General features: G+C 47.1%; 2 protein-coding genes across 2 annotated transcripts; both read left to right on the top strand.

Annotated features, from left to right (window-relative positions):
* The first annotated feature begins 18,245 nt into the window (after window positions 1–18,245).
* Window positions 18,246–60,376, top strand: pdia2 (protein disulfide isomerase family A, member 2). The gene is made up of 11 exons (XM_038820787.1): window positions 18,246–18,690; window positions 20,363–20,569; window positions 28,030–28,163; window positions 28,292–28,429; window positions 40,978–41,094; window positions 47,689–47,814; window positions 49,663–49,857; window positions 50,471–50,591; window positions 54,018–54,199; window positions 59,792–59,896; window positions 60,002–60,376. The coding sequence occupies exons 1-11, from the start codon at window positions 18,474–18,476 to the stop codon at window positions 60,098–60,100; spliced, it is 1,641 nt and encodes a 546-aa protein (XP_038676715.1). The 5' UTR covers window positions 18,246–18,473; the 3' UTR covers window positions 60,101–60,376.
* Window positions 60,377–62,922: 2,546 nt separating this feature from the next.
* Window positions 62,923–108,553, top strand: LOC119979024 (protein disulfide-isomerase-like). The gene is made up of 11 exons (XM_038820997.1): window positions 62,923–63,193; window positions 69,939–70,145; window positions 74,201–74,334; window positions 80,966–81,103; window positions 81,588–81,704; window positions 87,643–87,768; window positions 90,582–90,779; window positions 103,346–103,466; window positions 104,985–105,166; window positions 105,257–105,328; window positions 107,943–108,553. Exons 1-11 carry the CDS (start codon window positions 62,983–62,985, stop codon window positions 108,003–108,005), a joined length of 1,569 nt encoding a protein of 522 aa, XP_038676925.1. The 5' UTR covers window positions 62,923–62,982; the 3' UTR covers window positions 108,006–108,553.
* Window positions 108,554–112,806: the final 4,253 nt, after the last annotated feature.

Here is a 112,806-nt window from a genome sequence, read left to right as displayed (position 1 = left end):
AACACAGATCCCTGTGGGACACCACTAGCTACTGATTGCCAACCAGAGAAACACCCATTAATCCCCACTCTTTGCTTTCTATTAATTAACCAATCCTCTATCCATGCTACTACTTTACCCTTAATGCCATGCATCTTTATCTTATGCAGCAACCTTTTGTGTGGCACCTTGTCAAAGGCTTTCTGGAAATCCAGATATACCACATCCATTGGCTCCCCATTATCTACTGCACTGGAAATTTCCTCAAAAAATTCCACTAAATTAGTTAGGCATGACCTGCCCTTTATGAACCCATGCTGCGTCTGCTCAATGGGACAATTACCATCCAGATGCCTCGCTATTTCTTCCTTGATGATAGATTCCAGCATCTTCCCTACTACTGAAGTTAAGCTCACTGGCCTATAATTACCCGCTTTCTGCCTACCTCCTTTTTTAAACAGTGGTGTCACATTTGCCAATTTCCAATCCGCGGGGACCACCCCATAGTCCAGAGAATTTTGGTAAATTATCACTAGTGCATTTGCAATTTCCCTAGCCATCTCTTTTAGCACTCTGGGATGCATTCCATCAGGGCCAGGTGACTTGTCTACCTTTAGCCCCATTAGCTTGCCCATCACTACCTCCTTAGTGATAGCAATCAGGTCCTCACCTGTCATAGCCTCATTTCTATCAGTCGCTGGCATGTTATTTGTGTCTTCTACGTGAAGACCGACCCAAAAAACCTGTTCAGTTCCTCAGCCATTTCCTCGTCTCCCTTTATTAAATCTCCCTTCTCATCCTCTAAAGGACCAATATTTACCTTAGCCACTCTTTTTTTGGTTCATATATTTGTAGAAACTTTTACTATCCGTTTTTATATTCTGAGGAAGTTTACTCTCATAATCTATCTTACTCTTCTTTATAGCTTTTTTAGTAGCCTTCTGTTGGCCCCTAAAGATTTCCTAGTCCTCTACTCTCCCACTAATCTTTGCCACTTTGTATGCGTTTTCCTTCAATTTGATACTCTCCCTTATTTCCTTAGATATCCACGATTTTCCCTCTTTCTACCGACCTTCCTTTTTGTTGGTATAAACCTTTGCTGAACACTGTGAAAAATTGCTTGGAAGGTTCTCCACTGTTCCTCAACTGATTCACCATAAAGTCTTTGCTCCCAGTCTACCTTAGCTAGCTCTTCTCTCATGCCATTGTAATCTCCTTTGTTTATGTACAAAACACTAGTGTTTGATTTCACCTTCTCACCCTCCATCTGTATTTTAAATTCCACCATATTCTGATCGCTCCTTCCGATAGGATCCCTAACTATGAGATCATTAATCAATCCTGTCTCATTACACAGGACAAGATCTAGGACCACTTGTTCCCTCGTAGGTTCCATTACATACTGTTCTCGGAAACTATTGTGGATACATTCTATAAACTCCTCCTCAAGGCTGCCTTGACCGACCTGGTTAAACCAATCGACATGTAGATTTAAATCCCCCATGATAACTACGGTACCATTTCTACATGCATCAGTTATTTCTTTGTTTATTGCCTGCCCCACCATAATGTTACTATTTGGTGGCCGATAGACTACTCCTATCAGTGACTTTTTCACCTTACTATTCCTGATTTCCACCCAAATGGATTCACCCTTATCCTCCATAGCACCGATGTCATCCCTTACTATTGCCCGGATGTCATCTTTAAATAACAGAGCTACACCACCTCCCTTACCATCCACTCTGTCCTTCCGAATAGTTTGATACCCTCGGATATTTAACTCCCAGTCTTGACCATCCTTTAACCATGTTTCAGTAATGGCCACTAAATCATAGTCATTCATGATGATTTGCGCCATCAACTCATTTAACTTATTCCGAATACTACGAGCATTCAGGTAAAGTACACTTATGTTGGCTTTTATACCTCTGTTTTGAATCTTAACACCTCGATCAGTAACCTCTCCTAAGTTATATTTCCTCTTAACCTTTCTCCTAATTTTCCTTGTCGAACCCATATCTTCATGTAACAACCTGCCGCATCGCTTACCATTTACGTTTTTACTTCCCGTTTTATTCCTTTTAGTATTACTGGGCCTATTCACTGAGCTCCCCTCGGTCACTGTACCCTGTACTGTCGCCCTTTTTGATTTTTGACTATGGCTTCTCTGCCTTACACTTTCCCCCTTACTGCCTTTTGTTTCTGTTCCTGTTTTACTACCTTCCAACTTCCTGCATTGGTTCCCATCCCCCTGCCACATTAGTTTAAACCCTCCCCAACATCTCTAGCAAACCCCCCCCTAGGACAGTGATGCTTGGTCCAACCTGACACGTTGCATGCAATGTAATTCTGTTGTCACATTTGAAATCTCAGGGGTGAATTGTCATTTCTGGCACCTGATGGAAAACGGGCCACAGCAGAATGGTCTTGCCTTTTCGGCATTGTTTCATTGTTTTCAGATTCACTTCACTCCTGAATGTTTGATTTGTTAACTGCATTAACTGCATGTAGGATAAAATCTTGGGCTGGATCTAGTGAAGGCCACAGGACTGAGAATGATGACAGGGGGGGGGGGGGGGGGGGGGGGTACCCAAACCCAAACCCTCTCCAATTCCCAGCATTGGGAACACTGTCCCCAAATAAGTTGCAGCTGGTAAATGTCCGATGCTGGCGGTGATGGCTCAGGGATTTAACAAAGCTTACATGGGTCTCCTGTGCCTCCCAAAGACCATCCACCAATCTTTTCTGGTTTGCCAGCAGCTGTGTAGTGGGAGGTTCCGTTATTCACAGGCACTCAGTGCCCGTTCAAGGGACCCAGCAGCAGGAAGGAGGAGAGTGTTGTAAGCCACCCCCCCCCCCTTCCCTTACTTATGACTCTCTGCCCCCGCACAAAGCCCTCCTCTGAATCAAACCCCTATCCGTGACTGCCATCCTGCCCCACCCAGCACAGACCCTACTTTTATTCTAGGCCTCAGAGCAATACAGGCAGCAGCTCCTGGCCTCTGATTGGCCGGTAGTTCTTAGGGTTGGCATTTCCACCCTGTGGGGTCCTCAATCGCATGGTGGCTCTGTGTTGGCCAGTTAAGTGCCTGAATGCCCTTAAATTGCATGTAGTCTCCCAAACAGTACCGAGGTGGAACTCCCCCCAACCGGTGTTTCGGTGGGGGGAGGGTACCCCTGTTACTGAAACAAACCTCTACTCTTGTTTTTGAAAGACTGATCTTGCTGTTTTAATATCAACTAAGTATGGGGAGGAAATATTTACCCCAAACCATATCGGTAAAATTATGAATTCCTTAAGTGCATCTTTTTCAAGTTCAGTCTGTCTCCTGGCAATGCAAATTGGCTGTCCGCACATGCTCACTGGTCCACGCAGATGTCACTCTGCTCAGTCAGTGAGCAGTTAATGTCATGATTACAGACAGGCCATAATTCTGGTACAAGATAGTGGACCAGAATATGTTTTGTATTGAGAAATTTAGATAGATTTGGTTCAAAATCTAATATTTAAATATCAGTGTTCATCGTATAAACAAACTCAATTTGAGATTTGAAAAGGACGACTTCCGGTGGTGGCAATGCGCAGTTGAGCCGCACATTCGGCAGCTTCCGCGATTAACGGACTTTGGGGCTTTTTTCAGGGCCCCCAACGGAGCTGAGGAGGCAAATCCCGACGGGGGAAGAGGCCAGGAGTCGCCCCAGCGGTCCCATGGTCCGGACTAGGAGTGGGGCAGAGAGAAGAACGATGAAAACACCCAGGAAAAATCGGGGGCAGGAAAACAAAATGGCTGCCGGCGAAAGCTTTGAGGAGCTGAGGAAGTGGGTCCAGGAGCAGCAGACGATTCTGCTGCGCTGCTTCCAGGAGCTGAAGTTGGAGCTGCTGGAGTCCCTGAAGGTAACCAACAGGGAACTGATGGAGACCCAGACAGCCCAGGGGGCTGCGATCCGGGAGCTGCAGCAGCAGGCCGCCGAAAGGGAGGACGAGGTCGTGGCCGTGGTGGGGAAGATGGAGATGCACGAGGCGCTCCATAAAAGATGGCAGGAGTGGTTCGAGGAGCTGGACAACCGGTTGAAGAGGAAGAATTTACGGATCCTGGGCCTCACGGAGGGGCTGGAGAGGTCGGACCTCGCGGCCAATGTGGTGATGATGCTAAACTCGCTGATGGGGGCTGGGTTCTTCCAGGGGCCCCTGGAGTTGGAGGGGGCCCACAGAATTCTGGCTAGGAAGCCCAAGCCGAACGTGCCGCCGCGGGCGGTGTTGGTGAGGTTCCACCGGTTCGTGGATCGTGAGTGTGTGCTTCGGTGGGCCAAGAAGGAGCGGAGCAGCAAATGGGAGAACACGGAGGTGCGGATCTTCCAGGACTGGAGTGCGGAAGTGGCAAGGCGGAGGGCCGGGTTTAACCGGACGAAGGCGGTGCTCCACAGACGGAAGGTGAAGTTTGGAATGTTGCAGCCGGCGCGTCTGTGGGTCACCTATAAGGATCGACACCACTATTTTGAGTCCCCGGAGGAGGCGTGGGCCTTCGTGCAAGCCGAGAAACTGGACTCAAACTGAGGGTCCCCCTGATGGGGGATGCTGTATAATACTGTATTTATTTATACTGTATTTGTATTTGCTGGGTTTAGGGTAAGATGTGTGGTGGCTTTAGGGTGGGTGGGGTGATGTCGTACGGGTTTTTTCTTTATGGGTTTTCAAGCAGGGGTTGGGTGGACGGGTTCGGGCAGAGGGGTAAACGGGGTGTTCGGGGAGCTGGTGGGGGGACTGACAATGGGAGTGGCCCTGGAGGAGGCGGGGCCCGGCAGGGCGAAAGCGCGGGCTTTCTGTGGGGTTCCCGCACTGTGAGAGGGAGGGGGCGTGTTTTCTTTTTCCGCGCAGGAGCGGGGGGAGGGTGGATCGTTGACGGGCACAATGGGGGAGGGGCAGTCCCACGTTGGGAGGAGCCGAAAGTAGGGCGGGAGTCGCCGGGGTCAGCAGAAGTTAGCTGGCTCACGGGAGTGCTGTAGAGGGGGGGGGCGCGGCTAGGAGGGGTCCTAGCCTGGGGGGGGGGGGGAGAGGAGGGGGGGTACCGGGTTGCTGCTGAAACGGTCAGGAAGGAGCTGGAGGATGCAGGGGGTGCTGGAGGGGGGGAGTTGCCGCCGTGGGAAACTGGCAGAGCGTGGGACGCTGGCCGGGGGTGGGCAAGGGATGGGGTATGGCTAATCGGCAGGGGAAGGGGGCAGGGAGCCCTCGGATCCGGCTGATAACCTGGAATGTGAGGGGGCTGAATGGGCCGGTCAAAAGGGCCCGAGTATTTGCGCACCTGAAGGGACTGAAGGCGGATGTGGCCATGCTCCAGGAAACACACCTGAGAGTGGTGGACCAGGTCCGGCTGAGGAAGGGGTGGGTGGGCCAAGTGTTCCACTCAGGGCTGGATGAGAGGAGTAAGGGGGTGGCGATCCTGGTGGGGAAGAAGGTGTCGTTTGAGGCATTGAAGGTGGTGGCTGACAGTGGCGGGAAGTACGTGATGGTGAGTGGCAAGCTGCAGGGGGAGCGGGTAGTGTTGGTGAATGTTTATGCCCCAAATTGGGACGATGCGGGGTTTATGCGGCGTATGTTGGGCCGCATTCCGGACCTGGAGGCGGGGGGCCTGATCATGGGGGGGGGACTTTAACACAGTACTGGATCCCCCATTGGATCGATCCAAGTCCTGGACGGGTAGGAGGTCGGCGGCGGCTAAGGCGTTGAGGGGATTCATGGACCAGATGGGGGGGGTGGACTCTTGGAGGTTTGCGAGGCCAAGGGCCAGGGAATACTCGTTTTTCTCCCATGTACATAAGGCCTACTCGGGGATTGATTTTTTTGTCCTGAGCAGGGGGCTGGTGTCGAGGGTGGAGGAAGTGGAATACTCCGCCATTGCCATTTCAGATCATGCCCCGCACTGGGTGGACCTCGGGCTGGGGGAAGAGAGGGACCAACGTCCGCTCTGGCGCTTGGAGGTGGGGCTGCTGGCAGATGAGGAGGTGGCCGGAAGGGTCCGTGGGTGTATCGAGAGATACCTCGAGGCCAATGATAACGGGGAGGTTTGGGTGGGGACGGTCTGGGAGGCATTGAAGGCGGTGATGAGGGGGGAATTGATCTCCATCCGAACCCATAGGGAGAGGGGGGAGCAGAGGGAAAGGGAAAGCCTGATAGGGGAGATGGTGCAGGTGGATAGGAGATATGCGGAGGCCCCAGAGGAGGGATTGCTGGGGGAGAGGCGTAGCCTTCAGGCCAGATTTGACCTACTGACGACCAGAAAGGCGGAAGCTCAGTGGAGGAAAGCACAGGGGGCGGTGTATGAATACGGGGAGAAGGCGAGCAGGATGCTGGCGCACTAGCTCCGGAAGCGAGACGCGGCCAGGGAGATTGGGGGAGTGATGGATAGAGCTGGGAAGGTGGTGCGGAGGGGGGTAGATGTCAATGGGGTCTTCAGGGACTTCTATGGGGAATTGTACCGGTCTGAACCCCCGGTGGAGGGGGGTGGAATGGGGCACTTCTTGGACAAGTTGCGATTCCCGAGGGTGGAAGAGGAGCAGGTGGAGGGACTAGGGGATGATGGTCAAAGGGATAGGGAGCATGCAGTCGGGGAAGGTGCCGGGGCCGGACGGGTTTCCGGCTGAATTCTATAAAAAGTATTTGGACCTGTTGGGCCCCCTGTTGGTCCGGACCTTTAACGAGGCAAGGGGGGGGGGGGGGGGGGCTCTGCCCCCAACTATGTCACGGGCGCTGATTTCCTTGATCCTGAAGCGGGACAAGGACCCTCTGCAGTGTGGATCATATAGGCCGATTTTGCTGCTGAACGCCGACGCTAAGCTGCTGGCAAAGATCCTGGCCACTAGAATAGAGGATTGTGTGCCTGGGGTCATACATGAGGACCAGACGGGGTTTGTGAAGGGAAGGCAGCTGAACACAAACGTACGAAGGCTCCTCAACGTCATTATGATGCCGGCTGTGGAAGGGGAGGCGGAGATAGTGGTGGCATTAGACGCGGAGAAGGCCTTCGATAGGGTTGAGTGGGAGTACTTGTGGGAGGTGTTGGAGAGGTTTGGGTTTGAGGAGGGGTTTATCCGGTGGGTGAGGCTGCTCTACGAGGCCCCGATGGCAAGTGTAGCCACAAATAGGAGGAGGTCGGAGTACTTCCGGCTGTATCGGGGGACGAGACAGGGGTGCCCCTGTCCCCCTTGCTCTTCGCGTTGGCGATTGAGCCCCTGGCCATGGCACTGGGGGAGTCAGGGAACTGGAGGGGGCTGGTGCGGGGTGGGGAGGAGCATCGAGTGTTGCTGTACGCGGACGACCTGTTGCTGTATGTGGCGGACCCGGTGGGGGGGATGCCGGAGGTGATGAGGATTCTTAGGGAATTCGGGGGTTTCTCGGGATATAAGTTGAACCTGGGCAAGAGTGAGGTGTTTGTGGTGCATCCGGGGGATCAAGAGGAAGGGATTGGTAGGCTCCTATTGAAGCAGGCAGGGAAGAGCTTCAGGTACCTAGGGGTCCAGGTGGCGGGGAGCTGGGGGGCCCTGCACAGGCTTAACCTCACAAGATTGGTGGAGCAGATGGAGGAGGAGTTTAAGAGATGGGATATGTTACCGCTGTCACTGGCGGGGAGGGTGCAGTCCGTCAAGATGACGGTGCTCCCGAGGTTTTTGTTCCTGTTACAGTGCCTCCCCATCCTTATCCCGAAGGCCTTTTTTAGGAGGGTCAACAGGAGTATCACGGGATTTGTGTGGGCGCATGGGACTCCGAGGGTGAGAAGAGTGTTCCTGGAACGAGGCAGGGATAGGGGGGGGCTGGCGTTGCCCAACCTCTGTGGGTACTACTGGGCGGCCAATGCAGCGATGGTGCGTAAGTGGGTAATGGACGAGGAAGAGGCAGCGTGGAAGAGGATGGAGGCGGCGTCTTGTGTGGGCACGAGCCTGGAGGCGCTAGTAACGGCGCCGTTGCCGCTCCCTCCAACGAGGTATACCACGAGCCCGGTGGTGGCGGCTACCCTCAAAATTTGGGGGCAATGGATACGGCACAGGGGAGAAATGGGGGGCTCGATGGAGGCCCCGATACGGGGGCACCATCGGTTCGTCCCAGGGAGCATTGTTGGTGGATTTCTGGGCTGGCACAGGGCAGGGGTTAGGAGGTTGAGGGACCTGTTTGTGGAGGGGAGGTTCGCGAGCTTGGGGGAGTTAGAGGAGAGGTTTGGGCTCCCCCCGGGGAACATGTTTCGGTACATGCAGGTTAGGGCGTTTGCCAGGCGGCAGATGGACAGGTTCCCCTTGTTGCCCCCATGTGGGGTACGGGACAGGGTGCTCTCGGGGGTGTGGGTCGGAGGAGGGAGGATTTCGGACATATACCGGGTAATGCAGGAGGTAGACGAGGCCTCGGTGGAGGAACTGAAGGGTAAATGGGAAGAGGAGCTGGGTGAGGAGATTGAGGAGGGGACGTGGGCGGATGCCCTGGAGAGAGTGAATTTCTCCTCTTCCTGTGCGAGGCTTAGTCTCATACAGTTCAAGGTGCTGCATAGGGCCCACATGACTGGGTCGAGGATGAGCAGGTTTTTCGGGGGAGAGGACAGGTGTGCTAGGTGCTCGGGGAGCCCAGCGAACCACGCCCATATGTTTTGGGCGTGCCCAGCATTGGGGGAGTTTTGGAAGGGGGTAGCAAGGACGGTGTCGAGGGTGGTGGGATCCAGGGTCGAGCCAGGCTGGGGACTCGCAATTTTTGGGGTTGCAGTGGAGCTGGGAGTGCAGGAGGCGATAGAGGCCGGTGTTCTGGCCTTTGCGTCCCTAGTAGCCCAGCGGAGGATCTTGCTCCAATGGAAGGATGCGAGGCCCCCAAGCATGGAGGCCTGGATCTCTGATATGGCGGGGTTCATCAAATTGGAGAGGGTGAAATTTGCCCTGAGGGGATCAGTACAAGGGTTTTTCAGGCGGTGGCAGCCTTTTCTGGACTTCCTGGCGGAACGGTAGGGAAATAGGCCGATAGCAGCAGCAACCCCGGGGGGGGGGTTAAGGATTGGGGGGAGGGAGAACTGTGCACATAGGTTTGTGGAGGGTGCTATCTCTCTCTTTTTTGTTTTTTTCTTTTTCTTTGTTTTTGTTCTTTCCATTTGTTTGAAGTAGCTCTTGAAGCTGGGGGGGGGGGGGGGGGGTATTGTTCATGGGGTGTTACCGCAGTTGTATGTTAATAGAGTTAAGATGTTTATATTTTGTATTTTGTAAAAATTTCAATAAAAATTATTTTAAAAAAAAAAGAGATTTGAAAAGGACATCAGTGAGCCAGTTTTTTTTTACAACAACCAATGATGGTTTCATGGTGACCATTACTGAGATAGGTTTTCAATTCCATATGCTTTTATTTGCTGAACTTAAAGTCATCAGGCTGGGATTGGGATTTGAACCTGTATACCATTGGCATGGGCCGCTGGATCACAAGCTTAGTGCCCCCCAAGAGCACCATTTGCGGATGCAAATATTCACTTTCTGAATTGAAAGTCTGTGCAGTGCCTTCGCCAAGATTGAACCAGTTATCAGCACTTGGAGTGGCTGGTGTCAAGCTGTCAGTAAACTGCAAAGTGAACTGGCCAAGACCTCATTCATCCATTGGTTCCAGGGAATTACCTGGGGAATGGCAATTCTGTTATCAGAGGTTTACTGTCAGGTCTTGAAAGACCTGCACATATTCCATTGATCCGTGCCGCAAAGCTAAAGATTCTCTGGTGTATCCACTATAGGCGCAAAAGACATGCACACAGCCTCAACGGCTGGCCTCAGGAACTCCAAACAGGAATGATGTCCCTGAAACATTCTATTTCGATGAGCACTCTAAGATCCAAAGGTACAGGCTCACACTCTGGCTGCTTCACCTTCTGCAAACCATCTCGTGCTACTTCCTGACTAACATTAATTAACCATGAATGAATGCATCTCAGTTGCAAATGAACTAGTGTAAGTTCAATGGGTTGTGGCAGAGGAACAAGAGACAAAAGGTCTTACAGGAAACTCATTGGTAGCCATCTCCCTTTTCATTGTAACCACTCCTTTGTCTTCATCACATCATAATAGTTCACAAAGAAATTGGCCTGGATTTTTACTTAGCACACCTGTTGGTAAGTAAACCAGGGGGCAGCAAGGTAGCATGGTGGTTAGCATAAATGCTTCACAGCTCCAGGGTCCCAGGTTCGATTCCCGGCTGGGTCACTGTCTGTGTGGAGTCTGCACGTCCTCCCCCTGTGTGCGTGGGTTTCCTCCGGGTGCTCCGGTTTCCTCCCACAGTCCAAAGATGCGTGGGTTAGGTGGATTGGCCATGCTAAATTGCCCGTAGTGTCCTAATAAAAGTAAGGTTAAGGGGGAGTTGTTGGGTTACGGGTATAGGGTGGATACGTGGGTTTGAGTAGGGTGATCATGGCTCGGCACAACATTGAGGGCCGAAGGGCCTGTTCTGTGCTGTACTGTTCTATGTTCTATGTTGGGAGTGGGTCAAGTTTGGATGCTTTGATTGAACCACTGAATCCTTACAGTGCAGAAGGAGGCCATTCAGCCCATCGAGTCTGCATCAACCATCCGAAAGAACACCCTACCTAGGCCCACTCCCTCGCCCTATCCCCGTAACCTCACGCATTGATCATGGCCAATCCGCCTAACCTGTATATCTTTGAACACTAGGGGGCAATTAAGTATGGCCAATCCACCTAACCGGTACATCTTTGGAATGTGGGGGGAAACCGGAGGACCTGGAGGAAACCCACACAGACACGGGGAGAACATGCACAAAGACAGTCATCCAAGGCCAGAATTGAATCCGGGCCCTTGGTGCGATGAGGCAACAGTGCTAACCACTATGCCACCACGCTACTTGGTCGGAGGGAGTTGAAGATCAAAGGCCTAGGGATGATGATAAAATATCTAGGACAGGGTATTGGAAGTCTGGGGGAGGATACTGAAGGACTGGGAGGTAGATTGGTGGCCGGGGGGAGAGTTGGTGGCCTGGGTCCACCCAAAGCTACAAAGATGTGGCCAAGCAGATTAAGTTCAAAAAGCTAAATCACAATGAGATTGCATCCTCATTATCATAGTTAAAGCTGCAACCAGGTCCATGGTCACCCACTCCATGAGTTAAAGCCGAAAATGATTGGGATGGAGATGGGTTTGGAATCAGATTTTTAAGAGTTTTACAGCCCACTGCAACCCCCCCCCCAATTCAAACGTGCCTTTGTTTTGGTTAAAACTCTCCCCGTTGTGACTCTGCTTCTCTCCCTTCTCCTTGCCAGCACTTTCCTTCTCATAATAGTCCTATTCTCCCAATTATGGTGGATTGATGGGAAAGAAAGATGTTAGCTAAGAATTAGTGAGCATTATCCTCTGAGGGTTGTGGAGGCAGTGGAGCTTGTAGGTCTGTAATTCTTTAAAGGGATTGATGCTACTATGTCACTGTTAGTATTCCGTCATATGAGTTAACTTGGTGCTAGTAGTATCCCCTAATTTCTGCCATTTCCCACGGCAAGAGCAGAGTCCATCCCTGTGGGGTCCATGGCCTGCTTCTCTTTTAGTCAGTATCCTATGCATCGGGCGCATTGTATGCTATGTTCTCCTGCAACATAGGATTGAATAATGCTAGCAATTGAGGAGTGTATGTCAAATTTAAAAGTAATCACCCTGTTAAATTGGAGGGAAGAGTTTTAAGGTTGTCCATGCAAATAATTGCTGTTGAGCAAATAAGCCGCCATTGTACAAGATCACAAATGAATGCTTCTTTAACCAGAGTACATTGTGAAGGGTTAGTTGTACAGCTGTTATGCCTAGAGGGTAAAGAGCAAGCTGGCGCCCAAAGAATAAAAGGGACAAAGGCCAGTGTTTTACTTAGCAGGTGTGGTAATCCTTTCGCGGCTCTTTTCACAGTCCTGGGGAGAGTTGACACTTGGTGTCAGTGCCACTTCCCTCCACACGTGAATTTGTTGGCAGATTTCCTGCTACAAATACCCAGCCATGCCTCTCATCTGATGTATTTTGTCTGGCAGGGTTTGCAGCGCATTGAAAAAGCGATATATTTTCTGCCTCTCTGACACATCTAGCTGCTTTCTTAGTCTACTTCTGTCAGGCTGACCTATGTTAGACATCCTTGCAAAGTGGCACAAAACAATCACGAGACATCCAATCAAACTAGCCTGACTGTAAAATTGAGCCAAGTACTTCCCTCCTGACTCCTACCCAACTAACCCCCCCCCCCCCCCCACACACACACACACACACAGTCTACTTGCAAAATCTTCAACCAGAACTGCTTTGTTAAAGATTGCGCACTTTAACTGCCAAGCGTCCTTGTATATTAGCTTGTTTATTTCTGCAGGATTTATGTCACCAACTACTCCAACATCATTGTAAATATATTGACCAATAAGCTTCTGAATCAAACAGCAAAACAATTCATTTCCAGTTGGTATCAATACGATGCAACTCACCATGTGGAATTTCGGCAGGTTTGAGTAATCCGACATATGTGCATAGTTGGATACTTTAGCAACTACTTTAGCAGGAATCTAACTTTTCCCTTTAGTTTGTAGACCACACGGAGGGGAGCTGTGTTTGTACCTTGGGTCTCTGAATTTCATCACAAATGACTGTAATGGTCAATTTAATTATTGAATGTTGGCTTGTGGCAGTTTTAAATGGATGAATTAGTGGGTGGCACAGTGGCGAAGTGGTTAGTGCTGCCACACAGCGCTGAGGACCCGGGTTCAATCCCCAGGTCACTCACTGTGTGGAGTTTGCACATTCTCCCGGTGTCTGTGTGGGTCTCACCCCCACAACACAAAGATGTGCAGTGTAGGTGGATTGGCCATGCTAAATTGGCCCTTAATTGAAAAAACAAATTTGATACTTTACGTTTACTTTAATAAAAAGGATAAATTTTTAACCAGCCATGTCATTTAACAAGGAGATTTTTTAAAAAGCAAAGGGTTTGCTGAAACTGCTGGCAATCTTAGTTGATCATCTTTTTCATTGACCTGCATCCCTCATATTTTAATAAAATAAAATAAAATGGCTCCACCATTGTGATGAAAAGTAGGTGCAGGCATTTTGTGTTGTGGGAGCCTATAAAATTGAATAAATGTTTTTACCATGACAGTACGTTCCTGTTCTTTGAAATAGGCATTTGTCTTTACTTTGGCATGGACTGTTTTATACACTTATTACCCTCATGCTGCAAACTATACTGACCGCCAGAAGTCACGTGCATCATTTACAGTTGCTAAGCTGTAAAATTTGCTTTATTATGTGGCGTCACAGTGGCACAGTGGTTAGCACTGCTGCCTCACAGCACCAGGGACCCAGGTTCAATTCCAGCCTTGGGTGTCTATGTGGAGTTTGCACATTCTCCCTGTGAATGTGTGGGTTTCCTCAGGGTGCCCCAGTTTCCTCTCACAATCCAAACATGTGCAGATTAGGTGGATTGGCTATGCTAAAGTGTCCCTTAGTGTTCAACGATGTGCAGTTTAGGCAGGGTTACTGGGATTTTGTAGAGGAGTGGGCCTAGTTGGGATTCTCTTTCAGAGGGTCCAGGCAGACTCGAAGGGCTGAATGGCCTCCTTCTGCACTTATATATTCTATGTTACATTATATTAGAAAATTATTTATCTTAGCATCACTAAATTTAAATGTTGTACAATAGAAAATTGGCAACAGTTGGTCCAGCTCATGGAATCTTTACGACTACAGGTAAAAATAAAACCTCATGATCTTACTGAAATAGACATGTTGAAATAAGCTGATCACCCACCTCTCCATATGTGAATACCAGTTTCCCACATTTCACTGCAACAGTTTAAAGAATATTTAAATGGATGGTGACAAACATTCTTGTATAGAATTAATCGCATTAATTATGATTAATGAATATGTTTTATAAGGCTGGCGTGTCTGGGTGTGGTTTGAATTATGCCTAAAATCTTTCTTAAAAATTCTGTGGATATGTAGCGGTTCAGTTTAAACATCATGGAATAAAGTGTAACTGGGCAGAAGATGAATAGGTTTCATTTCCAGATTTCAAAGATGTTTCTGAATGTCAGAATAAATGAAATTAAATGAAACTAATTATAAAACTTAAAACAACTCACAAAAGAATTCATCAATGAATGATTTAAACTAATAAGCTGCATGATTTGCTTGTTTATACTTGATAGTACATTCACCATGGTCAGTTATAGCTATAATGGTTATGGGAGTCTTAACAATCTGCAACTGTTTAACAAATGTTTCAATGAAGTGTTCCCAGACTTGGTTCAAAATTTGGCAATAGCACTTGAGAATGACATCAGCGTGCACACATAGCACTTATCAATGATCACCACAAGCAGCATTGCAGCTGCTGTAGAGTTAGAAGTTCCCATTGTTTGTTTGTTGTAAGTTGAAGTGCATGAACAATCAACAAAATCAAAGCACTTGCACATATGGATAAAGTTTGTAGATTCTCACCCCTGTAATAAAGATGTAAGTACACAGCAGATACAATTTCATCACAGAATGAGTCACCTATAAGGTTAGCAATGTCAAACTTTGTTCAGTTTAAAGTCAATGCAATGTAAATCCATGAGGCAACCTTTGAAATAAAACCTTTTGCATTGTCTTTAATGTAAGGATATGTGTATGTCTCTTGACAGCATTATTCGTAATTGGCTTCTCATTGTGTTTCTAGTATTTGGGCACAATACTGTAGGGGGTCATTTAATGCAGCCACCATGCTTCCAGCATGGAACTTTGACAACTGACAGCACTTAGCACAAATTTGAGGGCACAAACTTCTGATTTCAAACAGAAAATCCTTTTATTAATTATCTCAAAGGATGTGAGCATCGCTGGCTAGGCTAGCATTTTTTGCCCATCCCTAATTGCCCTTGAACTGTATGTCTTGCATGGCCATTTAAGGGTCAAATACATTACTGTGGGTCTGAAGTCCCATGTAGGCCAGACTAGGTAAGGATCGCAGATTTCCTTCCTTAAATTACGTTAGTAAATGTGAACCAGATGGGTACAACAATCAACAATATTTTTGTGGTCATCACTAGACTTTTAAATTCCAGGGGCTGGATTCTCCAATTTGAAGACTAAGTGTTGACGTCGGCATGGGAACAGTGGCATTTTATGCCAGAAAAAACAGCTGTACCGATCCTCCATCTGGTGGGGGGCTAGCAGCCACGCAGCCCCTTGTTTTATCTGCGGATATGGCCGGAGAATTGCCAGGTCCATGGCGGCAGACTGCAGCGGCCGCGCCGTGCAACATGGCGTCGGCTGCACGCGGACCCGTTCTGCCACATACTGTCCCCCAGTAACGCCCCTCGCCACCGCTGGACCACTCCCCACCAGTGCCCACAGCACCCGTCAAAGCTCCCCCTGCCCGCGGAATGGCTCCCCCCAACTGTGGCGGCGCTGGACTTAGTCCACAGCTGCCACATCAGGTTAATGGAAAAAAAGGATGTGTTCCACGCTGTTGGGAACTTGGCCCATCGGGGGCACAGCATTGGGGAAGGCTATATATCGCTAAAGTGGCGTGCCCCCGATTTAGGCACAAATGGGGATTATCTGGCTGATCGCCGAACACGATTTCGGCGTCGGCAACCGGAAAATCCCACCCCTGATCTTTATTGAGTTCAAGTTTCACCATCTGCAGGGATTCGAACCCCAGTCGTCAGAGCATTATCCTGGATCTCTGGATTACTAGTCCAGTGACAATACCACTAAGCCATTGCCTGCTGAAGGCAGAGTGCACCAACCTTTCTGTTGTGGCCTGTCAATGACTACATAAACTTGTAAAATTATTCTTTCTGGGACAGAATAGCCATTGTTCCACAATTGCCAACATATGCTAAAACTACAATAAGATGATGTGACAAATCAAGCAGCGATAATTACGTGACACCACATTTGGATTTTACAAAATTGTAGATAATAAAAGGAAGGACAGACAGGGGGATGTGAATCTCTGTTTTGAGATCCAAAGGAGGGCGACATTCTCCGGACCCCAGCCGCGTGTTTCATGGTCGCGCACCATTCACTGGTGGCAGGATTGTATCTTTCCGCTGCTTGTCAATGGGATTTCCCATTGTAACCATCCTGCACTGCTGGGAAACCCGCTGGCGGGGGTATGCTGCCGGGGGGAAATGGAATCACAACCACCGGAGAATTCTGGCCGGAGTAATAATTGGAGATGATGCAATGAATCTTTATATTAATACTGAGAATACATTGCAACACACATTTGGGTTTTGCAGGACGAGGCAATTCTCCCAGCAGTAGACTGTTAAAAGGTAGACCAGGTAGGTTGTGATGAAGGGCGAGAGCAGTGGTGGAAGCAGGACAGAGATGCCCAACAATCAGTTTGAGATCACCTCGGTGGCCCCATTATGCTTCGGGGAACCTCTATCACCTGTCTTCAGCCACCAGCTTTTGCCTACCCATGTGCCTACCCATCAGGTTAAATCACCACGGGTCAGCTCTCCCCCTGAATGAAATGAAAATCGCTTATTGTCACAAGTAGGCTTCAAATGAAGTTACTGTGAAAAGCCCCTCAAAGGGGAAAGCAGCCTATGGTCATCTGGAAATAAAGAAACTTTAATTACTTACTCACCCATTTGTACAGTTTCCAGTTTCACCTGTTCCTCAGCTCTCAGCCAATTCGGTCAACCCCCTCAGCTAAACCTTGTTCTGCTCATGGGCAAGGCTGATATAACTTAGTGCTGGCAGAACGTTCTTTTATATTGTAAAGTGTTTTCCTGTCATAACCGTTCAATAAATAATATTAATAAGTAATATTAAATAGGTGGCATGGTAGAACAGTGGTCCCAGGTTCGATTCATAGAACATACAGCGCAGAAGGCAGCCATTCGGCCCATCGAGTCTGCACCGACCCACTTAAGCCCTCACTTCCACCCTATCCCTGAAACCCAATAACCCATCTAACCTTTTTTGGTCACTAAGGGCAATTTATCATGGCCAATCCACCTAACCTGCACGTCTTTGGACTGTGGGAGGAAACAGGAGCACCCAGAGGAAACCCACGCAGACACGGGGAGAACGTGCAGACTCCGCACAGATAGTCACCCAGCAGTGAATCGAACCTGGGACCCTGGCGCTGTGAAACCACATTGCTAATCACTTGTGCTACCCTCAGGGCCGGCTCAAGATACCGGCAACTCGGGCAGTCGCCCGGGGCGCCATGTGCTAGGGGGCGCCATCAAGGAGTGCGTGACCGGCGTCAGAGACCCGGCGCCGCGTAAAAGACTCGGGTCCCGCGCATGCGCAGTTGGGCCGGTGCCAACCAGCGTAAGCGCGGTGGCCGCCCTCCCCCAGGCCGCCCCGCATAAACATGGTGGATGGATCCAGGCTCGCCGGTGGAAGAAAGGAGGCCTGCCGACAGAGAGACCGGCCCGCCGATCGGTGGGTCCCGATCATGCACCAGGTCACTCCGGCCCCCCCCCCCTCGGGCCCCCTCCGCCCCGCCCCCTCTCCGCCCCCGCAGGGCGCCGAAGTTCAGCTTGCCCGGGGCGCCAGCAACTCTAGGGCCGGCGCTGGCTACCCTGCTGCCCATTGGTTTCGATCCACGATCTCTGGGTTATGGGCCCAGCACGCTTCCGCTGTGCCACTCTGCTCCCACGTGTCTGTGTGGGGTTCCTCCGGGTGCTCCGGTTTCCTCCCACAAATCCCAAAAGACTTGCTTGTTAGGTGAATTGGACATTCTGAATTCTCCCTCTGTGTACCCGAATAGGCGCCTGAGTGTGGCGACTAGAGATTTTTACAATAACTTCATTGCAGTGTTAATGTAAGCCTACTTCTGACAATAAAGATTATTATTATTAAATTGAATTTGAACAAGTTCTTTTCATCTAAGTCTAATGGAGGATCCATCAAAATTACACAACCACCAAGCACTTTTAGAACACTTCAATTAGCTTAGTAAAACATGTTTGGTGGAATTCACAAAAAAATTAGAGATGTGAAGAAAATTAGGACTATATTTATATATTTTATGTCTCTATTACTCATAACACATGGAGTCAAATGATTACAAGCAGCAAGCACTGTTATGACCAAAGATATTGCGATTATATAAAGCACCCCAAAACCATCTGAAAACTTATTTCTCATAATCTAAAAATAGTGACTAAATGATAGTGTAATGAGATACCCATACATCACAAACTCAAGGGGGTAGCTTTTAATTGACGAAATTATTTCAGCAGTCCACAATTGATGAGGTTGCAGCCCAGTTGAGATGGGGGGACGGTTCCATGCGGTGACCCGGTATCACAGCTGACACGCCCTCCGATGCCAAGGCGCGTGTATTCTAACCCCGCAGGTCAATGGTCAGAAACCAGTAATAATGTTCCACGAGGTACTGTCATCAGGCAGGCGGGACATGATGGCCTTGGCTTTATCAGCGCTGCTTTGTGGGCAGCGCGCAGCCCTGACTGACTTCGTGACTCGTCGCCACCATGACCAAGTGGTGCACCTTAACGCTGCTCCTCGCCGTACTCTCCGCCGCAAAGGCCGAAGAAACAGCGGCCGCGGAGGAGCCATCACCAGCGGCGGAGCAGGACGCCGAGGTGGTCCTCACGGACGAGATCACTGAAGAGCAGGACGTGCTGGTGCTGCACAGGCACAACTTCGAGAGAGCACTGAAGGAGAACAAATACCTGCTGGTGGAATTCTGTAAGTACACCTGCAAACTCATGTGCAAGCTCTACGGCTGCTCAAAAGTCAAAGCAAATCTCGAGCGTGTAAATGTCAGTATCAATTGCTACCATAAAAAAGTGACAACTCAGACTTCCGAACTCTCAGTACATTTGGTCAATTGATGAACACAAAATTTACACTATCTGAAAATAATTGTGTTGGATTTGGAAACATATGTAGTCGGTTAATTATAAATGTAAAGTGATATTTTTACTTTATCCATGCTTAATTCGGATCTTTGGGTGGATGGGAAATCGTTTGAACCTTTTCAGGATGAAGTTAAACTTATGTTTCCAGAATTCCTCAGAGATATCTATCCAGGTTCGATTCCCGGCTTGGGTCACTGTCTGTGCGGAGTCTGCACATCCTCCCCGTGTGTGCGTGGGTTTCCTCCGGGTGCTCCGGTTTCCTCCCACAGTCCAAAGATGTGCAGGTTAGGTGGATTGGCCATGATAAATTCCCCTTAGTGTCCAAAATTGCCCTTAGTGTTGGGTGAGGTTGCTGGGTTATGGGGATAGGGTAGAGGTGTTAACCTTGGGTAGGGTGCTCTTTCCGGGAGCCGGTGCAGACTCGATGGGCCGAATGGCCTCCTTCTGCACTGTAAATTCTATGTAAATCATCCGTCTGTTCAGTAACATTTTGAAACAATAACTCATGCTTCAGCATCTGTGCTTTGCGAAATCACTAACTCAGTGCTACTACCGCGGTCAAAGTCTTCCCGAGTTGGCAGCAGCAATGTCAAGATTGCATGAGCACTGATGTGGCACTATGGTATCTTGGGTTGTGCATCACAAATCCCTCATGCTGACTGCCCAGTGTGAATTCTTGATGTGAGTAGTAGCTTGGAATAGAATAGAATCCCTACAGTGCAGAAGGAGGCCATTTGGCCCATCAAGTTTGCGCCGACCCGCCGATAGAGCACCCTACCTGCACTATCCCCGTAACCCCGCCTAACCTCTGGACACTAAGGGCCAATTTAGCATGGTCAATCTATCTAACGTGCACATCTTTGGACCGTGTGACGAAACCAGTCCACCAGGAGGAAACCCACGCAGACACGGAGAGAACATGCAAACTCCACACAGTCACCCAAGGTCGGAATCAAACCCGGGTCCCTGGTGCTGTGAGGCAGCAATGCTAATCACGGCTGTGCCACGTATAGTCTAGTTGCACTTGAAAATCATACGCACTCCGCAAAGGAATTCATAGCCAGCTACTGTTTCTTATGTGCATTTCAAACAACCTTGTTACAATTGAAATCATAGAATATTGGAAAAACCCAGCATATGTGGAGAGAGAAACTGAATTAACATTTGGAGTCCAATCTGACTTCTTTAAAGCGTGTTACAATTGACCTGCCCAATTAAGTTAAGGATAGATGCATAGAATTATTCTGAGCACAAAAACTTTTTCTGGAACTAAGCTATTTTCTTTTTAAGAAAATAATTTAATTGGGCTATGCTTTAAATTTACTTTATCCCTCAGTTAAAAATTAAGTGTTTTACAACAGTTTAGCCCTCTGTATTTGATTCTGCCAAGGTGTATTAACTCTATTGTTTTCTACGGTAGAGATTTGACTGAGAGAACAAAACATTAACGCCGATGTGTAGTTATTTAAAGTTGATATTTCTGCATCTCCTTCTTCAAGATGCCCCTTGGTGTGGACACTGCAAGAGTTTAGCACCAGAATATGCCAAAGCTGCAGGACAGCTGAAGAATGAATCTTCTGATTTAAAACTGGCCAAAGTCGATGTCATAGAAGAAAAAGAACTTGGTTCAGAATTTGGTATCCATAGCTATCCGACATTAAAGTTTTTTAAGGAGAGTGACAGAAAAACTCCGATTGACTACACAGGTAATATGATTCTCATCAGATATTTACTGGCTTCAGATCGGATACATAATGAGATGCAATTTAATTTAGAGGCAGTTCTGGATAAAGAGAACACTATAGTGGATAAGATGAGTGAAAGACATACACTGAATAACATTTATATTTTAACCTCATTGTGGTGGTATGATTAGCATAGCTGCCTGCCATTGGTGCAGAACACCGACTTACCATTGGCCCTGGTCGGTCATGTGCCTCTCGACTGGTTGGTTGAGACCAGTCATGTGACAGCTCCCCGATTGGTCGAGAGGCTGAGTTAACCCCAACTCCAGGGCGGGGTATAAATACCCCGTACTCCCGGCGGTCGTCCTTATACTGTAATCGACCGCAGGGCTAACATCTAGATGATTAAAGCCATACTTTTGTCCAGCAACTCGTCTCGCGTTCAATTGATGGTACATCACTCATGAACTATAAAAGTGAAACAGGAATATGGTGCTATCCAGCCGGAATCTAAATTGCTATATTTATATTGTTCTTGTTTAAGTAGGGGGAGATAACGAGGGGCCTCACGGTAGCAAGGGGCCTCACGGTAGCATGGTGGTTAGCATCAATGCTTCACAGCTCCAGTGGTCCCAGGTTCGATTCCCGGCTGGGTCACTGTCTGTGTGGAGTCTGCACGTCCTCCCCGTGTGTGCGTGGGTTTCCTCCGGGTGCTCCGGTTTCCTCTCACAGTCCAAAGATGTGCGGGTTAGGTGGATTGGCCATGCTAAATTGCCCGTAGTGTAAGGTTAATGGGGGGATTGTTGGGTTACGGGTATACGGGTTACGTGGGTTTAAGTAGGGTTATCATTGCTCGGCACAACATCGAGGGCCGAAGGGCCTGTTCTGTGCTGTACTGTTCTATGTTCTATGTTCTATGTATACCGCTACATAAATTACATGTACCTACAATCAGTTTCAGGAAGAATCAGCAAGTTTGAGTTCTTGAGTACCTGCTGAAGGTTTATCAAATTTCTAATCAGTTTCAATTCACAGATAATTAACACTACCATTGTCGTTCACTTAAACTTACTCAATCCCTTTCTGTCGAATAGGGCCAGGGCCTCTGTATATGGGCCAGTACAATTTAACTGAGTAGATATACGATGGCTCACCCTTGCGTGCAGTAGGCTGAGTTTCTGCTCCTCCGTCATCCCAACTAACCAGTCTTTTATTTGGTACTTGTTTTTTTATTCGTTCATGGGATCTGAGCGTCATTGGCAACACCAGCATTTACTGCCTATCCCCAATTGCCCTTGAACTGACTGACTTGCTCGTTCAGTTGTTCGGGGCGGTTAAGAGTCACCAATATTACTGTGGGTATGGGGTCACGTTGGTAAGGATGGCAGATTTCCTTCCCTAAAGGAAATTAGTGAACCAGGTGGTAGTGTTATGGTCACCATTACTGAGACTAGCGGTCAGCTCCCGATTTTATTCACGGGAATGAAATTCCATCAGCTGCTGTGGTGGGATTTGAACCCATGTGCCCCGAGCGCAGGCTTTGATCTGTGGATCACTAGCCCAGTGATATTAGCTTGTACTGGGCTCCACCCTTGGCTCCGCCCATGGCTCCTCCCCTTAACCAGATGTATAAAGGTTGATGCTGAGAGCCTGCCAGCCAGTTCATATGGAGTTCATCTCGTCACAGGCAGGTTTTGTTGTAAGACGATTAAAACCACTGTTCACTTCTAACCACATGTTGCGTGAATTGATGGTCTCATCAATTTAAGCGTCTTAAGAAACAGTAAGGAACGACTATGGAATCAGCCCTCAAGCCTGATCGACTGGAACTCGACCCACAGGATACAGAGGCAAAATAAATCTTTTCACACTGGCTCCGATGTTTTAAGGCCTACCTGGCTGAAGCAAGCACCAATGAAATGACGGAGGAGCAGAAACTCAGCCTACTGCACGCAAGGGTGAGCCATCGTATATCTACTCAGTTAAATTGTACTGGCCCATATACAGAGGCCCTGGCCCTATTCGACAGAATGTACGTGAGGCCCGTCAATGAGGTCTACGCGCACCACGTTTTTACTACTCGCCGCCAGCGCCCCACAGAATCGCTAGAAGAATTTCTAAGAGACTTAAAAGCCTTGTCCCCGGACTGTAATTACCAGGCAGTAAATGCTGCTGAACATAGGGAACTTGTTGTCTGTGATGTCTTTGTTGCAGGCCTCAGATCCAATTACGTGCGCCAGCGACTGCTTGAGAAGGGGGCTCAAAATTTAGAAGACACTGTTGAACTCGCTACTACTATGGAGGTCTTGTTTTGCAGCCTCACCTCGTTCCCTGAGGACTCCGCGACCCCGTCATGGGCCCCCGACCAGCGACTGCCCCAGGCCTGCGCCGCGCAGCCACCCAACCACTATGCTGCCCCAGCCTGCCACTTTTGTGGCCAGCCCCAGCACCCGCGGCAGCACTGCCCGGCCCGCCACGCGACCTGCAGCAGCTGCGGTCGCAAAGGACACAATGCCAGAGTGTGTCTGCCGAAGAAAGCCCCAGCCTCTAACCCCCCCCGCGGCTCAAAGCACTCGTTCTCTGAATTCGCAGGCCCCGTAATGCTGCGGCCTTTACCTCGACTCCGCCCCCACCCACCACGTGCGACCCATGGGGGCCGCCATCTTCCTCGCCGCCCGCCACGTGCAATCCACGGGAGCGGCCACCTTGGGCTCCATCCTCTCCAAATTCAGAAAATCTAATCGAAAACTGCGACCTCAGCGGGCATTCACCACGGGGCCACCCCAACACAGCGGACCGAGCCACCGACTACCCGCAACTCGGCGCAGTCACGTTGGACCAGTCGCGTCCAAAACACCTCCGCAACTCAATGACGACCGTTCAAGTAAATGGGTACAGTACTCCATGCCTCTTCGACTCCGGGAGCACCGAGAGCTTCGTACACCCAGATCTGGTAAGACGCTGTTCGCTCCCTGTTTTTCCTGCACAGCAAACTATCTCCCTCGCTTCGGGCTCCCACTCTGTTCACATCTAAGGGCGCACTGTCGCGACCCTAACGATCCAAGGTGCTAGTTACTCTAATTTTCAACTATATGTCCTGCGCCCCACTCTTACTGGGACTCAGTTTTCAATGCAACCTCAAGAGTCTCACCCTCAGCTTCGGCGGACCCCTACCCCCACTCACCATTTGTAGCCTAGCCACGCTGCGAATCTCCCCCCCTCCTCTCTTTGCCAATCTCACTCCGGACTGTAAACCAGTAGCCACTCGCAGCAGGAGGTACAGCCTACAGGACAGGGTGTTTATCCGAACCGAGGTCCGGAGGCTCCTAGTGAGGGGATCATAGAGGCCAGCAACAGCCCCTGGAGAGCTCAGGTGGGGGTGTCAAGACCGGGGAAAAATTCCGCATGGTCGCGGACTATAGTCAGACCATTAATCGGTTTACGCTCCTCGATGCGTACCCCCTCCCCAGGATTGCAGACATGGTGAATCAGATCGGCCAGTATCGTATTTTCTCCACGGTGGATCTGAAGTCTGCATACCACAAGCTCCCAATCCGCCCGGAGGACCGCCACTACACGGCGTTCGAGGCCGATGGCCACCTCTTCCATTTCCTCCGGGTTCCCTTTGGCGTCACGAACAGGGTCTCGGTATTCTAACGAGCAATGGACCGAATGGTAGACCAGTACGGGCTGCGGGCCACGTTTCCGTACTTGGATAACGTCACCATCTGCGGCTATGACCAGCAGGACCACGATGCCAACCTCCATCGATTTCTCCAGACGGCCCAGAAACTCAACCTCACTTACAACATGGAGAAATGCGTTTTCCGCACGACCAGGCTAGCCATCCTCGGCTATGTCGTGGAAAACTGAGTCCTGGGCCCCGACCCAGACCGTGTGCTCTTAGAACTCCCTCTCCCTCATTGTCCCAGGGCCCTCAAACGGTGCCTGGGATTCTTTTCATATTATGCCCAGTGGGTCCCTCAATATGTGAACAATGCGCCCACTCTTTAAGGGCACACTTTTCCGCCTGTCGGCTGAGGCTCGCCAGGCCTTCAACTGCATCAAGGAGGATGTTGCCAAGGCGGCCATGCGGGCGGTGGATGAATCCGTCCCTTTTCAGGTTGAGAGCGACGCCTCAGAGGTAGCTCTTGCAGCCACATTAAATCAGGCAGGGAGACCAGTCGCATTTTTCTCCCGAACCCTCTCCGCTTCGGAACTTCGACACTCCCCGGTCGAAAAACAAGCACAAGCCATTGTGAAGGCTATACGTCACTGGAGGCACTACCTCGCAGGTTGGAGGTTCACCCTCATCACCGACCAAAGATCGGTTGCCTTCATGTTTAACAACTCGCAAAGGGGCAAAATTAAAAATGATAACATTCTGAGGTGGAGGATCGAGCTCTCCATCTACAAATACGATATTATGTATCAACCGGGGAAGCTCAACGAGTCCCCAGATGCCCTGTCCCATGGCACGTGCGCCAGCACGCAGAGCGACCGCTTAAAAGCCATCCACAATGACCTCTGCCACCCGGGGGTCACCCGGTTCATCCACTATATTAAAGCCCGAAATCTGCCTTTCTCCACCGAGGAGGTAAACGCCATCACCAGGGATTGCCCAATCTGCGCGGAGTACAAACCGCACTTCTACAGACCAGATAGGGCCCACCTGGTCAAGGCTTCTGGGCCCTTTGAACGCCTCGCTATCGATTTCAAAGGGCCACTCCCCTCGACTAACCGGAATGTGTACTTCCTGAATGTTATCGACGAGTTCTCCCGATTCCCTTTTGCTATCCCGTGCCCCGATATGACCTCCCACACAGTCATTAGGGCCCTGCATAGTATCTTCACCCTGTTTGGTTTCCCCAGCTATGTACACAGCGACCAGGGTTCATCCTTTATGAGCGACGAGCTGCGTCAGTACCTGCTCGACAAGGGCATCGCCTCGAGCAGGACTACCAGCTATAACCCCAGGGGGAACGGGCAGGTGGAGAGGGAGAATGCGACGGTCTGGAAGACCGTCCTACTGACCCTCCGGTCCAGGAATCTCCCGGTCTCCCATTGGCAGGAAGTCCTCCCAGACCCGCTCCACGCTATTAGGTCCCTCTTATGTACCGCCACCAACCAGACCCCTCGCGAGCGGCTCTTTATTATTTCCAGGGTCACTACCACGGGGGCTTCACTCCCGGCATGGTTGTAGACTCCGGGCCCAGTACTCCTCCGGAAGCACGCCAGGGCACACAAAACTGACCCACTCGTAGAAAAAGTGCTTCTACTACACTCGAACACCCAATACGTCTTCATAGAGTACCCTGACGGCCAAAAGGACACTGTATCCCTCCGGGACCTAGCGCCGGCAGGATCAAACCCCACCACTACTACCGCCGAGGTACCCCTCACACTACACCCCACACAACTCGCCGCGCCCCAGGCACCCACGCCTACCAGTTCGCTACACATGTTCCGCGCGCCCGCACCCGCAAGCTTCCAGCGCCCCCACTCTCCAGTTGAACCAGACGGGTACGAAGCTCGGACAGAATCACCCCCGGAGTCCGCCATCGTACCCCAACCGACCGTGATCATCCAGCCACCAGAAGGGGCTGCAACCCCGGTGCTCCGCCGATCACAACGGACAACTCGACCACCGGACAGACTCAATCTGTAAACCATCACCCCCGCCGGACTTGATTTTTTTACAGGGGGTGAATGTGGTGAATTATAAATACTAATAACCCACACTGTGTTGTACAACATGTATTGAGCCTGTATATTGTATTGGATCACGTGTAGTTGCGCGGCTCTATCCATAGGGGGAGATGAGGAGCTTGTACTGGGCTCCACCCTTGGCTCCGCCCATGGCTCCACCCATGGCTCCTCCCCTTAACCGATGTATAAAGGTTGATGCTGAGAGCATGCCTGCCAGTTCATCTGGAGTTCATCTCGTCATAGGCAGGCTCTGTTGTAAGACGATTAAAACCGCTGTTCCCTTCTAATCACGTGTCGCGTGAATTGATGGTCTCATCAGGGCGCTTTCTTCGAACATGGCGGGGATGAAAGATTGTGCCAGGATAAACGCATCATGTACACTGCCCGGGTACCGGGCGCAGATTTGCTGGATCTTCATCTGGTGGTCACAGACCACCTAACTGTTCACGGAGAGGTCCCCTTCCTGTTCATGAACTGGTGGCCGCATGGCGACATGCACGCCATCGACCGCCCCCTGGACCATGGGTATCCTGGCTACGGCTGCGAATCCCACTGCCCGGGCATCCTGGTGGGCCCGGTCCACAGGGACCTGATGGAGGGGGCCGTGATTTTGTACAGGACGTTGGTCACTGCACGGATGCACCGGTGAACTGATGCTAGGGGATGCCGGACAGGTCCCCACTCGGCAGCTAGAACGACCCCGTCATGTAGAAGTTCAGGGCCACCGTAACCTTGACGGCCACCGGGATAGCATGTCCTCCCCCTGTTCCACGCGGTGCCAGGTGTGACATCAGGTGGCAGATATGGGAGACGGTCTCACGGCTCGTCCGGAGTCTCCTCCTGCATGCCCTGTCCGGCAGGTCCTCGAAGGACATGCGGTGCCGGTAGACACGGCCTCATCGGCCGCTTCCAGCGTCTTGGCACCTTCTCCTCCACATCCTCCTCCTCCGCTTCCTCCTCCTCCTGCGGTTGGGAATTCGCCCTATCCGGGCCGCAGAATCGCCGGGGCCCCGGAGAATCGCTAAACGGACCCCCTCCGGCGATTCTCCGGGCCGCTCGGTGCCAATCAGGGCCGCGCCATTTGGGCCTGTTCGGAGAATCGCGAACCGGCGTCGCGCGAAAAACCGGCGCGAATGGCGATTCTCCCAATCGGCGCGGTCTCAGAGAATCCTGCCCCCCAGTATCTCGTCCACTGGGACACTCAGTTGCAAACCGTAAGGTTGCCTAAAATGTACATTATAGAAATAGGCCATCCAATCCAACTAATCCATGTTGGTGTTAAAATTGCAGATTCTCCCACCCTAATCAGACCATTTCTACTTGATAATGTCCTGTTAATGTTTGGAAATAGCTTGCTTTTCCTTTTGACTAACAGCCTCTTTGTGGCTTCATTCTGACATCAGATTTTAATGTAAACATTTCCCTGGGTGTTCGAATATTCCCTCAGAATTACATTCTATTTTATGGAAGAGATTATTGTCACAATTCGAACTTGTGTAACTACATCACATGGAGATGCATTCGTTGTTCTCACATTGCACTTTATCTGCGGAGATTAATGGACTGACCCATCACGTGTCTTCAATTTGTGCAGACTTTTTTCAGAAACTAAAGTCTTAGAGTAATCGGTAAGAGAAGTAACTTTATTTAAGGGGCTTAAAATACGACAGCGGAGCAAGTGTTGGTTATCGACACGTCCACCGATGATTTTGGATTACTTGAACGACAATATATATTGATATTCAGCTGATTGATGGTTTGTGTTCCTTCAGGGAAAAGAAATACCAAAGGTATTATCAGCTGGCTAAAAAGAAGAACTGGTCCCAGCTATGCAATCCTGGACAGTGGAGCTGAAGTTGAAAAGTTTATTGACTCAGCTGAGATTGTCATTGTTGGCTTTTTCAAGGTAATCATTTTATTCGCACAAATTTTTAAAAACAAATCTGGTACGATAAGTGTATAATTATTCAGACCTGCATAGTCCTCGATATGCTGGAGTAGCTGACAGAACTGATTTTGCATTTCTTTACTGAGGACCTTGAAAATGATGATGTGAAAACGTTGGCAGAGACAGCAAATGATGTGGTGGAAATCCCATTTGCTGTCAGCAGCAATGTAAAGGTTTTGGAAAAATATGACATATCGAGGAATACCATAGCATTGTTCAAAAAGGTAAGTTGTGTGAACTTTTTTCATATAGCTGTTTCATTTGGAAAAACAGTTGGCATTTGATAACCACATTAGTCACTCTACATGAATCTAATTCTATAGTCCTTGAATGAACGATATGGTCTTCCCAGTTTATTAACCTCTCCCTACTTCATTGCATGGTCTCTGAAGCTATTTGTTGCCGCACAAAATATTTGCTGGTGTTAATTTGAAATGCAATAACTAGAGTGTAAAGCATACATTGATGTAGGACTTCAGTCATATTTCTAAATTCATATTGGAAAGAACTGTGACCAAAAATATATAGATTTAGAATAATATTCTACTGTTTATAGGAATCCTGAGGAAAATATAATACTGACTTAATCACATTTCATTTATTCCTAAGTGGAAATCATGGAATCCCTACAGTGCAGAAGGAGGCCATTCAGCCCATTGAGCCTGCATCAACCCTCTGAAAGAGAACCCTATCTAAGCCCACTCCACTGCAACCCCATAACCCTCCCTAATCTTTGGACACTAAGGGGCAATTTAACGCGTCCAATCCGCCCAACCTGCACTTCTTTGGACTGTGGGAGGAAACCAGAGCACCCGGAGGAAACACACGCAGACACGGGGAGAAAGTACAAACTCCACACAGGCAGTCACCCAAGACTGGAATTGAACCCGGGTCCCCGGGCCTGTGAGGCAGCAGTGCTAACCACTGTGCCACCCATAATCACACAGGTCATATTGTGGAAGCACATCAGTTCACACCTGTCTATCTTCACTGTGAAATTGATTCTCAATCCTTGCCAGTCTGGAGAGGAGGGAGTAATGGGGTGAGGGATTTGGAGTTGAGACCTGGCATTTTCCATAAAGAGGGAAAGACTTGTGCATTTGTCGTAATTAAAATATAAGTAACATAGTTCCGTATAATTAACATAGTTCTATACCTAATTTTCGAGAAAACTCTCCTTATAGAGAAGATCATGAAATAAAAAAATATCTCTTTTGCAGCCACAGACAGAGTAATTCAGACTTTAAATCAACTGCTTCTATTTGATAATCTTCAGCATCAGCCTTCTTGAGACTCTGTGCCCTGAGACCAATCTGTTTTAACTTTTGTGTTCTCTCAATGTTAGAAAGTGTATCATGCAGAGAAAGGGGAAGAGACTGGGTCAGGCAAAGTGTGAAAGAATAAAAATAGTTTTCTTAAAGCTAATATTAGTCCAATTAAAATGCATAATGAAGAGACTTCCAGTGGCAGCTATGAGGTGAACAGTTGCTTACAAGGTGACTCCCACTTGGAGATTTGGTTTTTGGCTCTTTCTGCCCAGTTAATGGGTGTGCTTTGGGCTGAGAACTGGTGTAGTTCGAGAGCTTTGGTCCCCCCTCTGGTATGTGATGTCTGGAGGTTACAGCACGAGAAATAAGTCAAACACAAGGTTCTTGTCTGACTCAGAAGTCCCTCAAGCCTCAGAAGGGGAGAAAATGGCAGAGGTCTCTGTGATGTAGTTGCTCCCTCAGTGATCGACTGAAAAGTTGGTGGCCTTCCTAACAGGGGAGTTCAGAAAGCAGGGATTGGTGGTCTCGGAGGACCTGTCGAAGGCGATTGAGGCTGTGGTGGAACCCATTTGTTAACTTTGGACAGAGTGGAACAGCACGAGAGGTACAGGGCACGACTATTAGGAAGGTGGAGAGGACACTCATGGATCATAGTGATTGGATTGTCTCTTTGGAGGCAGAGGCGGCGGTGTTGGCAGATGGGCAGAAGTTACTGAAGGCCAAGGTTGATGACCTGGAGAATCGCTCCTGACGCCAAACTTGAGAACTATTGGGCTACTGGAGGGCCTAGAAAGAACAAGTGCCACAGATTATGTGGCAAAGATGTTTGGAAAGTTGGTGGAGAAGGGGGTCTTTGTGAACCCTCCTGAAGTGGACTGGGCCCACCGATCATTGAGACAGAAGCCCAGGTCTGGGGAGCCACCACGGGTGATTATTGTCTGATTCCATTGGTATTTGGACAAGGAATGGGTTCTGAGGTAGGCGAGGGACACTCAAGAGTGTAGCTAGGAGGGCAGAGCTGGAAAAAAGACAATTGGGTTCACCAAGGTCAAGGCGGCGCTCTACAGGACCAAGTGTGTTTTGGTGTGGTGCACCCGACTCACCTCTAGGTCACGATTGGAGAGAGGAACTACAACTTCGACACGCCGGAGGGGGCGAATGGACTTGTAACGAAGCAAGGAATGGTGGGAGAATGATGAAGTTTTGGGTTTTGGGGTTTTCTTTTTTTAATTTTATTATTCTTTGCTCTGTATTTATTGTCCTTTTTTTCCTTTCTTTTGTCAGGGAAGGTTGCAAGGGGAGTAATGGAGGGGGTGGTATTTGGGTGAAGTGGGGAATGTGTACTGTGCTGTTGGAAATGTGTGGAGGGGGGGGGGAATTGGGTGTGGGGTTATATTTTTACTCCTATGGTGATTGACATTAAAGTTTGGTGTGGGTAGAGGGGCAGTTTTGCTTAGCCATTGTGTGCATGATTCTGATTTTCCCCTAGCTGGAGGTTACCCTGCTAGCAGTTATGCGAGTTGACGGGAGCGGAGTGGAGGGTGTTGCGGCTGGTTACCTGGAAGGGGGGGGGGGGGTGTGGTTATTTTGTTTGTTAAGGTAACATGCCTAGGTTTGTTGAGTTTTGTTTGTTTGGAATGGGGGAAGTGGGCGGGGGTTGGATTTTGGTAGGTTGTTTGTTTGGTGTGTGGGGAAGGGTGGAGCTGGGAGGGGTTGGGTGGATTGCTAACGATGAAGGTTCCTTTGTTTATGTATTGGTTTGATGGGGGTGATGGTGGCCATCTTGAAAGGCCTGGAGATGGTGCTGGTCAGGGCCGTGTCAGACATGGGTGGGATATGGCTGATCATAGTAGAGGGGGGTCCCAGTGGCCTCCAATCAGGTTAGTCACAAGTGGAGACAGTGACCACAATTCGGTGACCTTTACGTTAGTGATGGAAAGGGATAAGTATACCCCGCAGAGCAAGAGTTATAGCTGGGGGAAGGGCAATTATGATGCCATTAGACATGACTTAGGATGTGTTGGTTGGAGAAGTAGGCTGCAAGGGTTGGGCACACTGGATATGTGGAGCTTGTTCAAGGAACAGCTATTGCATGTTCTTGATAAGTACGTACCAGTCAGGCAGGGAGGAAGGGGTCGAGCGAGGGAACCGTGGTTTACCAAAGAAGTGGAATCTCTTGTTAAGAGGAAGAAGGAGGCCTATGTGAAGATGAGGCGTGAAGTTTCAGTTGGGGCGCTTGATAGTTACAAGGAAGCGAGGAAGGATCTAAAGAGAGAGCTGAGACGAGCAAGGAGGGGACATGAGAAGTCTTTGGCAGGTAGGATCAAGGAAAACCCAAAAGCTTTCTATAGGTATGTCAGGAATAAAAGAATGACTAGGGTAAGAGTAGGGCCAGTCAAGGACAGTGGTGGGAAGTTGTGTGTGGAGGCTGAGGAGATAAGCGAGATACTAAATGAATACTTTTCGTCAGTATTCACTCAAGAAAAAGATAATATTGTGGAGGAGAATGCTGAGACCCAGGCTATTAGAATAGATGGCATTGAGGTGCGTAGGGAAGAAGTGTTGGCAATTCTGGACAAGGTGAAAATAGATAAGTCCCCGGGGCCGGATGGGATTTATCCTAGGATTCTCTGGGAAGCCAGGGAAGAGATTGCTGAGCCTTTGGCTTTGATTTTTAGGTCATCATTGGCTACAGGAATAGTGCCAGAGGACTGGAGGATAGCAAATGTGGTCCCTTTGTTCAAGAAGGGGAGTAGAGATAACCCCGGTAACTATAGGCCGGTGAGCCTAACGTCTGTGGTGGGTAAAGTCTTGGAGAGGATTATAAAAGATACGATTTATAATCATCTAGATAGGAATAATATGATTAGGGATAGTCAGCATGGTTTTGTGAAGGGTAGGTCATGCCTCACAAACCTTATCGAGTTCTTTGAGAAGGTGACTGAACAGGTAGACGAGGGTAGAGCAGTTGATGTGGTGTATATGGATTTCAGTAAAGCGTTTGATAAGGTTCCCCACGGTCGGCTATTGCAGAAAATACGGAGGCTGGGGATTGAGGGTGATTTAGAGATGTGGATCAGAAATTGGCTAGTTGAAAGAAGACAGAGAGTGGTAGTTGATGGGAAATGTTCAGAATGGAGTTCAGTTACGAGTGGCGTACCACAAGGATCTGTTCTGGGGCCGTTGCTGTTTGTCATTTTTATAAATGACCTAGAGGAGGGCGCAGAAGGATGGGTGAGTAAATTTGCAGACGACACTAAAGTCGGTGGAGTTGTAGACAGTGCGGAAGGATGTTGCAGGTTACAGAGGGACATAGATAAGCTGCAGAGCTGGGCTGAGAGGTGGCAAATGGAGTTTAATGTGGAGAAGTGTGAGGTGATTCACTTTGGAAAGAATAACAGGAATGCGGAATATTTGGCTAATGGTAAAATTCTTGGTAGTGTGGATGAGCAGAGGGATCTCGGTGTCCATGTACATAGATCCCTGAAAGTTGCCACCCAGGTTGATAGGGTTGTGAAGAAGGCCTATGGTGTGTTGGCCTTTATTGGTAGAGGGATTGAGTTCCGGAGCCATGAGGTCATGATGCAGCTGTACCAAACTCTGGTACGGCCGCATTTGGAGTATTGCGTACAGTTCTGGTCGCCTCATTATAGGAAGGACGTGGAAGCTTTGGAACGGGTGCAGAGGAGATTTACCAGGATGTTGCCTGGTATGGAGGGAAAATCTTATGAGGAAAGGCTGATGGACTTGAGGTTGTTTTCGTTAGAGCGAAGAAGGTTAAGAGGTGACTTAATAGAGGCATACAAAATGATCAGAGGGTTAGATAGGGTGGACAGCGAGAGCCTTCTCCCGCGGATGGAGGTGGCTAGCACGAGGGGACATAGCCTTAAATTGAGGGGTAATAGATATAGGACAGAGGTCAGAGGTGGGTTTTTTACGCAAAGAGTGGTGAGGCCGTGGAATGCCCTACCTGCAACAGTAGTGAACTCGCCAACATTGAGGGCATTTAAAAATTTATTGGATAAGCATATGGATGATAAGGGCATAGTGTAGTTAGATGGCCTTTAGTTTTTTTTTTCCATGTCGGTGCAACATCGAGGGCCGAAGGGCCTGTACTGCGCTGTATCGTTCTATGTTCTATGTTCTATGAATGTGAGGGGGTTAAATGGACCAGTTAGAATGGGTATTTGCCCATTTGAAAAGCTTGAAGGCAGATGTGGTTTTCTTGAAGGAGACTCATTTGAGAGTTAGGGATCAGATAAGATTGAGGAAAGGGTGGGTGGGGCAAGTCTTCCACTCGAGTTTTGATGCTAGGGCACGAGGAACTGTGGTGTTGGCCAATAGGACGTTATCTTTTTTGATGGTTAATATTCTGGTGGATGCAGTAGGGAGATATGTGATAGTGAATGAGTGGGGTGTTGGCGGTCACTCTGGTGGTATTAGTTAACATGTAGACGCCAAACTGGGACAACACGGACTTCACTAAGAAGGTGCTGTCGGCTATCCCCAAACTGGATTTGCATCAATTAATTATGGGAGGGACTTTAATTGTGTTTTAGACCCTAGGTTGGATAGGTCAATCCCCAAATCATTTACCACATCGGGGATCGCAAAGAAGCTGTTAGTGTCATGGAGCAGATGGGCTGGGGGCTGATTGAGGGAGAAGGAGTTCTTTTTATTTTCACACATATAGCAGGTCTATTCCCAAATTGACTTCTTTGTAGTGGGTAAGTAGTTACTTCCCGGAGTGGGGATGGGGGGTGGGGGTGGGGTGTATTTGGCATTTGTAATACCTGACCACGCTCCATATTATGTGGATATGTGTTTGGAGATGGGTCGCTTTTAGCGACACCCTGAAGTTGGACACGGCATTGCTAGCTGACGAGGGGCTTTGCTTTGTGAGAGGATGGCTTCTGCTATTGGGGATTATGTGGAATTTAATAAGAATGGAGAGGTCTTCCCTTCCACATTCTGGGAAACACTGAAGGTGGTCGTTGGGGGGAGACCGTGGGTAGGATTCTCTGTCCCACCAGCCCCGTTTTAAGGCACGACGTGCCCCCGCCTGCAGTGGGATTCTCCGTTCCCGCAGCCGGCCAATGAGGTTTCCCATTGTGGCCACTGCACGCCGTCAGGAAACCCGTGGTTGGGGGTGCACTGCCGGCGAAGCGGAGGATCCTGCCGACGGAGAATCCCACAGGATTTCTTTGAAGTCACATAGAGGTAAGTCTGGAAGGGTGGAGTGAAGGCTGGCAGACTTTGGTGGATTCCGTCCTTGAGGTGGACAGTCAGTACTCTGCTCTCCCAACAGCTGAGCTGTTCGCGTAGAGGAAGAAGCTTCAGCTACAGTTTGAGGTAATGTCGACAAGGAAAGCAGTGAGCCAACTTTGTTTTGCACAAGGGGCATTTTAGCAGTATAGGGAGAAGGCCAGCTGTTTATTGGCTCACCGGCTGAGGCAGTGGCCTCTTGGGAGACAGTCCAGGTTAAGGACTCGGGTGGAGGGTTGGTCTCTCTGCTCCAGGGATGATCATTGGGGTATTTGAGGCCTTTTACCGTGGGTTGTACAAGTCTGAGCCTCTGGGGGACAATTCAACGATGATCCAACTTTTGGATGGTCTGGCCTTCCTGATGGTGGAAAGGGAAAGATGGTAGGAATTAGAGGCAGCGCTGGAGCAGGATGAAATTGCACATTGTATTCGTCCAATGCAGTCGGGGAAGGTACCAGGCCTGGATGGATTCCCTGTGGAATTTTATAAATAGTTTGCGGCTCTGTTGGTGCTCCATATGGTGGATATGTTCAATGACTCGCTGTCCTGAAGCATGTTATGGCCATATTGACGCAGGCTTCGATATCTTTGATCTTGAAAAAGGATAAAGATCCTACGGAGTGTGTGTCATATAGGCCCATGTATCTATTGAATGGCTATGCAAAGCTTTGGCTAAGGTGCTGGCTACCCATTGGGAGTCGTGCCTGTCGGTGTTAATTTCTGAGGAGCAGATGCATTTGTTCAGGGCAGACAGCCATCTGCCGTAGCAGGAGACTTTTGAATGTGGTGCTGTCACCCTCCGCAGGAATTGAGCCAGAGGTGGTTATCTCAATGGACGGGGATAAAGGGCGCGATTCTCCCAGACAGGGAGAAATCGTAAGGCTGGCGTCAAAACCGGGCGGGTTTGACGCCAGCCTCCCCCCCCCCCCCCGACCGGGAACCGATTCAGGTCCCCAGTCGGGGCTAGTATGCCACGGCCGTGAACTCCGGCATCGCGGGCTTAACGAATTTCGTTAAGCCCGCTTGCCAGAGTTTGCGACGGCTGACGCGTCGCATGACGTCAGCCGCGCATGTGCGGATTGGAAGACTCCAACCCGCGCATGCGCGGATGACGTCATCGCGCATTTGCGCGAAACCCGCACATGCGCGGGCCGGGATGCCCCTCAGCCGCCCCGCGAATTGATACAGCGGGGTGGCGGAAGGACAAAGAGTGCGCGGGAATCGGACCCGCTGCCCGCGATCGGTGCCCACCGATCGCGGGCCCATGGCACCCTTGGCACAGCCGTGGTACTGCCGTGCCAATCGGTGCCATGGTTGCCAAGATCGGGATTTTACGGCCGTTTTTACGAACGGCCAGACCAGGTGTGTTTCGTAAAACCGGCCATAAAGGGCTTGGAATTTGGCCCATCGGCCAGCTGAGAATCGCTGCTCGCCATAAAAAAACGGCGGCAGCGATTCGTGTCGGGAGTCGGGCGTGGGGGGGGGGGGGGGGGGGGGGGGGGGGGGAGAATAGCGGGAGGGAGTCAGACTAGCGTGGCCGTAAAAATTTACGACCCCCACTATTCTCCGCACCGTCGTGAGTGCGGAGAATTGCGCCCAAAGTGTTTGACCAGGTGGAGTGGGGTACAGTTTTTAAATTATGTGGCGGTTTGATTTTGGGCCTAAATCCATATCTTGGGTTAGGCATTTGTATAGGGCCCCCCCCCACTACGAGCGTCCGTCCAATGCCCTGAATTTGGGCTACTTTTGATTGAAAAGGGGAACTAGGCAGAGGTGCCCGTTGTTCGCTTTGGCAATTGAGCAGTTGGCCATTGCGCTCAGGTCACCGACCAGTTGGAAGCAAATAGAGAGGAGAGGTAGGGACCATAGGGTTCCTTGTATGTGGACGATCTGTTGTTGTACATCACGATACTCTCTCAATCTTTTTTTAGTACATGAACAAATTGTTTTCGACCTTTATTTGGGTGGGGAGGATCCTCTGGGTTTGAAAGGCTTTCTTGCAAAGGGATAGACAGTTGAGGGGTTTGGAAATGCTTGATTTAATGTGCTATTACTGGGCGGCAAATATTGAGAAAGTTCGGGGGTTGTTTGAAGATCCGGGTTCGATATGAGGACGGTTGGAGGAGGCTTCTTTTGTAGGTTTGAGTTTGAGGGCACTTGTTACGGCTTCTCTTCCATTCTCTTCAGTTAGATTCTCTTCGAACCCAGTGGTAATAAGCTCTCTGAGGATCTGGAATCAATTCAAACAACACTTTAAGTTAGGGTATATTTTGTTAGTGCCGCTGATCTGTGGGAACCATGTGTGGGTACCTTAGGGATGAATTCTACATTTAGGGCATGAGCGAGGGAAAGGGTAGAGAGAGAGGTTCAGAAATCTGTTTGTGGAGGTTAGGTTTGCTGGGCTGGAAGAGTTGGCGGATAAGTTCCAACTCCTGAGAGGGAATGTGTTCAGGTATTTGCAGGTCCAAGAATTTGTGCATGAGGAACATTCTTCATTTCCTAGGTTACCTGCACTTTCACTTCTGGATAAGGTTCTATTGCTTGACGAGATAGAGGAAGGAAGGATTTCAGATATTTATAGGCAGATGTTGTGACGGAGAAGGCTTTGCTGGAGGAAGTAAAAGGAAAATGGGGCGGGTTGGGTGGAGTGAGGCTCCGCATAGGGTCACCTTCACCTCCTCATGCGCAAGGTTATGCTTAATACAATTTAAAGTGGTGCATAGGGTGCACTTGACCAAGGCACGTATGAGTGGGTTCTTCCCAGGGACAGAGGATAGATGTGAACGATGTTTTAGGGGGCCAGCGAACCATTCGCGCATGTTTTGATTTTGCCTCAAGCTGGTTAAGTTCTGGGCCTCCTTTTTTGAAACAATGTGGAAGATTTTGGGGGTTAGATTGGCGCCGTGCCGGTGGCGGCTAGCATTGGTGTGTTGGACCTGCCGGTGCTGCAGGAGGGGAAGAAAGCAGATGTCCTGGCCTTCGCCTCTCTGATAACCTCGGGGTGAGTTTTGCTGGGGTGAAGATCGTCAGTGCCGCTGAAGGCTTCTGTTTGGTTCTGGGATTTGTTGGAATTCCTTCATCTGGAGAAAATTAGGAATGCCAAAAGGCGGAGTGGAGGAGGGGTTTTATTCGAGGTGACTGCCGTTCATCGCCTTTTTCAAGAAACTAGTTATCATCAGTAAATTTGTGTGGGGGTGGGGAGGGGGGATTGGGGGGAAGGTTTTTGTCAAAGTCGGATTTGGCTGGGGGGGGGGTATATTTTTGTTAAAATGTATAAATTTGTTGGAATATTTTGTAAGCATTGGAATTTATTTTCTCGAATAAATATAAATATATTTTAAATAATATAAAAATTCCATAATGAAGCTATGCATCATAACTATTATGTTGACATTTAGAAAAGTGAACCAGTAATTATTGTATGCATGTGTGTGTGAAAGGGACAATGTGCAAAAAGGCAGAGGGTGGGATTCTCCAGTCCCCCAGCCGTGTGTTTCTCGGCCGCATGCTGTTCTCCGACGGCGGGATTCTGTCTTCCCGCTGATTGTCACCAGGATTTCCCATTGTAACCACCTCACGCCACCGGGAAACCTGCTGGCGGGGCTGTGCTGCAGGTGGGAATATTGAATCGCAACGATCGGAGAATTCTGGCCAGGGTGCTTTCTTCATTCTAATTTGATTTCTTTAAACAGCATAAATACCGCAGTTGAATTACAAAAGCAAACAAAGCAAAATAATGAGAAAAGCGTGTGAGAAGAAATTTGAGGATGAAGACTGAGGCTGATGGGGTTCTTGTCCTTGAGGATAATCAGTGGAAGTAGGGAAGATTGGATGGAGGCTTGAGGATAAATTGAGTGATAGAGGAACAAGGAGGAGGGAAGACTATATGGATCACTGTGTAGCTCAAAGGGGAAGAGTACAGCAATGGGTGAGGGCTGCAGAAAAGCAGAAGCAATTGGGAAGAACATGCAATGAAGCTGCAGAAGGTCATATTTTCCCTCAAACCTATCCCAAATGTAGCCAACATTCCTCCAGTTCAAAGATGCGCATGTTAGGTGGATTAGCCATGCTAAAATTGCCCCTTAGTGTCCAAAGATGTGCAAGTTAGGTGGGGTTCTGCGCTATTAATTCGATGATCAATGTAACGTCCAATAGCCCTCTGAAATTTTTGTGTTTTTTCAAATTCAAGAATTTCCATCTCCCTTATTTTCATTGCTTTATCATTCTAAAATGTCCTCCATAAAACTCTCTGTCTCATGACCTACCTCTCCCTTTGTACAAGTTAGGTGGGATTACAGGGATAGGGCGGGGGAGTGATCCTAGGTAGGGTGCTCTTTTGGAGGGTCGGTGCAGACCCGATGGACCGAATGGCCTCCTTCTGCATTGTGTGGCTTCTATGATTCCTCAATGGCAAACAAGAGAAAGGGTGAAGCACAAGGAGATTAGAAAGAAGCTGAAGAGGTGAGACAGAAAGAAAAAGTTAACTACAAGACAAAGACAATTAAGAAAAAGAACACATCCTCCAAGTTATTTTGTCCAATATCCTGAAGATTGATTAGCTGTACAAAACATTTCCTATGCAAGCTGCGCATTTCTGATTTGAGGAAAACTATTCTGTTACACACAAGTCACAGCTGCAGCTGTGCATTTCAGCCATCTTATAGAGTTTCAGAAACCCCACACTGCGGATCCCCATCCCTTTACCAATTTTAAAATTCTAATCCTTGTTTCAAATCAATCCTTAGCCTTCTACCTCCCTATCAGGGCAGCACGGTAGCACAGTGGTTAGCACAGTTGCTTCACAGCTCCACGGTCCCAGATTCGATTCCCGGCTTGGGTCACTGTCTGTGCGGAGTCTGCACGTTCTCCCCGTGTCTGCGTGGGTTTCCTCCCACAGTCCAAAGATGTGCTGGTTAGGTGAATTGGCCACGCTAAATTACCCGCAGGTTAGGTGGGGTTACTGGTTTACGGGGATAGGGTGGAGGTGTGCGCTTAAGTGGGGTGTTTTTTCCAAGAGCCGGTGCAGACACGATGGGCTGAATGGCCTCCTTCTGCGCTATTAATTCTATGATCAATGTAACGTCCAATAGCCCTCCGAGATTTTTGCGTTTTTTCAAATTCAAGAATTTCCACCTCCCTGATTTTCATTGCTTTATCATTCTAAAATGTCCTCCATAAAACTCACTGCCTCATGACCTACCTCTCCCTTTTTCTTCAAGGCGGTTCTGAAATCTTACCCTTTTTGTTCAAGCTTGTGGTTATCTGTTCTAATACGTCTCATCTGACTGTTTCATCAATGCTCTGTGGAATGCCTTGTGAAATCTTGGTGCTATCGAAATTTGAGTTGTTGTTGTACAGACTCACTCATGCATTCTGATTGATCGAAATTAGCTCTGCCCTGACCTTCAATTGACAAAACTACAGGAAATCGAATTGCAGCCAATATATGTCCAGTTGATTCAAATATCCAGAAGCTAAAGCATAGTTATATTTAATTGGACCTAGGCGGTATGGTGGCGCAGTGGTTAGCAATGTTGCCTCACGGCGCCGAGGTCCCAGGTTTGATCCCGGCCCCAGGTCACTGTCTGCATAATATCCACAATTTGCTGCATCTCCAACAGCATATGCTTAAATGGCGCCTGATGCCGGGATCTGAGGTTTGTTATTTGTTGCACTGATGTTGCCAGTTATAACGGGATGCGTGATCGGGAATTTTCATCCGGACTGCCACCCTCAACTTTGTCTCCACTCTGTGTTTACCTTCGAGCTGTTGGACCATTTTGTGGATGCATTTTGGACCTAATATGATTAGACCAGAATACTTTCTAAATTATGTAAAGCTAGGAACAGTGGAGGTATGAAGAGACACTGGGGGTCTTTCAAATTGCGATTGATAGATTTTTCTTAACATAAGGTATCCAGGGATAAGGGGAAATGTATGTGTAAAGAGTTCGATCACAGATCAGCCATAGAATGGCAGAATAGACTCAAGCAGTGAACTGGCCTACTCCTATTCCTATGTTCCTATCTCTGTAACTGCGCTGATTACCGGACCCTAAGCCCTTGTTCACAATATTTGCTGATATTCAGATAAACGGAATAATCTAAATTATGTAGAAAAATCAATTCCAGAAAAGTAAATTTCACAACTATTCATTGTGTATGAGCGCAGGCACTTGTATTCGATCAATGGTGAATTATTTGGCTGAATGTAACTTTAACATCTTCTTGTTCCTTAGTTTGACGATCGTCGAGCAGATTTTGAAATTGAGGCAGAAACTGGTTTGACGAAGGAAGAGCTCAGTAAATTTATCAGGATTAATGAAATGCACCTTGTAACTGAATTTACCCAAGAGGTATGTTTCGTAAAATTCAAGTATTTTGGTTCTTAAAGGAATGTACTCGAATGCAGTTGAAGCAAAATAGTTTTTGGAAATCTGAAACACCAAGAAATACTGGAAATATCCGGCAGATTGAGCAGCATCTGTGCCAAGGGAAATGTCCAACTTTTCACCAGAACCCGTTAGTTAGAATGGGATTAATCTATCCTCGCGTTAGCTGTGAGCGCAAAGGGCCGGAACCTCACTTAAATTTATCTAAATTCAAATATATTTAAAGGGCTTCCCCACCATATGTCTCCCCACCAAGTAAGGAATTCTCTCCTCGCCGACGTGACATTATGACAGGTATTGCAAAACGGGAATTCGTCAAGGAGAGTCTGCCAGGGGTGCAATGGTAAGTATAGCCCCTGGGTGGGGGAGAGGGAAATGCCCAGGCAGTGCCAACCTTTAACAATGGTTCCCTGGGGCAAAATTCTCCGACCCCCCGCTGGGAGGCCTCTCCCGCCGCCGTGGTTTGAACCACTTTTGGTGGCGGCGGGATTGGCAGTGCGAGCGGACCCCTGGGGTCCTGGGGGGGCGCGGGGCGATCGGACCCCGGGGGGTGCCCCCACGGTGGCCAGGCCCGCGATCAGGGCCCACCGATCGGCGGGTGGGCCAGTGCCGAGTGAGCACTCTTTTTCTTCCGCCGCCGCCACGGCCTCCACCATGGCGGAGGCGGAAGAGAATCACCCAGCGCGCATGCACCGGTGGTGACGTCAGCGGCAGCTGACGCACCGGCGCATGCGTGAACCGGCGAAGGCCTTTAGGCCAGCCCCGGCGCCGGGCGGTGGGCGTCAAAGGCCGTTGTGCCGGTTTTGGCGCCAGTCGGCGTGGTGCCAACCGCTCCGGCTCGGGCCTAGCCCCTCAATGTCAGGGCTTGGCCCCCAAAGGTGCGGAGAATTCCACACCTTTGGGGAGGCCCGACGCCGGAGTGGGTGGCGGTACGCCGGGACCCCCCGCCCCGCCGGGTAGGGGAGAATACTGCCCCTGATCTCTGTCGAACCAAAAGTATCGGAAGATTCTACCCAATGTGCCTGACTGACTATCAAATTTGCCAATGGTACCAAATTCGAAAGATTCTTATAAATGTGCCGAGAAATTTGGTAGGGCAGGATATTTAGTCAAAAAGTGGGAGAATGTGCCGACTCTGGGGAAGGGCAACAGACAGTGTGCAATGTGCAATGACACATTGTGCAACTGCTGTAAAGGAACATCAAAAAGATCCTGGGAATTATAGTTTGAGAAATAAAACACAAATCCCCGGAGGTAATCATTAATTTGTACAAAATGTTGGCTTCTTGAATCATGGGCTGTAATTTCTGAGCTTTCCAGCATCATATGGGGTGGGGTAACCTGAAAAATGCATTGGGGAATTCCTTTCAGAAACTCACAGGTAAGGTTTGCTGGGCAATTGCCCAGATGTGCCCTGCACTGGGAACCATCCGAAAATGCGATTAAAATTGCAAACGTTGGATGGTTTCAACTGGGTTACATCAGTAGTTACCCAGAAAAAGTTGGAAGGTCTAAAGCCACTTCTGAATAACTGTTGCACAGGCCAGATGACACCCCCCCACCCTCCTGACTAACCCCCCCCCCCCCGCGCCACTACTGGAACCCCCCCAAGTCCCGACCCCTCCAGAGGTCTCCCCCAACCCCCTAACTACCCAGTCCACTTGGGATTCCCCTTGCTCTAACGGGAACTCTCCCCCCCCCCCCCCACCAGGTTGGTCTATCGCCCTACCCAGGTCCAACTCCACCCGGCCTAAGGCCCAACACCCCTCCACCCTCAAAGGTCAGACCCGAGTCCAACCACCACTCCCTGATGCCCAACCCCCAACCGCCACTAACTCCAGAGCACGACATGGCCCGGCGAGAGGCCCAATAACCCTCCCATCGAAAAACCCCATCCACCCCCCCCCCCCGACCTTGAATCCCCCAAGCTTCCCATCCACGGCCTAGCTCTCACCCCTCCCCCAGCTCAATTATCCCCACTTCTGATTCCCCCACTGCTCCCTCTGCTTCCCCTCGTGACCTCCAATTCCCCCCCTCCCAAAACTTCTGATTGTCCCCCACCAACTCACATGCTCCTCAGATTCCATTTACTCACCTTTGATACCTTTCTTATCCCTGGCCTGTCAAGAAACATTAAACTTTAATGGATCTTTAAACTGATCTGGTTTATGGCCGCTAGTGTCGTGGCCTCCTTCCCTTCAACTCAGCTTCACTTTGTTTCCAGGGTCCAGGGTGTGCTGCACTGCCTAGATTTCACCCAGCCTGAGAGTTTTACAGCACAGAAAGAGGCCCTTCAGCCCAGCCTAAAAAGCCCATGTACCTATTTAATCTAATCCCATTTTCTAGCACTTGGTCTGTAGCTATGTATACTATCACATTTCAAGTGTTCATCTAAATGCTTCTTCAATGTTGTGAGGGATCTCGCCTCTACCATCCTCTCAGGCAGTGAGTTCCAGATTCCCACCTCCCTTAAATTATATCTAAATCTCCTGCCCTTTGCCTTAAATCAATACCCTCTGGTTATTGACCTCTCAACTGAGAAAAATTTTCATCCTATCAACCCTATCTTTGTCCTTCATAATTTTGTACACCTCAATCAGGCCCCCCCCCCCCCCTCAGCCTTTTCTGCTCTAACGAGAACAACCCCAGCCTCCCATCATCGCTGAAATGCATCAGCGCAGACAACATCCTGGTGAATCACCTCTGCACCCTCCCTAGTGCAATTGCATCCTTCCTATAGTGATGACCAGAACTGCAAACAATTCTCTATCTGCAACAAGCATTTCATACAACTTCTTCATAACCTCCCTGCTCTTATATTCTATGCCTTGGTGAAAAAAGGCACGTGTCCGATATGCCTTTTTAACCTCTTATCTACCTGTCCTGCTGCCTTCAGGGATCTGTGGGCATGCATACCAAGATTACTCTGGTCCTCTGTACTTCCTAGCATCCTATCGTTGATTGGGTGTTCCCTTGCCTGGTTAGTCCTCCCAAAATGCATCATCTCACACTTTTCAGGTTTGAATTCCAATTGCCACTTTTCTGCCCGTCCACCCAGCCCGTCTATATCTTCCTGAAATTGAAGGCTTTCCTCCTTGCTATTTACCACACCACCAATTTTTGTGTAATTTGCAAACTTGCTGGTCCTACCTCTTACATTCACATCCAGATCATTTATGTACAGAACAAACAGCAAAGGGCCCAGCGCCAATCCCTGCAGTACACCACTGGACACAGGCTTCTGGTCTCAAAAATAACCTTCGACCAATACCATCTTACTCCTACCACTAAGCCAAACTGGGATCTAATTTGCCAAATTTCCCTGGATCCCATGGGTTTTTTCCTTCCTGATCAGGCTCCCATGCAGGACATTGTCCAAAGTCTTTCAGAAGTCCATGGAGACAACATCAACTGCATGGTCGTCATCTATACACCGGGTCACCAACTCGAAATATTCAATTAAATTTGTTAGACGTGATCTCCCCTTGACAAAGCCATGCTGACTATCCTTGATTAGTCTTTACCTCTCCAAGTGGAGATGAATTCTGTCCCTCAGAATGTTTTACAATGATTTCCCTACCGCTGTCCTGTAGTTATCTGCTGGTTCCCCCTACTCCCCTTCTTCAATAATGGCACATTAGCTGTCTTCCAGTCCTCTGGCACCTCTGGCCATTAAAGATTTGTCAGAGCCCCTGCAATTTCCTCTCTTGCCTCACACAGCAGCCGAAGATACATCTCATCTGGGCCTGGGGATTTATCCACTTTTATGCCCGGGCGTGACAGGATGGGAAAAAAATCCGGTAGGAACCTGGGCACGGAGTGGCACTCCGACGTCGATTGCCACTCTGAGGAATTTCAGGTCCATTGTGTACAGTTGTACGCCCTGGATCATAGTAGAGTTATCCTGATCCTGCATGGAGTATTAGGAAAAATAATGTTGGGTTTTTGTCTGTAGTCTGGTAATCCAAGTTTTATCTAGATTTGTGGAGAAGTTGGATTCCAAAAACCCAGCTACAGTCAATGAAAATCAGTAAAAATAAGTTTTTATTTTGTGGATTCCTGATGCTCAGGAAAGAAAATAAGGGGTTTTAAAAGTAACAAAATGGAAACCCACAACTGTTTACACCATATTTAAGGGGCTCACTGTCACGTGTGGGGCACATTTTCTCAGGGATTCTCCTATACCAGCTTTAGCAGGGGTTTGGTGTGAGCATTGATTATACTGACAGAGTTCCCGCTGAGGTTACTGTAGCAGAATGAGAGAAACCTTCAGGCAATACAGCCCAGACTCTCACTCAAACTCCAAATAATTTTAATTTGAAATTAAAATTAAAATGAAAGGCCTATGTTTATTGCCTAAAATGACACTATGATGATGAAACTAATTTTCGTGGAAGGGAAGTGTTTTGACCTTGTTTTTAATAACTTGTTTAACTAGAGTGTGAACTGAGTCAACAGTTGATTAAAGACTATATAGTCTTCACTCTCAGAGGAGCACCAATCCAACTCTGCTGAAAAAAACACTAAATTATGCAGCCTTCAATTCCTTTCCTGTCAAAAATCAGGTTCAATTATGCACATGAATACGTACGCTGAATCATTGATTTGGTAGCAGGCATGTCTCGGACCTTCATGCATTGAAAGTTTCAAGGGTTTTGTTCCCTAAAACTTGTGAGCAAATCAGTTTTAGCTGAGAACCATTTCAAATTAAATCCGCAAGCATATTGGTAGAAATCACTGAAAGAACAACTTTTAATATCGCCCAAATGAAGTCAGCCAAGTTGCTGAATGAGATTGGGGATTTGAACTGTAAGCAAAGATAGAAAATGGGAAAAATATTGAGAATAATTCTGATTTAGAGATGACCTTATTGAGGGGCTAATGTTCCTGGCAGAGGTAATGATGCAATGGTATTTTCACTGGACTTCAAGATCCAGCATAATGCTCAGGGGCACCAGGTTCAAATTCCGTCATGATAGGGTGGTGAAATTTGAATTTACTAAAATTCTGGAATTGACCATTGTTGTGAAAACCCATCCTTACCTGGTTTGACCTTCCGTGTGACTCAGACCCACAGCGATGTGGTTCTCAATTCCAGGGCAATTATGAAGGAGCAATGCTAACCCAGCCAGTGGTACCCACAAAAAAAAGTTACAATGGGTCCCTGAAAATGTAAGACTAGGAGCCATAGATTCAAGCGCAGGTAAGAAACGGGACTGTGTAGTTAACTTACAACTTCTTTATGCAGAATGTGTACATGCTCTTGCCTACCCAATAGAGGGTGGTGTATATTTGAAGAGAGGTAACTATATATACTTTTTGAGACACACCAATAGGTACATTGAGGCAGGAAATCAAACCTTTGCCAGTGGTCTGACGGACAGCAAACCCATTGTCAGACAGCATCTGGGGAGAGAGAAACAGAATTAAATCTTCATGTCGATTACTTCTCATCAGAGCTGGGAAAAGCTAGAAATATGATAGATTTCACTGATTTCATTTGAAGTGATTATCGGTTAAAACTGATTTCCTCACAAAATTTCGGGAACAAAACCCTTGAAATTTTCAATTGCATTTTTGCAAAAACAAATGACAGTGAAAAGGGGGAGGGTGGGAAAAGAACAAAAGAGGTTTTCAGATGGGGCGGAAGGCAGGAGCGATTAAACGACAAAAGAGCTGGTGGCGCTATGCCAAAATGAGCAGTAATGGAACTTTTACAATCCCCATGGGCTCCATGCTCCATACAATCCCCATGGCCTCAAACACGCTTTCCACGTGCAGCAGCGATTTATGTGTACTCTCAATTTAGTGTACACAACTCACTGCTCACAATGAGGTCTGCTGCATTTTGCGACAACAGTGACAGTTTGGACGGCTGCATTTTGGGACACCTTCATTAGTCACCAGGCCTGACACTGAGTCTCTGGTGGGCAGCCATTTTAATCCTCCACCTTGCTGTGACTCTGACCTCTCTGTCCTTGGCCTGTTGCAGTGTTCGCATGCTCGAGGAACAGCATTTGATGTTTCAATGTGTATGAGTATTACCATAAATTGGAGAGATTGGCACTTTAATCAGCATCATCAAATGGATAGAATGAGCATTGATGGACTTTTGGGCAGCACGGTAGCATGGTGGTTAGCATAAATGCTTCACAGCTCCAGGGTCCCAGGTTCGATTCCCGGCTGGGTCACTGTCTGTGCGGAGTCTGCACGTCCTCCCCGTGTGTGCGTGGGTTTCCTCCGGGTGCTCCGGTTTTCTCCCACAGTCCAAAGATGTGCGGGTTAGGCGGATTGGCCATGATAAATTGCCCGTAGTGTCCTAAAAAAGTAAGGTTAAGGGGGGGGTTGTTGGGTTACGGGTATAGGGTGGATACGTGGGTTTGAGTAGGGTGATCATTGCTCGGCACAACATCGAGGGCCGAAGGGCCTGTTCTGTGCTGTACCGTTCTATGTTCTATGTACTTGCTTTTTAATTGCCTTTTCACTACAAGGAAGCTGTGAATGCTTTTGTACATTTAGAAAGTTTTGCCAAGCTACCCATGATGTTTAATTTTACAGAATAATGCTAAAATATTTGATGCTAAAATTGACAACCACATCCTGTTGTTCATCAACAAAACAATTGAGGAGCACAATCAAATACTGAAGAAGTTTCAAGATGCTGCAGCTTCCTTCAGAGGCAAGGTATATAACCTGGTAACGCGCACAACTATTATCCAATAAACCATTTTAAAATGTTTACAGGTAAGAAAAGGGCTTTGTTTCTTCCAAACTCCCATCTTCATTCTAAAACATGCCGTTTCCTATAGTCTTTGCTGGTTTTGAGAAAGAAAGTCAATCAGTTCCAAAAATACGTTTTTGTCTCTGAAAAGTTGGTTCTGTGTTTTTAATATAATTTTGAAAAGTTGGTTCTGTTGGAACATTTGACTGGTTTCCTGAGTTGCGAAACATGAATTATAACTCGAGCAATGCCAAGGTAATAAAGTTTTGTGTTGGTAATTTGAGAATGTTATTCGCATAGTGATCAACACATGCAGTGGACATCTAGATAGATTGGTACTGCAAAAACATAGGACTCATGTGAGAAAAATGGGAATGCGACAGGGTATGGAGGGGTGGTGATCTGCATCGTGCTTCGGGACATCGGGGATGCAATTGGATCAGGTGGAGTGTGAAACTTGCCAGCTTCACATACACATATTCTCACCTGATTTAACTGCACTCAGTGCAATTTCAAAGTGCTGCCGATCATCACCAGCCAGCTGGAGGGCCGGGGCCTAAACACGGCAGGGTTCTGAGATCAGGGCACCATTTTTAAAGGGTCCCCCCCCCCCCCCCCCCCCCCCCCCGCCCGGTATCACTGGTGAACCCTCCCCCCTGCAAAGGAGTTCCCAGTGGGCCTGGCTTTGGCAGTGCCACCCTGGCACTCAGGTTGGCACAGCCAGCCCTGTCCTGTACCACCCAGGGGCTATACCTCACTGTACACCTCTGATGTGGCCATCACGATTGCATTTAGTTTTTGATTTTCGTGATTTGTGTCGGCGTGTCATCCTGACAAATGGGTGGGAACATATGGTGGAAGCGGTGGGGTTAAGCCCGCCAATCATATTTAAATTCATTGTAAAATATGCTAATCAGGTGTGCGCCTTTCATGGGCGTGAACCTGATTGTGTCATCGGCGGGGGCAGCGAAGATCACGCTCGGGATTCTGGCGCAGATTTCATTTTTGCCCTTTTGCGATACATAGTGGCGTTTTTGCGATTGGTGCCTGTGGCTAGCACTGCCACTAAATCATGTGGGTGCCCTGCCCTTATGAGGTTGGGGGAGGGGGGGGGGGGGGGGGTGGGGGCTTGGGGACCCGCTTACAGGTACTTGGGGCATTAGAAGGATCCAGAGGCCGCAGTGTGGTGTCCAGACATCATGCTGCCATTAAAAATGAAGGTAATTGCAAGCTCGGCGGGGTGGCCCTTGCTGAGGTAAAAAAAGAGTGTGTTTGATAGCGGGGTCATTCTTGCCACCGCAGGAGCCAAGAAACACCCTGCTAAATGCATCCAAAATGGGACTCTTTTTTTTTTCTCCCATTAAATCGGGCCCAGAGTTTCTGACACTCAGAATCTCAGTCACAAAGACTTGAACAAAGGTTTATTTTATTTAGGCAATCAATTTTATTTTTATTTTCCTGAACAAAGAAAGGGATAGTGCAGGGTTTTCTGGACCTTCCCACTGGTGGGATCTCCCGGTACCGCTCAAGGCCACCCCCCCACGTTGGGTTCCCTGGTGACGGAACAGATGAGCCGAGCAAATCTGCGAAGACATCGGCAGGACCGGAAAACCCCACCAGCAGCCAATGGTGAGCTGCCTCCACTGCCGCAAAACACGCCACGGGGGCTGGAAAATCCCACCCAATGAATTTAGTAGCAGTGAAAATCAGAATGTCCATCTTACCCTTATGCCATGTTGCAGAAGAAAATTTCTGCTGCCATCCAGCCCTTAACAATTGATCTCAACCCTAAGTATTTCCAATTTTCTCAGATTCTTTTCGTATTCATCGAAATGAATGGTGACATTGAACACGTACTGGGCTATTTCTCTATTACGAAGAAGGATGCGCCAGCAATCCGTTTAATTAACATCCCCAGTGTTAAGAAATACAAGTTTCCATTTGATGTCATAACCACGGAGAATGTGAAAAACTTCTGTCAGAATAGTCTTGATGGAAAACATGAGGTAAATATTTCACTTTTGATGGAAACTGAAAGAGGACTCTTTTTTTTTCTCCAAAGTATTGTAAAACGTTCATTTCCATATCATTCCTACCTCTGCTTATCACAATTTGAAGTATTTGTTCACATTTGGGTGAGTTATGGAACACGAAGCTGAAATTTATAACAAAAATTTCAGGTTTCACCAAATTGCTAAACATTGTAAATACAGGAAAGTCTTACATTGCTCAGTTTGAACATCCTGTCCTGGAGCCCTCTCAGCAAAACAGTACAAGTAATTGTAACCAGGCTATCAAAGATACTTAGACCATTTCACACATGGTAATTATTAAAATAAGCAGTAAATATAATTTATCAAGAGCCAACTTCCAGATTGCAATGAGCAAAAGTTGTTAAAGAAGCAGAACCAAAGGAAATTTAGATCATAATTATTAATCACAAACAATCAAATTTCAGCAGTAAACTATTAAACTGTAACCTTTGCGCTCAGTTGATGAAATTAGATCCAGCTCCAGTATCTGAATTAGTCAGCAATTCACTAATATAGGTTCAACTCAGTTGTTTAAACTATATTCCCCCTTTATCTGTTATACTAAAGGTTTCTTTAATCATTTTAGCCTTACCTAAAAAGTGAAGACATTCCTGAGGACTGGCAGAAGAATCCAGTTAAGGTTCTGGTCGGAAGGAATTTTGAAGAAGTTGCTTTTGATGAGACGAAAAATGTGTTAGTTGAGTTCTGTGAGTATTGGATTTGAAGATGTATTTTGGATTATAAAATCTAATCAAAAAAGTTTTTTAAAAATAAGGTATCTTACATTTACCCAATTTCATTCACGGTATGAACCACTTGCCACTCCACAAGAAGAATATGTGCTTTGATTAGTGTACCATCGTAAACACTCACTTCCTCCACCACCAACGTACAGTGGCAGCAACGTGCATCATCTCGAAAATGCACTGCAACAACTCCCTAAGGCTCCTTCAACCATCCCTGCACCGCCACCTTCTCAAGGGCAATAAGGGATGGCCACATATTATAAAAAAAAATAAGTTTTTAAAAGTTCTATTCTTTTCTAATTTGGTATTTTGATTGTTACTTACATGTAAATATGAGGACCGAAGCTAGTGTAAACACACAGTGCTAAAACCAGGGAATGAAACCTTATTAAATATTGCCTCACACAGGCATCCCTATTTTCAGCACTGCTGTGCATCCTGAACCTTTCCTCAAAGGCTAAACTGCAGCTGGAATTTCATTTGCTGCTCGAGTCAAGAAACTTCTCCAAACTTTTTCCATCATGTATTTTAGAAAAAGTCAGCACGCAGTTGTACGAAAAGATTCATTTGGAATGACCTGCAATTTTAAACATCCACTCCCCCTACCATCAGCTGGGTGTACAGCAGTGACTTGCGAAAGCTTCTCTGAAACTCGCAGCCTCTCCCAACTAGAATGGCAAAGGGACAGCAGCTCATCAGCGTAACAACTTGGAAGGACAACCAAAATAACACAGATAAGGATCTGTTTAAGACAGAAATGTCTAGCCAACAATATATGAAGAATCATGCCATTCTGCATCTTTTTTGCTGCTGGGTTGGAAAGAAAAGGATTCAGCTGTATTTGATGAGGTTGAGTTTTGTGCCATTTGCCTGATGTTTGAACCAATTCATGGAATGCGCAAAAGAACATAAGAAATAGGAACAGGAGAAGACCATACAACCCATAAAGCTTCTCCACCCATTCAGTATGATCATGGCTGATCTTCAGCTTCAACTCATTTTCCTGTCTGTTCCCATATCCTTTGATTCTATGAGAGGACAAGGCCGGGATTCTCAGTTGCGAGTCCGCCCCGCTACCACTGCTAGCGAGGATGCAGAATTTGGCACCTTGTTCATTGGGATTTCCCATTGAAGCCACCCACACACCACCAGGAAACCCACGGGCTGGGGTGTGCTGCCAGTGGGACCACAGAATCCCGCCCCCACACCACCAGGAAACCCACGGGCTGGGGTGTGCTGCCAGTGGGACCACAGAATCCCGCCCCCACACCACCAGGAAACCCACGGGCTGGGGTGTGCTGCCAGTGGGACCACAGAATCCCGCCGTCTGCGAAATGCCTGAGAATTCCAGCCCATAACTCTGATCTTCTCAGCATGTAATAGGCAAAAAGAGTAGGTGGAATCCTGTAAAACGGGGCCCGCACTCATCTGCCACCCATTTGTCATGGGGACTGGAGACAGAAACAGGAAGCTCCTGGGCGGGATTCTCTCAGCCCGGGGCCGGGTCGGAGAATCCCCGCGACCGGAGCGAATTGCACCACGCCGCCCAGCTCCTGCACGTGATTCTCTGCAGAGTGGAGATTAGACGCCATTGGCTCCGGCATGGTTGGCGCAGTGCCGGTTGGGGGCCGTTTTACGCAGCCGGCCCGCCAAGTCCCGGCCCGGGATGGGCCGAGCGGCCGTCGTAAAAAAGCCAAGTCCACACCTGTCCCCAACCGGCGGGAACTCGGCGCGGAAGGGTCGGGGGGGGGGGTCTGTGGGGGAGGGGAGGAGGGATCCGACCCCGGGGGGGGGGGGCTCCGATGTGGCCTGGCCTGCGATTGGGGCCCACTAATCGGCGAGCTGGCCTCTCTGACTGGGGGCCTCCTTTCTTCCGCGCCGGTTCCTGTAGCCCTGCGGCATGTTGCGTCGGGGCCGGCGTGTTGAAGGAAGACACTGCGCATGCGCGCGTTGGCGCTGGTGCCACTGTGCATGCGCGGATCCCACGGCGCCCAGTTGACTCTGGGATCAGCAGCTGGAGCGGCGTGAACCGCTTCAGTGCCATGCTATAGGGGCCAGAATTGTTAATCCTGAGGCCGTGTTGACGCCGTCGAGAAACGCGACGGCATTTCTGACGGCATCAACACTTAGCCTCAGAATCACAGAATCCCGCCCCCTATTTTATTAGTTGGATACTGAATTTAGCTACAGAATGGGAGAATATGAGTGTTCTCAGTGGAAATAATCTTCATCCTAACTGAGGATGCAGTATTACCACGACTGGGAAATCATCCAGAAATTCACTTAAAGGCTACAAATATTTTAAAAATCCTTTTCTGGACTATTTTAATCTTTATTGTGTTTGCTTTCTGCAGGCACAGGATTCTCCCTGAACTTTAGTGCTAATTGTTTAGTAAATTTTGTTTTCTCTATTCTGCCTTCAATTGGTTACCCAATTGATAATCCACTACCTCACCATTAGATCTGTCTGCACCAGAGGTGTTTTGTGGCCACCTGTTGGTGCCGATATACCTAGACTTTCCTGAATTGTTCCAAAGCAGACAGGGTTCCGGGCCTTAGACAAAATGGTGCCAGAGGCCCGATTCCAGAGGTCTGATCCCTGAATCTGGCACCCACCATTTCCAGGGTGGGGGTGGATTTTAGTTTGCATCCTTGGTTCACGGAGACAGCTACACAGGTAGAAGTACAACTGCCTGTAAACAGATGCCGTTTTGGTTGCTGCAATGTCCAAAACAGAATTAAGGAAAAGGTCTAACGCTGCTGGAGCTATTTGGAGATTTAAGGTACCCTTTTGCAGAATTCCAGGTAGTCTTTTAATTATAATTATAGAATCATAGACTCTACCGTGCAGAAGAAGGCCATTTGGCCCAACGGGTCTGCACCGGCCCACGGAAAGAGCCTCACCTTTTTTTTGTTGGACACTAAAGGCAATTTAGCACAGCCAATCTACCTAATCTGCATATCTTTGGACTATGGGAGGAAACCGGAGCACCCAGAGGAAACCCACGCATACATGGGGAGAACATGCAGACTGCGCACAAACAGTGACCCAAGCCGGGAATCGAACCTGGGATCCTGGAGCTGTTAAGCAACTGTGCTAATCACTATGCTACCATGTTGCCCTCCAACTTGTCCCTGAGATTTATGATGGGTATATGGAGCCCACCCTAAGTGTATAGTCCAGCAAATGATTACTGGTAGGTATTTAGTTACGATTACAGAAAAATGGTTACTTACTGAAGAATGATTACTTAATAACCCACTTTGTCACATGCACCTTGTTCCTGTAGGTTAGGCCTCATTCTTCTGTCATCGTCAACATGATCAGTACAGGAAAACGAAGGAATCAAATCTGCCAGCAATTGATGCTCTAGTTTTGTCTTACAGATGCTCCCTGGTGTAGTCACTGTAAAGAACTTGCTCCTATCTGGGATCAATTGGGCGAGAAGTACAAGGATCATGAAAATGTTTTAATTGCGAAAATGGATGCTACCCTTAATGAAGTTGAATCTGTTACAGTCGAAGGATTTCCAACTATCAAATACTTCCCTGCTGCCTCAGGAAAAAAGGTCTGTTTGCGACCCCACCCTAAGAACTAATTGGGTATTTTCTTTGACTGCGCTCTTGTTTGGGTCCGTGCCTATCAGCAGCACATAGCAGCAACTCAGGCAATTTGCCTCATTCTCCAACCATTCACTTAAGGCAGCACGGTAGCATAGTGGTTTGCACAGCTGCTTCACAGCTCCAGGGTCCCAGGCTCGATTCCCGGCTTGGGTACTGTCTGTGCAGAGTCTGCACGTTCTCACCTTGTCTGCTTGGGTTTCCTCTGGGTGCAGCGGTTTCCTTCCACAGTCCAAAGATGTGCAAGTTAGGTGAATTGGCCATGCTAAATTGCCCTTAGTGTTCAAAACGGTTGGGTGCAGTTATGGGGATAAGGTAGAGGTGTTGGCTTGGGTAGGGTGCTCTTTCTAATACAAATGATTTAGATGAAGGGATCAAATATATAATTGCTAAATTTACTGATGACACAAATGCAGGCAGGAATGTAAGTTGTGAAAAGGATAAAAGGGGTTCGCAAAGGGACATAAATGGATTAAGTGAGTGGAAAAAAATTTGGCAGATAATAATAATAATCTTTATTGTCACAAGTAGGCTTACAGTAACACTGCAATGAAGTTACTGTGAAAAGCCCCTAATTGCCACATTCCAGCACCTGTTGGGTACCCAGAGGAAGAATTCAGAATGTTCAAATTACCGAACAGCATGTCTTTCGGTACTTGTGGGAGGAAACCGGAACACCTGGAGGAAACCCATGGAGACACAGGGAGAACGTGCAAACTCTGCACAGACAGTGACTCAAGCTGGGAATCGAACCTGAGACCCTGGCGCTGCGAAGCAACAGTGCTAACCACTGTGCTACCGTGCCGCCCATCAGGTGGAGTGTAAGGTGGGAAAATGTGAACTTGCCCACTTTGGCAGGAAGAATACAAAGTAGCATATTATTGAAATGGAGAGTGTCACAATCACATATAAGGGGCACTATTCTCCGCTCCCCACACCGGGTGGGAGAATCGCGGGAGGGCCGGGCGACTCATTTTGCGCCCCCCGCGATTCTCCTACCCCCCGCTCGAAATAATTGGCACTCGCCGTTTTTCACAGCGACCGCCGATTCTCCGGCCCGGATGGGCCGAGTGGCCTGCCGTTCGTGACCAGTTCACGACAGCGGCAACCACACCTGGTCGCTGCCGTCGTGAACATGGGCGCCAAAAGCTGGTTTGAAGCTTGTGGGGGGCGGAGAGGGGAGTGAGCACCACGGCCGTGCTCGGGTGGGGACTGGCCCGCAATCGGTGCCCACCGATCATCGGGCCGGCATCTCAAAGCGACGTACTCTTTCCCCTCCACCGCCCCGCAAGATCAAGCCGCCACGTCTTGCGGGGCAGCGGAGGGGAAGACGGCCACCGCGCATGCGCGGGTTTGAGCCGTCAGCCGTCGTGACGTCAGCCGCGCATGCGCGGGTTGACGCTGGCCAACCTGCACATGCGCAGCTGACATCACATAGGCGCCGCCATTGCGTTATTCTCGGCGCGTACAACTACGATATCGTGTATCGTCCTGGGAAGCTCAACGAGTCTTCTGATGCCCTATCCCGTGGTAACTGCGCCAGCGCGCAGATTGACCGCCTCTGCTCCCTCCACACCGATCTCTGCCATCCAGGAGTCACCCGTTTCTACCATTTTATTAAGACCCGCAACCTGCCCTACTCCGTCGAAGAAGTCAGGACCGTCACTAGGGACTGCCACGTCTGCACCGAGTGCAAACCGCACTTCTACCGCCCCGAACGAGCGCATCTGACCAAGGCATCCCGTCCCTTTGAACGTCTCAGTATAGACTTCAAGGGTCCCCTCCCCTCCAACAACCGTAACACGTATTTCTTGAGTGTTATCGACGAATACTCTCGATTCCCTTTCGCCATTCCCTGTCCCGACATGACCACAACAACCGTCATAAAGGCCCTCCTATCCACCTTCTCCCTGTTCGGTTACCCCGCGTACATCCACAGGGACCGGGGGTCCTCTTTTATGAGTGACAAACTGCGTCAATTCCTGCTCAGCAGGGGCATAGCCTCTAGCAGGACGACCAGTTATAACCCCCGGGGTAACGGTCAGGTCGAGCGGGAGAATGGCACCATTTGGAAGACCATCCTGCTGGCCCTACGGTCCAGAGATCTCCCTGTTCCCCGTTGGCAAGAGGTCATCCCCGACGCCTTGCATTCAATCCGGTCTTTCCTCTGTACTACCACTAATCAAACACCTCATGAGCGTCTTCTGGTTTTCCCCAGGAAGTCGTCCTCAGCACCCCTCTCCTGACCTGGCTGGTCACCCCCGGGCCCATCTTGCTCCGGAAGCATGTGCGGGTGCACAAGTCCGACCCGTTGGTTGAGTGAGTCCAGTTACTCCAGGCCAGCCCGCAATATGCATACGTGGAGTATCCCGACAGTCGGCAGGATACGGTCTCGCTCTGGCACCTTGCACCCCCGGCGTGCAGCCTTCTCCCCCTACACCAACACCTCCCCCCCCCCAACCCCAGTTCCCCCCCGTGCCCCCACGACCCAGCGCACATGCCCCCTCTTCTCCGATTACAGCGTCTCCACCACCGGCCCGGGGTAAGGAGACACATCTACGACCAACGCTCCCGGAGGCAAGGACGACCATCGGCCCGACGTCACCGGCTCCACTGAGAAGGTCCTCCAGAACATCACGGGCACCCGACAGGCTGATCGTGTCCATCTGATGTGGCCATGGACTTTTTGTTTGGACATTTTTGTGTCATCCTGTTGTTATTAGTAGTAGTAGTGTTGTTTCGCCACGAGCCAGTGGGCAGCTCACCTAACGATTTTCGCTGCTCATACCACCAGTCCTCGGACCCGCCCCCTCTCCCTTCCACTTACACCCCCCACCCCTTCTTTCTCCACAAGGGGTGAATGTGGTGGTATGGATATGAGCACTGCCATTGGTGCAGAGCACTGGCTTCCCATTGGCTCTGGCTGGTCACGTGCCTCTCGTCCGATTGGTTAGGACTAGTCATGTGACTGCTCTCCAATTGGTTGAGAGGCAAGTAGGCCCCGCCTCGTATAAGTACCCAGAGTTCCCGGCAGTCGGCCATTCTCTGTAGTCGACCACCGGGCTAACAACTAGCTGATTAAAGCCACAGTTCGGATCCTAAATGTCGAATTGATGGTACATCAGTAGCCTGATCTGGAGATATGAGTCTGACCACGTTTGAATAAAACCTGGAAGGTGTCATGTTGTCTGTTCATACTTCCGTTTTGAAAAAGGCATTTTTATGTTCAATGTATTTCAATGTAAAGGTTTGAAAATGGAAATACATCCTCAAAACAGCTGTCCTTAAAATCTGGCAGAGAGAAATTGCGGAACTCGGAGGCACAGAAGAATACTGGTACGAGAATCACAAAACTTTAGTATGCAGACGCAGCAAGTGATTATGAAGACAAATAGATTGCTGTTGTTTATTGCAAGGGGAATGGAAAATTGGGTTGTTTTGGTACAGATGTGCAGGGCATTGGTGAGACTGTGTGCAGTTTTGGTCTCCCTACTTAAGAAAGGATATCATTGCATTCGAAGCAGTTCAGAAAAGGTTCACTCAACTGGTTTCAGGGTTGAGGAGTTATCCTGTGAGGAAAGGTTGGAAAAGTTGGGCCTTTATCCATTGGAGTTTCGAAGAATGAGAGGGAAACTTATTGAAACATGTAAGATTCTGAGGAAACTTGACAAGGTGGACACTGAAAGGATGTTTCCCCTTGTAGGAGAGACCAGAGGCCGGATTCTCTGTCCGTTCATGGCAGCGGGATTCTCTGGTCCCAGTGCAGTGAATGGGAGATTTGACTGAGCGCCAAATTCTCCATCCTCACTAGCAGCGGTAGCAGGGCGGACTCGCAATGGGGAATCTCGGCCCAGAACTAGGGGACACAATTGAAAAATACGGAGTTCCCCATTTAAGATGGAGGTGAGCAGTATTTTTTTTTCTCTCAGAGGGACATGAGTCTGTTGAATTCTCTGCCCCAGAAAATGGTAGCGGCAGAGTCAGTGAATATTTTTAAGGTAGAGTTAGATAGATTCCTGACTAACAAAGGAATTAAAGAGTACTGGAGGTAGGTAGGATAGTAACATTGAGCCCACAATAAGAGCAGCCATGAACTTACTGAATGGGCAGGCCCAGGAGGCTAAATGGCCAACTCCTGCTGCTAATTCATACGTTTGCATGGCAATGTGGACACCACTAGGAAAAAATCTACACAGCAGCACAATCAACTGTACATCTAGCAATGAGGTGTGTTTATCAGATGGAGATAGGATTGGCCTCATAATAATAATAATAATACTAATAATAATAATCTTTATTAGTGTCACAAGTAGGCTTACACGAACACTGCAATGAAGTTACTGTGAAAATCCCCTAGTTGCCACACCACGGCGCCTGTTCGGGTACACTGAGGGAGAATTTAGAATGTCCAATTCACCTAACAACTGGAGCACCCGGAGGGAACCCACGCAGACACAGGGAGAATGTGCAGACTCCACATAGACAGTGACCCAAGCCAGGGATCAAACCCGGGTCGCTGGCGCTGTGAAGCAAGTGTTAACAGCTGTGCTAATGTGCCACCCTATTTACAGATCTTACTGTAAAGTAATACATTTTTTCCCCTAAGATGATTTCATATTTTCTGGAAAATGCCATATCAAATCCCAAAATGCTACCGAGTCACCTCTTTTACATTGGACTATTTTGATTGATTGATTTGGTTTATTATCACATGCACCGAAGTACAGTGAAAAGTATTTTCCTGCAGTAGACAAAGAGAATAATCAACAAGAGAACATTGACAAATGGTACATCGACAAACAAAGCAAATACATGAACAAGAGCAGACTAGGGTGTCGTGAATAGTGTTCTTACAAGGACAGATCAGTTTGAGGGGGAGTCGAGGAGTCTTGTAGCTATGGGGAAGAAGCTGTTCCTATGTCTGGATATGGGATCTTCAGACTTCTGTACCTTCTGCCTTATGGAAGGGTCTGGAAGAAGGCAATGCCTGGGTGGCAGGGGTTTGCCTTAATAATTATGATAATGCTGTCTGCCTTCCTGAGGCAGCAGGAGGTGTATACAGAATCAATGTGTGGGTGGCAAGCTTGTGTGATGCGTTGGGCTGAGTTCACCACACTCTGCAGTTTCTTGCGATCTTGGGCTGAGCGGCTGCCATACCAGGCTGTGATGCAGTCAGATATGATGCACTCTATGGCACATCTGTAGAAATTTGTGAGAGTCGATGCAGACATGCCACATTTCTTTAGCTTCTGTAGGAAGTAGAGACGTTGTTGGGCTTTCTTGACTGTTACATCAATGTGAGTGGACCAGGACAGACTGTTGGTGATGGTGACCCCCAGGAACTTAAAGCTATCGACCATCTCCACTTTGGAACCACTGATGCAGACGGGGAGTGTGTGTGTCGTGCTACGCTTCCTGAAGTCGATGATCAATTCCTTGGTCTTTCCGACATTTAGAGAGAGGTTTTTTTCGGTAAACCATACAACCAAGTGATTTACCTTGTAATAAGTTAATATCGTTGTATGTTGTTTATTTTACAGATTATAAACTACGAAGGAGCAAGGGATCTGGAAACCTTTACAACATTTTTGGACAATGGTGGAAAATTACCTCAAAAAGATGACGCAGATGATAATGATGAACTGGTCAGTGCATTCTATATTTGATCTGCAGCAATTTTCTCTGGTCCTACTTCCTCTCCTCAAATACGCAACTTTCTAATGATTACTATTTTCTTCTAAATATTGCAGGATATTGATGACATTCTCAATGGACAGACCAACAAAACAACAGAGCAGCATCCAAAAGGCAGCGATACTGCCAGTGAAGCTAAGAAGGATGAATTATAGATTCAATTCTACAGCTTGATCCAGAAATAATCACAAGACCAGTATTGTGACTTTGATAATGCCAAAGGTTTCACGAAGGTGGATCATTTCCCAGCAAAAGCATTGATATTTTGGGGTGGGAATCATATTTTAATCTGCATTATTCAAATAAATCAGATGTTTGTTGTATAACACATAATAACGCACAGAAAGAATTGGGGAAAAGGAGTATTTTTATTACCATTAATGTGAAACAAACTTTTCTAAATAATAAACATTTACTTCTCTGAAACCATAGAATTGATTTTTTGTGTTCATGTGCCTCAATATACTGCACCCACTGTTCTTGGTGAATTAGGGGAAGTTCGAGTGGGAGGAATGTATGGCAGTTCTCCGTGCATTTCAATTCATGCAATGGGATTTCAAATGGATTCCCTTACGGGCACTCCAGCCCATCATATTTTCCTCATTCTCTATGCCCAGGCAATTCAAGGTAATAATAGGTAGCAACAGTAGAATCTGTCCCCTAGTTTCAACCATGTATTTGGGCCCCTATTAAAAAAATAAGTTGTGGTGCTTACATTTATTTAAGTGAAATGACTTCATGGCTGTTATTATTTACCAAAAACATGCACAATCTACTTTGTTTCCTTGTCTCATTCAAATAAAATCTAATATTATAATTTGAACTATGTGATAGAGTCTTACTGCACACCCGGAACACTCATTGATTATCATTATCCGTTTGACAGTACTGTTACTGTTGGGATTGTACAATTTTCTGTTGTCTTAAATGTTACCTATTTATCTTTCAGTTTATAATAAGTATGATACATTTAAGAGAGGGTTTTAAGTTAGCTAGATTTCTCAGGTATGGTTGCTAATCCACCTATATAATCATGGGCTGGGATTTAAACCCTCTCACCCAGAGGGATTGATGTGTTGGAGGTGTTAAAATTTGAAATCTGTAATGCCCAACTCCAACCAGACTTGTTCCTGGTCACTGGAGCATTTATGACAATGAATCAGGCCATTGAACAAGATAGATACCCACTAAAGACAGGCGAAGGCTATCCATCTCCCACTGCCCAACCCCCTCCTTCTCCCCATTGCCCTTCCTCCTACCCACTCCACCCTCTCACTGCACATTCTCCATTACACTGTCCATTCCCCTCCAACTATCCATCTTATCCCAATGTCCATCATCCTTCAACCGTTTCCCATCCCTCTCCCACTGCTCAATTCCCTTCTTGTAGCCTATCATATTCCAGCTGCCTAACTCCCTTCCAGTGCACATTCACCTCCACTGCTGTCCTCCACTACCCATCTGTAAATCTTTATCTGACAATATCATGGACATTTGGCTGAAAATTGCTATGAGACATAACACATCAGATACAATAGGAACTGTTTTGGTCTCCATCAGCATCTTTAACTGGTCAGCACAATTGTTACTTCATTATATGTGTTTTAAGATCCACACCTGCTCCAAGGGGAAATGGTGAATTCACTTTGTGCACCTTTCATTCACCCATTGTATGGATCCTTCCTAAGGGGACCAGAGAGAGACTGGTGCTTCTCTTATTACAGTGACATCAAGGACAGCATGGTGGCACAGTGGTTAGCATTGTTGCCTCATGGCGCTGAGGTCCCAGGTTCGATCCCGGCTCTGGGTCACTGTCCATGTGGAGTTTGCACATTCTCCTATGTCTGCGTGGGTTTTGCCCCACAATCCAAAGATGGGCAGGTTAGGTGGATTGGCCACGTTAAATTACCCCTTAAATTGGAAAAAATGAATTGGGTACTCTAAATTTATGGGAAAAAAAATACAGTGACATCATTCAATCTTCTTAATAAAGCAAAACTCAAAATGTGTGGGGTTTTTTTCTTTTTAATATTAGTGACATTAGCTAGTAATATTTGTGATCTGGACCCAGCACCCTATAAACCCTGGTGTCTTCCTTCATTTCCTCCCACCTTCAAAAACTCCCTCATTTGAACTTACCTTTGAGAAATTGGGGGGGGGGGGTGAACGATCGGGAAGGAGGGGGACAAAGGGAAATGGCGGAGGCAGTAATTTGGAAATAGAGGTAACACTCGAGAAGGAAAGGTGAGAAGTGGCAGTGAGGACCTTGATTTTAGTGTGGAGCAAGGTGAAGCAGTCCTGCTCCATTGGGCTCCACCACCAGAATGTAGTTTTTAAAACATACCTTTTGGCAGTTGCTATAAGGACTGTCGTGTGGGCTGCACGCCTGCCCAGTTTCCAGAATGCAACAATGGTGTCCAAGGTCAAGTCAATTAATAAAAGGTGCATCAAACAAGTCTAAGGCCGTGGGTGAGTTGTGCTGCAAGTTCTATCAGTCTTCTCGACTGACGTGTCACCATGAACTCTCACAACTTGGTTTAATTTTTCCCATTTCTGTAAAACTTCCCTTTTCTTAATCATGAAAACTTCAGTAGTTTAACGGTGCAGTTTAAAATCTGCAGTTTGATGTGGTTACAGGTAATGCGGCAGAAAACTAAATACTTGACGTATATAAAAAAGTGGTTCTTTGAATTCCTGAAACATATTTGTGCCAAACTGCCAATAGAAAATAGTATATGAAATAATGAAACCTTCACCTCTTGATTTTGGGGAAAGGATTGTAAATGTGAAACAATCCAGATTCAGCTTTCGAGCAGAAGTCACCTTGTATCTGGGGCAAAGTCAAGCTATACTGTTTCATCATTGTTCAAATAGTTAGATTGTAGATGGTTTACATAACCATTGATTTTAAATTTAGATGTGAAACTACACGGGCTGTTTGCTCTGGTTATCTTGAGATTTTGTGAAAAGAGTTTCTGTGTCAGTGGAAAATAAAGAGTGATTGAGTTTCCAGCTCTGACTCGCTTCCAGCCACAGTATGAGAATCTCAGTTTTTATGCTTCTATTACTAGCTTTTTTATCTGCAGCCTGGGCTGAGCACACCGTCAAGAATAAAAAGGAAGAAAATGACACCAAGACGCAGGGAGTCAAACAGCCCAAGATCAAAGACGAACGGAGCGTCCTTGTGCTGAAAAAAAGCAATTTTGACAGAGCATTGAAAGAGAGCAAATTCCTCCTCGTCAACTTCTGTAAGTTTATTCAACTTGAAGCTAAGTAGAACATGCTTAGTATCTTTATTTTGTACCAGGTAAGTCTTTGAAGTAATTCAGAGCAGGACTTCTACATTAAGTATTAATGCTTATCACACTGATGCTAGATATGGTAATATTACTTCATAATGATGGTGGAATCAACTCTGCTAAACTCCAACATTGACATTAAGTGCAGTAATTTCCCTACAGTATTTGGTTCTGAGCAATTGCCAGACACTTGTTAAACACCTGTTGTACAACCACGCGACCTGTGATTGCCAAGAAATGAAAGAGCTCCAAGGACATTCAAAATATTTCCACTCCTAATTAATATAATTTGTAAATGTCATATGTTTTGGAAAAGCAATTCAGAATAAAACATCAATTAACATCCTGTTGTCACTATTAAAGAAAACTCTTATCAAGTGACACCAGATGTAGCATTCCCACATATATATATCATAATATAAAACAGGGAAAACATGTCAAATGTTTGCATTAACAGCAGTGAGTGCTTACTGGTATTGTCACTGGACTAGTAATCCAAAGACCCAGGGTAATCCTCTGGGGACGCAGGTTCAAATCCTGCCACAGCAGATGAATTAAAAGACCAATGATGACTGTGAAGCCATTGTTGAAAAGTGCAAAACCTCATCCAGTTCATTAATCTATCATCTTTCCCTGGTCTACATGTGACCCCAGATCCACAGCAATGTGGTTGACCCTTGACAAGGGATGGGCAATAAATGCTGGCCTCGCAAAGGGGAAATTGCGATGAGAACATCATGTTTATATATTATGTTTTATCGACTTATTTCTTAAAATTACAAATTGAATTTGAAGATATCAAATTTAGTCAATTGAAATGAAATGAAATGAAAATGAAAATCGCTTATTGTCACGAGTAGGCTTCAATGAAGTTACTGTGAAAAGCCCCTAGTCGCCACATTCCGGCGCCTGTCCGGGGAGGCTGGTACGGGAATCGAACCGTGCTGCTGGCCTGCTTGGTCTGCTTTAAAAGCCAGTAATTTAGCTGAGTGAGCTAAACCAGCCCCTCAATTGATATCGGAAGGTAGAAACAAGTGTCGGTCAGTTAAGCCTTCCACTCTGCGCTGCCATTTTATGAGATCATGGGTGATCTGTGATCTAACTCCAAATATCTAGAATACCTCTGGTTAATAAAAATCCATCAAGCTCAGATTTCGTATTAACAGTTGATCCAGCATCAATTCTAGTTTTGGAAAAGGGTTCCAAACTTCTATCACCTTTTGGAGTTATTGTTTCCAAACTTCACTCCTGAAACGTCCACCTTCTATTTGTAAACTATATTCCCAAGTTCCAGACTTCCCAACCAGTTCAAATTGTTTCTCGTGTCCTGACATGTTTGCTCTCATCCAGGTTTTGTGCCGGTGCTCTTCTGCTTGTGCTTTCTGCTTTCTTCGTCACTATTCCTTGTATTCAGATGACAAATGTTTAATTACAGTTAGTCTCAGCTTTCTCTAGGTCAGTGTATTGCTGGGGTTGTTGATATTTGAGCATCCATTACAATACGCATCATTTCCACGATCCGTTATTGATGTTTTAAATGAAAACGTGACACTACAAATTCAGCCAAAGCTGAAGCGTCTAAGATTGAGCTTTTCTCGACACATTAAGATAATAAGCGATTAATTAGGAAATGAATTCTTTATCTAACTGCATTCCTTCCACAGTAATGCACTGAATTGGTTAAATCTAAGCATCAACTACAACGTTTGAAGGAACTACCATATTAAACTTTTTGATTATGTCAATTGAATTCATAGAACCATAGAATGAAAAGGCACAGAGGAAGCCATTTGGCTCATTGGTCTGTGTCTGCTCTTTGAAAGAGCTAACCAATTCATTCCACCGTCTCCCTCCCTCCCCGCTTCCCACTGCCATGCAAATTTTCCTTTTAAATATATATCCAATTTTTAAAAAAGGTATTAATAAATCTGAACACAAGAGCTAGGAGTAGATCTGACAGTGCCTTGACCTTGCTCTGCCATTTGATCCGATCATGTCTGATCTGAGGCTTTATTTCTCCTTTCTCATCCATTTCCCTTTTCACTTAGTTCCCAGAGACATCAAAAATCTGCCCATCCCTGTCTTAAATATAGTCAACACTGGAGCCTCCAAACTCCCTACCCAGTCCTGAATAATCAATCCCTTATCCTGAAACTGTCTTCCCATGGTCTAGATTCCCCAGTGACAGAAATAATTTGGCAGTGTCTACACTTTCAAGCCCCATTCATAACCTAGGATGTTTCAATGAGATCACCTCTCATTCTCCAAAACTCTGAGGCCTAATTTACTCAGCCTCTCGTGTTAGGTCAACCCTTCCATTGCAGGGACGAATCTAGTGAACACTTCACTGTACTGCCTTCAATGCAGGTATATCTTTCCTTAATATGGAGATCAAAGCTGCACACAGTACTCCAGATGTGGCATCGCCAAAGGCCCCTGTACTATTATAGCAAGCAGCTCTGAAGAAGTGTCATATTTAACTCAAAACATTTGTTTATCTCTCCACAAATGTTTCCAGACCAGCTGAGTCTTTCCAGCACTTTATTGCAGCAAGAATCCTTTATTCCTATATTCCAATCCACTTACAGTAAAGGCCAGAATGCCATTTGACTTCCTAATTGCATGCTGGATCCACATGCTAACTGTGAGCTCCTTGTATGAGCACACTTAAATCCCTCAGAACATCCCCATTTACAAGTTACACACCTTTTAAAGAATATTCTATTCTTACGACTAAAGTGAATAACCTCATAGTTCTCCTCCACATTATACTCCATCTACCACTTTGCTCCCCATTCACTTAACCAGTCTATATATCTCTTTGGAATCTCCCTGGGTCCTTCTCACAACTTACAGTTCCATTTCACTTTTTATTACCAGAAAATTTAGATACATCACTCTCTGTCCTTTTACCTAAGTCATTCATAGAAGTTGTAAGTAGCTAAGGCCGCAGCACTGATCCTTATAGCACTCTACTCATTGCAGATTGTGAACTTAAGAATGCTTCATTTATGCCTCTTTGCTACTTAATAAATCCTCGATTCAGGCTAATCTATTACCCTACGAATTACATCCTCATAACCTCTAATAAATTTGTCATCCCTGATTTTCCTTTCATAAAGCCATACTGACTTTGTCTGATTATACTCCGATTTGTCAAGTGCATTGTTAAAATGTCCATGATAAGAAATTCCAGCACTTTCCCAATGACTTATATTAGCCTAACTGGCCTCTAGTTTTCTTTGTTTCCTCCCCCGCTTTCTTGAATACTGGTGTCACATTTGCTAACTTTCAATCCGCTAGGAATGGTCCAGAATCCAAGGAATTTTGTGTGAGTATCCACTATCTCTGTAGCTATCTCTTTTAGAACTTTAGGATGTGGGCCATCAGGTCTTGGGGATTTGTCAGATTTTAGTCCCTCAAGTTTCTCTATGGAATCCAGAGAATCGCTACAGCACAGAAGGAGGCAATTCAGCCCATCAAGCCTGCACCAACCCACTCAAACAACACTCTACCTAGGCCCACTCCCCACCCTATCTCCATAACCCTGCACATTGATCATGGCCAATCTATCTAACCTGCACATCTTTGGACACTAAGGGGCAATTTAGCATGGCCAATCCACCTTGCCGGCACACCTTTGGACTATGGGAGGAAACTGGAACACCGGAGAAAACCCACACAGACGTGGGGTGAACGTGTAAATGCCATGCAGTCACCCACAGCCGGAATATAAACCCTGTCTCTGGTGCTGTGAGGCAGCAGTGCTAACCATCGTGCCACCATGCTGCCTTTAGAACTTTTTCTCTGCTGATATTAATGACCTTTATTTTTTTACTCTTAGTAACCCATAGATTGCCATCTATTTTTGGTGTGCAACTTAAGTCTTCTACTGTGAAGACAGATGCACAATACTTGTTGAATGTCTCTGCCATTTGCTCATTCCCCATGATAATTTCCCCGTCTCCGGTTCTATCAGACCAACATTTACTGAAGCTACTCTCTTCCTTTTTATATACTTCTAAGTGCTCTTTTCATATTTTTATATTTTATATTGCTGCCAAGCTTGCTCTTACATTCTATTACTTCCCCTTTTACCAACTTTTTGGTGGTCTGTTGTGGTTCCTAAAATACTCCCAATCCTCAGACGTGCTTTTATTCTTTGCAACCTAACCTAATACCACCCTTAACTTCATGAGTAAGCCACAGATGGATCTTTCTCACTGAGTTTTTGAGTTTTAATGGAATGTATTTTTTGTTGAACATTTAGAATTTTAAAAAATCTTTCGCATTTTTTATTTATGGTCATAGTTTTTAGTCTATTTACCCAATCAATCCTAGCCAGTTTTCCCCATGACTATGAAATTGACTTTGTTTAAATTTAAGATTCTTGTTTGTGATTAGAGTACGGTGCTTTCAAACAACAATTCAATTCAATTGTATTATGATCAGAAGTTCCCACAAATCCTTTACTATGAGATTACCAATTAACCTTGCCTCATTACACAATACTAGACCTAAAATCACTTTAACTTTTTTTGATTTTGTACCATATTGCTCCAGGAAACAATCATTAAATCATTCTACAAACTCACCTTCTAGACCATCCCTGGATTGATTGGCCCAGTCTATATGGAGATTAAAATCCCACTCAATTATTATATTGCTATTGTTGAACACTCCAAAACTTTGTTGTTAATGCTTTGTCCAACAGTATAACCACTGTTATGGGACAACTCAACACCAATATTTTCTGTCTCTTGCTACCCCTATCCTCCACCTCTATACATTCTACTTCATGACCTTCTGAGCCAAGATCCTTTCCCACTGATGACTTTATGACATCCTTTACTATCAGTATTACCTCTCCTCCTTTGTCATTCTGTCTGTCTTCAAAATATTGTATTCTCTGGAATATTTATTTTGCAACCATGGTCACCAAGTAACCATGGGCTGGATTCCCCACAGCCCCACGCCAAAATCGGGTTTGACTCGAGGGCGAAGAATCAATGTTTACGATGGAATCAGGCCCGGCACCGCTCCAGCGATTCTCTGAGCCCCGAATATCCCCGCGTCCGCAATTTATGCCGCGTGGCTGGGGGGCCATTTCTAGAGGGCCGCCCAATGATACTCCGCTCCTAGCAGGCGTAGTTCTAACCACGAATGGCCGGTCGGGAACATCGTGTGGCGACTGCAGGCGGCTGAATGCCTACAAATGCCATTCTTGCATTTGCCCTGTTGAATACAAGGTGAGAAGCTTCAACAACATGTCTCTCTATTCAGCAATACACGCACATTTCCTTTGGTCTTAAGCTCTTGCATCCATATCTGGATCAAGGCTGTGATTAAGACTGGAGCCAAGTGATTCTGGAAGAACTCAAACTGACCATTGCTAAACAGTTGGCAAAATGAGGTGAGCTGTCAATGTTTCTGACAATTAAAGCAAAGTTTACAAATGACCTAATATAATGTGTACTAGGGTAAAGGAAACACAGAAATATTGGGCGCGATTCTCCGACCCCACGCCGGGTGGGAGAATTGCGGGAGTGCCGGGCGAATCAGGCCACGCCGCCCTGGCACCCCCACGCGATTCTTCCACCCCCTCCAAAACCGCGTGTTGCGTTTTGCGACAGGCCGCTCGGAAAATCACCGCTCGCCGTTTCTAACGGCGACCGGCAATTCTCCGGCCCGGATGGGCCGAGCGGCCTGCCGAATCTGACCGGTTCACACCAGGGCCAACCACACCTGGTTGCTGCCGGCGTGAACATCGCGCGACCGCTGCATGTGGGGCCTGGGGGGGGGGGGGGGGGGGGGGAGGATCGAGCACCAGGGGCGTGCTCAGGAGGGGTCTGAAAGACGCACTCTATTCCCTCCGCCGCCCCGCAAGATCAATCCGCCATGTCTTGCGGGGCAGCGGAGGGTAAGACGGCAACTGCGCATGCGCGGGTTGGCGCCGGCCAACCTGCGCATGCACCGGTGACGTCATTTAGGCGCCGCCGGCCGCGTCATTCAGGCCGCGCCGCTTTGACGCAAGCGTCAAGGCCCGGCGTGCGAGATTGACGCGCCGCCGCTCCTAGCCCCCCCCCGGGGGAGGGGGGGGGGGAGAATAGGGGGCGAGGAGCGGCCTCCGACGCCGGAGTGAAACACTCCAGGTTTCACTCCGGCACGGCACTTTGTCTCCCATTGCGAGAATTTCGCCCATTATCAAGTTGTAATTCAAACAAATCATAAAGATAAAAGAGCTGGGACAAGTTTTAGAAGGACGTTCTGTTATACTTAATGTGTCGGTTTCTTTCAGCTCGACACAGACAGATTATTTCATCAGGGATGAGAGGGCCACTGTATGCATGTGCACCAATTACTGTAATCTTATTATTGCCTACATAGAGGAAACTCGAGCTGACCAAGCTTTGATCAAATAGATCAACTTATCTGCAAAGAGAATATGCAATGATTTGCTGAGGAAGTCTCCTCGAGAATTCAATCAAATGAACCTTTGCAGCAACTCAATTAAATTTTAAAAAGAATAATTAATATGTGCAAAAACAAGTCCTGTTTGGAGGTCTGTATATCATTTGATGTATTAGTGAAATGTAGCCTTTGAGAATTAATGCAGCAGATATGGTTTTAGGGCTAAGTGAGCAAGTATTGTGCAATAATGTTTATTCTTTCATGTCCTTGCCTTACGTTGCAGATGCCCCTATGATTGGGAATTCGCTCGCTTCGCTGGGTGAATTTGAGAAGGCTGCCGAACAGCTCAAGAATGAGCAAAATCAAATTAAACTCGGCAAAGTTGATGTCTCAGAAGAAAAGGATCTTGCAAAAGAATTTGAAACTCCAGATTTTCCAAATCTGAAATTTTTCATAAAAGGAGACAGGAAAAACCCTCTGAATTGTACAGGTTGCAATAATGGAACAAGCACTTAACTCTCACACATTCCCCAGTGAACCCTTAGTCCTTGTATATTTTGTGATAATCGACAGAAACCTCTCAGTATTAAACTACAATATGTATTGTTGCCCACCCCATCAAGACAAAGGAAGAACAAGCTTGTTTTTACGTGACACCTTATTGCATCCAAAGTCTCACCTTTTTGACATGTAACCACTGGTGTGAAGGAGGCAAATTCACTCATAGCAAGCTCCCACAAACAGCAAATGAACATTTGAATAATTAAATAGCTTTAAAGGCAAGCTGATAATGAGCAACACCTGCTCTTCTTTGAATAGTCAGTGGGATCTCCTAAATTCGCCATGACAATTTTATTGTCTGATCCAACAGTTGAGATATTATACTGTATTATTGTATAGCTTGAGAATAAATGATCCATAAAACGATCAAGATGTAATATCATACATTCAGATAACGAATTTATGATATTTTTTGTGGGGAGTTTGAAACATCAAGCCATGAATATAAAAGAATCACCGGGGGGGGGGGTGAAGGTGGACATAATGTCAGTGGGCTGTAATTTGGAGACCCGTGTTCGAATCCCACCACGGAAGATGGTGACATTTGAACTCAATACAAATCTAGAATTGAAAGTCTAATGATGCCCATGAAGCCATTTTCTATTGTCAGAAAAAAACATCAGTTCACTAATGCCTTTAGGAAAGGAAATCTGCCAAAATTACCAGGTCTGGCTTATATGTGACTCCAGATCCACAGCAATGTTAAGCCACAATCTTTTTAAAAATAAATTTAGTGTACCCAATTCATTTTTCCAATTAAGGGGCAATTTAGTGTGGCCAATCCACCTACCCTGCACATCTTTGGGTTGTGGGGGCGAAACCCACACAAACATGGGGAGAATGTGCAAACTCCACACGGACAGTGACCCAGAGCCAGGATCGAACCTAGGACCTCGGCGCCGTGAGGCAGCAGGGCTAACCCACTGCACCACTGTGCTGCCCTTAAGCCACAATCTTAAGCCACTCAGTTGAAAGGCAATCAGGGATGCCCTAATAAATGCAATAAGGACTTCAGGAAAGGTTTCTTTGCTCAGAGAGCTGTGAGAATGAGGCACTTGCGATCACATGGAATAGTTAAACCATAAATAAGATCATATGAATATAAGAACCAGGAGCAGGAGTAGGCCATCTGGCCCCTCGAGCCTGCTCCGCCATTTAATAAGATTGGGGCTGATCTTTTTGTGGACTCAGCTCCACTTACCCGCCTGCTCACCATAACCCTTTACTGTTCAAAAATCTTTCTATCTTTGCCTAAAAAAACATCCAACAAGGTAACCTCAACTGCTTCACTGGGCAGGGAATTTCAGATTTACAACCCTTTGGATGAAGAAATTCTTCCTCAACTCAGTCCTAAATCTGCTCCCTCTTATTTTGAGGCTACGCCCCCAGTTCGAGTTTCACCTGCCAGTGGAATCATAGAATTTACAGTGCAGAAGGAGTCCATTCGGCCCATCGAGTCTGCACCAGCCCTTGGAAAGAGCACCCTACCCAAGCCCCACCAAGAAAACAACCTCCCTGCTTCTAACTTAACTATTCCCCTCATGACTTTATATGTTTGTATCAGGTCCCCTTCATTCTTCTAAATTCCAATGAGTATAGTCCAAGTCTACTCAGTCTCTCCTCATGAGCCAATTCTCTCAACTCCGGAATCAACCTAGTGAATCTCCTCTGCACACTCTCCAGTGGCAGTACATCCTTTCTCAAGTAAGGAGACTAAAACTGTACACAGTATTCCAGGTGTGGTCTCACCAACACTTTATACAGCTGCAACACAACAAACACTTTGTAAACTCCATCCCTCGAGCAATGAAGGACCAAATTCCATTTGTCTTCCTATTACCTGCTGCACCTGCAAACGAACATTTTTGCGATTCATGCACAAGGACACCCAGGTCCCTCTGCACAGCAGCATGCTGCAATTTGTTACCATTTAAATAATAGTCCATTTTGCTGTTATTCCTACCAAAATGGATGACCTCACATTTATCAATATTGTACTTCATCTGCCAGACCCTTGCCCACTCACATAAACTATCTATGTCCTTCTTTTGACTTTCAGTGTCCTCTGTAAACTTTACTCTGCCACTCATCTGAGTGTCATCTGCATACTTTGGCACATTACACTCGGTCCCCAACTCCAAATCATCCAGGTATATTGTAAACAATTGCAGTCACAAAACTGATCCCTGAGGCATACCACTGGCCACTGATCGCCAACCAGACACACACCCATTTATCCCCACTCTTTGCTTTCTGCTAGTTAACCAATCCTCTATCTAAGCTAGTACATTATCCGTAACACCATGCACCCTAATTTTATGCAACAGTCTTTTTTTGCGGCACCTTGTCGAATGCCTTCTGGAAATCCAGATACACCACATCCACCGGTTCCCCGTTGTCCACCGCACTCATAACATCTTCAAAGAATTCCAATAAATTAGTTAAACATGACCTGCCTTTTGATGAACCCATGCTGCGCCTGCCCATTGAGATATTTTCTATCCAGAAATCTCGTTATTTCTTCCTTGATGATAGATTCAAGCATTTTCCCCACTACAGAAGTTGAGCTAACCGGCCTATAGTTAGCCGCCTTTTGTCTATCTACTTTTTTAAAAAGTGGCCTCACATGTTTTGTTTTCCAATCTGCTGGAACTGCCCCAGAGTCAGCGAGTTTTGGTAAATTGTCATGAGTGCATTTGCTATTTCCCCCACCATCTCTTTTAGTACCCTGAGATGCATTCCATCAGGGCCAACTGTACCTCCTTAGTGATAAGGATCGTTTTTAGATCTTTACCTGCCATAGCCTCATTGCCAACAATTATTGCCATATTATTTGTGTCTTCCACTGTGAAGACAGACACAAAATACCTTTTCAAAACCTTGGCTATTTCCTCTATTCCCATTATTAAATCCCCCTTCTCATCCTCTAAAGGACTAATGTTTACCTTATCCACTCTTTTTCGTTTTATGAAGCTTGGAGGCATTTAAGGGGAGAATAAATAATTACCTGAGGGAGAAATGAATGTTGATAGAGTGAGAAGAAGAAAGTTGGGAGGAGGTTTATGTGGAGCATAAACACTGACAGAGACCGGATAGGCTGAACAGTTTGTTTCAATACTGTGAGTTCCGTTTAATTTAGGATGCTCTTCAAAACCACTAATGCTATGGGTGCAGTGCAATAACTCACAGGGCATGTTTTAAAAGGGGGGGATATTATTCATGAAAATGAGCTCTCTTCAGCAATGCATTTGCGGGTTCTATTCCACCATTGAATATCTAGGTTCAGTATTTGCTTTGGGGGTTGGGAAACAGGAGCCAGAATATTTCTGGGTCACAAATCCATTTCAGGGAAAACAGGGGCACCTGTTGAATCGCTATAAAGACAGGTTCTTTGCCCAAAGGGTGGTAGGTGGCCTCTCAAAACTGGAGGGCCAATCAGAGGCCTTCCAGTTTCAGTGAAGCAGCCAGATGCAGTAAAGGTTATCAGGGGTTATGGGGAGAAGGCAGAAGAATGGGTATGTGAAAAATATCAGCCATGATTGAATGACGGAGCAGACTCGATGAGCCGAGTGGCCTAATTCTCCTCCTTCTGTCTTATGGTCTGCGGTACGTAACTAAGAGGTGCTTCAGCATGAAGTGGCCCTTTCAGCAATGTATTAAAGAACTTAATTAACTAGAAAAAGCAGCCAGGCCACCACTATGGGGTGGGGGAGGGTATCCTTATACAGGGAGGCCTTTAGCTGAACCCACACCCAAGGCAGGTAGAGAGAGACTATTGGCTTATCTGGACCCCTAAACTGCCAATGGGTTCCAGCCTCCAGACAGTTAAACTGCACCCACACTTCCCCATCGAATTGGTAACCTGGAGGTTGACTGGAAATCTTGTCCTTCGTGACAAGGCATGCATTTTAATAAATAATTGCATAGCTAGCTTTTCATATTTGTAAGGTTAAAAATTACATTGCTTGGAATCATTTGTTTCAGGAGCAAGAACCGCATCTTCCATTATCACCTGGATAAAGAGAAGGATCGATACAAGTGCCATACATCTGCGCAATATCAGTCAGGTCGAAACCTTCATTGTCTCTGCAGATGTAGTGGTTGTCGGCTTCTTTAAGGTAATCCCTTTTCTAATTGCTGTACCTGAAATAGAAACTGTCCAATTAGCTGCTTTAATTGTCTTTATTTTTACTGCTTCACTTGTATTTGTTCATTTTTTAAAAATGTGTATATTCATTATCCCTTTACATCTGTTCATTTTGATTGAAGCCTGAAGGATTGATTATTAAACTCTGCTTGCGTAGAGTCTCGGATAGTTTTGAGTCATATACGCCAACAATATGGTTAGAAAATTCCTTCAGAGTAGGCAATACCATGTGGGCCCCAAAACTTTGGCAGTTCCTTGTCACTGTTAGCAATGACAAAGTGATAAGGTTGGAAAATCTATTTGAGATTCGGGTAGTATGCGGTGTAAAATTGTGAGCAATTATTTACATCATGTGAAGTAACTGGCCGAGAAGATCATCCATAGATATTATGGTGTTCCTGCATGAGGAAATGACAGACTTGGAACATTCTGAATTAAGGTACTGGGGATGAAGAAAGACGAGAGTAGAAGATTATGGGTTCAAGAAGAAGAGTTGAGAAATGTCTAATTCGCAAACGCTGAAAAGCAACCTTTTCCTCAAAGAAGGGGCAGAGTCTATGCTTGTAGTGAAAACAAAAAATGACAGAAAGTACAGAAAAGATAAACAGAAACATTTCTAAGGGCGCGATTTAACTAAATGGGAACAAAGACCCATAGCGAGTGCGTTTAGCCGTGTGTTTCCCGGCGCTCGCAGCACCGAGAAACACAACACTATAATACGACACTCGTGTTACAGAGAGTTCCTCAGCGAGGAACACGTGGTCGAGGTCACACATAGCCCCGTTTTGTGCACTAAGGAGCTCTGCTCGCCAATCGCTGGAGACTCCAAAGTGACCCCCCCACCCCAAACACCAATGCACTAAGGGAGGGTCTCCAAACCCCTCCCCAACACCCACACACAGGGCACCCCCAGTCCAATCACCATCACACAAAATGTGCCAGCTTGACACCTTAGCAATGCCAACATGGCAGTGCCACCTGGACACCTTGACAATGCCAGGCTGTCACCCAGATGGCACTGCCAGTGTTCCAGTCCGGCAGTGTCAGGGTGCCAGGCTAAAAATGTCAGGGTGCCTAGGTGATTCCAGAAGTACCAGGGTATCACCCTGCCCAAAGAGGATGCACCTAGGGGGGCTTCTGATCCACTGGGAGACCCCACAAGAGCTATTACATCTGGTCCCTGTTTGTAGAGACCAGGGCAGGGATTCTCCCCTACACGGCGGGGCGGGGGGTCCTGGCATGATGGAGTGGCGTGAACCACTCCGGCGTCAGGCCGCCCTAACATTGAGGGGCTAGGCCCACGCCGGAGTGCTTGGCGCTCCGCTGGCTGGCGTGAAAGGCCTTTGGCACTACGCCAGCTGGGGCCGAAGGGACTTTGTCGGCTGGCAGAAGTCCGCGCATGCGCCAGAGCGTGGCTGCTGACGTCATCCCCGCACATGCGCAGGGGAGGGGGTCACATCCGCTTTGGTGAAGACCATGGCGAAGGCGGAAAGAAAAGAGTGCCCCCACAGCACAGACCCACCCACCGATCGGTGGGCCCCGATAATGGGCCAGGCCACCATTGGGCACCCCCCAGGGCCAGATCATCCCACGTCCCCACAGGACCCCGCCCACACCATCTTCTCCCCCGCCAGTAAGGTAGGTGGTTTGATCCACGCCGGCGGGAGAGGGATGACAGCGGCGGGACTTTGGCCCATCGCAGGCCGGAGAATCACCGGGGGGGGGGGGCACGTTAACCGGCGCGGAGCAATTCCCACCCCCGCCAAATCTCCAGTGCCGGAGAATTCAGGACATGGCAGGGGCAGGATTGACACCGGCCCCCGGCGATTCTCCAACCCGGCCGGGGGGGGGGGGGGGGGGGGGGGGGGGGGGTCGGAGAATCCTGCCCCAGTACTGAACAGCACTCACCTGAGATCTCCAAGGCAAAGGAGATAGACCCCACTCCTTGGGTACCTCGGGAATCTGCACATTAAACTGAGTCTGGCTATCTCGCTCTAAAATGCAGATTTGCTAAAATGTGACCCCTCTGTGATTGGGCAGGTTTTGGAGAGTGCCCACGAATGACATGCAGATTAAAATGAGATTCCCGGACTCTCACGGCGCGATTTGCACTACTCCACCGGCTGGGTGGGGGTTGGGGGGGGGGGGGGGGGGGGGGGGGGTAGGGGCAGAATTCCAAAACCCAATCACGCTGGAGAGAATCGCGTTTTTCTATTCTCTCTGGATTTTGAGCCCACGCTGAGTTTCTCATGGACTGAGAGTGCAGGGTCAATATCCTGAAAGTCCATCTCTAATTGTACTGTGGATGTACTTACACCACATGGACTGCAGCGGTTCAGAAGGTGGGTCACCACCACCTTCTCAAGGACAATGAGGGGAGGCAGTGAATTCAATAAAAATCTGGGAGTAAAAATCGAATGACAACCATGCCCTTTAGGGAAGGAAACCTACCATCCTTATCTGGTCAGGTATACATCTGACTCCAGATCCACAGCAATTTGGTTGACTGTTTAAAAAATGCCCTGAGAGATGGAAAATATATACTCGCCCTGCCAACGATGCCCACATCCTACGAAAGAATATTTTTAAAAATTAGGGATGGGCAACAAATGCTGGCCTAGCCACGAAGCCCACAAACCATGAATAAATGTTTTAAAGATTCTTCCATCAAGATAATAGCTGTTTGTAAAATGGCTGCTGTATTTGCCCCCATAATAATTACTGTACCCGCTGGTATCTCAATGTATGTGATGGGACACTTCAGAAAAATAAACCAAGATACTCAGCGGGCGCGATTCTCCGCCCCCCACGCTGGGTGGGAGAATAGTGGGAGGGCCTCCCGACATTTTTCACGCCCTCCCGCTATTCTTCCCCCCCCCCCCACGCCCGAACGACGCCACGAATTGCCGCTCGCCGTTTTTTACGGCGAATGGCGATTCTCTGAGGCCGATGGGCTGAGCGGCCGGGCCTTCACGCCCGTTTCAGCACGGCAGCAAACACACCTGCTCGCTGCCGTTGTGAAACGGGCGCCAGGTGCCCGTTTGGGGCATCTTGGGGCCCGATTGGCACGGCAGTACCACGGCTGTGCCCGGGAGGGGACAGGCCCGTGATCGGTGCCCACCGATCGTCGGGCCAGCGTCCAAAACAGACGCACTCTTTCCCCTCCGCCGCCCGGCAAGATCAAGCCGCCATGTCTTGCCGGTCGGCTGAGGAGAAAGACGCCAACTGCGCATGCGCAACTGACATCATCGGTCGCGTCAGCCGCCGTGACGCTTGACGTGCGGCCTTGACGAACGTCGTCAAGGCTGCGCCGCCGTGACGCACGGGGCCGCACACCTAGCCCCGCCCGGGGGGGAGAATCGGCCCCGGAAGTGGCCGTGAAGGCTGCCGTGGGTCACGGCCTGTCCCACGGCAGCCTTTACGATTCTCCGCATTTGCGGAGAATCTCGCCCCTCATCTTTTCTTTTTTCAATTTAGAGTACCAAATTAATTTTTTCCAATTAAGGGGAAATTTGAGTGAAGAAATGTTTCCTCATCTCAGTCCTCAATGGTCTTTCCCGTATCCCGAGACTGGCCCATGGTTCTAGATTCCCCAACCAGGGAAAACATCCTCCCAGCATCTAGTATGTCCAGCTCTGTTAGAATTTTATATATTTCAAACAGATCTTCTTTCACCCTTCAAAATTCTATTGAATTCAAGCCCAATCTCCTCATAAGATAGTCTTGCCAAACCTGGCATCAGCCTGGTGAATCTCCACTGCACTCCTTCTATGGCAAGTATATCCTTTCTTAGTAAGAACAAAACTGCACACAATACACCAGGTGTGATCTCACCAAAGCCCTGTATAACAGCAAGAAGACATCCCTACTTCTGAACTCAAATCCGCTTGCAATGACGGCCAACATATAATTTTCCTTCCTAATTGTTTGCTGCACTTGCCTCTCCACTTTTATTGACTGGTGCACAAAGACACCCAGACTCCTTTGTACATCTACACTTCCCAACACCCGGCATGGTAGCACAGTGATTAGCACAGTGGGATCACAGCTCCAGGGTCCCAGTTTCGATTCCCAGCTTGGGTCGCTGTCTGTGCGGAGTCTGCACGTTCTCCCCGTGTCTGCGTGGGTTTCCTCCGGGTGCTCCGGTTTCCTTCCACAGTCCAAAGATGTTCAGGTTAGGTGGATTAGCCATGTTAAATTGGCCTGAGTGTCCAAAAAGGATAGGTGGAGTTACTGGGTTGCGGGGATAGGGTGGAAGTGTGGGCTTGAGTAGGATGCTCTTTCCAAGGGCCAGTGCTACTCGATGGGCCGAATGGCCTCCTTCTGTACTGTAAATTCTATGATTCTATAATATATCACCATTTAGATAATACTCTTCCTTTCTGTTTAACACATGACCAGAGAGGATCTAACCATACCCCGTTGATATTCAATGGCATTACTACTGCTGAATCTCCCACTACCCTTGCGATTATCACTAACCAGAAACTAAACTGGACTAACCTATATAAATACTGTTGCTACAAGAACATGCCAGAGATCCGGAATTCTGCAGCAAGCAACTCTCTTCCTGACTTCCCAAAGCCTGTCCACCATCCACAAGGCACAACTCAGGAGTGTAGTGAAATTGCTAGGGTGAAAGGCTGACTATGCCAAGGTGTTCAGTTGCTAGGAATGTACAAGGGTGCAACCTATCCTGTCGCCGACCACCAGGGAATCTCCAATGGCCTTGGAGACCCCCCCCCCCTCCCCCCACCCCGCCCCAGGTGCTGTAACGCCTGCTCCACATTTGTGTGGACCAGTACTAAATGACACCCTGGTGAGGTTTTTGCAGGCATGGCCATCGAGTCCCGGGCACTGGCTGAATCCCGCAATTAGACCCATTTACATATTCAGATCAGCATCTCACCCAGCGAGGGAGAGATCCAGATCACGCCAGGCAGAGCATGTCGGTGACTTGGGATTGTCCCGGCCCCTGATTCGGGGCTCTCGTGTAGCTCACCCATTGTACCCGAATCCATGCCAGGCGCAACAGGATCACTGAAGCATACGCAGTGTGTTTAAACTTAAGTATATAAGTCGTGGGATTTGAGTGGGAGGAAAATGATGTAATTAATGGGAGATGCCAGGTCTGTCTCAGGCAGAGTTGTAGTTGAGTTTCAGGAAGCTGCGAGTTGAACAGTTGGTTTGGGAGAAGGCTGTCAGATTCAGCATTAATCTGACATACAAGGCTGCAGGTTGTTTACTGAAAGGATCTATCTCTCTCTTCAAGCTGTCTTTTAAAAGAACTCTCTATCCAGAGATCCAGACAAGTAATCCTGTGTTTGCCAACTCTATTTAAAAGTGTTTTTTGACCTGTAATGGGTTTTGCTTGATTGGAGATAAAGAAGTTATCAGTCAGAAGTTAAAGTAACTATTTTTCTTGTTAAGCATTGTTTACCTCGTATCTGTAAGCTATATTTCTATGATGTTTAGGTAGTTTAATACCTTGTTAACAATTAAATTTGTTTCAATATACCATATCCCTATTTTCACATGGAATCACTTCTGGATCCTTTTCATCACAGCTTTACAAATTATAAAAATGTATCAGGGTGCCTATCCAATATCCTAGCAAATGTTGGCGTCTGGTCTCGGATGGTAATATAGATATAACACCAGCTAGAGGAGGGCTTTCCTCTGATTCCCATTGACTTGAGTTTTGCTGGGGCTCCTTGATACCATACTCAGTCAAATTCTGGCTTGATGTCAAGGGCAGTCAATCTCACCTCACCACTGAAATTCAGCTCTATTTTCCTTGTTTGACCCAATACGATCATGGTATGAATGACCCTGGTGGAACCCAAGCTGAGCCTCAAGTGAGCAGGTTATTGCTAAGCAAGTGCCACTTGATAGCACTGTCGATGACCCCTTCCATCACTTTACTGATGATCAGGCTGAAAGTAGACCGATGAATCTATAATTGGCTAGAAACAAAAAAGAAAATGCTGGAAAATCTCAGCAGGTCTGGCAGCATCATGCTGAGATTTTCAAGCATTTTCTCTTTTGGTTTCAGATTCCAGCATCCGCAGTAATTTATTTTGATCCTATCATTGGCTGGGTTGGATTTGTCCTGCTTTTTGTGTACAGGACTTACGTCGACCATTTTCCACATTGGTGGGTAGATGCCAGTGTTGTAGCTGTACTGGTACTGACTGGAACCCTCTACAGGGTTGAACAGATCAAGTGACCACATCACATACCCTTCACTATTGCTAGGTCAGAAACATGGAAATCCCTTCCAAACTGCACTGTGGGTGTACCTACATATGACATAGACTGCAGCGGTTCAAGAAGTCAGCTCACCATGAAGGATGGACAACAAATGCTGAACTTGCCAGGAACATTGTGAATGAATGCTAAAAGAAAATCATTGATAATTAATTTGGCATTCATTTCAAAAGTTGTTTATTTTAAATTATACTTATGGTGCATATTATATGGTTGGGGTGAGCAAAGGACAATCTTTGCAATTATTCCCCTTTTACAATAGCCTTTCTATGGTGATCTCATAAATTTAATCGAATAAATCTAATTTTATTATTTACATTGTTTCTAAACAGGATCTTAAAGGGAATGACACTAAAACTTTTTATGAGACTGCGAAAGACATTCCTGATCTTCCATTTGGAGTCACAAATAGCGCAAAACATTTTGTTAAATATGGTATCACCAGGGACACCATCATTCTGTTCAGAAAGGTATGACACAGACGTTCATGGGTACATACAAAATATTGAAAATTAGTATGATAGTTTTTAATAAGGGATATATCAAAAATTAATATGATCATTTTTAATAAGAGACTGCAAAATTTTAAATATTTTTCTGCAGACCTTGAGATCCAAGTTAATTCCTGGCAATTGCTGGTAGGTATATTTGGCTGCTGGCAATGTACCACTGAAAATGTATCTCGGTCATCAGCATCATGTATTTCTCCCAGTGTCTAAAACTGAAATAATACTGATAACAAGCGCAAGCAAAGGTTGAGGAAAAAAAACAAAATTAACATTTTAGAAGCACAAACAAGCGTAATATTTTAGTAGAAATGTAACATATGTATAACAAAATGCAATTGGAGTAGGTGAAATGCATGTATACGTGTAGGACAGGTTGCCAATGTAATTTATACTGTTGAAGGTGTGAAGATCGATTGTAATGTTTATATATTTCTTTGCGTTATAGTTTGAAGAAGAACGTATAGGCTATGAAATTGCTGATGGCAGCAGACTGGAAAAAGATATTCTAACCAAGTTCATCAAAGTCAATGAACTGCATTTAATCACAGAGTATAATCAACTGGTAATGTTTCTACTTTAATTAACTATAATCAGCAATTTCAAACTGTCTTTAGATACTGATTTATTTGGGCAGAAATCTCAATTTGGTTTTATGAGCTCTGCTGACATCTGGTTGACTCTTAAATTCCCTCTGAAATTGCCCGGTAGGCCACTCAGTTCAAGGGCAATTAGGGATGGGCAATAAATGCTGGCCCAGCCAGCGACGACCAAGTCCCCCATGAATGAATAAAATAAAAAATAGGCCTGGATTTTCTTCCTCCAGTCGGGTAGCAGGAATTAGGAATATTTCCGGCTCAGCCCATCCACCTCAGTAAGTGCCGAGAAAGGTGGGATCTTCATTGCTGGGGAGGTGGGGTTAGGTTGTAGTCAGGCAAGTCAACCTAGGACAAAGTTTTGAGGCAGGTGTAGAGGCGGGTTGTTTAAAAGGCTCGCCTCATTGCAACGGGACACCACAGTTCAAATGAAAACACAAGGGTCCTCCAGGCCTCACTCTCCAAATGCACTCTGTGCCCCATCCATGCCACCTCATGCCCCCCACCCACCTCCTGTGACCCCTCGTGCACCCATGCCAAGATTTGCCCTTCTACCTACCCCTTATGGCCACTCATACCTCCAATGCCAAGGTACAACCTTACATCCACACCTGTGGCCCCTCTGTCTAGCTATGGCACTTCCATGTTCATTCACCCACAATGCAATATGTTATGGCAACAACAGATGCAAGTCAAATCCCAGAGGGAAATTTGTCTTTCTGATTATAAGCTTTTTTTTGTAATTTGAAAACGAGAAAAAAAAACTAACCCCAGACGCAAAGAATTCCAGTAATAATTTTAGGATTTAAAAAAATTAAAAGATTATTAACAAGAGGGAAAAACATTAAACACACAAGAGTAAAGTTGCACATTAAAACAATCTTATAAAACATCCCCCCCCCCTTAGAAAAAAGCCATTTGGTCAGAACCCACAAGTAAGCTACTTGGTAACTGGTCCTTTATCGAGTTGTAACCATAAATCCCAACCTATTTACTTGTAAATCCACCTCACCATTGCTTCTGATTACAAATGCACTGATCCTTTAATCTCTCAACTCCCCCAGATAAGCTGTTTCTATTAACTTCCCCAGCTTAATTCAATCATGTAAAAACACACAAAAGCACACAGCTTTCTTTACAGAATACTCCCCAAAAAAACTACAAAAAATCTTTACAGCTGTATGAAACCAATGAGTTGCATAATCATAGTAACCATGTTGGCTGGGTGCCCAGTCAACCATTAAACGTGTTGAAACACCTTCCTCCAGAGAAAATAATGGTTGTTTGACAGCTCAGGCTCTCTGATCTCCACTGTTGAGTTCACAATGTTTGTTTACACAAGTTAAGTGGTTTCAAGGATTTGAGTTTTTTGATATTGATAGATTAAAGGGTCTGGATGATTGACACGTTTACCTTCTAAGTGAAATGACTTTTCAATGTAGTAGAAAGTTATGAATGAATTACTTTTTAAAATGTTTATTTTTTACATATCCTGAGGTGACTATTGGGCTCAATGGCTCTATTCAGTATATGAATTGGCATGGAATTACCATAGCTTGGCATTGGGAACATAAAGAGATGCCATAGGATGGGTGGAAAGGCATAACCTGGCACAGGAGGCATGAAGAGGATCTTTTAAAATTACTTTTTAAAAGGTCCCGTCATGCAGACTAAAGTTCACACTCTTTAAAAACCTGGACCAACACTTTGGAAATTGCAGAGGAGTAGGACATGCTTATCCCCACAATAATCCCAGCCAGATCAGCAATGCCGGGCTTTTGATAAGGAGCAGCCCACACCCTTTAAAGGCACTTCCAAAAATCAGACAGCTCAGGCGTGGGGTGTGAAACCTCAGAATGAAGACCTGTGCCATTTTTAAAGGGTTCCCGAATTACCCTGACACAGTGAAAATCGGTGATTTCAGTTCAGCCTGAGATTTAGGGTGCAAATTTTGTATTTGTCCTTCAGAGACTAGAAATTAATCTTGGTGGCATGTGCATATGAATATTTAGCACCATTACATTACATTCAGATAAGCAAAGCCATTGCTGTAGGTCCCCATCACAGATTGTCCCCCTTTTGCCAATAACTCAATCCCTCTCTCTGCCAACAGGCTGAGGCTGATTCAGATTGTTCACAATGTGGGTATCGTGCGCGATTCAGCGGACTGAAGTTAAAGGCCGCTATCCGGTGTGTTCGGTGGGGCGTTTCACGGCAGCTGTATTGCTGATAAACATCCTGCTATCCAACAGCATTTTGCCATTTTTTTGGCCTTGGGGAGTTTCTCCCCATCGAGGCCTCACTTAGTGGGATCAAAAAGGCTTCTTGCAGCTCTGAGCGCCATTTTGTCCAGTGGCCTTGATTTCCGCAACCCCCCCCCCCCTCCCCCCCCGCCATTTTATTGACTGCAACCAATCTCCCATCTCTCTCTCTCTACTTGGTGAGAATACCCCACCTGGGCCCAATCTCTGGCAGTGCCAACCTGGCATCCAGGATGTGTCGGCCTGGCAGTACCCCTGGCACCCATGCATGCCAGGGAGAGTGCCAGGGCGCTACGCTGCTCTACCTATGGCCACCTGGGGGTGTCCAATGGCCTTAGAGACCAGTTGTGGTTACGACTGGTCCACATTTGTGTGGAGCATTACTAAATGGCACCCTGGCAAAAATTCCCAGGCTTGGCCAGTAAGTCACGCACACCACAGGTGAATCCAGTGTCCAGATATTTAAACAAGACACTGTTGTGTTTGCTTCTTCATGTAGCATAAGCTGTATTCCTTGATGTATGCTCTGCCAAAGGAAGGTTCAGACTTGGAGATAGGTTTAACACATTTATTGAACAGTTAACAATTCTCCTCCTTGAGTTCAACTCTCCTGCTAATCTTGCTATAACTCAATCTAACTAACCAGTCTGCTCTAAGACATGCGGTGGGTGTGATGCTTCTGATCTGCCCCTGTCCTTCTCTCTGAGTGTAGCCTGTGGAAAGAGAAAGAGCATGGGCGCGATTCTCCGCTGCCCACGTCGGGTCGGAGAATAGCAGGAGGGCCTTCCCGACATTTTTCCCGACCTCCCGCTATTCTCCCCCCCCCCCCCCCCCACGACACGAATCGCTGCTCGCCGTTTTTTACGGCGAACGGCGATTCTCCCCAGGCCGATGGGCCGAGTTCCCAGGCCTTTACGGCCGTTTTCACGAACACAAAGACACCTGCTTTCACCGTTCGTGAAAATGGCCGCAAAGTGCCGTCCCGGACAACCATGGCACCGATTGGCACGGCCGCACCATGGGGCACCGATCGCGGGCAGCGGGTCCGATACCCACGCACTATTTGTTCCTCCGCCGCCCCGCAGGGTCAGTCCGCGGGGCGGCTGAGGGGCATGACAGCCCGCGCATGCGCGGTTTTGACGCATATGCGTGATGACGTCATCCACGCATGCGCGGGTTGGAGCCGTCCAACCCGCGCATGCGCGGCTGATGTCATCGTGCGCGTCAGCCGCCGTGACGCTTGCCGCGCGGGCTTAGCGACGGTCGCTAAGCCCGCGATGCCGTGCTTCACGGAGCCGCGCTGCTAGCCCCGCCCGGGGGGGAGAATCGGGTCCCGGGAGGGGGCGCGGAGGCTGCCATGAAACACGGCCAGTTTCACGGCAGCCTTTACGACTCGCCGCATTTGCGGAGAATCGCGCCCCATGTGTGCCCTGTCCTTTTATATGGGTTGCCACCTTGTGGTAGTGTCACTTCTGGGTATCTTGACTGCCCATTTTGTCATCTCCTATTCTATGTGTTCATTATCATAGAATTTACAGTGCAGAAGGAGGCCATTCAGCCCATCGAGTCTGCACCAGCTCCTGGGTCAACACCTCCACCCTATCCCCATAACCCAGTAGCCCAACCCAACACTAAGGACAATTTTGGACACAAAGGGCAATTTATCATGGCCAATCCACCTAACCTGCACATCTTTGGACTGTGGGAGGAAACCGGAGCACCCGGAGGAAACCCACGCACACACGGGGAGGATGTGCAGACTCCGCACAGACAGTGACCCAAGCCAGGAATCGAACCTGGGACCCAGGAGCTGTGAAGCAATTGTGCTATCCACAATGCTACCGTGCTGCCCTAATTCATTAGCTGTATGTCTGCATGACATGATGTCTCTGGTGCTCCCTCTAGTGTTTACTTAGTCTTAGTGTATTTACATTAACCCCTTGTGTATTTACAGAGATGCATATCACCACAGACATTAGGCTCATTTAATATTCAGATCTGGATCTTTCCCAGTGAGGGCAAGATCCAGATCGGACCGGGCGGAGCGAGTCGGGTGGCTCGTGAAGAGCCTGGTGCCCAGTGCAAAGCTAGATTTGAGGCTTGGGCGCAATTCACCTGTTGTGCTCGGATCTGAGCCAGGCTCAACGGGGTACCTGAGTCATGCCCATTATATTTAACCCGCACCAGCCTCCCCGGACAGGCGCCGGAATGTGGCGACTAGGGGCTTTTCACAGTAACTTCATTGAAGCCTACTCGTGACAATAAGCGATTTTCATTTCATTTTCATTAATTTCATTCATTTCAACCCCAAGATTAGCTTTATTTGCTTTATCACTAAGACCACCTATTTCCACATCCATACATTACCTGGCTCTGCCCCTGCCACAGATCGACTGTTAAAGAAATCATCATTCATTCTTTAGTTATCCCTGGACTTGACCATTCTAACACATCCTGGCTGACCTCCAATCTTCTACCCTCCATCAACTTCAGATAATCCAAATTTCTGCTACTGTGTCTTAACTCACACCAAATCTCATTCACCCACCTCCCTGTTCTCACTGCCTTGTATGGGCCCCCGGTTAAGCACAACTTGCTTTTAAAATTCTAGTGAGGGATTCGCTGCTCCCCCGATCACACGTTTCTCGGCGATGCACCATTCATTGGCAGCAGGATTCTCTACTCGCACTGCTTGTCAATGGGATTTCCCATTGAAACCACTTCACTCCACCAGAAAACCCGTGGGCAGCAGTGCACTGCCTGTGGGAAAAGAGAATTCCAACAGCCGGAGAATTCCGACCCAAATCCGTATTTTCAAATCCCTCTATAATGTTCTCTGACTCTGTCACGTCCCTCACAACCCACAACCTTCTGAGGTATCTGTATTTCTCTAATACTTGCCTCGGGTATCCCCAATTTTAATTGCTCCATCATCAATGCCACACATTCAGCTGTCAAGGACCTAAACTCTGGAATTCTGTCCCCAACCTCTCTGCCTGCATCCCGTTTTCCTTATTTAGGAGCCTTCTTAAAATGCAGCTGGGAAAAACGTTTGGTCATCTGCCTAATTATCTCCTTATATGGCGAACAGTCATAACTTTATATTGCTCCAGTGAAGCACCTTGGGGTGTTCTATTTTTATTTTAAAAAGTGCTATATAAACACAGGATATTATTGTTGTTGTCAGTAATTTTAATGGACATGTTTTACAAAATAGTGGACAGAAGATTGTCACATGAACCCATGAAGCTATTATCTGTTAATATCATCAACAGTGATTTTTAGTTTTATTTTATTGATGCCCATTTATCATATTTGCCACTGGAGTGACTCAGCAGATTTCCCCCCAATCTTTTGCCGGTGTTTATAACCTTTGGAAAGTCACACCAAAATTTCCTTTTCGGCATAAACATTGACTGCGAAAGCTGCTGGACTTGTAATTCTTGGAGATCATAAAAACATTCAACTCAAACTTTCCTCAGTGGCTCGAAGTCGGATTTGGAGCAGATCCCCAAAAATCAAAGGATTTTACAATCTTGCTTTAAATATAAACTAGCAAATGATGTCTTCATTTACATTCTTATTTTACAGTGATTCAATTCTGAGAGATTCATTTTTTCCGTAACACCTAAAAATTATTTTTCAGGCTGCAGATAAGATCTTTGATGTTGGCATTGACAGTCACCTTCTGCTATTTGCAGACAAGACATCGAAGGAGTTTAATGACATATACAAAAACGTGGAACGTGTTGCTGCCGATTTCAGGGCCCAGGTTTGCTTTACTGTCTGTTCTAATCACATTAATTGTTCAAGACCTTACATTAAAATGAGAGAGATACCACAAAATATTGTTTTAACCTGGATGTGAATTTTGCACCTTTTATGGTTTTGAGTTTTTAACTGCTGCTTCTCTGGTTCAACAGATTCAATCATTGGAAATTGTAACTTAATCTGTAATCTGCACTTGCAGAAATGGAAGATTACTTTGCATTGTAGTTCTACCTAAATACTGGATTTATCATATTCATACTGTTTGTTGCAATCTTCACATTGACATTTTAGCAAATTCCAACCACAGTTTTCAGATATTGAAATAACTTTTTAAAATTCTGTCACAGGATGAGGGTGTCACTGGCTAGGCCAGCATTTATTGCCCATTTCTAATTGTCCTTGGGAAGGTGGTGGTGAGCTGCCTTCATGAACCACTACTTGATGTATTTAAGTTCGATTGTAAATGTGCAAAATTAAGTGTAGCATGATCCAATAAACATTTAAGTTACAAACAAGGTGGCACAGTGGTTAGCACTGCTTCCCCACAGCGCCAGGGATCCGGGTTCGATTCCGACCTCAGGTGACTGCGCGGAGTTTGTACTTTCTCCCCGTGTCTGCGTGCGTTTCCTCCGGGTGCTCAGGTTTTCCCACACAGTCCAAAGATGCGCAGGGTAAGTGAATTGGCTATGCTAAATTGTCCTTTAGTATTCAAAGGTTAGTTGAGGTTAAGGGGCCCTTTGTAGGGTTGTCTTTCAGAGGGTCGGTGCAGACTCAATGGGCCGAATGGCTTCCTGCCCTACTGTTGTGAATCTATGATTGAATAGGCAAAGACAATAAGAGAGTTAATTTATCCTTTTCACTGACTTCTCCTGAAGAATTGCTCAAAATAAGAGAGACTTTAACAAGAGTCCCCAGTAATTACATTGCAATGCAAATCTCCTTCCAGTCTGTTTCTGTCACTTGCTTTTGTCATTTGGAATTGAAGGTTCATATATTTAACTCAAGTCATTCACCATATAATTTGATTCATCTGATCCGAATGTTGGAATTAGATTAATATCAGCATTAATTTCTCATTGACTCAATTTCCCTTGAAGTCAGGTTTTAGACAGCATGATGAGATTACATCCAAAAGTACAATTAAAAATTCTTAGTGATGTTACACTTCAAACACTTCCATGAACAATCAGCAGGACACAATCTCCCATCAATGTTACATTTTTATCTGCAAGCTTAGCCTCATTTTCCAGCTTGCAAACAAGACATGATACCTCGAGTTGATGTTATTTAGCCATAGTTGAGCACATTTACCAAATTGTAATCTTCTTGCTAAGATTAAAAAGGGTCTAAAATATCTAAACTAAGATACCTATGTTATTTCATGCCATGTGTTGACCAGAAATGCAATATCCTTCCAGGAGAGATTTCCCTGCTATTTTTGACATTCGATGTGACATTGATGCAAGTTTAATAATCTTTATTGTCATAAGTAGCCTTACATTAATACTGTAATTAAGTTACTGTGAAAAGCCCCTAGTTGCCACATTCCGGCACCTGTTCGGGTACACTGAGGGAGAATTCAAAATGTCCAAATTACCTAACAGCATGTCTTTCGGGACTTGTGGGAGGAAACCGGAGCACCTGGAGGAAACCCAAGCAGACACAGGGAGATCGTGCAGACTCCGCACAGACAGTGACCCAAGCCGAGGATTGAACCTGGGACCTTGGAGCTGTGAAGGAACAGTGCTAACCGTTGTGCAAATGGAAGTTATGGGACAACCTGATAAGCTTCAATTGTGCTGTAATCCAGTGCAATTGGAGTCATGGGTAGGGCATGCTAATTAATTTTTAAAAAATCATTGACAGGATGTGGGCATCGCTGACTAGGCCAGGATTTATTGACCGTCCCTAGCTGTCCTTCAGAAAGTGGTGAGCTGCCTTCTTGGAATCATTGGCAGTCCCTTCCCTGAAGTATAGGTACACCCTCAGTGCTGTTAGGAAGACGGTTCCAGGATTTTGACCCAGCGACAGTGAAGGAACACCGATATATTTCCCAGTCAGTGCACTGAGTGACTTGGAGGGGAACCTCCAGGTGGTGTTCTCAGGCATCTGCTGTCCTTGTCCTTCGAGATGGTAGCGGTCATGGTTTGGAAGGTGCTGCCTGAGTTCCTGTGGTGCATCTTGTAGATGATACACACGACTGTTACTATTTGTTGGTGGTGGAGGGATTGAATGTTTGTGGATGGGGTGCCAATCAAGTGGGCTGCTTTGTCCTGGATGGTGTCAAGCTTCTGGAGTGTGGTTGGAACTGTACTCATCCAGAAAAGTGGGGAGTATTCCATCACGCTCCTGACTGGTGCCTTGTGGAGAAGCTTTTGCGGGTCAGGAGAGTTACCCGCCACAGGATTCCTAGTCTTTGACCTACCCTGGTAGCCACAATGTTATATGGCTACTAGTCCAATGCAGTTTCTGATCAATGGTAAACCCAGGATGTTGCTAGTTACTGGATAAGAAGTCAATTAGATCAGCAGAATGCTGACACAATAAATTGCCTAAACTAAAAGGAAAATACTGCAGCTGCTGGAGATTGGAAATGAAGACAGAAAGTTCTGGAAAAACTCAGCAGGCCTGTTCCGATGAAGAGTAATATTGGACAAGAAACAGTGGGCGGGATATCTCCCTGCCCCACATGTGGCAGAGAAGGTGGTTCCCGTTGACCAGGAGCAAGATCATCTGCTCCAACCGTTATAAAACAATACTGCTTTTCCAGAATGTTTCTTCTTGTTTGTAAGCTTTCCTTTGCTGAACTTTCAGATCATCTTTGTTTTGGTTGACACCGATGAAACTCAGAATGGCCGCTTGAGGGAGTTTTTCCGGATTCGGGACATGGACGTGCCCGCTGTTCGTATGATTAATACAACAGACAGTGTGAGATACAGAATGCGAGCCGACAAAGTCACAACTGGAAACGTCAGGACTTTCTGCCAGGCATATCTTGACGGGAAAGAAAAGGTATCACTGTTCTACAAAACACTGAATATGTTTAAATGGCACCCAGAGCAATTTTTAAAAATTAATTTATGGGATGCTGGCTGGGCCAGCATTTATTGCCCATCCCTGAGGGAATTTAAGAGTCAACCACATTGCTGTGGGTCCGGAGTCATACGTAGGCCAAACCAGGTAAGGACAACAGATTTCCTTCCCGAAAGCACATTAGTGAACCAGATGGGTTTTTTCGACAATGGTTTCATGGTCACCTTCAATTCCAGTGTTGTACTGAGTTCAAATTTCGCCATCTGCCATGGCAGGATTTGAACCCAGGTCACCAGAGCTGTACCCTTGGTCTCTGGATTACTAATCCTGCAATAATTCCATTACACCATTGCCTCCCCAGAATATGCAACGCATTCAGTGTCAAAAGAAAATACATTAACTGAAAGGAACTGCTTCTCCTTAAATATTACATCATTTAAGCTCTTCAAGTTTAACACTGAAAAGCACTCGCTAGATCTAATCCAAGCTGGTGTGGGGTGGGAGGGGGGTGCCTGGAGGAGTGCTCATTTCCTGCATTAGCATTACTGAAGTATTTGTACATGTTTATTTTCTCTCACACTCCTTATTAATGCGGGTTCTTGGATGTTAAAGGTCAGATTCGGCATTAATGGATTTTAGGTTGACAACACGGAACTGGTAACAACAGGAGATAATAGTCAGTCTGCAATTCATTGCTTTATTATTGATGTCACAGGCTTGATGGTGACATGCTGCTGAATTCATTTAAATCAGCATCACGAAAAGCTGCAGCAGGATATCCCGGCAACTTTAGTGAACGATGTGCATTCCATGGGTAATGTGCAGCACTGACCGAGTTCATGTGGCTATTTCAAACATTGCAATATGCGCATCAAGAGAATAAAATTGAATAGCCAAATAATCTCAACCTATCATTATAAAATGACATGTGCGAACACATTTTTCAGAGTGTGCAAATGACTGTTTAAAGGGAAATTCTTGCAACAGGATTCCAATATGGGAGCAAGGATGTCTTGCTGCAATTGTATAGGGCATTGGTGAGGCCACAGCTGGACTATTGTGTGCAGTTTTGGTCTCCTTATCTAATGAAGGATGTTCTTGCTCTAGAGGGAGTGCAGCAAAGGTTTACCAGACTGATTCCTGGGGTGGCGGAGGAGAGATTGAGTCGGTTAGGACTGTATTCACTAGTGTTTAGGAGAATGGGGATCTCATACAAACCTAAATTCTATCAGGACTCGATAAGGTAGATGCATTGTCCCAAATGGTGGCGATGTCCAGAATCAGGGGTCACAGTCTCAGGCTATGGAGTAGACCACTTAGGATAGAGGTGAGGAGAAATTTCTTCACCAAGAGAGTGGTGAGCCTGTGGAATTTGTTACCATGGGAAGTCATTGAGGTTAAAACATTGTGATGTTTTCAAGAAGCAGTTAGATATAGCACTTAGGCATAGGGGATCAAAGGATGTGGGGGGAAAGGAGAATTAGATTTTTGATTTTGATGATCTGCCACGATCACAATGAATGGCGAAGCAGGCTCGAAGGCTCCTACTTTCTATTTTTTTTTAAATCATAGGTTTTCCTCTTGTTCCAGGACAATAATAAATAGATTGGTTGCTTGTTCGAGGATAGGGAATATTCAAATATGCTTCAGGACATCTCATACCTCCTATAAAAGAGAGTTAATTGTCGGACAGTTTCAACCTTTGCGCTTTATCAGAGGTACTCTACACTACAGGTGTTACATTGTTTTGCTGTGCTGTACAATATTGCCACAGAAAGAGGCATAAAGTGCCTCAGTTTGTGAAATAACAGTGACAGCCAACTGATGAGCTGGGGATGGGAGGAGGGCGGCGAACAGAAGCTCAACAATCATAGCAGGCAGCTCGAGGGGGTCGGAAAACTACGATTGAGGACTAACTTGCACGCTCACTGAATCAATCATGTTGTTCAGCTGGAGAAGCAATTGCTTCAAAAGCAGGTTTGGAAATCTCCTGACAGCTGCATCTCACTTAGGATTCAGCTGAATGCCTACCTCGGTATGCTGGGAAAAAGCTGTTGGGATAGACCTTTGAGGGACGAGGGAGAAATTTGTGAGACACCCATTCTGGCATTGCCAATGCGCTGCGACCTTTATATGTTAGCCCCCCTCCCCCTCCCCCTGGTGGCTAGAACCAGTTCCCATTTGGTCACGGCCATTTTGCATTGCTTATTGGTGCTATTTGATTTTGTGGTTGAATTAAAGTTGTACACTTACAACTAAACACTGTTGATATTGTGATCCAGTTTCTGTGCCAATCTGATGGTGAACAGTCTACCTGTGCTGTTTTAACAGAAGACTATTGTATGTCAGTGAGTTTTTGGAAACCCTTCTGCTTGGCTCTCTAGATCCCCTCTCTTAATTCTCTAAATGACCACCCTGAAATGAAAAATAATGGAGTTCAGACAACATAACAGAAACAATGGGAATCTTCTTGCGAGATGCTTCAACTATGCTTTTGGATACAAGCCTGCAGATATGACTACTATTGTGCTGCAGTCCACAGAACAAAAAACATGTTGCTGGATGACACTGCCCAACTTGGGTGTGGAATCTGGAACTGTAGTGAAACTAGAACAAAGCACCCATGGCTTGGGTTGTTTTCCAGGCAATAACATCCACAGTGACTTAAGGGAATAGATGCTTTACTATCTGGACTTCATTGCCTTCTGCTGATTGTAGCGTTTTTTTTCTATAACGAGAAGAAAACTATTCACCAAATGAGAGAATATCATGAATTGTATTTTAAGCAGCAGCGCAAAGCTGCGTTCTCATGTGCTGGGAACTGTGATTATCACTTGATTATCAGTCTTCATCTTTCCTCAGCTGCATCACCATTTAAATGTCTTTTTTAATTACCCTAATTGGAGCACTTCACAGGATCAATTCACATTAGCTGCACAAACTGTCAGAAATGCTCAACTTTGTGGGGGAATTGTTTTAAAGTGCGCGATTCAGCCATCACGTTGTGCCTGGAGCGACAGATGAATCCCTGGAGACCCTCAAATCGGGCTTCGTGTCAGGTGTGAACCACCCAGTCGTAATACGCCAGTGTGTTTCGGATCAGGTCTTCACTGGGCGTGATCCAGATAATGATATTTAAATGAGCCATTGGGTTCATTAAAATATCCCAATGCCGCGTTTACCCGGCTCTTGGCCGTCAACGAGGCCTCAACTGCCGTCTGCTTTCCTCAAGCACGGACAGGCATGATGGCAACCCAGGGGTCTTTGAGGTCATCAGATCCACCCCCCCCCCCCCCCCAGGTGGTCGGGGACAGGGCAGAGTAGTATCCTGGCACTCCCCTGGCAGTGGCACGAGGCACTCTGGCAATGCCACCACTTTGGAGTGTTCAGATGGTGCTGGCAGCGCCAGGGTCGGGGTATGAAGGGGGCCATACCCATGAAATGGGGGTTGAAGGGGCATATGAAGGAGCCTCAGCAAGGTTGGGGAGGGTGTGAAGGGAGGGGAACCTGAAAAGGGGGGCGGGGGGGGGGGGTGGGAGGGTGTAGAGATGGGGCAGTCTTTCAAAATGGCATCCCCCCCACTTCAACCCGATCTCTGAGGAGCCAGTCCTGCTGATGAGGTCAGCTCCCCAGGGTGTAATTAAAATTCCTGATAAACATTTCAGTTTGTTGAAGTCCTCCTGTGACCTCATTCTGAGTGAAACTCAAATAGAAATCAATTGAGATGTCAGTTGCCAGTTTTAGCACATCTCACAGTGGCACAAAGAACAGCTACTGCAGAGACACCGACAGGAAGAGAATTGGAACAACCCCAGGATCAGGTCTTGACTCTTCTGCAAGTAGAGATGGGGAGTAGTAGTGAAGCTCTATGAGTAAATAGTTTTAGCAGAGCTGATTAAACCATTTAAAGGGGCCAGCCACAGGAATATCTGTATTCTGGTTTGTCAGGACTGTTGTGGCTGGGGGGAGAGGGGGATTTATTGATGAGTTCCGTGCTGGTGATAAATACATCGAGGAAAACTTTGGAGGCTATGGGAATGTTGTCAAATAACATTTGAAATTTCAACCTGCTGGCAAAAGGGGGAATATGAATGCTGGAGAACTGTGAGTGACTGTTCCTTTAATTCTATATATAAACAAAGAACAAAGAAAAGTACAGCACAGGAACAGGCCCTTCAGCCCTCCAAGCCTGCGCCGGCCGTGCTGTTCATCTAAACTAAAATCTTCTAAACTTCCTGGGTCTGTATCCCTCTATTCCCATCCTATTCATGTATTTGTCAAGATGCCCCTTAAATGTCACTATCGTCCCTGCTTCCACCACCTCCTCCGGCAACGAGTTCCAGGCACCCACTACCCTCTGTGTAAGAAACTTGCCTCGTACATCTCCTCTAAACCTTGCCCCTCGCACATTAAACCTATGCCCCCTAGTAATTGACCCCTCTACCCTGGGAAAAAGCCTCTGACTATCCACTCTGTCAATGCCCCTCATAATTTTGTAGACCTCTATCAGGTCGCCCCTCAACCTCCGTCGTTCCAGTGAGAACAAACCGAGTTTATTCAAGCGCTTCTCATAGCTAATGCGCTCCATACCAGGCAACATCCTGGTAAATCTCTTCTGCACCCTCTCTAAAGCCTCCACATCCTCTGGTAGTGTGGTGACCAGAATTGAACACTATACTCCAAGTGTGGCCTAACTAAGGTTCTATACAACTGCAACATGACTTGCCAATTCTTATACTCAATGCCCTGGCCAATGAAGACAAGCATGCCGTATGCCTTCTTGACAATCTTCTCCACCTGTGTTGCCCCTTTCAGTGACCTGTGGACCTATACACTTAGATCTCTTTGACTTTCAATATTCTTGAGGGTTCTACCATTCACTGTATATTCCCTACCTGTATTAGACCTTCCAAAATGCATTACCTCACATTTGTCCGGATTAAACTCCATCTGCCATCTCACCGCCCAAGTCTTCAAATGATCTAAATCCTGCTGTATCCTCTGACAGTCCTCATTGCTATCTGCAATTCCACCAACCTTTGTGTTGTCTGCAAACTTACTAATCAGACCAGTTACATTTTCCTCCAAATCATTTATATATACTACGAACAGCAAAGGTCCCAGCACTGATCCCTGTGGTACACCACTGGTCACAGCCCTCCAATTAGAAAAGCACCCTTCCATTGCTACTCTCTGCCTTCTATGACCTAGCCAGTTCTGTATCCACCTTGCCAGCTCACCCCTGATCCCGTGTGACTTCACCTTCTGTACCAGTCTACCATGAGGGACCTTGTCAAAGGCCTTACTGAAGTCCATATAGACAACATCCACTGCCCTACCTGCATCAATCATCTTTGTGACCTCTTCGAAAAACTATATCAAGCTAGTGAGACATGACCTCCCCTTCACAAAACCATGCTGCCTCTCACTAATACGTCCATTTGCTTCCAAATGGGAGTAGGTCCTGTCTCGAAGAATTCTCTCCAGTAATTTCCCTACCGGCCTGTAGTTCCCTGGATTATCCTTGCTACCCTTCTTAAACAAAGGAACAACATTGGCTATTCTCCAGTCCTCCGGGACATCACCTGAAGACAGTGAGTATCCAAAGATTTCTGTCAAGGACTCAGCAATTTCCTCTCTAGCCTCCTTCAGTATTGTAGGGTATGTCGTAATATACATCTATGTATATAATGGAGTGCAGACAGGCAGTGATTGACACACAGGATGACCAGTAAGCACACAGAACAGAACAGCCAATCACCAGACAGGACACGACCACTATAAAGCTAGGGGGCACCAGTTTTCCCACTCTCTCGGGACCAAGCCTCTGAGACAGTCAGAGCTCGTGAGCTAGCCAGTGCAAACACCATGTGGTAGCTCGTAGGTCTGGTCAGGCTAGTGTCAGGTCTCCATTCAAGTCAGCATAGTGTCAACCCACAGTTGAACATGTATAATAGTTTAGATGTTAAATAGAATCATGTTGCATCTCATCAAGTGTTGGAAGTCTGTCTCTCGCTACACTGCATCAAGTGCAGATGACATCGGCCCAGCCAGCCCAACACATCAGGGTAGATCCCATCCGGCTCTGGGACTTAGCTACCTTAATATTTTTCGAGACGCCCAACACCTCATCTTTTTGGATCTCAATGTGACCCAGGCTATCTACAAACCCTTCTCCAGACTCAACATCCACCAATTCCTTCTCTTTGGTGAATACTGATGCAAAGTATTCATTTAGTACCTCGCCCATTTCCTCTGGCTCCACACATAGATTCCCTTGCCTATCTTTCAGTGGGCCAACCCTTTCCCTGGCTACCCTCTTGCTTTTTATGTACGTGTAAAAAGCCTTGGGATTTTCCTTAATCCTATTTGCCAATGACTTTTTGTGACCTCTTCTAGCCTTCCTGACTCCTTGCTTAAGTTCCTTCCTACTTTCCTTATATTCCACACAGGCTTCGTCTGTTCCCAGCCTTCTCGCCCTGACAAATGCCTCCTTTTTCTTTTTGACAAGGCCTACAATATCTCTCGTTATCCAAGGTTCCTGAAATTTGCCGTATTTATCCTTCTTCCGCACAGGGACATGCCGGTTCTGAATTCCTTTCAACTGACATTTGAAAGCCTCCCACATGTCAGATGTTGATTTACTCTCAAACATCTGCCCCCAATCTAGGTTCTTCAGTTCCCGTCTAATATGGTTATAATTAGCCTTTCCCCAATTTAGCACATTCACCCTAGGACTACTCTTATCCTTGTCCACCAGCACTTTAAAACTTGCTGAATTGTGGTCGCTGTTCCCGAAATGCTCCCCTACTGAAACTTCTACCACCTGGCTGGGCTCATTCCCCAATACCAGGTCCAGTACAGCCCCTTCCCTAGTTGAACTGTCTTCATATTGTTTTAAGAAGCCCTCCTGGATGCTCCTTACAAACTCTGCCCTGTCCAGGCTCCGAGCACTAAGTGAGTCCCAGACAATATTGGGGAAGTTGAAGTCTCCCATCACAACAACCCTGTTGTTTTTACTCGTTTCCAAAATCTGACTACTTATCTGCTCCTCTATCTCCCGCTGGCTGTTGGGAGGTGTGTAGTAAACCCCCAACATTGTGACTGCACCTTTCTTATTCCTGATCTCTACCCATAAAGCCTTGCTGCCCTCTGAGGTGTCCTCCCGTAGTACAGCTGTGATATTCTCCCTAACCAGTAGCGCAACTCCGCCATCCCTTTTACATCCCCCTTTATCCCGCCTGAAACATCTAAAACGTGGAACGTTTAGCTGCCAATCCTGTCCTTCCCTCAACCAGGTCTCTGTAATGGCAACAACATCATAGTTCCAAGTACTAATTCAAGCTCTAAGTTCATCTGCCTTACCCTTAATACTTCTTGCATTAAAACATATGCACTTCAGGCCACCAGATTCGCTGTTTTCAGCAACATCTCCCTGTCTGCTCTGCCTCAGAGCCATACTGGCCATATTCCCTAGTTCTCCCTCAATGCTTTCACCTTCTGACCTATTGCTCCGGTACCTACCACCCTGCCATACTAGTTTAAACCCTCCCGTGTGACACTAGCAAACCTCGCGGCCAGGATATTTATGCCTCTCTGGTTTAGATGCCAGAAGCGCAGCGCAAAATAAATACATTTGGTAAGACATGTTTCAGTTGTGTTGGGACCTTTTTCTTCAGTTTGATATATATGTTGCCTGGGTTAATTAATGCTCGAACTATATTGATTTTACTTTGTTACAGTAAAAGCCTTATAAAGTGAAATCTGGAAAAGCAGGGTTTTCCAGACCCCTGGCAGCGCGTTTTCTGGTGGGGGAGGCAGCTCATCATTGGCTACCGTTGCGATCTTCCAATCCCGCCAATGTGTAGAGTGTTTTGTATGGCTCACCCATCCCGCCGCTGGAGAACTCACTGTGGGGGGTGGGATGCCTTACCAGCATGGGAAGATCCCATCAGCAGGAAGGACTGGAAAATCCCACTCCTTGTCTTTAGTTGCTCATTTGGGAAACTCATCTCTTTTTAAAAGTTATCAGTCTCTACGGTGATCATAACAGAACATATTCAAACTGTATGGCAGTCTTTATAATTTACTTCTATTCACAGGAATAGCTTCAATAAATCATAGTGTCCCGAACGTTGAGGTTGATTTTTATGAATACTCCTTCTCATTTCCCATCCTGGCATAGTTCTTCAAGCCTGACCCTTCTTGCAGCCTGTGTGACCCCACATCAACATCCAGGCCAATGGATTTCAAATCCTGCTTTAGCTCTTGGACATTGTTGCTTCAGCTTGGCCAGTAATCAGCAGCTGGATGCCCCACAGTCACCTGGCTGCTAAGCTGATTAACTTTGGGTTGTTGGATTATCCATTAGTTTATGCATCTGCATAAACTTGCACTTCCAAATATCACATGGAATAAAGGTGTGCATTCCTGACATTGCATTAAAAAAAACGAAAATGATAATCTAATTTAATGCATTAAAATTAATTTGTGAAAGTTTATCACCGATTGGGAAATCTTATGAACATGTAGGAGGAAATGTCGTGAGGCCGTATACGGTGAGGGGTGGTAGGGGGTCCGTCGAATTTTAGAGTTAGGCTTTGGAGGTTGCACTGGAAGTCCAGGCCGAGTAACAGGGCAGCGCAGAGGTTGGGGAGGACGTAGAGTCGGAAGTTGTTGAACTCTACGCCCGGGACGGTGAGGGCGACGAAGCAGTACCCCCAGATATCCACGGAATGGGATCTGGAGGCCAGGGAGATTCTCTGGGTAACGGGGTGTACCGCGAGGGAGCAGCGCCTTACTGTGGAGAGATGGATGAACCGTTCCGTGCTCCCGGAGTCAAGGAGGCAGGATGTCTTGTGCCCCTCGACTTTCACCGTCGTTGTCGCGGTTGCGGGGTTGTGCGGCCGGGATTGGTCGAGCGTGATGGAGGTGAGTTGCGGCTGGTGTTGGTAGGGCCCGGGCTGGTCGGTGGCGGTGGCAGGCGATGAACGGCCCGATGAAGTCCCCGACGAGCAGGGGTCCTGAGACGCCGTCCAAAATGGCGCCGAAGATGGCGCCGCCCATGGGGCACACATGGTGGGCGACGTTAATGATGGCGGCACCCGCGGGTCGCACATGTTCTGCTGGGAGGAAGATGGCGTCGCCCACGGGCCGCACGTGGTCTGCGGGGACAAAAATGGCGGCGCCCATGGGTCGCACATGGTGGGTGCAGGAACACTGGGCCTATGTACAGCAGCAATCCACCAGGCCTGGCAAACAGCAGCAAAATGTCCCTTTCTTTCCGCAGGCCTTGCAGGTTGCACTCCACGCCGGGCAGCGTTGTTGGGGGTGCTTTGTCTGCCCGCAGAAATAGCACATGGGGCCCCCCCGGGGTTGGCTGGCTGCCGCACGGCACAGGCTTGGGGTTGGCTGGGGGCAGCCGCTGGTGGGTCCCACGATGTCCATGAGGGCGTTGTGAGGTCGGGGGCGTACGCCTGTACGTTACGGGAGGCTACTGTTAGCGAGTTCTTGAGTTGCCTGGTCGCCACGAGGTCGAGCGTACCCCCTTCTAATAGGCGCTGGCGGATGTACGCCGACTCCATGCCTGTAACAAAAGTGTCCCTGATTAAGAGTTCTTTATGCTCCACGGCCAAAACTGCCTGGCAATCGCAGTTCCTCGCCAGGATGTGTAGGGCACGCCAGAAATCGTCTAATGATTCACCGGTGAGTTGCTGCCTCATGGATAGGAGGTGCCTGGCGTAGAGTTTGTTGACCGGCCGAATATAGTGTCCTTTCAGAAGCTCCATAGCTTCAGGGTAAGTGGGCGCATCCCGGATAAGGGGAAAAATCTCGGAGCTCACCCGTGAGTACAGGATCTGAAGCTTCTGTGCCTCCGAGGGCTGTTCAGTCGCTGATCGGAGGTAGCTTTCGAAGCAAGCTAGCCAGTGGTCGAAGGCCGACGCGGCGTTGTCTGCTTGAGGGTGCAGCTGTAGGCGATCTGGCTTGATGCGCAGTTCCATCGCTGTAATATCTTTGCTTAATAAATTGATGCACTCTCAATTACGACAAGACGAGAGTAGAGTGTAATCGAGGCTTTATTAAGCAGAGATGTGTTGCCTCCTGCAGCTGCTACCAGAAATGGGAGCAGCTCGATGTGCACACACATTTATACTCCACCTACTGGGCAGAACCAGCAGGCAGGGATCTACCCCCGTACCTGTAGTACAGGAGCCTTACCGTATTACCTCTAATACAAGTATTATACAAACAGTGGTGACTACCACACAGGTGTTTGCCAGAAGTGGAACTTACCGCCAATCCACTCCCTTAGATCCAGTTTTAACACACTGTGGGGCAGGGGGCAGTGAGGAAATATTGAAGCTACCTTCTCTTCACTCCTATCGCAAAGATTTTCTCAGTGAAGAGAGTTTGCAGCCTTTCTGTTGGGATCATTGACATTTAAAGAAGAAATCGGAGCAACCAGCAATTATCCAACAGAACGAAACCTCAGAATTACACACATATTGTATGTATAAAGAGAAACTAAGCAAAGCAAGCACTATTAACTGAACACTAAAAGTTATAAAGGCTTGCGCTATAAATTCAGTCCCACCTTTTACTTCCCTAAGCCCCTCACGGAGTCTTGAAGGTTCTTTCACTTTCCTGGGACCAACTCCAAAGGTACAGCACAGCTCTCTGGAAGTCACTCAGACTTCTCTTCAGTGTTATCGTTATTCTCCAAGGTACACGGTTTCATGGGAGCCCTTCCATTGGCTTTTAGCTAAGTGACCCTCCAACGTTGGTTTGAAACCTTTTTAGTCAGTATTCCACAGCTGAGCCATGGGCCTCCTTGCAACTTCAATGAGAAAACCCCTTGGTTTCCAGCAGCACTCTGTCATAGGTTCAAACTGCAACCAAGCTGATTATTTCCAGCACTCCAACCACAACAAGGTTAATTTCCTTACTGTAGATTCCTTCCTTTAGCTTCCAGGTAAATACATCTTCCAGTCACTTTTCTCTTCATCAACTTTGTCTTATTTTGAACACCAGTCACAGGCTGCATCTTGGATGCCAGATCTAGCATTTACTCTACTTCAGGTGTAGATCTGACTTTCTCTTTTTATTTCCAAGGAGTTACAAGGTACATTAGAACCCAAAGCTGACAGTCTCGCCTTAACGACTTTCCAAACATCAACCAGTCTTGCCTCCTGGCTTTGCACTAACTGAATTCACAGAAATAAACTCAAAACAAAGACGCTCACTAAGCTCCACCCATCTCCATAGCAAGGTGACATGCACTGCCTGTTGCCAGGTAGAAATGCAAATTAGCCAAAATTTTAATTCCAAAGCTCTCTTTAATTCTCGGATAGCGTATGAATAAATTAACTCTTTTCCTGGAATAACTGCAGAGCGAGGGCGCGATTTCCCGGCCACGTGCGCCGGAAAAACATCTCGCTACAGCACAACATGGCCAGCGAAAGTCGGGCTCCCGGGATCTATCCCATTTCGCAACGCCTCCCCAGATTCAACACAATCACGCGAGACATTGCAAGGAGAATCCCGCCCACAATGGGCAAATCACTTTTTGGCAAATCTGCATATTACAGCAAGGAATTGAGCCTTACTCTAATGTGCAGATTTGCACGTTAACCAAGGCTTTGGTTTTCAATCCTTTCGCCTTGGTGACCTCGGGTGAGCACCATTTAGCACTGGACCCCACAAATGGGGACCAGATGGAATGGCACTTGTGGGGGTCTCCAATCGGTGGCCCCCAGCTGCATGCCCTTTGAGCAGAGTGGTGTCCTGGAATGCTGGTACCACCTGGGTACCCTCTCAGTGCCAGCTGAGTGCTATCCTGACACTGCCAGCAGTTGAGACACTGCCATGGTGCCAGGTTGGCACTGCCAAGATGGGTTTTTTTGCGCACGTGTGATTGAGCTGGGATTACCCACCTTAGGTGTTGGGGGTGCAGCGGAACCTCGCATATTGCGTTCGGGCTGGGAGGAGGTCGGGGTTTTTTTGTGGGCCAAGGAGATCGGGCACTATTTAAAAATGGTGTCCCAATCTCTTGCTCCAATGGGCAGTTCCAGCGAGGAGAACTCCCTGTTGTAAAAAATGGGGCTCTATGCTGCCTCAGCCACGCATTTCCCGTTTAGGCCCCTTATTCAACATGAGTAGTGTTGAATAGCCACGTGTTTCTCGGCACTGCAAGTGCCGGGAAACACGCAGCTGAACACGCTCGCGAGGGAAATTTGTTCAGTTTTGAGAAGGTGGCGCCCATGTCTCCAGTTCTTTAGCTAAGTGAGCTGATCTGCATTTTATGACTCTTATCCTTTTACTCTGGCCTGATCCAGTAAATATAAGTTACTTTTAAGTCTATGTGGTTTTCCAGCCTCTAGATATTTACCAATGTTTCTCCCACAGAGCTTAAATGTAAAATTCAATTTCTAAAACTAAAAAGCTATATATTTAAAACATATTGAACTATGGCATTAGATATGTCCGACAATGTGATATTGCAGCATGAAAGGGCCAATTGGTAATATTTCCACTTTCCTCATCAGCCTCAACAGCACAGTGAGGAACTTCCAGAAGATTGGAACAAGAATCCCGTCAAAGTGTTAGTGGGAACAAACTTTGATGAAGTTGTATTTAATATCACAAAGAGTGTCTTTGTGTTGTTTTGTAAGTATTTTATAAGAACCAAATTGTTCTTGTGCAGTGTTGCTGTCCTGTCACAAGAGCATTTGCTAACTGGATGTAAACCAGACGGTTAGGGACAATACATTGTTCGGATGTCTCATGGTTCTCCTTTGCATTGGAATATGAAACACTGAGAATAGAGTAAACTAATGGGTGTATAACAGGCAACCAATCCACGAATACCAATTTTGCGCATCTGCTTAACTTGCAATTTCCCCTCCCCACCCCACCCCACCCACCACCCTCTTTGAATCCAATATTGACACACTGCATGTTATTCAAGGGATTTCTGTTTTCATAGTGCCTGCAAACAATTTTTTTACTTTCAGTTTCATCAATTGCCTCACTGGGCATCAGTCACCACCCAGAACCTCGGTCAACTGGCAAATATAACACAGACCAACAGGATGTTTGATTGAAGGGAACAGAGCCCCCAAGCTGTGCTCTCCTACTGACCACAGATGTGCACTTCCAGTGATTTCCTGGATAGAGACAGGCGCGAGAACCCTTCCAACTTTCATTCTTACTCAGGGATAGGGTTGTATCCCAGTCGCCATCCCAGTTGAGGTTATCTAACTTGACACAGGCCAAGGCCTTCCTGTGCAGCTTGCCTATGCGCTATGTTAACCATTTGAACCACAGGGAGCAACCAGAATTACAGTAACCAACTAATTCCGTGCTCAGGAAACCATCTCTGCAACTCATAGGCTGGAATCTTAATAGAATTTGGCAAAGTGTCAGGCTCAGACAGAAAACTGGCGTAGAACTCTCCAGTTACACCGACCAGTTCTCTCATATGCCTCTTTGCCAAAATAAATGAATGGGTGTGGCTTACACTGAAGTCGAAAAGCCCGCAGCCCACATCGCAAAAGTTTCAGGGGCTGTCCATCCAATGCCCACACTCCCCAACATTCATCATCGCTGACAACACCCCCTTCCCCCTCAATTGCTGCTCTTCCCCGCACCACACATCAACATACCCTCTTCCATGGGCACCAACTAGGATCTGCCCCTGGCACAGGTTGGCACTGCCGTTGGCTCTTCCAAGTTGGCAGTGCCAACCTCAGTGCCAACTTGTGTCAGGGGCAGTGCGAGGGCACTGTCCATGCATATCCCTCTGCACCCCCTGGAGGATCCCTCCTCGACTGCCTCATGCCTGGCCACACCTGTTGTAAACCTCACAGACAAGACTGTATATTTAGTGAGGGGTGATCCTTTGGCGGGGAGTCCATTAAAAATCTGTAAAAATAACGGGCGTTTATTAAAATGAGGTTCACAGTTGCCGTCGAGGGACGGGGAAACTCTGGAAGCGTGTGATCTCTTACGAGAATCGCTTTTCCAATTCCCGTTTGAATTTCTGCCCTCGCCTCCGATCTTGTGGGTGGCGAATGCGGGCTCAAGATTCTGCCTAAGTTGAAGATTATAGTTGTGTTGATAAAGCATCTATTCGCCTGCATATTGTGGCATAATTTAGTAACATTTTGTTTTTCTACTTTAAAGGTGCTCCATGGTCTCAGAGATGCCAGAAAATTAATTCTATTTGGGATCAGCTGGGGGTGAAGTACAAGGACTCTGAAAATATTGTTATTGCTAAGATAGACATCACTTCAAATGACGTGGAGTCGGTTATCATCGAAGAGTATCCCAGTTTCACGTATTTTCCTGCTGGATCAGATAGAAAGGTTTGTTACCTTAGAATCCTTCGTTTTCCAAATCTTTGTCTTGTATCTTTTTCATGTTGAGATCAATGCTTAACACTTATTTTCACACAGATAATACACTATACCAAGGCTCAGACTCTCGAAGCTTTTTCTAACTTTCTGGATAAACAAGGAAAATCAAAGGTATGTTTTCAGTTTTATTTTATTTAGCCCATTTTATTTAAGAGTGTTTCAATCCAAAAGTTAAACCTATTAGCAATGTACTGCCTCACAATGCAGTAAAAATTGTTTTTAATATTTAATAGTCAAGAATACCAAATCTCAAAGAGAGTAACAATTTGTGCTGCATGAGAAGAGAGTGCTGATTGGTCAGCGAGTAAAGTCTGATTGACAAGAGGCGTTGCCATAGAGAATGCACCAGGGAACAGATAACTGTCAGGCTTTTGTTTGCATTTAAACCACCCAGGTTGACTTTGATTAATCAAGGCATGGGCCTGGGGAATGATCCAAGGAATACCTATCCCCAAGCTTTTGTTCAGTTGAAAAGGATGCAATGAGTGGACATAGAGGCGGCACGGTGGCACAGGGGTTAACACTGCTGCCTCTGGGCAGCACGGTGGCCTAGTGGTTAGCACAACCGCCTCACGGCACTGAGGTCCCAGGTTCGATCCCGGCTCTGGGTCACTGTCTGTGTGGAGTTTGCACATTCTCCCCGTGTTTGCGTGGGTTTCACCCCCACAACCCAAAAATGTGCCGAATAGGTGGATTGGCCACGCAAAATTGCCCCTTAATTGGAAAAATAATTGGCTAATCTAAATTTAAAAAAAAAAACACTGCTGCCTCTTAGCAGTCAGGTTCAATTCCAGACTTGGGTGACTGTCTGTGGAGTTTGCACTTGGAGCTTATATAGCTGACATTACATCAGTAACATGTTTCGAAATTTCAGTGCTGGTACGATCTTGGTATGTAGCCCATATGTCCCAAAGGCTAGTGGATCGTATTAAACAACACATCGCTTGGCTTAATCACAACAGGCAAAGTACTGATCATACTCAACCAGCCTGTGCTTGGTGAAACTAAGAGCATTGTGTACAGCATTAGATGTACTTTTTTCAGCAATACTTCTTTATATTTGTATAATCTTATCTTAATATTATTTAAAATAGTTTGGTTAAGTTCCAAGTGTTTCCCTGGTTCAGTGTCAGAATATTTCAGTTGAAGTCCCACTCCAAAGACTTGACGCCATAATCTAATTCCGTTCATGACTGAGAGTGCTACAGAGCCAGAGGCTCTGTTCCATGTTTAGATAAGACATTAAACAAAAGACCCATCTGCCCTCTATTATTTGAAGAAAACCAGGGAGCTCCCTTCAATATCCCAACAAATATTCATCCCTCAACCAAATTCCCAAAAACCAATCTGGTTGTCACCCAATTGTTGTTTGTAGAACTTGGTGTTGCACAAATTGGTTGTCGCACTTCCGACATTACTACTGTTGGGCGGCATGGTAGCACATTGGTTAGCACTATTGCTTCACAGTGCCAGGGTCCCGGGTTCAATTCCCGCTGGGTCACTGTCTGTGAGGAATCTGCACGTTCTCCCCGTGACTGCGTGGGTTTCCTCTGAGTGCTCCGGTTTCCTCCTACAAGTCCCGAAAGACATGCTTGTTAAATGAATTGGACATTATGAATTTCTCTTCAGTGTACCTGAACAGGCGCCGGAATGTGGCGACTCGGGAATTTTGACAGAAACTTCATTGCAGTGTTAATGTAAGCCTACTTGTGACACTGATAAAGATTATTATTAGTACAGTGACATCAGGCACTTTGGAACACCCAAAGATTCTATAGGATGCTATTTAAATGCTGTTTGAGTAGATCAGGGGTGGGCAACCTTTTCCGTGCAAGGGCCACATTCAGAAATTCACAATTTTAAAGGGCCGCATAGTATATTAAGTAAAATAATTACTTCACCCGGTTATGATTCTGGGCGCCTCATATAGAACATAGAACAGTACAGCACAAAACAGGCCCTTCGGCCCTCGATGTTGTGCCGAGCAATGATCACCCTACTCAAGTCAATGTATCCACCCTATACCAGTAGGTAACCCAACAGCCCCCCCCCCCCCCATTAACCTTAAAAAAAAAGAATTAAAAAAAAATAAATTTAAAAAAAAAAATTTTTTTTTAAAAAAATGACTTGGTGGGCCGCATAAAGACCTTTGGCGGGCCGCATGCGGCCCGCGGGCTGTAGTTTGCCCACCCCTGGAGTAGATGCTCTGAATGAATCATTTAGGTAAACTTGATGCAGTAATGCACCATCTACATTGATGCCCCAGTGAAGGTCTTAGCCATGTCTGAGAGTTTCAACATGTCAGAAGTTGAATGGAAGAAGAGTAAGCCACCTCAAGGTGTTATCCCCTCCAGTCAGAAGCACCTCACAACCATTTCCAGCACCATCCTTATGGCGGCCCTCGGAATTGGCAACTGTACAGGTGCAAGAAAACAAACAAATCTGCTGGCAACCAGGGCCATGCCCACTTCCTCTACTTGCACGTGGATGGGCAGGAGTGATTGGAGGTCATTCCGGTGGGAGAGGGAGAAAAGAATTCTCAGGGATGAGAGATGGCAGCTGGCATCTTCACTCAAATGCATCAATTTCACCATGACTCTCCCACCCAATTTCAGGCAGGATTGTGGAGAAATATCCCACCAAAATCACCCAGTTTCATCTTGTGATATGTAACAGAATTAAGTTTACGATTAGCTTCTTGGTCTCTTTACTATTCCTTTCACAGAAACGTGGAGGAAAATCAAATACCACAGATAATACAGAAGAAGAAATAAAGGAAGAACTTTAATTTTATAAATTGGTGATCAGCTTCTGTCAATTGTTCATCTTGGTATGAACTACTTATCTACAGCTGTATTTTTAGTTGCCCATAATTTGGTTAGAATAATATAGTTACATTATGGGTGACTTATAGTGGTATAACTTTAAAGTAGTCACAACTCATGTTATTTGTAAAGTTAACAGAGAAAAAAAACTGGATAATTACTTAATAGGTACTGGATGTATATTTGGTCTGATTTCCTTTTTTGTGGCTAAAATAACTAAATAATTTCTTAAAATAGTAATTTAGTTCATTATAGTAGTTCACAGCATAAATCTGGGGCTGAAATTGGGCTTGAAATCAGTATGGGAAATAGTATAAGTGGGCGGCTAATTCACTATCGCAAGAGAAACTTACCCCCTTAAGTTTATTTAAAAAAAGGACAAGCAAGAGGCAATAAGCTACTTTAACATCTTGATTGTACCACCCATGTGCAGCAACCTACAACAGCAGACAATGATGATGTTGGAAATTTACTGAATGGAACACTATTAAAGATGCAGATGATAACAGGAGCAAGCACTGTCAATTATTATCAGAATCTGTGGACCCATTCCTGCAATTTGGCTTTTGCACCTGAAGTTTTGACATATCATCATCGCTACCCTTTTCATGACCATTTATTGTCCTTTTACAACAGGCATTTCTGAACAAGGAATATGTGAAAAGGAAATTTACTTTGATACAGAAGAATTGCTGATGGAATGGAAAAGCCATGATAAGCAATGTTATACTGAATACATTATTGCAATCTAAAAATGTCCTTCAGCTCACCCTTTACTGTGTTTAACCTCAAATATTCTGATTGAGAGCAGGTTTAAAGGAAAGGACACCTGTCCTATACTTATGAGATTTAACGCTCAGAATATGTGAATTGGAATTCACAAAATGTATCAGAGAGGTCGAGTGTGAGCAAACTGCATATTTGTGGCTAATTCAAATATTATGATGGAAAGGGAACATTACTAGGACCTCTTATGACTAATTGTTTAGTATTAAATCTATGTCAAAACAATATTTTAATGAGGTAGCTCTTCTGAAACTACGGAGCAGTGACAACTGAATGTGCATGAAGTTGGGTAGGAAATATCTCCTAAATGTTATGAAATTAAATTATGAGTGACGAATGCTAAATTTCCAAACATTTCTAATATGACATTGCCCCCAATATTGGACAGACGGCGAAGAGACCACAGATGACAATCAAAAAGGAAATCTGTTAATTCTAGGGTTCAAACCAGCATATTATATGAAAATTACAATTGAGCAAGGGCACTGTGCAAGTTGAAACTAGCATGATGCTACTGGACACACCTCGAAGTTCCAAGGGACTGAAACTTTCACCTATTGCTGCCAGGATTCCAGGTATAGCTGCGAAGGGGGAGGGGAATTGGGGTGGGGGTTGTTCCAATGAGATTCTGCCCATTGGAGAATAGGCTGGAAAACCCCGGCAGGAGGTCGAAGGGTGGGTCTGCTGTCGCTGCTAAAGGATATGAGAGAGTGGAGTTAATCTATCTGAGAGGGAATCATTCACCTTAGGAAACCTAACACTATTTTCTCAGGGTAAATAGAAGTGGACAATGAATGTTGATGCCCTCGTCCCAGCAATGGATTCCAAAAATTGAAGGGAGAGCTGAACTGTTACTTTGGGTCATAGTTGCTGAGTTTATGAAATGCTTGCTGCTCCAAATTGTCTGGCTTGGCGCGGCATGAAGCTATTGCTGCTTTCCAAGCCTGAGTCGGTGTGGATTCAGCTGATGTGCCCTTGTAAGCCCAATGCAGCTAATGCAGCAATGCAGCTAATGTAGCAATGCAGCATGGGGACACCACCTGGTGATCCCAGAAGGCCTCTCTGTGGGTTTGGTGGGGCCCTCAATTGGGCACTCTGTGGCCCATGGAACGTTTCTGCCAGTTTGGATCCTGCCAGGGCCACTTAGCTCCTGACCATATTACAGCCTTAGTCCAAACATGGACAAAAGAGCTAACCCCAAGAGTTGAGGCGAGAGTGACTGCCCTTGCAACAAAGTCAATATTTGACCAAGTGCTGCATCAAGGAGCCCTAGCAAAGTTGAACTCAATGGGAATCAGGGGAAAACACTCGGCTGGTTGGAGTCATGGCTAGGCCAAAGACATATAGTTGTGGTTGTTGTAGGTCAATCATCTCAGTCCTCGGACATTATTGCAATAGTTCTTCAGGGAAGTGTCTGAGGCGACATCATCTTCAGCTGCTTCATCAAGGATTTCCCTCAGAAGTGGGGATCTTCGCTGATGATTGCACAATGTTCAGCACCATTTGCTGAAGCAGTCCATGTTCAAATGCAGCAAGACCTGGACAATATCCCACTCCACCCCCGCACCACTGTGGCCACCATCTACCCAACCCAAGGCCTGCATGCGTAGGACTGTCTAACACTGTTGTTTTTTATTTCAACCTCCCCTGGAGAAGACTGCGCATAACCGCCAAGAGTGGGAGAAAACTGGAGGAGAACCACCGGACCTGTAGCCCCTCACATTGGCTGAGCAGCCGGCCCTGGATGTGGTCGGCAGCCCAAAGCAAAGGGAAGTTACAGGGGTTGAGAAAGGTTGCGGGAGAGGAAGTCAGACCCCGCTTAGTCGCCACGTGTGTCAAAACCCCCCCCCCCCCCCCCCCCCCCCCCCCCCCGCCTAACACCACTTCCAACCTCACCCTCACACCCACAAGCCCCACTCCCTCCGGGCGCTTTGTCTGATCATGCGTATTGTCATGTGCCTTGCAGGACTTGCTGGTGATGGGGCGGGTCCATCTGGTTTCCCTCGCCCCCCCCAGCCATGCCCAGTGCCACCAACCCCCCACCCCCCTGTGTCAAGCAATGAAGACGACAGCAGCACAGGTGGCAACCCTTAACAGGAGACCCAAGACACCCTGGAGCTCGAGTCCGGGATGACACAGATTTCCCGTCACAGCTGTCTCCAACACCCTCCTCCATCCCAGAGACACTCACCTCGAATGGCCACTTTAGTGAAGAGGCTCCTGGTACACTCTCTGGTGTGCACCACACAGCTGCTCCATACATCAGCTGGCGCTAGGAACTCCCAAGGGGACGGTCGGTCGGAGCGCGGGCCGCCCCAGGGACTAATTGCCAGCCAGACGGGTTTCATGTTTCTGGAACGGGCAGTCCCCGCAATTGTGGAGATACAGGGACTACATAAAGGGTTGTCGGCGAGCATCCAGCATCTGCAGGTGCAGCTGGAGGAATCCAACTGCGTGCAGGAGCAGGAGGTGGTGCTTAAGGTGTGCCACCCAGGCCCACACTGCACAGGTGGCATCCACAGTGAAAGCATTGGGGGGTTTTGGCTATGGATCAGCATGTCCAAGGCCTGGAGCATTTGTGCAGACACTGGCCGAGGCCCAGGACAGTGGTGCCACCTCATAGGCAGCCATGTGCCAGAGCCAGCTGCAAATTACAGCAGCGCTCCTGAGTGTGGCCCAGTCACAGGAGGCCATGGCTGGGAATGTCGGCAGCATTGCCCAGGCACTGGCCAACATGGCGCAGATACATAGGGAGGTGGCCCAGTCCCAGTAGGAGATGGCACCGCCACTGGCTGATGGGACACAGGCCCAGAAGATGGTGGCACAGCCAATGGGTGATATGGCGCAGTCCCAGATGGCAATGGTCCAATTCCTATGCTCCATGATCACGAGCATGCAGACCCTGGTTGAGACCAGTACGGGCCTCCAGGACTGGCAGCGCCTGGTGGCGGGGGAGCATCTGGGGATAACTCCACTTGCACCCCCATCCCATGGAGAGGCCCGGAGGCTACCAGGAACCCGAGGGAGGAGGAGGTGATGGTGCCCATGGCAGTGACTCCGACAGGGGAGGTGCTGAAACACCTCAGTGCCTCGGACTCCCACCCTCTCCTGTCCTGGCACCTGATGGGCAGCGGGCAGAACAGGGTGGCACCATGCCTCCTGGAACACATGTGCAGCAGCCGGGCCCAACCAGGCCTGGTCGCGGCAGAAGACGCCCGCCAATGGGACGCAGGACACAGGGTGGGAATCACAACCTCCACTCATAGATCATAGAATTTACAGTGCAGAAGGAGGCCATTCGGCCCATCGAGTCTGCACCGGCTCCTGGAAAGAGCACCCTACCCAAGGTTAACACCTCCACCCTATCCCCATAACCTAGAAACCCCACCCAACACTAAGGGCAATTTTGGACACTAAGGGCAATTTATCATGTCCAATCCACCTAACCTGCTCATCTTTGGACTGTGGGAGGAAACCGGAGCACCCGGAGGAAACCCACGCACACATGGGGAGGATGTGCAGACTCCGCACAGACAGTGACCCAACCCGGAATCGAACCTGGGACCCTGGAGCTGTGAAGCGATTGTGCTATCCACAATGCTACCGTGCTGCCCAATATACCGTCTGATAATCCACCTAGACATTGCGTCAGGGCTCTTCAGGCTAGAAAGTTAAGTTAAGTTAAGGCACCAGTTAAGTTGGCACTAGTATAGGGCACAGTTTGGTTATAGGGGCTAGGGCACGTAAATGTAAATACTTGTGCACTTCTTGTAACACTGTTACAACCTGCCTCAGTGTCTCGGCTGGCCAGAGAGAGGGCGTGTGCGGGGTGGGGGGAGGGGAATGGGCGGATGTCGTCAGTCTGTGGGCTCCGGATCGGCGTCATCAACCACTACCGGAGTGAACAGCCCTTTCGCCCAGGAGCTAACCCCCCAGCTGTGGGGCGGGGGGGGGGGGGGGGGGCGGAGGATGTGTCCT

This window comes from Scyliorhinus canicula, chromosome 15 (assembly GCF_902713615.1).
Source record: "Scyliorhinus canicula chromosome 15, sScyCan1.1, whole genome shotgun sequence".
Classification (NCBI taxonomy): domain Eukaryota; kingdom Metazoa; phylum Chordata; class Chondrichthyes; order Carcharhiniformes; family Scyliorhinidae; genus Scyliorhinus; species Scyliorhinus canicula.
Note: the sequence above shows the minus strand (reverse complement) of the source record. Positions and strands in the feature narration are given on the sequence as shown.

Coding starts and splice junctions, on each gene's coding strand:
- LOC119979024 (XM_038820997.1), top strand. CDS start 62,983: ATGAGAATCTCAGTTTTTATGCTTCTATTACTAGCTTTTTTATCTGCA. Junction 87,769..90,581: donor CTGCCGATTTCAGGGCCCAG/GTTTGCTTTACT, acceptor CTGAACTTTCAG/ATCATCTTTGTTTTGGTTGA. Junction 103,467..104,984: donor GAGTGTCTTTGTGTTGTTTT/GTAAGTATTTTA, acceptor TCTACTTTAAAG/GTGCTCCATGGTCTCAGAGA.
- pdia2 (XM_038820787.1), top strand. CDS start 18,474: ATGACCAAGTGGTGCACCTTAACGCTGCTCCTCGCCGTACTCTCCGCC. Junction 41,095..47,688: donor TAACTGAATTTACCCAAGAG/GTATGTTTCGTA, acceptor TTAATTTTACAG/AATAATGCTAAAATATTTGA. Junction 47,815..49,662: donor CAGCTTCCTTCAGAGGCAAG/GTATATAACCTG, acceptor CAATTTTCTCAG/ATTCTTTTCGTATTCATCGA.